General features: G+C 44.3%; 11 protein-coding genes across 14 annotated transcripts; 4 read left to right on the top strand and 7 right to left on the bottom strand.

Annotated features, from left to right (window-relative positions):
- Positions 1-4187: 4187 nt before the first annotated feature.
- On the bottom strand, positions 4188-17178 carry xylt2 (xylosyltransferase II). The gene is given in 12 exon segments (XM_084037930.1): positions 4188-6616; positions 6867-7200; positions 7532-7727; positions 7829-8085; positions 8215-8391; positions 8797-9013; positions 9415-9495; positions 10086-10288; positions 11728-11903; positions 12615-13152; positions 17033-17085; positions 17088-17178. Coding segments are annotated over 12 exon segments (2631 nt in total). The 5' UTR covers positions 17164-17178; the 3' UTR covers positions 4188-6293.
- Positions 17179-18138: 960 nt separating this feature from the next.
- LOC311030987 (uncharacterized protein) lies at positions 18139-24407 on the top strand. Its single transcript, XM_084037053.1, has 5 exons — positions 18139-18705; positions 19152-19261; positions 21404-21496; positions 21771-21941; positions 23478-24407. Exons 1-5 carry the CDS (start codon positions 18630-18632, stop codon positions 23643-23645), a joined length of 618 nt encoding a protein of 205 aa, XP_083893179.1. The 5' UTR covers positions 18139-18629; the 3' UTR covers positions 23646-24407.
- Positions 24408-25368: 961 nt separating this feature from the next.
- On the top strand, positions 25369-29603 carry LOC311030635 (butyrophilin subfamily 3 member A3). Its single transcript, XM_084036530.1, has 10 exons — positions 25369-25522; positions 26911-26994; positions 27348-27446; positions 27545-27646; positions 27724-27858; positions 27951-28088; positions 28182-28233; positions 28315-28341; positions 28590-28616; positions 28701-29603. The coding sequence occupies exons 2-10, from the start codon at positions 26935-26937 to the stop codon at positions 29258-29260; spliced, it is 1200 nt and encodes a 399-aa protein (XP_083892656.1). The 5' UTR covers positions 25369-25522; positions 26911-26934; the 3' UTR covers positions 29261-29603.
- A 659-nt stretch (positions 29604-30262) lies between these two features.
- On the top strand, positions 30263-42339 carry recql5 (RecQ helicase-like 5). Its single transcript, XM_084037163.1, has 19 exons — positions 30263-30402; positions 30565-30686; positions 30770-31291; positions 32342-32438; positions 32533-32644; positions 32732-32894; positions 32976-33058; positions 37337-37555; positions 37642-37762; positions 39001-39037; positions 39116-39174; positions 39463-39533; positions 39634-39724; positions 39799-39963; positions 40044-40672; positions 40753-40795; positions 40865-41077; positions 41163-41235; positions 41315-42339. The coding sequence occupies exons 1-19, from the start codon at positions 30306-30308 to the stop codon at positions 41437-41439; spliced, it is 3042 nt and encodes a 1013-aa protein (XP_083893289.1). The 5' UTR covers positions 30263-30305; the 3' UTR covers positions 41440-42339.
- Positions 33088-36643, bottom strand: smim5 (small integral membrane protein 5). 2 transcript variants are annotated; one of them, XM_084037165.1, is made up of 4 exons: positions 36481-36643; positions 36147-36367; positions 34545-34663; positions 33088-34457 (listed from the first exon to the last, which is right to left on the bottom strand). In XM_084037165.1, exons 2-4 carry the CDS (start codon positions 36257-36259, stop codon positions 34369-34371), a joined length of 321 nt encoding a protein of 106 aa, XP_083893291.1. In that variant the 5' UTR covers positions 36260-36367; positions 36481-36643; the 3' UTR covers positions 33088-34368. The 2 variants fall into 2 exon arrangements, with proteins under 2 accessions (XP_083893291.1, XP_083893290.1); XM_084037164.1 differs by having other exon boundaries at positions 36147-36643.
- Positions 42340-43049: 710 nt separating the features above from the next.
- Positions 43050-51406, top strand: cdr2l (cerebellar degeneration-related protein 2-like). The gene is made up of 5 exons (XM_084037324.1): positions 43050-43306; positions 45383-45495; positions 47956-48104; positions 48486-48650; positions 48826-51406. Exons 1-5 carry the CDS (start codon positions 43228-43230, stop codon positions 49748-49750), a joined length of 1431 nt encoding a protein of 476 aa, XP_083893450.1. The 5' UTR covers positions 43050-43227; the 3' UTR covers positions 49751-51406.
- arhgdia (Rho GDP dissociation inhibitor (GDI) alpha) lies at positions 50611-60961 on the bottom strand. The gene is made up of 6 exons (XM_084037325.1): positions 60843-60961; positions 54937-55132; positions 53202-53285; positions 52629-52705; positions 52420-52483; positions 50611-52160 (listed from the first exon to the last, which is right to left on the bottom strand). The coding sequence occupies exons 2-6, from the start codon at positions 55124-55126 to the stop codon at positions 51958-51960; spliced, it is 618 nt and encodes a 205-aa protein (XP_083893451.1). The 5' UTR covers positions 55127-55132; positions 60843-60961; the 3' UTR covers positions 50611-51957.
- A 1380-nt stretch (positions 60962-62341) lies between these two features.
- On the bottom strand, positions 62342-65402 carry alyref (Aly/REF export factor). Its single transcript, XM_084036361.1, has 6 exons — positions 65045-65402; positions 63488-63646; positions 63223-63370; positions 62999-63062; positions 62729-62918; positions 62342-62642 (listed from the first exon to the last, which is right to left on the bottom strand). The coding sequence occupies exons 1-6, from the start codon at positions 65288-65290 to the stop codon at positions 62628-62630; spliced, it is 822 nt and encodes a 273-aa protein (XP_083892487.1). The 5' UTR covers positions 65291-65402; the 3' UTR covers positions 62342-62627.
- A 522-nt stretch (positions 65403-65924) lies between these two features.
- mcrip1 (MAPK regulated corepressor interacting protein 1) lies at positions 65925-68686 on the bottom strand. 2 transcript variants are annotated; one of them, XM_084037201.1, is made up of 5 exons: positions 68556-68686; positions 67769-67862; positions 67478-67596; positions 66810-66914; positions 65925-66695 (listed from the first exon to the last, which is right to left on the bottom strand). In XM_084037201.1, the coding sequence occupies exons 2-5, from the start codon at positions 67774-67776 to the stop codon at positions 66631-66633; spliced, it is 297 nt and encodes a 98-aa protein (XP_083893327.1). In that variant the 5' UTR covers positions 67777-67862; positions 68556-68686; the 3' UTR covers positions 65925-66630. The 2 variants fall into 2 exon arrangements, with proteins under 2 accessions (XP_083893327.1, XP_083893328.1); XM_084037202.1 differs by having other exon boundaries at positions 67769-67809; positions 68560-68673.
- Positions 68687-69415: 729 nt separating this feature from the next.
- ppp1r27a (protein phosphatase 1, regulatory subunit 27a) lies at positions 69416-71825 on the bottom strand. The gene is made up of 3 exons (XM_084038072.1): positions 71030-71825; positions 70786-70936; positions 69416-70247 (listed from the first exon to the last, which is right to left on the bottom strand). The coding sequence occupies exons 1-3, from the start codon at positions 71493-71495 to the stop codon at positions 70127-70129; spliced, it is 738 nt and encodes a 245-aa protein (XP_083894198.1). The 5' UTR covers positions 71496-71825; the 3' UTR covers positions 69416-70126.
- A 9846-nt stretch (positions 71826-81671) lies between these two features.
- On the bottom strand, positions 81672-89859 carry pecam1a (platelet and endothelial cell adhesion molecule 1a). Of its 2 annotated transcripts, none has more exons than XM_084038041.1 (15): positions 89364-89859; positions 89253-89276; positions 87383-87676; positions 86425-86721; positions 86072-86332; positions 85668-85949; positions 85245-85541; positions 84893-85171; positions 84337-84475; positions 84162-84229; positions 83967-84020; positions 83628-83720; positions 83493-83540; positions 82885-82907; positions 81672-82017 (listed from the first exon to the last, which is right to left on the bottom strand). In XM_084038041.1, exons 1-15 carry the CDS (start codon positions 89422-89424, stop codon positions 81874-81876), a joined length of 2364 nt encoding a protein of 787 aa, XP_083894167.1. In that variant the 5' UTR covers positions 89425-89859; the 3' UTR covers positions 81672-81873. The 2 variants fall into 2 exon arrangements, with proteins under 2 accessions (XP_083894167.1, XP_083894166.1); XM_084038040.1 differs by having other exon boundaries at positions 81672-82020; positions 89364-89856.
- Between the last annotated feature and the right edge of the window lie 28568 nt (positions 89860-118427).

The following is a 118427-nucleotide window of genomic DNA, read 5'->3' as shown; positions in this document are numbered from 1 at the left end:
CACAACGCCAGAGTTATCACAGCTGAAGAGCTATACATTAATTCCCCCCCCTGTCACCAAGCATAAAATCACCCTGGTGTTAAACAGCTTTGTTCCAAACATCCAGCAGCAAACAACCTGCCTCCTTGACTTCCATTAGCAGTGCTGCGTCTTCCCCCTAATTTAATCTTAAAAGTGGCATCATTAACCATAATAACACACACACACACACACAGATTGTGAAGGGGTCGTAATGAATGCAGTGAGAAGATGCAACATCTCACACCGGAGAACACCACCGATTCATGCTGCACTTCACTGACACGCAAACCGCTTCAGTACAAACGGCGTCCTTCCCATCACTCGGGTGAAGTCGACAGCATAACGGGGGTGGGAAGGAGAGAAAACATTCTCACTGTGAAACCAATGCCGACGGTGGCGGTGAAGGACCCTGGGATGAAGTCGCCCTGGTCGAACTGAACCAGCAGAGAGGTCTTGCCCACTCCACTGTCCCCCACGAGGATCGTCTGCAGAGCAAGAGATGCAACATTACGTTTCAAATGCACATAGAGAGTGTGTGTGTGTGTGTGTGTGTGTGTGTGTGTGTGTGTGTGTGTGTGTGTGTGTGTGTGTGTGTGTGTACATGAGAAACGTCTTGATAAAACAGTCAAAAGGCATTGCAGAGGTGAATTTTACTTGTGGGAATCCAGAGTTGGTCTAAAATTCTGTCGGTTTCGAGACTTCAAAAAGTGAGACCAAGGCGGCTCTCGAGTTCTACAACACTGGTATGAGGTTATTTACAATAGTTCCACCTCAACCAACACAACTGCTTACAAATTGATGCATCAATTATAATCTATTATGTGTAATAATATATCAGTCACAGACCTCATGCGCCAAACACATACTTTTTAAGTACATTTAGCCGATTGTCCTTCTGTACTTCTAGTTGCTGCAAGTATGACTCAGAACTAGGAACATGTAGTGGAGTATTTTTATATAATTCTATTTACTCAAGTACAGGATCTGAGTATTTGTTCCAACGACATGAATCAAATCTCACACACAACAGTTAGTGAGTGTGAGAACCGTCAGTTCTCATGTGTCACCCAGCAGGGGTCTGCTGATCTGACACCACAGCTCTGGACGTAGGCATCGTTTGGCCTTGTCGCCATGGTTATCATTGCACTGGGGGCTGCTGGGGGTGTCCAGCCCGGAGCGCCCGCACCAGCAGATGCTCGCCTCTTTTCTTGACATTCATCGCCCTCTTCATCCTCCTCCTCCTCCTCCAGCAGGCCGACCTGCCTCTTATCTGCAGTTTCAAATAGCCCACATCCTGCGAAGCATTACAGCATGCAGCGCTCGCAAATACGTTGACTTTAATCACTGACGTCCACAAGTTGTGCACATGTGACTCTCATACTCTCCCATCAAAAACGTAGCATCGTGACGGTTTGAGCAGATGTAGAACGAACACTATTCAGAGCTTTAAAGTGGATCCTTGCAAAGCATCAAAGTGAAGATGTAGCCTTCTAAAAAGCTGAATAAGGTTTTTAAGCTGAAAATACAGATAAAGCCTTCAGACATCCAGCAAATAGAGAGCTGTTCAAACACAGTGTATAGGATATAATTAATATAGGATGCTATTGTTGTACAGGCATTGAGAGATGCAGTGTGCGTGGGTGCAAGCACAAATTGGCCCCTCCAATTACAAAAGATGCAGACCAGAGGCAGGCCGCCATGTGCATGACTCACTCTGTTTTTGCAGCGTTTGGCTGGCCGGCGTGAAATCAACATATTACTATTTCATGACTCCTTCATCAAATGTTGATGCTGGCATGTAAACGTTGTCAGGACGAACGTTGCCGGAGAACAGAGCAGCAGCAATGGGTCAGTTATCTCCAGGAAGCACATGTTGGATTTAATGTATAGTACATAGTGTGTGTGTGTGTGTGTGTGTGTGTGTGTGTGTGTGTGTGTGTGTGTGTGTGTGTGTGTGTGTGTGTGTGTGTGTGTGTGTGTGTGTGTGTCTGTGTCTGTGTGTGTGTGGCAAGGGCCCTGTAGCAGGGGTAGGGATGCTGAATGTGTCTCCATGGCAACGTCAGATCTTCTCCGAATTGTTTGGATTCATCAAGAGCCCCAAAGACGTCTCATAATGACATAGTTACCATGAAGGTGCTGAGTGGAATCCCAGCACTCTCACATATGCAAGTGTCCAATGAATCCAGCGGATGGTAATTTATTCACAAGCATCGACCCTGAGGGATAATCGTTAACATCCGTAACTCACCACACAGAAGCGGTTACTTAAATGGATGCTTTTAACTTGAATTAAAAGAATTAAAGAATTGTAATTGACCTTTCCAAATGTAGATTTCTTTTATTCATTAAAAATGTATATTAAGCTCAAACAACTCAGAATTTTCAGAAATAGCCGGCTTGTCTTTAAATATGAGCAGAAAGAGAGAACAGGAAGTGTCTTTACTTTCATGTTTCCCCACTATTCAACAGCTGTCTTTAAACACTGATAACTTTACATTCAGCCTTCACATTAAGAAAAATCACAGAACTAAAAAGAAACCACATCCTTTCATGTTCAAAGTTCCCTCTTTTCTTACAATGAGCACAGATTTTGGGTCATACCTTTTTGTACATTACTGTTCATTCTCAGTGAGCTCTTTCTCCAAATCACTGTTTATATTCAGTTGTTTTTCTTTCTGTCATAATAATGGGGAAAGCTGGAAATCAGGATTGAGCTTCATACTGCGTAAGATACGATACATTAGTGTGTTTGTGTGGTTCATGTGTACAAGTGGATCTGTGCAGCCGAGTGAGGAAGTCACCCCCTGATTTGCTGCATAAAATCATCCACAGAGGCTTAACAAGATTTTACTCATGAATACTAATGATTTACTCCTGTCAGCTGAATGATTACAGCAGTGGAGCTACTTCAGTTGAGGATTTCTGACCTGAGGGATTTTGTAGAGAAACACATTTTGGCATTGCTTTATTTTAATGTGACATAAACTAATATATTCATATGATTCATGTCTTTTAAAATTGATTTAATATTAAACAAGTTGGGTTCCAGTTTACTGTATCTGGTAAATAATAAGACATAGACTCTGCCAGAATTAATTATTAAAACCACAGTATCCATACACACAACTTACATTTTTATAAACTATTCTATTAATTGTATTACCTTTACTGTAACAGAATTAATTAGGTGGCAGTGGCTGTTTCTTAATGGGCAGAGGGAGCAAAATGTATTAACTGGGCCATATTTTCATAAAATTGCTAGAAAAATCCTTAATTGCCACCAATTCTGGTTAATTTAGTCTCCGTTAGTTTCATCTCAATTTCAGCCTTAATTAAACTAGTAAAAGTAATGAATAAATCACCTTGTGCGTCAGGTCTTCATTAAAGGGGAAGGTGTTGGATGTGGGAGTCTGTCTGTCCTCCGTGTCCGTGTCCCCTGAGGATGACCCGTAAGCACTGTCCGGGGAAATCAGCTTCACCTCCTCCTGCCTCTGCGTTTCACAGACTGCCTTCCATCCCGTTTGTTTTACAGCCTGAACGCGTTTTCTGGTCAAAAGCAGACGAGCTTCAGCAAATAAACTTCAAAATTCCTCTCCTTCAGCTTTGTCTGTCAGTCATCCCCTCCTCCGCTCCTCCTTCTCTGCGGGTATATATCCTGAACAAAGACAGAATCCTGACTGTTCTTTGCTAAATATTTATATGAAAGCATCACTGAGGTGTAGTTTACAGTATTTATGAAGTAAAATCCATGTCTGGCATTTCAACAAGGAAGCGGTCAGCACCCTGGAGAGTGCTCTCCTTCTCATAAACATGTCCTCCCTCCTTTATTCACGTTCAATGGGAAAAGCATCGAACTGGGAATTTAAGACAACGGAGGTTTAATGTAGTCCATCTGACATTAGAAACCCCAAGAATTACCATCCTAATGCTACGTGATTCAGTTAAAGATGAGATATGTGGTAAGAGAAAAAAAAAACTTTAATTAAAAGTGTCTTTAGTTGAGTCAGGAGGAGTTTTCCGAGAGGCAAAAAGTGACTTTGATAAGAGTCACCGCGCTCAGCTGCTGCTGGTTATCACAGACCTTAAGAGACCCCCCCCCCCCCCCCCCAAAAAAAAACATAGGTTCTGCTTCAAACATCACTAAACACCGGGACTGTCAAAAAACATCATTAGACAGCAGTTTTTAATAGTTTAACAGAGCAATGGCAATGAACGAACAACACACATACTTCCTCGCAAACAGTATAGAAAAATAACATCTGTTCCACTGATAACTCTTGCTCTCTCGTATCGATAAAACTGGGGCTTCACTGAAGCAACTTCACTGTGCAAGGTAAACAAGGTCACTTGAAAACTCATATGGTGGCCAACTATTATTTAAGAACATTTAAAATTAGGTAACAATGCAAACTAAGACACAGACTGGGGGGGCCTCACTATCCTCTGAAAAGGCATACATTGCACATCTCTGGAAGCTATTATCCCGTAGTAAACAATTCATCTTTCCACTAAGTCAAGGCAGCTTAGATTCTCTCGATCTCGCTAAAATAAAAACACAAAACATACAGTTGAACATTTTTGGACTTGAGTTGAATTGAAATGCAGCATAGATAATGAAATGAAAACGATAACCAAAACCGATACACAGGAGGTATAAACGGATTGTGTCGAACCGAGTTCGCAATGTAAAAGTATTGATTTTAAAAGAAAGATTTTGGGAAACGCATATTCGCCATCTTGTAAGCGACTGATAGCACATTCAGCAGCAGTCAGTTAGCTTAGCATAAAGACTGTAAACAGTTGGCCAGGCTCCAAAATCTGCTTGATCCGTACACAAACAGAAGTGTAAAAACAACAAATTGAAAAGTTTCGAGTCAAACTAGCATTATTTCTGTTCAGTTATTGGCTATTCTCAACCTATAAATAGTCCACATCACCATCAGTAAAACTGCAATTTGTTGTTTTTACACTTTGATTTTTTTTATGGGTTAAATAAACAACTAAGCATTAGAGGCACTGATAGCATGATTTAGTTGCCTTTTGGAAGCCAGGCTAGCTGTTTCATCGTGTTTTTGCTAAGCTAGGTTAGCCTCCTATTTAATCTTACAAGACATGAGTGGTATCAATCTTCCCTTTTAACTGGACAAGAAAGCAAACGGAACAATTCCTTCTCAGTTTCAAGACAATTTTCTTCATCTAGCAAAGTTGGCTGTAGTTTTTTTTTTTTTAATTCCAGAGGATTTTACCTCGACAGTTAATTCTTGACCTTGAAAACAACAACTAACAAACTGACAAAACAATCTCAACTTAAGGGTTGTTTAGTCACATGTTCTGAAGGTTTAGACCATCAGCTGGTTTTCACAGAACTGTAGCTGGATGTTTGTAGATTGTTTTGACATGCATTTAAAAAAAGACTTTTGTATGTAACCTGGCTATCTGCAGCCTTAATGCCACACTTCCTCTGACCAGAACAACTACTCAAAGTGGCTTCGAACAATGGACGTCTAAGAGAACATTTACTGCTAGTTCAGGGAACTAACCGACAAAACAAATACATAAAAAAATAACATGTTCAAAAACGATATGTCAGAGTCAACGTAACTAAAATGGATATACTCTCTAGAATCTGGTATTTAGTGATGTGTCTGTGCAGGGGAGCGCCGGTGCAAGTACCTGCTTTAGAGTCAACTGTAAAATGAAATGAAAGTGACGTGATCCGTAACTTGTGCTCCTCTCACTGTAACCAAGTGACCTCTGTTTAACATCATAGTACTACAGTAAAGTGCACTTCACCTGTCTGCTTCAAAATAAGCACAACAATGTGATTCAAAGGTTCCACTCTCCCTTGAAAGGAAGAGTCTGTTGAGACTGTGCACCCAAACAGAGTTCAAACATGCACTGAGATTGTTTTTGTTTTTTTCCCACCCCCATACTGCGACCCTGACTGGCAGCCTGCGCGTCAGCAGAAGAACACAATACATCTGGCATCCATGTAACCTTTCAGCAAACAATGACACAAGTCTTTTGCGCTTGCAAACTTCTATGTGCAAATTTCCAGCCGTCACATCCTCCTCTTTTAAGTCCGTGTCACCACTTCACTGAGAATGCCTCGACTCCTCAGTGCAGGAAGATGTCTTGTTGTTTATGTGCCCTTGAGCTCTGAGATGATATCCGGTTCACACAGGTTCTCTGGGAGCTCTCCAGTGCAGGTCCAGCTCTCCCTCTGTTTTCCTGTCTATGTGTTGAAGTCTAGAGTCTCCGCTCTCTCGGGGCTACCTGATCCGCCCATCAATTTTGACTGGGCCCAGATCGGATTTTGGGTCCGGGGACAGAGAGCTCCAGGAGGTCTTGGAGCAAGGTCCCAATGCTGGGCAAGAGGAAATCTGTGTGGTGCACAGACCACCTGTGACCCAGAATGTCGCTATGCTGCTGTCCACCCACGCCTCAAGGGCCTGACCCAGCAGCTGGGCTTTACGCTGGGCCTCCTGCATGGCCGACTCCTGGGGAGGCAGCTTCAGCACGGAGCTCAGCTGCTGGAAGCTCTGCTCCAGGTACAGGTTACCTGGAGGACCTGCATGGAGCCAGTTGTCGTCTTCTGGAGTAGACATTAACATTTGCAGACGAGAAATTAGTTATCAAATATTAAACTTCCAAATCTGGTAATGTTACAGATATCTTCTTATCAACAATGCTGTGAAAAGACACATTTTCTGTGTGTCCAAAGACTTCAGTGTCAAGCCGTTTTTTAAATAATTTTAAATAGTTTTGTTCTTTCATAGGAATTGTTGACAATGACAAAAATATAGGGTATTCCCAACTCCAACATTTAAACATTTAAACCTCACCTTTGCGTAGTGGCTCCTTATCTTTGAAGGTTAAGGGCATGACAAGGAAGTGAACTTCTGCCACGCGCTCCCACTGTTTTAACACCCGTACCGTCCAGGTACCGGGCCGCAGGGGGCGCTGCAGCGGGGGTTTGTACTGAGTGTACTCTGCATCCACATCCACGGAAATGTCATAAGATGCTGCCACCACCAGAGCTGGGTCAATCCATACGATGGTGGCTGTGAGGTTGGGGCCACGTGCCCACTTCTGGACTGCCAGCGGTTCATTTAAAGGGCCGATCACGCCGCCAAAGTTACGAAAGATTCTTTCTTTGGGATCCCAGTCTGTGCCGATCTGCCAGGGAGAGAGACAAATGAATCTGTAAAGGCTTTGGCTTTCATATTTTATTTCAGGAAAAGGCGTGGGTGAATCTGTTAGCACTTTCTGCTCTAGTCTTCATCCCATAATTAACATATTTTTAAAACTAATTAAACTTCAAAGTTCAGGTTAGGACAGATCAAGCCCTGATTAAACCAAGCCATTTTTTTCATATCAGGAATAAAATCTTCATGTGAAGCAGTTTTCTTAGGTTACCTTGATATTACAATTATAAAAAAAGGTTCAGGGCAGAATCTTGATTGATAATGAAGTATCCTTATTTTTGTTAGACAGGAAGTACACTTACTTCCAGATTCTTGAGCCTTTCAAACTCCTTCAGGTTCGTCTCGAGGACAAGCGTGGCTTGAGGCACTGCCCACATCTCCAGTGTGTCCCTGGCCTTTGAACCTATGGACTGGACTTCCTGACGCACCAGGTAGCCTTGGAAACGGTCATCATAAAAGTACATGTGTACTGATAGAGGGTGGCCTACTGGTTTTAACCTGCACATGAGTGAAAATAAAAAGAGAGGATTGTATCCAGCAAAGAAACAATCTTGTTATATAATTTACAGATCCCAAAGAATAAAAAAGTGACTACGGACCTGCAGACCTCCACATTGCTCTGAGTCGTCACCAGATTCTTTAGGCCCAGACGAAAGAAAGCAGTGTAAGCAGTGAGAGCCGCGTCACTGAGTGAGCCCATGCCATCCGACTGCTCAAACAGACTCTCCCAGTACGCCTTGATGGCAATTGTGCCTGGAGCGTACTGGCCATACAGGTGAGTGTCCAGGATGTCTATGGCCTCCTGGTTCACCGATGACTCAAACTTGCGGGCAAAGAATGTTGGACGGGTCAATTGCTGTGGGGAAAAAAAACCAAAGAATAACCAAAAATAAGCTTTTGAGACACTGAACCAAACTGGTGCAAGCTAGGTAAAGAAATGTATTAAAAGAAAAAAGACATGAGCTGTCGCAGCTGGCCCACTCACCTGGATGCGGATGAGGTCTTGTGGTTTGAAATCATTGGGAGAGCAGCCGCACCAGTCGACAATGTGCTTGTACTGGCATTTACAGCCCAGCTTGCGGTTCCAGTTGGTGACGCGGAGGTTGTTGTCCACCAGGGTGTCACACATATGACTGTTCCCGAGCACCGTGTGGAAGAAGGACTAGGAAGAAGCCGCAGTAAATGCACATTAATGCGGTGCTGTGCAACGTAACAAAGGCTGCGTTGTGGTGGTGGAGATACTGTAAACCTTCAAAGACGAGTATAAACAATTTATATCCACTGACTCTAATTTGCAAAAGGTTACGCGTCTGTAGCCCCAAACACAAGGGAACAAACCACCGCACCCTTCTGAGACATTATACCACACGGCCAGATAAACTCAAGTGAACCCCTCTCTCGTCTGGCACCTCTGCTGCACGCTGCGCCTGAAAGCTTAAAGTATTACATTATCTCCGCTCCTAGGCTGTTCTGACTTGGCAGGGGGGGACAAGCCTGAGACAGACTTGTATATCAAAGTATCTGTCTCAACTACGGGAGATAAACAGACCACCTAAGGCTGACTTACCTCAGCAGGGAGCAGAGCGTAGGAATAGAACTGCTTCAGCCCTGACACCAGGTCATCCTGGGAGTTGATGACATATTCCACGAAGCGGCGGGTGAGCGCAAACCAATCGGAGCCGCCTGAGACCTCCAAGCCTTCTGGGATGCTGCGTTCGCCAAGACGCCACATGTGGTTGTCACACTCATGGAAGAGACGGTCAAGGCCCTGCTTCTTAATAAACCTTCAACGCAGACAGAACACCGTTTAAAATTGATGTGTGTTGGAGAGGCATTGTGGTGCTATATGCAGCATTCATCAAGGTAAATGATCAACAAACCATTTCTGTCTGAGCTGCCACGCTGTATTTAATGATTGCAGAAGAATCGGTTCATCATGTTTCTTTTTGCCTCGTGACATAAGCAGAGTTTGAAATGGTTTGTTGATTGGTCTCCTTGGCTGCTGCCGATTCATTAGAGTATCTCTAAATGATCGACATGCAGCGTTTATTGCCAAGTTGCAACCAATTTGTGTCAAAAACTTGGAAATATCCTTTAATTTGTTGGCATGTGATGTCACATTAAATCGAGCAAAAAACCCAGACCAAATGTGCTTTTGAGCTGGTGTGACGGCTGGCATGCTCACCGGGCATTTTCTCTCCCGTGGGACTTGAGGAAGTTCTTGTCTCTTTGCTGCGACAGGAATACCACCAGTTCATCGTTCGTCCTGTAGGAAGGTGGGATGAGAAATGAGAGGAAGAGGAGTTAAAATTATATTTCTAGAAGATTATTTGTGAATTCAAGTGTTGGCTCTAGTATGGTGCTGTCTGATGATATCCAAGTTTGAAATTAGCTACTTTAGCGGGATTTAGTTGACATGGGATTGTGTCCAACCAGCCTCAGAAGTCCAGCAAAAATGTTATCAGGAAGAAAAAACGCCTATTTACTGCCAGCTTTGTGATTTAGTGCAGAAAACAATCTGTTAATGCTGCTACTAGACTACTCTTCATCTGGGAAAATGCTGCGGCTGCTACTGATTTTGCAGTCACTGTCAGTCATCAAAGGAATCAAATCCCCCTTGCCAGTACTGAAAGATTAAACCAACAATGAAAAAGGCAATCACAAAATAAGCAACACATACTGGAAACGCTGTAAAGACTCTGATGCACAACACCAGTATTTGCACTGGATATACTGTATTGAACACTTGAATGGAGCTGGGCCACACCTTTAACCAGAATGCAGGTTAAATGCAAAAAAAGCTATGTAAGAGTTCAGCTGTGGACTAAATCATTTGCATAACGTTGCTTTGCTGACCTGGTGGGGAAATCTGTAGCGCTAAGATTGATGAAGAAATCCCACTTCCAGTCCAGCATGGAGAGCAGGTCCTGCATGCTGCGTAGGTAGGCCTTCAGGAGGCTGGCACCACCCCAGATGGTCACCATCCGCCAGGGTGTGGCTCGTATGTTTGGGTACTGCTGGGCTATCTGCAGGACCTCCCGGTGCATGTAGCTGGACCGCTGGAGAATTTCAAAGCAAATAGGCCAAAACCGTTAAATGAGTGAAAGCTGAGGTTCTGCATTACAAACGTGATTTAATTCCCACAGATCTGCAGCTGCCACCGTGCCAAGACAACCTCACAAAGCTGACTCACGTTGAAAGAGAATTTGATCCGAGCAGAACAACAGCCACATGGAGCTTAGTATTATGGGTCACCATGGTGATGGGGAGAGGAAATTGAAATTAGCCTTGTAGCAAATTTCCTTCTGAAAGAAGCAATAGGTTGCAGTGATGCAGGACTAGAATGAACTGAGTTTAAAGGATACTACTCTACAGTATTAATACTAAAAAAAGTCAAGCATGGATTCAACTTTAGGAAGGAATAAAGGACAAGGTGAAGAAAGTCAAACAGCTTTCATAGACGTTAAATACACCTATGAGGCTGAAGGTTGCAGGAAGCAAAGATCTGTATGATCAAAATACTTTTTTTTATTTTCCTTTAATTAGGTTAATTCCAAACTCATTAATAAGCACCCCGTTTCTAAATGAGCATTGCTACTGAAAAGGTCCTGAAGCGATAAATGGGCAGTTTGTTACAGGACAAAAAGTTTGATTGTTTCGTTAAGTGAAGCACAAACAGTGTGCTACTGACTTTGTCCTGCATTAAATTAAGAGAAGACAAGTCTTGAATTTTGCCAGGACTTCTTCAGATATTGCAATAATCTGTTGGTACCCTAGTGGTTTGCATGGTGGACTGCAGAGGAGCTGGTAGACAGACTCCAGTACAACCTGACCTGCTTTACAGCCTCATCTCTCAGCTTTTGCCTCAGAAAAACATGGGGTTAGGTTGGCCGAGTGTCTAGAAGATAGTGCGTCCCACTGACTACCTATTCATCACTGATCTACCGTCCCTTGGCAGTAGAACAGAGCAGCACCCCAGGACTCAACAACCTTTCCGGCTACACAGGTGCACTGACGACAGGCACCTGTTTCTCTGCTGTCTACGCTGAACGCACCTGAGGTCTCTGCCTCAGTAGCAGTAGTCAGGCGTACATTTGTATTCCTGCTGCACACGTTAGCAGACTTTAGCCCCTAAGAATAACCACTCTTTACTCTATCCAGGCTAATCCCCTTCACCACGCTGTGAGACCTACGGGATATATTTAACCTTCATAATGCAAGAAGACCTGACTGGTAAAAGCATTTGTGAGCTCAGTGCAGCCACAACCAAGCAGGGCCAATGTTCAGTACAGTCATAAATAAACAATGCTGTAAGCTAGTATACCCGGCAGAACATTTTCAAGGTTTTCAAGTAGAAGAATGAATCATCTCTTATTTGGATGTTTCCATCATGCAGAACAATGATGTTTGTGTGTAAGCAAGGGCAGTTGTAATTCCACGTACATATTACAGAACATGCAAAGTAGTCGAGGCACTGTGATCTCCTTTAAGGGCTTACCTTGTCCACATGGATGTAGTAGTAGTGGTCATGGTGATATATGGCTTTGATGAGGCGCTTCAGCTGGCGTACAGCTCGTCCGTGGACCATCAGAACAAAAGCCACTCTGACGGGATTCTCCACTTTGGACAGGCTGTTGTCCAGCTCGCCAACAGCCTGGGCCTGATTTGATATACCTGGTCAAAAGAGACATAAAGGACTGACTCAGTAGGGTCAAAGAATAATCTCCTATAAACTGGGTGTTGAGAAAGACACTCTTGAATACTATTCTGGCAGGTTAAAAAATAGGTTTATGGGTGAAATGTAAAGGATTGTTTTGGCCTAATTTATTATTTAAATGTTTTTTCTCCAGCAAAGCTTCCCACACACAGGATTGCTGCCAACTGTGTTCACTGGAATGCACAAACAAACTCGAGGCGTGGGCTGAGTGTTTTTCCCCTCTGCAACACAACAGTACATTACAGTTATGTCTTATACTCCAGCTATACACACGTATATAAAATCAGAGATATGTGTGATTTGATTGGCTGCCTATGATGTCTACTTGGAGTGCAAGTGAAGCAGTGGCTGATATACACGACATTAATGTGGAACATTTTTTTTTACTTTTGTAATTTACTGGAAAAATCCTAAGAATGCATGTTCTTAATTATGAAAACCACAACTGAACCACAATGAAATGTTGTTCATGAACTCATAAAGAGACAGTATGATTATGTTTGGTTATTTCCCAGAAAACAAACCCCATATTCATAGAATATTTATGAAGCGTTTATAATGAGAGGTTTTGATTGAATTTAATCAGTGGGTGAAACATCACACAAATAAATATAACTGAATAGATTGCACCTTTGGCGTATTCACACTATCGGTGCACATGTTCTCACCGAGCTGGGGGCAGAACTGAGGAAGTGCGTCTGGCATGAGCTTCCCGGCCTGGTGCTGACACACGATGTTGGCGATCTCCTGTCTGCACTGCTGGGACCCGGCGCGATGAAGGGCAGACAGCGCGTCCTTGCCTATGATATCACACTTAGGCACAAAGTCACTGCTGGATGCTTGGTGTGCCCCGTCCACGCTGCCCGGCTCCCCCAGTATGGCAGCAGCTGGTAACTTCCCATCCGCCCCACCTCGGGTATCACTGAAGTTTCGGCTGCTGGACAGGTCATGGAGGACCACACCATCCAATCCAGCTCCCATCATCCCCCGCCCCTGGGGAGACTTCAGCCTGACGCCTGGCTTTTCTACTTTGCGGCTGGTCCCTCTCCTCAGCGCGCTGGTTGCTGTGCCCCCCGTCCTCTCTGCCCTGCCGCTCCATCTGCCCCTGTTCCTCCCCGACAAAGAGTTCTGTTTCTCCCAAAGTGAGCCGTCTCTCTTGAGGTCCTGGCTGTTGTGGTCAGGGAGCTTAGACCGTCTTGTTTTTCTCTGAGGAGAGGAGAAGAAAGCAGGACAGAGAGACAGAGAAAAGGGGGTGACAGAGAAAGAGCATTTTAAATCCAGTCTTGGACAAACTACTGTGATTCACAATCCAGGATTGATTTAAGGTAAACTAAGACTGCCATGAAGACAACAAGTGAAAGAGCCTCAGAGGGAAGGATGTGTTTACTTGTTTTTTTCTTTAATTTCTCTGATCTGGGTTATTTTTAGCTGAGCCTCTGCCTTTTTGTGGCGCTAATCTGCTAAAAGCACAGTTCTGGATAGACACACAATGAATCCAATGATTCACTGTAGAGACCTCAACCAACCTCTGTCTACACCCTCTGGTAAAAGAAAACGCAGAAGGAATGCATAAAAATGTAAGTCACGTGTTGTAGACGCTGACACAGAAAGTGAGCATGAAATCTCATCCATTAAGGCGGTTATACTGACAATCCTTATCAGACAGCTTCTGTCTGTGTTTGTTGGGAGGGTGCATATGTTTTAACTGCATGTATATGCATTTATGAGATCTCAAAGGGGTAAATACAACGCATGCAGCCAAAATCGTATCAAATGCAATAGGTTACAAATGTTCTCATCATCTTAGACATGATCCTCTTACCGTACATCTGATTTATTGTACTAATTGTGTCCCATAACTGGAGTCGTTGGCTGTAAGTAAGATTGCTAAAGGAGACATTTGTCATGTAGTTGTGGCTTGGTGAAAATCACCAGCATAAGGGAAACTCCAAAGGGTGGCTTGAGTGCAGCTCCAGTAGAAAATTTTAGTTAAATAAAAGCAGGAAAGTATCTTTGTAAACATTTCAGTTCAGTGAGGTACTGTTATGATGTAAGGACCCTGAGGAAGGATACACCACACCCATCATTAATCTGGGTTTCTCCCAACAGTTAAAATGTCCAAAGTGTGTAAAATAATTTGAATGCAAGAGTAGAGGAGCCGTCTTAGTGGAGCAAAAATCACAAAACACAAAAATGGAAAGCAGTCTTTGGAAAAACAAAAACAGGACGCAAGTCATTTTTAAATCTTCTACCCAAACAGCATCACAGCGTTTGGCACGCTGCATTACTGGATCACACAAAAGACCCTTTAAAATATGCACTGGGAGAAGAGGAAGGAGAAGAGTGAGTGGGCTGGGAGCTTTCGGCCGCTGACAGATGAGATGGAAGGACTCATGCTCGCTCGCCTCTCGCTGCCGGCATGCTGAGCCGATAGCCCCAGAGACGGTGGGAACGGGAGAGGGACTGGTGCTGTGTGGTAGGATGAGGAGCCAGATAACACAGTGCCAACAAACCAGCTGCCAACCAACACAGCAGAGTTTGCTATTGATAGCCAACTACACTCTCAAGCCCATTACAGTAAGAGGCACTGTGGAGCCCAGTCACATACCAGTCATTGCAGTGCAAGCCTCTTTCAGTGAGTTTATATGCACTTGAATAACCTGGCTATCGTCAACTTTCTGCAGAAACCTGATGTCTCCAACTTCACCTAAACAAGACACCCAGTACTTTTGTTCTCAACATCAAAGTCTGTTGTCTCATAACTGCTAAATTAATAAAAATACTACTGTGAACATCTTCTATGCCTTTTGCCAGACAACACTGATAAAAACCCCCGCGTAAGTTTCAACTGCGAGAGTAAATGTTCACACACAGAAGACAAGCGCTCAGCGGGGGCTTATGTTTCAATTTTCCTTATCACTCGTTTTCACAGCTTTTAATTAACACCATCATGTCAAAAAAAAGTAATGTTTTGATTCAAAGCCAAGCCAGACAGCCTCTTTACTTTCAAATTAAATTGGAGTGAAACCGTATCAGCGTCACCATCTACTGAAGGGGGAAGCAGCGGCGAGCGCTCTGTAGGAAAGCACAGGCAAGCCGAGGGTAACGCGAGGATGACAGAGTCCTCACAATCCTTCCCTCCTTCTGTACAAGGGCTTTCAATACAAACACAGCGTGGCTGTGTTCACACATGCACAGCAAGCCACTGATTAGAGCAGATGCAAGTTAACGCAGAGACCACACACCATTAAGGAATCCAGCCACTCATGTTGCCCATATTGGCAACCGACTAAGCATGCAGTTCAGCGGCGAAGCGAAGCTAAATGTGCATTCTTAAGCATGAAATTTGTTTCTGCGTCTGCGAGTCCAACACGCAAAAGATGCAATGCGCTGACATTTGCAAAGATGTCAACCAACATAGCTGCGTGTCAGGCGGACACGTGCACTGAGCAGCAGTGTCACGTTACTGAAGCCAGAATGAATCAGAGCTGTTGTCAACTTTAAAGTGTTGATTAAAGTAAAATCAGGTTGTTAATCATATTAAGAGATTTCACAGTTTGTTTGATGTGTTGTGATTTTACAGGCGTGTACGTCTTTACAGTCCTAGGTGAGCTACAGTTAAACACAGACCCCTGCAGAGATTTCTCTGAAGCATGTTTAAGCCTGAATGCAGACAGGAGAGGTAGCAGAAAGTGCCTGAGGCTCATAATGCAAACAGGAGACTGAAGCCAGAGTATTGCAACTGCAATATGGTGAAAGACATGTCACACTTCCCATCACAATGTGGAAAGGAAATGGATTACTTCATGTCGGCTGGCAACTGGCTTCCCTTGCAGAAATGAATGGCAAATGACCAGACAGGCACTTACTAAGAATTAGGTTTGTGTTTACACTTTGGCTCACAGTTGATTGAATTGGTCCACATCATTGTCTTCATGGACAAAGGTTACTAACATCGGACCATTATCCTTCTCTTCCTCTTTTTTCTGTCAAAACTTCTGTCCTCCACTGACGCTTCGCCCCTCCGGGCACAGATCTGCAATCTCTCTGCGTCAGGAGGAACATACACAATGAGTCTGTGCTTGTCACGTCACGATGAGGGAGACGCCGCGGTTCTAAACTGAGGTTTCAACTTGCATTCCTGCGACTTCCACGTCCACGGTCCTCCATGGGTCACATCTGTTAACAAACTCATTTTACCTTATGTAGGAGGGGGGGCAGAAATAGGCGGTGCCTCGGGGTGGAGAGCTCCAGGTGTGCGAGAGAGAGAAACTCAAGAGATAAGCTTCCCACACTACACTTGGTGGATGTTAGATTGTTTCAGTGCTATGAAGTGGAGGCAACTTGAGCCTTTTATCCCTGGGCTATACTCCCTATGTGTGTATGTGTGTGTGTGTGTGTGTGTGTGTGTGTGTGTGTGTGTGTGTGTGTGTGTGTGTGTGTGTGTGTGTATGTGTGTGATTCAAAGCTCAGTGAGGTCACAAGAAACAGAGCAGAGGAAAAAAAGCCCTCTGGTAGATATAAACACAAACAGAAGAGCAGATGTTAAATACATCTCGGAGGACGTCAAATGGGGCGTTTCAGCTACATATCGATGCGTGTTTATGATCAGTGAATCATAACGGAACCCTTTCACGTGTTTCTCATAAAGTTGCATCACTTCGCAGATGACTCGTAGATGCGTAATGTTAGTTTCGCCTCTCAGCACGTCACGTTTAAATACCAATTAGACGTAAGGTCAGTGGCGGCGGCCAGTGTGAGGACCTCCGCGGCTTCTTACAACAAGTTAACGACCGCGTAACGAGTGCCGGTAATTACACGGTTATGAACATGTAGCACGCTGAAGTGTGCCGGTCTGTTGCCGTGGTCGGTGACGGACAGACGAGAGGAGACGGGGTCGGTTTGTTTGTAACGTAACGTGAAATGTTCCTGAGCGGCGCCGTTCCCCATCTGCTAACTTAGCTAGCATCGGCTAACGTTAACTGTATCATAACACACGGCGAGCTAACGTTACGCTAAGTTAGCGGTTAGCTCTACAATTAAAACCCAAGCGAATGAACGAAAAAATCGGGAGAGCTTGACTCACCTCGGCCTCGCCCTCCTCCAGACTCCTCAGACTCCATACCACGAGTCCCTGGACAGGAGGATAGTTAACGCGGCGGCGATCGCTAGTTTGTACCGTCGGAGCAGCTTCTGTACTCTGTCGCTGGCCACCATTTTTCCGACTCTCCAGTTATAGGCGAGGAGCGCGTGCAGGGTGCATTTTGAACTGCGCGCGCACGCGGAGGCGCTCGCCAGCCTCGGGTTTTCAGCAACGTGTATGTCCAAAACTTCTAATCACCGGTTGGGTTTAGATATTTTTATAATGTGTGTTTTTTTTTCTACGAAACAACGTTTAAAGAAAAAAAATGGAGGTTGTTGGGAAACTCCCAGACCCGCTCCTGGCAGGACCAGGTGTACAGCCCAACTATTTAACCCTTCAGGGGTCACCTCATACTTTGGTACACAAAACAATCTATTGTGAGATGTCTTGTCATATATTTCATGCTTCCTTCTACATGCAGCAGGACATTGTATCATTGGTTATTTTTATTATAGCACATTCCCATGGAGGACATTTCTATTTAGATCTAAAATACATTATGTGACCATACCACTACGCTTTTAGGCCTAATAGTTTTGTTGAAGTAGCCTACAGCTTAAGTTATAGGTGACCTCCTTCACCCTGCTTGCCTTTGGTCCATAATTTAGTAGTAAATAGCCTTTTGATCTAATTCAGAAAGCTCTGATTAAAGTCAAATAATGTGCAAATCACACTAAAATGATAAATGATCCATTCCACCATGTCACGTGTTTTGCTCTGCATTGAAAGCGCGGGCTGCATATAGTGAGATGAGGTATATCAATTAATCTTAATAAATCCAGCTTGTCAGCTCAAATCAAGCTCAAACTCGATCTGTAGGCTTATTAGTTATTTCAATGTAGTTTTGTTATTGTCAGTATCGTTGTTTTAGTATCAGTGCTTCACTACATGCGATTGTAACATAAGCCTAATGTCATTATAATATATTACAATGCAATCATTTGAAAGTAGTCCGAAGTTTTTCTTGGTCCCCGTCCATGAATACTGATGCTGCGTTTTGGCTCTTTGTCTAGAAATCATCTGAGGACGGGACCCCCCCCCCCCCCCCCCCCCGGTCTCCGGGTAACGGGTCTCCAGCACAGGCATCCGCTGTGTTAATCTGCTGGTCTGGACGGCGGAGGAAGCAGCGCTCGTCCCGTCTTTGAGCATACCTTGGACTGCTGGCGATGAGACATGTTGTTTCGGTGTTGTGGGGGGCCTCTGTGATAAATCTGCTGGCCTTGGTGGCGGCTGCGCGCTGCCGGCGTCCAGCGCAGAGCCAGAGCGACGTCACGCGGCTGGAGGAGAGGGCGTCGGTGTGACTTTACGAGCTTCACGAGCTTCACGCGCGCGCTCTGGCTTGTTTAACCAGAGTTTGATCCGACTTGCGAAGAAGCGCGTGTGTTAGGCTGTCACACACAGAGACCCGGGACCGAGCGGACCATGGAGACGAGGCGACGGAGCCGCTCCAAGTGTGTTTCGTCTCTGACAAGATGAAAGCCTTCGTGTGGAGCCTGATGAGTTCAGGGAATTTCTGAAGGGAGCAGTTTACACAGAAGAAATGTCCACAACTGCAAATCCAACCATCCCCTCCTCACAGCTGACGTCGGACCAGCTCACAGTGGTCGCTGCATCCTGTAAGTAAAACCTTTAAACTGTCAAACAATATTCAAAAGAATTTTGAGAAACTGTCTCTGGAGAGTGATTGATAACTTTCCTGCTTCCTGGATATTTGCTCTCACACGCTGCAGCATTGTGATAAGGGCTTGCACTACACCGTTTCCTTTTATAGATAGCAGCTCATTTGATTGTCACATATTGCTCTTAAAGCTTTAAACCATAATTACAGTTAATAACACGGTTGGTCTATTCTTTTCCAGCTGTCATGGTTTTTGATAGACAGCGAGAGCAAAGGAGGGAAATTACACCTTTTAAGTTTTTAAATAGCAGAGACAGACTGTCAATCAAACAGTGAATCAGCTTTCTAAACGTAACCCAAAGGACAAAAGTGTTATTTTTACAGCGTGTCTGTCTGTTTCACAGTGATTAACGCACAATTCCGTCTCTCCTGGCTTCCCAACAGTTTCCTCTCTGGTCTTCTTTGTGGTTATTGTGGTGCTGCTGTCCGTTATTTACCGCAAGGATTTTCAGTGCTGCAAACTGCGCTCCTATCAGGGGCCACATGCAGATATGGTAAGAAAAAAAAACCCCAAAAGTGTTTGTTTTGATGGCTGATACGTTCAGTTTTGGTCGAGCACAGTCGTTCAGGTCACGCTGGAGAGAGGGAGGACCCCCTGGCTCAAAGACACCATGTGCACTCGGCGTCACGCCATTACAAAGTGTCAGATTCAATTTGCATGGCTGTGGGAAAAAGGACCACAATAAACTGGATATGATCATTGTCAGGCCACGGAGTCGCCTCAGTGAATTAGCTGCCTCCCAGAAACACCTACCACACTAGCTCTAATGGAATTTGACAGAATTAGCACCGACCACGCATATTGATGCTGTGATTAAATCACTGCAAACCAGCTTTTGTTGCTAACATCGGCATAGCCGGTGAAGCGAAACAACCTCACCCTGAAGGTTTTTATATCATTACTCGTCAACATACGGCATCACAAATCTCTCTTTCTACTCCAGATAACTGCCTGAATAAAGCTGCAGGCGATGGTGGAGAATGGGGTGAAAAGGGGAAATGTAAACAGAGGTTACTTCTCCTTGGATACCCATTCTCTCAGCTTCCTCTGCCTGACTTGTGTCTCCCCTCTGCGAGTCCCGGGAGAGAAGTTTGAGCGTTATCTTTGGACTGCAGAGATTCACCTCATATACCTCCCCCTTCCACAGACAGGAAGCTCTGTTCGTCTGTGGTTTTAATGGAGAAGTCCTGTTTAAGGAACTAACAGAGCGTTTTCCCTGGTACATGGTACAAAGTGGACTTAGTTACAGCTGTGTCTGTACACCATGTGGCTGATAAGAGTACTTTAACGGTCAGGACAGGACAGTTAAAGAGTCTGCACCCATATTGTAGTTTCAGAGTTGATTTTCCATCATAATGGGATAATTAATAAACTTATAGTCATTTTTTTTTTCCTGAAACACATTCTTACAGGGTTTTTTTTGTTGGTATTCTTATTATAAGGAGACAGAAAATTAAGGTTAGTCATTCCGCGAATGAAACGCACACACAAACGCTTCCATTGTGTTCCCGTTGGGACATTTCATGTCTTCAACTTCATCGTCGCATACCTTTCCCTGCTTCAGTTTGCACCATGAATGGTGGGCCGACCCCACTGTGGGTGTTGGGGACACAAGGGGGACAATGGATCTCCTTTAGGTTGCGGCGGTAAAAAAGACACGCTGCCGCCGGGGTCCTCCCCCGACTTCAACACTGATTTTACACGGTTGTGCTTTTTCACACTGGCTGAATCAATGGCAGGACACAAAAGGACAAGTCTCTCTTTTTTTCTCTTTCTTGAGGACTTTTTTTTTTTATTCTTAAAAGTACAAACCAGTGAGTGGAAAATGACCTTTGACATCACCTTTTTAGTGCCGTCTCTCTCTCTCTGACATGATGTGAGGGTTATGGCAAAGGTCGTAAGAGTGCGTCACTCTAAGTGTGAGTGATGTCATTGTTTGAATTAACTGGCCTGGGAAAATGATAAATCAGAGAGTTAAATCACGTTTTTTCCATACTGAGATGCCACGTTTGTTGCCTGCAAGTCAGAGGGAACACTCCTCGGTTGTGGCAGCCGAAGATTGCCCCTCACATCTCTTCTCCCCACGCTGGATTTAGATCCCACTCAGGTCACGCATCGACTTTGTCGTAATGTCGGCCCAAATGGCCGACGAGGCCATAATGTGTAGTGGAGTGCGCTCGTTAAGACTTACTCGCTGCAGTTACAAGGGGAAGAGAGAGACAGTGAAAGACCACACGGTGTGGTTTGTTGCCTCGGGACACTGATGACACAGTGGGACGTCACATTGTTCTCCACACAAAGGGGGGACTCATTTAGACTCGAGGCAATTACCTAGTCTCCTTGGCAGTCTTTTTTTCAGGATTGCACCTCATACAGTGAGACTCTGACAGGTCTCGTTTTAGAGTGGGTGGGACTGGGAGGGGGCACGGAAATTGGAGGGTGGTCGTCTTATTGATTAGATAATTTATGGTATCGCTAAACCAGCCAGTGGCTACAGTGATTAAACAAGGCATGAACATTGGTCAAAAGGCAAGGCAAGGAGTGGATGTTTGACTAATTGCAGCAGGATCCATAGTTAAAATATAACCTGATAAATGCACGTAATGGATAACTCAGGCGCTGCTTGTTTTTACAGGTTTCTCCTCCTCAGTACTACAGCAGCAGACAGACACTGGTGGGATCTCCTTGTCTGGAGCAGACTCACATCCTGGACGACAACAACAGTCCGGTGAGAGAGCCCAGTAGTGCAGCTTCATCGTCTGCTATCAGCCACTCAAAGCACGAGTGTGTGTTCTGTTGCAGCAGATAGAGACACACTCTGACAACGCATACTGTACACTCTGCTCCGGGTAGATCGGTAGCACCCACCTCTGAAGTGGATTTTAACGACTGGAGCTTTAAAGTGGGTTTCGGCGGCCCACAAATCGGCAGCGCATAAAAGCTTCTGTTTCCTGTCCCTCGTAAGTGTCCCTCTGTGTTTGACCCTGTGTGTGTCTCAGCAGGCGGGTCAGCTGTTCTACGTCGGCCTGCCCTCCAGCTACAGCCTCCCCACACTGGAGGCCCCCCTCCCGAGGCTCCCCTCCTACGAGAGCGTCCGAAAGAAGGACCGCCAGAGGCAGATCCACATGATGATCGCAGACCGCTTCGGCCTCAATGGACCCATTGTGACTGAGGTAGGCTAAATTAGGGATTTAGGCCTCTGTCACAGCACTTGATACAGTCACAAATGCTTCGACAATGAAGTATATCAGGTGCTGTTGGTGAGCCTGGGAACAGAGAAGAGAAAGAACTCCTTTTCCCAGCTTCAAAGAATGCTAAAGCTCACATAAACGCATGATATTATGGAGGCCCCTCGTGTGTAGTTTCACAATGAATGCAGATAATAGGAAGCAGAAGCAGAAGCTTTCTATTATGACCATGCTGTCATACAATATTGTAACAAGAGCTTGTTCAAAGATTAAACTGCATTCAGAGTGCAGTAAACAGGATGCGTTATCAGCCCATCTCCTGCTCGCTGCAGAATCGTGCCGGCGGCCGCGTTTCAAGGTTTTGCCGTGTTGATCTTTCGCTGAGCTTTTGACTCGCACACGCTTGAGCAAACAAGGTAATGAGAAAAAGGCACATCAAACACAATTAAAGCCTGCATCCTGAGTGCAAACAGGGCACGGGAATGCAGCTTTGTGCTCTTGTCTTCCACTGTTTTTTTCTTCTTCTTTGACCTCCCCTTTTTTCCTTAATTAAGCTGCCCATCTCTCTCTCTCTCTCTCACACACACACACACACACACACACACAAAGAACGCACACACACGGTACTTTCCAGTCAACCCATCACCAATCACTGAAGTCTCACCCCCCGTCCAACTAGAGTTCAACTGATGGCCATTTAATATTTCCCCGTCTCTCCTGGGGCTCGAGGCAGTAGTAAAACTTTGTGGTGTGTTGTGTGTGTGTGTGTGTGTGTGTGTGTGTGTGTGTGTGTGTGTGTGTGTGTGTGTGTGTGTGTGTGTGTGTGTGTGTGTGTGTGTGTGTGTGTGTCACAGAGAGGGCAAGGTTGTAGAGTTGCTCGAGTCCCCTGAGGGTCCCCAAGCAATTAAAAGATAAGAAGACCCAGTTGGCGAGAGTGAATCTGCCTGATCAGAAAGATAATGCATTGGAGAAAAATCTGTTCCAGGTGGCCGACGTGGAGATTAATGGTAGAAGTGTAAATACAAACATGTTCCACTTATTTTTAGGGATGGATATCAGACCCCAGGATGTTTTCCAAACTAACACTTTCATCCTGGGAAGAAAAAAAACTGTCCTGAACTATTTTGCGGTTATCACCCTAAGAGGTATACTGTTTCTGGCTTGTGTAGATTCTGTTGTGTTTATTATTTATGTCTGTAAATCACAGTAATAAGTCGTCCCAAAGACTGGGTTGCTGAAAGTTTTTTTTTAAGATCTCCAAATAAATTTGCATAATTTCTTCCAGTCATTTATTTAACGTTTATACCTGCAGTACACCTTTGAGCCACACGAGGGAGCCTGAATGTTTGTATTGTTCTGATAATGGCCTCAATACCTCAATGCTACAACACATAACTGAATTAACATCACGATAGTGTCAATTAAAGCTGAACACTATAGGCATCGCAGCAGAACGGTTGTGTTGTACCTAATAAAGTGGTGGTTTCCTAAAACTTATCTGTCTTTCTGCGTTTCCTGCAGCCTCCTCCAACGTATGAAGAGAGCGTCCGCCAGTCTGTGGAGCTGCCGTACAACATCCTCTCATCCAGCCTGGACCCGTCCCCTCCTCAGAGCATCTACACCAACACAGGACCCGACTCACCTCACCCAGTCCACTCTGGTACCAACAGCTCCGTTCTTCCCGTGTGATTCCTGAGCAGGCGGTCTGATGAATGAGAAGTACTTGGATAGCTTTATGTACAGACGAAGTAACCAACGTGACACATTAAAGACTTGATCATGACTGGATCAGAAACCTGGAGATGGAGTTTATGTTGCAGCTGGTGAAGGAGCAACCACGGAGGAGGTCTGCTCTGGTTTCAGTACATTTAAAAACACTCACTGTACTCAACCATGCTCATGGATTTCGACAGCGAATCACTGGATGTAAACATTTACTGAGGTGGCTGGTACACCTCGAAGAGGAAAGTTGTGGACAACAAAATACCACAACGGGAACCACTATTTACTCTGTTGACGATACTGTCAGTGAACACTCTTTTATCGCGCTGCCTTCCGGTTATCAGAGACCTATTTGTTTCCCCTGCTGAGACGGATGCCGCCCCGCCGTGCAGCATGTGGCTCAGCCTGTGAGAGGGGGAATTAAATAAGGTCCTAATGTGACTGCCTTCCATGAAGTTATAATAAGACATATATCATTATAATGTTGTTTTTTCTACCATTTTTATTTTAATTTTAATATAGAAACATTGATTTGTGTGTTCTGTTCTCCAAAAGGTTTCAAGAAGTGAGTATGAAATGAAGACAATACCAGGAACCTTGTCGAGACCTGCTTAGTTTTTTTATTCTTTATCGTCGTTATTCTCTGCAACCTTTCATGTACACGACCAAATGTTTGTCCTGCACATTGTCATGTACTGTATTTATTAAAGAAACATTTCTGAAGACGAATGTAATAAATACTTCTATTTATTACACAGCAATAGCACATTATGGATATTTAACAAGCGTATAAAGATAAGCAGTTGCAAACAGATGCAGTCATAGCAAGGAATATACTATTAATATATTAAGCAGAAGAAGAAAAGCCTGTTGTGAGCAGGTTGTTTGCTTGTTTCTATCTCGGTTATATGGCCGTGTTTAAAGATAAAAGGGGTCATTTGTGTGGATAGCCCAGTCGAGGTCCACAGCCCGCTGAGCCTGCAGGCGGAATAGTGACTTCCCCTTTGAAAAAGACAAAGATGTCTCTGTTTGGTAATTTTCCCTAATTCAACACGAGTTGCATAGCCTGCAGACGTTGTGTTCCTTTTCATATCTGGCATCGTTATCAATTTAAAATGTTTTGAAGGGGTTTTGTTTTTTATCCTGTATGAAAATCCTAATACTTTTGACTGTTTCAGTCTCATTCAATCATACGAGCAGTGATTATATGAGCCCATCTTTTTTGATGAGAAATAAGCAGACCTACAGTATTTCCTGTTATTGATATTTCACATATCAGCTGTGTGATCATTGAGCCAGAGGAGGGCAGCAATCTAAGTTGATGTTGCTGTGAATATGAATCAGGCTTGAATTTAAAATACCATCATACCTCACCATACATAATTAAAGTAGAAATATAGCACATTAAAAATTCAACAAAGTCCTGCATAGAATTTATAACTTATAAAAAGAAGTATCTAAGAATAAGTATAAAAAATCTAGATTATGTCGTATATAGACTTAAATTTAAATTATTATATCCTATATGAGGATAAGTATAACTGATGTATAAACATGTCGACTTTGTTTACAGCCAGAAATCACTGCCAACGCTGAAGCTGCGTCAGTAACAGCGTCACCTCACAAACATGGCCGCGCGCTCTGCCCACCGGAGGACCTCGTTCGTCACTGACGGAGAAACCCGAGGGTGCCCGAGCAGCCGAGCGTCAGTCTGACATGTAAACAAGGTCAGACGCTGCAGCAGCAGACAGTCCGAACTCTTCCTCCTCCAGACGCGGACGGCTGCTCGCCTTTAAAGACCACAGAAGAAGAAAACTTGTTTCAACCTCCGAGGGAACGATAAGGTAGGCTCGTGCGTCCTGTGCGCGTGCTGTTGTTGTGCAGGACGGCCGCACTGCAGTTATATGACATTACCTGCAGAACGATGCAAGTCTGCACGCACACCTCCAGATGAATCATTTATCGACGTGAACTACAGTTGGAATCCAGATTTGCCGCAAAGTCACGCGGGATATGTGTGTGTGTGTGTGTGTGTGTGTGTGTGTGTGTGTGTGTGTGTGTGTGTGTGTGTTTACTTCATGCGCAGTCATCAGTCGGCCTCTCTTTAACTGGGTCGCTCTCTCACTGCAAAAACTGCGTGGTCATGTTTTCCCACGACTTATTCATTAACGGGAGCGTCTCGTTTTCACGCGGCCTGCAGCTTGATTTCAGTCTGCAATTCCAATATCTTCCACTTATTTATTCAAATAAATGTAGTGTACTATGGCATCATGACTGCATGTATTGTATTGAAACACAACATATTAATCACATACTCAAGTACTTCATATAATAATGCCAGAAGGTCTCTATGGAGCTCAACTGAGCTGCAAACATTCTTTTTTAATAATTAAGCTGCTTAACTTATTCATTCATGGCCAGACCAGACTTGCTGTTGGTTCTGTTTAATGACACTATAGATAAACACTAGTTCCTTAGAATGAAATGGGTGTGGGTGACGGGCAAGTACAGGTTTATTTATGCCACTGCACTCACCCTCATCATCCTCAGTCTGGGCCGGCATAGAAACCTGTTTAATCCGGTTGTCCCAATGGCTTCAGTGCCAACGAGACGCAGACCGAGTGAGCTCTGGCATCTCTCTGCAGATGGCGATGGAGAGAACGTGAGTGAGGAGACGGAGAAAAGAGAGAGAGAGAGACGACCAAGGACGCACTCGGGGGCCAGTCACGTTTCAGACTGCCTGCTCTGATCGCTCCGTTCTGCTCCACGTCATGGTGGCCTGTGTGTTCTGGCCTCCCGTCAGACCTCATGTCACACCAGACTTTGTTTATTAACCTACATGTTGCTGAGGACGCCGTTAATAAGCTGTTGTGATCAGACTCAGCTGTTATGGGACGATCATGTGTTCAGATTTACTGCTGTTTTGAGAGTAAATATTAGGAATGTTCCACTTCAACACACGATGACGAGGAAGAACCAGATCAGTGGGGGAAGAAGTACACAAGTGTCAAATATATACACATGATAGTACAATATTTCCCTCTGACATGTATGGACTAGAAGAATATAAAATACTATAAAATGGAAAGTAGAAGTATCTCAAAAAAGTACAGTACTTCAGTCTGAGATGAAACCATGTAACCTGCAGTGTTCAGGCTGTTGAACAAGAACACAGAGCGGAGCTTTTCCTGGTAAATACATGAATTTATGTTTTTGTGTGTATTCGCTGTAGGACCCGTTTAACCGACCAGCCAAGATGATGCAGTGTTTTCACTTCATGGTGGAGCCGGCTAAGAAGTTTACAGCCAAGATAAAGGTAATATACATTTTGGTGCACGCTCAGAAATAAATAAATAAAAAATCACTCCAATCCTAACATTGTGTGTTTAATGTGAAACCTGTGTTTCTGGGTCACCTTGATACTCAAAGTCACTTGTTTTAATACCAAGCGACTGATCTAATTCAACAAGACGTCTTCAGTGAGAGGCTGGAAGGGAGGGCGGCCTTTCATTCTGCTGACAGGAAGAGAGCCACGATGTGCATTTTGATTAGACCGACTCCCTCCTTTGACTTTATTACTCTCTAAGACGCCTGCAAAGCAGTAATTACATCCACTAAACTCTTCCTTTTCTTAACAGAAATCCCTTTAAATGTAATATTTTCTCGCAGGAATCGCAGAGGACGGCGAAAACTGCGAAGAGGGAGCATCTGGATGAGGATCAGCTGTTTGTTGTGGACCTGGCTTCAGATTTAAGCCGAGTGTGCCAGGTAACAAATCCCTCATGAAACCAGAAGCGGTTTTGTCTTTACGATCACACACGATGGACCAGTAGATGCATTGATCTCTTCGTCTGTCACCTCTGCAGAGGTCAGCGGTCCTGGAGCACATCTGGGACCTTGACGACACCTGGCCGACGTCTCTCTGCAGGGTCTTCATCCTGCAGTGGGCCGCCGTGTTAGAGAGCAAGGTGCTTATCGGAGGAAAATCATCCACTTCCAGAGGGAGACCACAGTGTTGACTATATGTCGGTGTTTCTGTGTGCAGAAGAGGCCCATGCAGACGGATGGCTGGCCCGAGATGGATGAGGTCAAACAGCCTGACGCCATTAATGAGCAGGACCTGCTGCAGGCCAAGACCGTGATCCTCAACTGGATCAAGGACCTGAGAGCTCAGCCTGAGGTGGGAAGGTCGACGACACCGCTCACATTTCCTGCTCACCTCTCTCTGTTTACTCACTACACACATTTATATTCATATTGATCGTCTTGCAGCAAAGCGTGTGGCCTGGGGAACCTGTGGCAAAGGTTCTGGAGGACCTGCAGTCGGCCTGGCGCTGGGGCCTCGTGCCCAATCTGCTGACTGCTATGGAGCTGGTCTTTTGGACTTTAATGGTGCAGCGTCCAGATAAGGTAGTGACCTGTGTAATAAATCACCCAGTCTGCTTAACTCCTGGTGTTTATTGTGCAGGGGGTAATCCAAACCTTCGTGGTGTGCTCTTGCAGGACACCATCCCGCAGCAGTGGCTCCAGTGGAAGCAGAAGACCCAGAAGATTGGTTTGTAAATCCAAACTGAAGTTGAATGTTGTTGTAAATCTGGAGAAATTGTCTTTCTGATGAGTTACTATCTCCCCCCAGGTGCAGTATCCTACATCCCTCAACCAGGTGAGTGATATACTGTCTATCAGCAGGCTTTTTAAACCTTATTTTAACTGATATTTTGTCTGTAGATACATATTGGGAGTTTAAACATTCCAGTACTAACAACCTCTCCTTTACCTCAACATTCTGGTCATCACAGTATCCCTAATACTGTATGTCTACTGACCTCTACTGACAACACAGCTCCAGTTCTGTTAAATTATTAAACGTTGCAGTTACACTCCTGTGACTAAACCCCCCTCTTTTTGCAGTGTGGGATTGGATCTCAGATGCTGCAGGTACAACATTCAGCTTTATCAAATAATATGTCTGTATAATCTTTACCGAATCTGTGTGGCAATTCACACCGTTTCTCTCTCCAGTGGAGGTGACCCTTGACCTGGACTCAGCCAACCCTGATCTGCTCATCTCCAACGACGAGAAGAGGATGCGCTGCGGCTTTGAGAGGAAGGATATTCCCAACTTCCACCAGCGTTTCGACGGCTGGTGGTGTGCCGTCGGGACGGAGGGCTTCGGCTCCGGCCGCCACTACTGGGAGGTGGAGGTGGGCGAGCGGGACTGGAGGCTGGGAGTGGTCAAAGAGTCGGCCCTGAGGAAAGGCTTCAAGTCTCTGAACACAGACACGGGTTACCTGAGCCTGCGGCTGGAGAGGGGCACCGAGCTGAAGGCTCTGACGGTGCCGTTCACCGCCCTGCCGCCCGGCCTCATCCCCCGCAAGGTGGGCATCTACCTCGACTACAACCATGGCCAGCTGTCTTTCTATGACGTGGACAAACACTTCCATATTTACACCTACAACGAGAGCTTTGACGAGAAGCTCTTCCCCTTGTTTGGCACGGTGGAGATCATCAAGGATCTGGTGATCAAGGCTCCGGCAGCTAAGAGCCAGTGTCTCTGCCCCACGCCTTGCCTCTGGGGTTGAGTTTGCTCCTGACACCGCTTCCTTTAAAAGTCAGTAGATGTCATAATAACGTATACCAAATGGTTATATAATAATCACTGGAGGAAATCAGATACCCTGATGTTAGAGACCATCATCGTGCTATTGAATAGCTCCACTATGTGACCACTCTCTATGCTGCTGCTGCTTTAAACGTGATCGTTGCAACCACTTGCTCACTATAGAGTTACAGTGCTACTCTTTGCTCACACATAATGTATTTTCATATATTTGAAAGGGAACCTATAGTATGTATTGTGCAATATTAACCCCGAAGTAAGAATGCATTTCTGTGAATAATAAATAAAACCAAATCTATGTCTTACCTTTTTTGGTCTGTTTATTAGTACTTCAGACATTTAGACATTTATTTAGACATCATAGTAGTTTGGGTTATATATTTAGCTACTGTATAATATTAAAGATGGAGATAAAGATTATAGATTATAACCTTAGTTACTCGTTGCTTAGCAGATTCATCAACAATATGATGTATTATTATAGATGATAAGATTATTAATACATGAGGGAAATTACCAAGCCATCCCATAATATATTAAGTAACTTTGGCAAGCTGCAACATACACACATGAATGCATACATGATTGTAATATAATAATATAATATACATTATTCTGAAATGGACCATTCTGCACAGAGACTTCTTTAACTTTTAGTTTATTTTGTTTTTATTTTGATGCTTTTATTTGTATTTTATACGTCCATTTACATCCAGCGTGTCCATCAGCTGAAAGGCGTGTACCGGCTCGACCAATCACAAACCGTTGCGAAAATAATAAGCGCACGCGGCACCTCCAGCATAATGATACAAACATGTAAAAAAAAGTAATTAAAATAAAAAAATATTACAAGCAGCAACAACATGGAATCACTCAACACAATAAAAAAACACACAAAAAACGGTATTTGCATTTTGATTTTTCTTTTCGCGGCCGCAATGACGTCATCAGCGTGCGACGGCACCAGGACAGGTTTTTTATATGACTTCTTGACAGAGACTTAAACGATGCCAACAACTTTAAAACAGGCTTTGAAAGCCCACTTCGGGTTCGACAACTTTCGGTCTAAACTGCAGGAAGATGTCGTCAAAGCGGTGGTCAAAGGTTTGTTCGGCGAACACCGCTTTTATCTGCTGTTTTTAAGCTTTACGTCGGTGCCCGTTAGCAGCCGTTAGCTCGCTCCTAGCATTCGCGTTTGTGTTTTGATTTTAATTTGCGTCTTTGGCGGTGAAGGTGTGTGTGTGACTGGTGTTGTCTTCCCTGCAGGTGACCGGGACGTGTTCGTGTGCATGCCCACCGGAGCGGGGAAGTCCCTCTGCTACCAGCTCCCCGCGGTCATGGCCGAGGGGATTACTCTGGTTATATCCCCGCTAATCGCCCTCATCCAGGTCAGTCTCTGTCCCGGTTGGACAGCTCCAATGCAAGCGTCTCCATGGTGTGTTTAAAGCTGCCGTTTCTCCTTCCTCCCCAGGACCAAGTGGACCACCTGAGGGCTCTGAACATCCCCGCCTGCTCCATCAACTCCAAGCTCCCGGCAGGCGAGCGCCGTCTGATCCTGGCTGACCTGGGGAGCAGCAGCCCCAAGCTGAAGCTGCTCTACATCACCCCGGAGATGGTGGCCTCTGCCTCGTTCCAGCCCTGCCTGACGGACCTGTGCTCCCGCAGCCTGGTGTCCTACCTGGCCGTGGACGAGGCCCACTGCGTCTCCCAGTGGGGACACGATTTCAGGCCAGACTACCTCAAGCTGGGAGCGCTGCGTGGTCGCATGCCGGGGGTTCCCTGTGTGGCCCTCACCGCGACAGCGCCCAAGACCGTGCAGGAGGACGTCGTTCAGTCCCTGAGGCTGAGCTCGACACTGTCCTTCGTCTCCCCCGTCTTCCGCAGTAACTTGAACTATGATGTGATCTTCAGGGAGCTGCTGCCAAACCCCTACCTCCACCTCTACGCCTTCATTCAGAAGACACTGGCACTGGACAGCGGCTCTCAAGGACAGGTTGGGATTATTTGAGTTGGAACTGCTCCTTTTCTCTTGCAAGCCCTCATTCATCTTTCTATTCACATTAACACCACCGTTCACAATGGGGACTCTAATGACACAAAAGCTTGATTGGGTACAGTCAGAGGGCCGAGAGGATGAAATTTTGATATTTAATACAGGAGCAGCTTCCTGTTTCAGTGCACAATAATCACCTCATCACAAGATGGAATACACATGCATGTTTCTTTAGCATATTCTTAAAACTTCACAGTAGAAATAGAAGATTAGTCTCGGTTTAGCTGCTGGAAATATCAACTGAACATACTATAGACTGACAAACACAGTTTGAAACGACAGAGGGCACAAAAATGCCCTCTGAAAGTATTTAGAGCCCTGTTTTGTTTAATGGTCAAGGGTCACTCATCTTATGGGGCAGAAACTATTTTATGTGTAAATAATACATTTGTTGTTGGAATTATACAGGTTTATCTCTGTTGAATCATTATTATTATTGAAGGAAAGTAGAAAAACATCAGGTTTAAGCACTGAACAGTGTTGAAATGACAATAGAGAGGTAGACAAAGAACAGCTCACTTGAAAGGATAGAAATACCTGAATAGAATAGCATTGATTAGCCTAAAGTTTTCACACTGCGTATTACGTTGCTCATAGTGTGTTCTTACATGCAACAAAAGTCAAAAGATGTATTTAAAAGAGCAGTATACGACACTCGGAGCATTAATATAGCAGCAAACAACTATTTGCTATGTAAAGATGTGGTGGAGTAACTTTTATCAGAGAACGTAGTCGCTTTCCCTCTGTGTGTGTTGTTATCTGAGCCTCTCCTTTCCTGGTTGACACAGTCTGCATGTTTTTAGTGCATGAAAACCAAGCTTGAACGATCCGTAGAAACGTTTGTTTATGGTATGTGTGCTGCGATATCATTCTAAACTCTCAAACATCAATATATATATATATATATATTGAGCCAACATATTTTCTCCTTGAACTTGAGAATTAGAGCCGTGGTTTCTTTAACCTACTGCATGTAATATTCATGAACAGGGTTGTGGGATTGTGTACTGTCGGACCAGGGAAGGCTGTGAAACAGTGGCTCACCAGCTGACCAAGCTCGGAGTCTTGGCCAAACCGTATCACGCAGGTTAGACTGTTTTTCCTCCATGTAGTTGTAGAATTAGAGATCACAAATGCAGAGGTTTGGGCTCAGACGCTTGTTTTCTGCGTTTCTCCCGCAGGTCTGAATGCAGGCGATCGCACAGAGGCCCAGAATGAGTGGATGGAAGGGAAGGTGCTGGTTATTGTGGCCACCATCAGCTTCGGTATGGGAGTGGACAAGGCCACTGTCAGGTGAGGCAACCTGTTATTCATGTGTCTTTTTTTTTATTGGCTGCAGAATTTTAAGTTTGCACATGCTGATGTTCCTTAATTCTGCAGGTTTGTAGCTCATTGGAACCTCGCTAAATCCCTGGCCAGTTATTACCAAGAGTCTGGGCGAGCTGGGAGAGACGGACTGCCCTCCACCTGTCGCACATACTACTCCCCGAAAGATAAGGAGCAACTTAACTTCCTCATCAGAAAGGAGGCCGCCCGCAAGCAGGTCAGCACAATACCAGGGAACTCAAAAACGTAAAGAGCTCTTATGAAACTCAGGCTGAATATTTTGTAAACTCGTCTCCAGGAAAAACGTGGCTCTGCCAAGGAGAGCGACAAGTCGGCCATTACAGACTTTGATGCCATGGTGTCGTACTGTGCTCAAGAGGCGTAAGTAAAGCGTTCAGTGCACACATGCATGCAGGTCACTTTCTGTTTATTGGGTACAAAAGCATCACATGATTAGATAATATCTGCACATGATATAATATGCAGTTTTATACAAATATAACTGTCGTTACATGCATGCAGTGCCTTTTCAAAATGAAACCCTAGTCCACTTCAGTTTGTGTCCAGCAGAGGGCAGACTGGATACTGTTTTCATGCTTTTGTTGTGAGGTTTGTCATGGAAAACCTTCAGGTTTTTTTCCCTATCAAGACCATAACTAACTAAATCTTTGGTTCATTTGTTGTTACATTTTTTTAACTGACAAAGTACACAGAGTCGCATAGAAGCATAGCAGCAGTTTTAGCAACTATTGACCTATTAATTTGGGAAAATACCCAGGCTGACATGCATACTGTGGTTACCAAATGAGTCGTATAAATAGGTTGTATACATGGATATATAGGGATTAATTATAAGATTGCTGCTGTCACATGTTATCGTTATATCCTGGGTTTGGTTTGGTTGCTCTCACACCACGAATGAACCGCCTGGAAGCGGACAGAGTCTGTTTGGTTGTTTGGTCCACAACAGGGTTTATTGACATCTTTCACACCAGCCCAAATAAACTGTACCAACCAGGCAGACGGACCTGCGTTTGTTTAAATCAAACCAAACAGGTTAGGTGTGAGCCTGGCTGCTAATTCTCGTTCCTTAAGAATGACACATAGGTACGTTTTAAGAAAAAAACGTTTTGGCTTTATATCTCACTGTGCAACTCACCGCAAGTTTAAAAAAAAAACAATTATCCTACATATTGTTATAGCTCATATTTCATGTATTTGCCCTCATAAGGTCAGAAGTGTGTTTGTTGCTTCGTAAAGCGCAGGGATGCTCCAAGGAATGTCGCTTCTCCAGAAAACCTGCAGCTTCAGCAGGTGTGTTTGGCAGCCGGTCAGGACATCCTTCCCTGTGTTTGTCAGCCGTCGTGTTGTTCAAGGGTTGGGCTCCTCTAGTGCCGCTGAACGCTCACTGAAATGTCTTGAATGTCTAACAGGCATGTGACTCTGGAGGAGTTTTTAATTTGGCCGTGACTCAGAGGGAGAGCGGGTTGTGCTCTAATCAGACGGCCGGCGGTTTGATCCTTGAGGGAAAAAACAGAGCCTCGAATGACTCCTCGAGGCTGTGCCGTCGGTGTGTGAGTGGGTGAATGTGGACGTGCAGCATTTTAAAGGGTCTAGAAAGGCCATTTACCATTCACTCTTGCAGAGAAAGCCTGTCTTTTGCACCGTGTCCTGTTTTTCCACCCATTTGCTCAAATGTTTGACCCCCTCGCCTTCGTCTTGCGGCAGCAGCGGCAGCAGCAGGTCAGACAGGTCAGCACTGTCATGAGCAGGACCACCACTGCGGGAGAGCAAATAAAAACAGCACGATGACCCGCTGACTCTCGGTAAACAACACAGAGATGAGTGACGGAGAGCGGAGACTCACAGATGAAGGTTAAGATGACGAAGAAAGCTCCCAGCTCTATCGGGCTGGCGTTGGGCAGACCCTGCAGCTTGACCCAGATCTTGTTCAGGATGTTCAGCGTCTCCTCTCTGGCATCCATCCTAGTGAGGTGGAAGCATTTACAGCGTAAAGGTCATTGGATTTGGTTTGCACAGTGTCTCTTTTGTTTGCTCGGTTATCAGGATGTAGCTGCCGTTGCTGGTTGCAGACATCCTGAGCGGGTAAGACGGCACGGCCGGTGTGTTGACAGACACGAGCACCTCACTTTCAGCTTTTTATTTGAGGACATGACAGCGTGCTGCTTAATGGTTTCTCAATCTGTAGCTTCCCTTTCTGAGAGAAGGTGGGAAGGCTCACACTGGCAGGTTGTTCTTTGTGCCAGGATAACGATACGGGGGTTGGTGCCGGTGGTTCAGGGTGCTGTTCACCAACATGTTTACCATCGTTAGGTTTCCTGTAAAATTACACCACAGAGGAAGCTGTTCAGCTGTTGAACAGAAGACTCTCCTGGCACCCGTTTCATTGTGTTTCATGTTATCAGACGTTCATTAGTCATTTTAATATGTGGCATCCCAAGTGTCAAGTTATACGTGATTTACTTGACTGTGTAAAGTAGAGTAAATGCCATTGGGTGTGACAGCTCTTTGCTGGTTTTGCTCTATTGGATTGCTTTACAAAACATAATACTGTATCATAGAATATAGTTTAGCACAAAGACTGTAAATGAGGGAAACGGCGAGGACGTCTCTGTCCCAACGTAGCAAAATCCGCCTACCAGTTCCTCTGAAGCTCACGAACACATTATATCTCATAACTGTCACAAAAACCGAGGTGTAAAAAACTATTTTAAAATGTTTAAGGGTCTGATTATTTCTTGGCTGGGACCAGAAACTTCTTGGAGGCTCCGCCGGTTGCCTGGCAACTGGTCCTTCACATAACCCACTATAAAAAGTAGTTTTTTGTAGTGTACTAATTTAATTGGTGAGCTTAACTTTGGGCCGAGTTATGCTACCTGTTCTCCTTTGTCCCGTTAGCACATTTAAGCTAAGATGGCTGACTGCAAAAAAAAAAAAAAAGATTCCCAGAATGTCAAAAATAGTCTGTTTTGTATGACTTTAATTCACTATAATTTATTTTCTCCAATGTGCCCTAATTACACCAGTCAGGGCCAGTAAACAACCACACAGCTGAATCCACAAACTGAATATTATAACCATCAAAGGAATGTTATCCTGCATACCTACAGTAACAACCTGCAGATGACTGCTGCTGAATGTTTGTGCATTGGAGCATCCAGCTTTGAGTATTTTAATAACATGCAGATATCAAACTAGAGGCTGTTATCACTTAAGGAAGTTTTCTCGCTAGTTAACTGGTGTGGCCGATGACCTTGAATGATACAGGCCATTTCCCCGTTAGAGCTATCAAAAAGTGAGAAAACATCCTGCTGTTAAAATGCCTGCTGCTAGTTTAACTTTAACAGTTTCTATTTGCGGCCAACAAATCACTATTTCTGAACACATTCTCCACATTCTTCTGGCTGATTCTGGGACGCAGACACGCTCACAACGAAAGGTCGCTTACCTGCGAAACGTCTCCGTGGTTGTTTTCACACGCTCAGCCCAGCCCACACTGGCAAAGATTACAAAACCAGAAGTAAGCGGAGCGGCTGATGAGGAGGAGACGGTGATGAACATGACATAGAGTTTCCTGCCGAGTGTTGGTTGGTCTGTTGCAGACGGAGATCAGCGGGGCAGCTTGAGATTAAGGTTAGGAGGGATAAGTCCTCAGGTGCTGATGGTACTCTGCATGTGGAGCGGGGAAAAAGTGAGATAACACACAGAAAAACAAATCCCCTCCATGCTGTTAATCTGTCTCTTCTCTGGTCCTCATGCTTTCTTGCTTCTTCTCTTCTTACCCGTGTTGTTTTATTTGGTTGGTTATCCGCCGTGTGCTTTACTTTAGTTTGCTGCCTCCGAGGCTGTTTTCTGTCTGGCAGTCCTCCCTGGGAGTGACTGTTGCTCACAGAGTCTTTGTGTTGCCGCTCTGCCTTTCCCCACCTCCTCCCCTCTCTTTCATGGCAGCTGAAACAGCGTTCCCATTTCCAGCATGGTAGTTGGCATGTTGTTGAAGTGGCTCGTGTGTGTGAATATTGGCTGTTACATAATACTGGATCTGTTAAAGAACCGTGAGCTGTTTTTCTTAAAAATACATTTTTGAATTAGAATTTTTGAAAAAACAATCCAAACCAAGATTTGATTTGCTCTAACGGGTTCTTGTAGTACAATACTAAAATGAATAGCTCTGTGATTGTCAGACAAAAGGGAGCCCCGTTTGACTCATAGGACATAAACATTGATCATAGTACTGTGTGATGGTTACACAATAGCTAATAGATCAATTATGCACTAGAGGGTCTGTGTGCTCAACATCATCAGGCTTGACCTTGTAAATGCAGACTCTTCGTCTGTAAACAACGTGGGCTGTTTGAATGTTGAATGGTAACAGTTGCCGGGTTGCCTTTGATCACTTTTTTAAGAAATTGGCTTCCAACTCTCGGCCTGTGGTCAGTCGTAAACATATATAGACATTATGAACAATAGGGGCAGCAATTATAATTAATAATTGGGGACTGTAATCAAGATTTTATTCTTTAATGTAACATTTTTTAAGCTGATGTTTTACTGCATAGTATCTGAATTACCCTAAATATAAAGTGACAACACAACCATATTTAATTTGCAGCTCCATCACTGTCTCCTATCTTCCTCCAGTTGTCGCCATGCCACCATCTCCAAGTTCTTCGGGGACAAGACGCCAAACTGTGCCGGCGCCTGCGACTTCTGCCGTAACCCCAAAGCTGTGCGCGCCCAGCTGGAGAGGGCGTCGTCCCTGAGCACCAAGATCCAAGCCCGGAGCCAAGGGCCCACCGGACCGTTCGGGTTCCAGCCGGGCCTTTACGAGGGAGGCAGGAAGGGCTACGGCTTTGAAAGGCAGGGCATCTTTAGTGACCTTTTTGTTGCACTTGGACTTGCTGTTTGGCGAACCTGTAGATTGACAGTGGCGTCGCACCTTGCAGGTGTGATGACGAGGGTGGAGGCGGCGACGGCGGCGGCGACGGCGGCGGCGATGAAGAAGATAACACGCTGAGGCAAAAGCAGTTTTCAGACCTCTTCAAGAAGCAGATGGGCATGCGGAAGGTGACACAAGGCACACAAACTCACAAAAAAAAGTTGATTTTATATAATAGAAAACAAATCCATGTGGTGTTTGTGTTGTGTTTTTGTGCATCTGTTGGCCAGCTGTTGGCAGCAGGAAGGCGGGGCCTCCTGAGGCCCCTGGAAGTGAACATTGTGGTAAATCGCTTCCAAATGTTCAGTGGAATTGGCGAAGTAAAACTATTTGCCAGCAGGTCCAAGTGGAGCTTATCCAGTTTTACAACACAACATCAATAGAAGCAAGAAAAACGTAAAAACAGTGCAAAGCAACATAAACGAGGAATAAGAGATTAGGTGGTGTCGTCATGGAAACGATGCTATCATCACCCTGATGCCACTCAGAGCTTTATTTAAACTTTAAGATGGCCAAAGCCAAAATAGGACTGTGTGGAGAATATTGATCATTCTGTTATTCTGTAAAGTGGAAATATATATATTTAAATATTTAATATAGGAAAGTAATAAGTAATGCACAATAATAATAAACACGACAGAATGATGACATAAAATGGTTTTGCAAAAATGAGAAGAAGAAAAAAACAAGTGGACAAAAATAAATTCACATTTAAATATAACGAGACAAAATAATGTGTAAAATGATCAATTCAGTAATTCCAATAATTAGGTTGACAGTACTGAATCATTTAGAAACTGAAATATGCATGTGACAGATATTTTTTTATTGACCCGATCCTCACTGGAGCAGCTTTTTTTCTTTTAACTCATTTCATGTTGTGTTGTGCTACGTTGTTGTTGTTTTTTCCCAAAAATAAAGTGGTTTTGCAATTTCTTTTTCAGGACCCTTAGATTTAGTTCACGAATGAGCTTTAAATATATATATATTTAATATAAACAGCGTACTTTTCTCCCGCTGTGTAACTTCACTGTTGGAATTCCGTAGTAACTAATTCAAGATGATTTAGCTGCTCTGGTTTAATGAGGAAATTGCTCACTTTTAAAGCCACAAGTGTTAGGGGGTTAGGTTTAGGTTTAGGTTTAGGGGGTTAGGTTTGGGGTTAGGGCCAGGTTTAGAGTTAGGGTCAGGTTTAGGGTTAGGGCAGGGGTGCAACAACCCAGTGTCAGACGGGTAGGGTCACTTATTTGACTTTATACCGGACATTTTATTGGATAGAGCCAGGAGAGAGATGGGGGAAGTGTATCAGCACTTCTCTGCATTGTTTGATTGGAAGTAACTTTGTTTGTGCTCACGTTTCTTTTAGGCAGCTGACGTTCAGCGGGAAAACTTTGTTGCCCCAGGTAAATATAGATCATATCATTCTGAGTGAATATCCAGGCCTCTGTACGGTTGTATAAGTGCTGTGTCCTGCTGTGTAGATGCTGACTGTCCGCTCAGAGAGGCCAGCAGTCAGAGGATCCCCAGGCTTACTGTGAAGGTACGCTGCACACACACATTCCTCATACCTGCTGCACTCATTAACACGTCTCCAGGAATGCAGTGACTCCATGTGAAGAGACGATGTTTCAACTGAGCAACATGAACAGCATTGATGTAAAAAAAAAAAGATGGTGGGACTGCAGTAGATGTAGGGAAGATAGTTTCTGTCCTGCAAACATTTCTATCAAATTGTGTCTTTATACTAGATTAATAAAAAGACTTTGAGCTTTGATCAACCAAGAGTTTAATGACTAATATCTATCTATATATATATTTTCTTTTTCAGGCCAGAGAGCACTGCCTGTGCCTCTTGCAGGAAGCAGTATATGGCCACCAGGGGGCAGAAGATGCATTCAAGTAAAGACATGCTTCAAAAATCCCTCATATACATTGTGAATTTTCTAAATGTCTTCCTCCACAGCCGCTCCATAATGTTGTTCATGTCTTCTCTTTTCAGTGACACCTTGTCTTTAGCGAGGGATATTGAACATGAGGTCTTCAAGAGCAGCAAGTCCTCCAACCTGTACAAAGCCGCCGTCCTAAAGAAGGTAGCCGCTGACTGTCGCAGCACCGTCGGCAGCGCACAGTGAGAAAACGTCCTAACTCGTATCTTCTGTTAAAGGTGTCGGAGATGAAGAAAACGCCACCTAAAGAAAAGGGAGAAGTTGGCAAGACTGACAGCGGCAGTGACAACGAGTCAAAACTGAAAGAGGAGGCACCCTCCTCTTCTTCCTCCTCCTTCTCCGAGGAGCTGCAGGGGTTCACATCGGCATCCGAGATCTATTCAGTAAGATCCACTTTACTGCACACTTGCTTCAGCGTGTTTAGTGTTGAGAATTGAGAACAATGCATGTATTATTCCTCCAGATGAAGCGTAAGAGAGTTGGAGCAGGCCTGAGGGGATCATCCAACCCCTTCCTGACTGCTAAGGATCTGCTGAAGACCTCCACGTTGGACACTGTGCCAAACAAGGGGACAGAGAGCGGTGGATTTTATACCGACGGCTCAGGACGCTCTGGAGAGACGGACGCAGATGCATCTTCAGCTGTAGTCCCGTCCATCAGAGCCAGAGCGAGTGCAGTCGCCGCCTCCCTGAACAGCCCGACTAAGGCGGGCAGAGCCGCGAGCAAAAAGCAGCAGAAGCTAGCGGAAGCGGCAAAGAGCTCCCACAACATTTCCCAGTATTTTGCGAAGAAAGAAACGACGGAGAGAAAGCAGGAGGAGGCGGAGACGCCGACGGGACTCGATGCCACGATAACTCACACTACAGTGGAGGTCGCTCAGGAAGGCGAGCAGCAACAGGAACACTCACCTGAGACTGTGGAAGAAGCAGAGGTCAGTCCTGTGGAGACTCTGGACGTGATCCAAGAAGAAAATCACGATAAAGTAATAGTTATACCTGATGATGATGATGATGATGGAGAGGAGGAGATGCATCAAACAGAGACGCTGGAGATGGAGATGGATCAGGACGCATCTAAAGATGCAGATACAGAGTAAGACACCCTAAAAACACCATTTTAGTGAAATGTTAACAGGAAAAGTCTCTTAACATTATTTTTTTCCGCTCCAACAGACCAAACCAGCCAGAGGAAGAAGCTGAACCTCCAACAGAAGCGGTAAGCGTCTGATTCTAATCCTGAGATGTATCTCCCCCTCAGCCTCTGATGGTGCGCTTCTGTGTCCAGGTGACAGATGATATGAAGGCCGTCAGAGGGTCGTCTCCTCCGTCGAAGCGGCGACGGCCCGCAGACCGAAGAGTCACCTTTAACCCCGATGTGCAGGAGAGGGCCCTGCTCCCCGTCAACGAGCCACCCAAGCCAATCACCCTGAAGGAAACGGCCGACGTCGTGGTCCGCTACCTGGACCCCTTTTACACGAAGGGAAAGTTTGCCACCAAGGTGAGAGACCACTTCACGTTTGCATAAAAAAAAAAGCAGTGTGGAATGACGTACATTCTCAGCTGATGTTTTCTTGCATTTGCAGGAGTTGTTTAAGTCCTTCGCCCGCTACTTATCTCACCTTCTCGCAGAGGGGCGGAGTCGAGGGAAGGGCCAAGGTAAGCGAGGGGTAAATAATGTCAAACCTGTGCTCTGCTGCACGCGACGGCCTCCTCTCTAATGCTTATGTGTCCACAGTGAAAATGGAAGCCAAAGCTCTCATCAAGAAGTTCTTCAGCAAAGTCCAGCGCTGTGAGAGCGAGGCGGACTGGAAGCATCTGAAGAGACCAAACAGCTGTAAAACCACAGAGAACAAGGAGTGATGGACAGTGGGGAAAAAGTAGCCTTTTTAAGGGTAATGCCCTTCCTCTTTAAGGGTGATGCCCTTCCTCTTTTGTCAGTGCCTCAGCTTGTGTCGTCCCACTGAACTCAGGCTTCACCACGGACGCCTGCCGACCAGCTTTATGGTCGATTTGCTGCTAGAGTTCTGCTTTTCTTCAAGCTTGTTGCTGCTGCAGTAGCTTATATCGATAATCAAGCAATAACATGTGGGGTGTTGCAGAAGTAGAATTGCGTGCATACTGATATGATGAGTTGTTACTGCGCTTCAGCTATTAACTGAAAAGTGTGTACCGGTATCTGTTTGTTGTATGGGATGTGTGTGCTACTGCACTTTTCCTTTTTTGTTGGAGTCGATGTGCACCTAAATCTCTGCAAGTTGAATTTCATACTGAGCTGAAATGAATGGGAGGCTGAATGTCGACAGCCATGCGAGCAGGCATTTTCATCCATAGAGCCACGAGCGAGACTGGAAACGCACTGTGGGAGTGACGTTGTGGAAAACTCATTATTTGAAGGAAACGCAGTCAAATATGCCTGATAAATATCTTTTTTTTTTTTACTGCTGCTACATATTTGGCTGCTGGAAAGCAGAACAAAGGAAATGGACAACAATGGTAGAAACTGTATGATGTGATTCTGTATGTTGTGATACCGTTTGTCTGTTTTTTTATTTATAGATTAACTAAATTCAGTTGTATTTTCCGTTAAACCTCTCAAGTAGAAGGTCCCTTCTTCTTTTTCTTTTGAGCGATGTGATTTCCAATGAGGGAAATGTTCCTTAGTTATCATCCTGTCGGCTGTGAGAGGTCGTCAGAGTACTGGGAGCTCTGATGGACACAGTAAATGTTTACATCATAATAAAATCTCTTTGCTGAGTAGGACTGAACACAGCGAATGTGTGTTGATTCATGAACACAAATGGGAGCTAGGGGGGGTGAGAGTGAGAGACGTCAGTGCCGGGGACCGCTGTCAAATAGACGGTGACGTCACCTACAGTTAAGCTGCCTTCACGTGCCCCTTGTAATTTAGGACTTTGATTTCCTAGCGTTCAGACAATGGAGAGGAAAATATCAAAAGATGATGTCATTTAATGATAAAAACGTGGCAGTGTTATTTTATCTGATTTAACACATTTGAAGACTAAATATTCGCACGAGTGAAGGAAGGTTGTCCCCTGTTAAACACGCCTCTTAATAATAATGATGGTATTGATGGAACACAGAATAGAATACGGATTAAGGTGCTCATAAGACGTGAAATTGACTATTAATAATAACACATTAAATAAACATGTCAGGTTTAAAGTTAATTACCATTCAGTGACGATGGAGTCAAATAAGTATTCAAACGCATTAAAAAAAATAAGAATCAAAGTTCCCACTTTCCGAGCAGCATGTGAACGCAGCAGAGGCAGCATTCATCCACTGTGCGGCGCTCTTTCTGCAGGGGCCTCGCCGCCCATCAAACACCGACAGCAGGAACACTGTGGCTCCGGAGCTGCTGCTGCCGTTCAGACTCTTTATTTCAGGTCTGCAGGTGTGGACCGCGGGGTCACGTGGTCCGGCTCGTTTCTGCAGCAGGGAGCAGGTGCGTCGCCGGGATTTGTGTCTTTAAGTAATTTGTCTCTCGGGGTTACGCGCGTGGGGCGGGCGCCGCGCGCGCGCGCGCGTGCCTCGCTGTTGTTTGTTGTCACTTCCGCTCGAGCAGCCCCGTGAATTAGCAGATCACGTCGCCGGCGAAGAAGAAGAAGGAGAAGTTGGTCCGCATCGATGCTCCGTGCAGGCGGGATGGAGGAGTTTGTCACGGAGGAAGAGGAGCCGTGGTACGACCAGCGGGACCTGGAGCAAGGTGAGACCCGAATCCCCCTGTCTTTTTGTGGGTTTGTGTGTGTGTGTGTGTGTGTGGTGGGGGTGTAACAATGGTCCATACACCATCACGGGCGTCCTGCCTCGGCTTGTATCATACATGGATGGAGGGTGGATGGGAAGCAGGGAGGAGGCTGCATCCACTGTAAACCACATTTAAAGCACGACCTCTCCTCCAGTGACGTCTCCTGCTGTCTGACTGAGTGTTGTCTTCCCTTCCCAGCACTCCCCTCATACTGGGATGTGAAATCACTGTGGTTGAGGTAGTGGCATCTTTTACAGTGGGGATAAATGCAGAAAAAAGTCATTGGATGCTGGAGATGTTATTATTATTCTCTGTGACCTTAAATGAACGTGGAGGAAAAGCAGAAATCAGGATCATCTCTCAAGCGTTGTGCTCGCCTCGTCACTGATGCACAATGTGATGTCATCAAACCCCTGGAAAGGAAGCACATTTGAAGCGGTTTCATGTGTTTCCTCTGCAGCGCCGGCCTCAGCATCACCCCCATCCCCTAATTACCTGCTGACCCAGAGATCTAAAGCAGCTTTGTGTCTCATCATCGCGTTGTACACAGTCAGAGAGCAGGTGGTTTCTGCTGTGTGTGTGTGTGTGTGTGTGTGTGTGTGTGTGTGTGTGTGTGTGTGTGTGTGTGTGTGTGTGTGTAGCATCATCTCTGCGTTATTCAGCATGTCAAGTAATTAAGCCCCTTGGCTGATCTGATTAGGGGGGGGGGCCCCAGACTAGACCTCCTTAGTCGGGGATCAGAGATTCAGAGCTTTGGGGTCAGATTGGAGGCTTGGAGCGCCCGGCATCACTCATGGCGCTGAAAGTCGGGCAAAGACTTTGCCCCAGAAATGCTGCTGTTATGCAACGCGGCTGCCCATGAGTCTCAGTGACCCCCCCCTGTGTTCATTATGATCTGGTAAACGGATGACGTGGTGGCGGCGTGGTGATGGAGTTGCATGGCAGCATCAGATGGTACTCGGCGTTATGTGGTGATTCCTCGTCGCAGCCTTCTTCTCGCTCCTCTCATCTGAGTGCAGGATTCTTAAATTACATAAGTAGGACTCGGCACGTGTCGGCTCCCTCAGGAGCAGAAACGGCACTGAGACTGAGTCGGACCCCCGGGGAGGGGGGGAGGAGGAGGAGGTGAAGGCTTGCTGTGCTCCCTCCTCGCTCTCACTCTCACTCTCACTCAGCTCGTTATCACTCGTTGGTTCAGGCCAGTGTTCTGTTATCAGTTCTTGTTGAAACAGGAAGTCATTATGTCGGAGGCAAATGTAACAACGCAGGCATGTGAGCGGCTGATGCTTGTTAAGTGAACTAGATAAAACAACGGGAACCCAGCTGCACACTGTCACAGTAGATCACATATGATCTCTTGTGTGTGTGTGTGTGTTCCTGTCATCGCTCACACCCTGAGAGTGTTTCACCCACACTGTGGTGGTGAAACACTGTATTCATGTCCAGTAATGGGTGTCAATGGCTCCCTGTGTCCTGCCCGTCCTTCCACTCCTCCAGTGCCGTGCTGGTATGGGCTCCCAGAATGCAGAGCCAGCAGGTCTCTCCTCCTCCTCCTCCTCCTTCGACTCGGTCTAGCTCGGCTTCTTTCCTTCAGCAGAGGAGATGAATAATGTATGCTTCAGCTGTGTTGTAAAATCCCAGCTACTGTGAGGAGGCTTCTGAGGGTGCTATCAGTGCCCCAGACCCCCCTGGTTAGTGTCTATTACATCTGCACGGCCATCATTCTCTGGTGTTGTGTGGAGATGCTTTAAGCTGTTTTAAGGTGTCTTTAGTTCATCATGATGGAAGCGTGTTAATAGTAAAAATATGAAGAGGAAAAGTCCATTCCTGCAAAAATGTTTATCTTTTATGAATGCATATTAAGAGAGAAACAGACCAGAAAAATAGGATGTTTTGCATCTTGGATTAATTTTCAATTTAAGGCAGACTGATCCTCCTGAGCTTCTCTTAAACCACATGTCCAATCTGATCCTGGCGACATGAAGAGCGGTGAACTCCGGTTTATGTCTGTCCTTCTTTCTTGGCTCCTTCCAGACCTGCACTTGGCAGCCGAGCTTGGCAAGACCCTCCTGGAACGCAACAAGGAGCTGGAGGACTCCTTGCAACAGATGTACATCAACAATGAGGAGCAAGTGCAGGAGATCGAGGTATGCTCGTCCCACAGATGGTAGCTCTGCCAGTGCAGTGTGGTTTCAAAACAGCAAGGAGGAGTGTTTGAATAGTGTGTGTATAAAAAGGCATTGTTTGTTGAAAGTGTTTTTGAAGCTCTAGAAAAGTCATAAAATATCATAGTATTGTAGGTTAGAGAAAAACAATGGTCATAATGTATAATTGTAACATTTTGGAAATGTTTATTATTTGCAGGTTTGCAAGTTATAAAAAAGTTGTATAGTATGTTAAAAGAAGTGATGACGAAAGTTATGTTTATGACTTTTTCCTTCGCTTTTTTCGACATAATATATTACTTTTTTCATCACTTTTTTCAATGTAGAATTACTTTTTACGTCACTTTTTTCAACGTAAAATGACGTTTTTCATCACTTTTTTCGACGTAAAATTACTTTTTTCCTTCACTTTTTTCCCGGAGTAATAGGACTTTTTTCATCAATTTTTTCAACGTCAAATTACTTTTTTCATCACTTTTTTCCGAAGTAATATGACGTTTTTCATCACTTTTTCCGACGTAGAATGACTTTTTTCATCATTTTGTTTTCCGAAGTAATATGACGTTTTTCATCACTTTTTTCGAAGTAAAATGAGTTTTTTCATTCCTTTTTTCAACCTAGAATGAAAAAACTCATTTTACTTCGAAAGTCATTCTACGTCGAAAAAAGTGATGAAAAACGTCATATGACTTCGGAAAACAAAATGATGAAAATATTCATGAATTTATGAATATATTCTGACTGACTTTTTCGTGAATTTTCGACATGCTATAGCATGACCTTTTTTTAACAATATGATCAAGGCTTTTTTTTTTTAAGATTATTTTCTTGCATAGACACCTTTGTATTTAGCAGTGGATAGAGAGGAAACATGGGAGAGAGAGGGGGATGTGACATGTAACAAAGGATCTCCAGCCGGGATTCGAACCTGAGGCTGCTGCATATATGCAGACATGGGTAAATGGCATGCACTCTAACCACTCAACCACCTGCCTGCCATGAATAAGCCTATTTATGACTGTTTTGGACTCACTACACTGAGACTAGGTGCGTCAAGCGATATGAGCGATTTTTATGACTCTTTAACAATTTTAAATATTTTTTTATGAATATATTCTGACTGACTTTTTCGTGAATTTACGACGTGCTATAGTATGACTTTTTGGGGGGGGGGATATGACTAAGCCTTTTTATAACTATTTTGCACTCACTACACTCAGATTTTGATTGATACGCGATATAGAAGCATATGTTAGGACTTTTACATCATTTTTACAACATTTTATGAATTTTGTCGATTTTTCACTTTTTTTTCGACATGCTATAGTATGACTTTTTTTTCCCCTGAAAAAGTTGACCATGGCTTTTTATGGCTGTTTTGGACTCACTACACTGAGACTAGGCGCGTCAAGCGAGATGAGCGATTTTTATGCCTTTTTAACAATTTTAAATATTTTTTTATGAATATATCCTGACTGACTTTTTCGTGAATTTTCGACGTGCTATAGCATGACCTTTTTTTTGGGGGGGGGGGGGGAATATGACTAAGCCTTTTTATAACTATTTTGCAAAAATAACAAAATTTCACCGACATTTTCCCATAGACTTGAATGGGACGAGCGGTTTTTCTCCCCATCCACTTACAATACAAGTCATTGTTTTTTCAACGTAGAATGACTTTTTTCATCATTTTGTTTTCCGAAGTCATATGACGTTTTTCATCACTTTTTTCGAAGTAAAATGAGTTTTTTCATTACTTTTTTCAACCTAGAATGACTTTTTCATCACTTTTTTCGACGTCAAATTACTTTTTTCATCACTTTTTTCCGAAGTAATATGACTTTTTACATCACTTTTTTTGACGTAAAATGAAGTTTTTCATCACTTTTTTGGACGTAGAATTACTTTTTTCATCACTTTTTTCCGAAGTAATATGACTTTTTACATCACTTTTTTTGACGTAAAATGAAGTTTTTCATCACTTTTTTGGACGTAGAATGGCTTTTTTCATCACTTTTTTTTCGACGTAAAATGAGTTTTTCATCACTTTTTTCGACGTAAAATGACTTTTTTCATCACTTTTTTTCGACGTCAAATGACTTTTTTCATCACTTTTTTTCGACGTCAAATGACTTTTTTCATCACTTTTTTTTCGACGTAAAATGACGTTTTTCATCACTTTTTTCGACGTAGAATGACTTTTTTCATCACTTTTTTCCGAAGTAATATAACTTTTTACATCACATATACTATAACTTTTTTCATTACTTTTTATTAGTATTGTAAGTCACAAAAAGTGTCATTCAGTCAGAGGAAAGTATGTTACACTATACAGTATGTAAAAAAGACATATACCCTCCGGCAGCTCCACAGGTACAAGTATTCCTGGTATAGTTAAGCACTGATCAACTCATTTTAATCCTCAATGTTTCGTCCTTGCAGTACCTGTCCAAACAGTTGGAAATGCTGAGGGAGATGAACGAGCAGCATGCAAAGGTGTATGAACAGCTGGATGTGACCGCCAGAGAGCTGGAGATCACCAACGAGAAACTGGTGCTGGAGAGCAAGACCTCGCAGCAGAAAATAGACAGGTGGTCATTCAGTCTGAGAAAATAATTACTCTCGTCATCATTACATAACTCGGTCTTTAACAAGGATGTCTTGAAGACAAACAAGCATAAACCAACTAGAGGCTGGTAAACTGACACATAATACCAAGAAGCAGCTCCACAGTTTTGCTGTAAGTTACAATAATTGTGTGTTTACAGAGAATCCCCACTACCAGGGCAACTATACAGGACTTAACATTTTTGCTGTTTGTTGTAATCAGGGTTGAACTGTTGACAAATCATATTAGTGGTCTTAGTGCTCAATGGCCGCCTCTGTTCTTTGGAAATACACTCCTTCACATTCTTGGGAGTATGTTGGCTCAGCTTTGACGCACTGAACAAACACTGTGTTTTGTTGCACAGGTTGACGGGCACCATGGAGACCCTGCAGGGTCAGGTGGACAGCCTGACAGCTCGGGTGGAAGAGCTGCGCACTCTGGAGGAGCTGAGGGTCCGCAGAGAGAAGAAAGAACGCCGCAAGACTGTGCACTCCTTCCCCTGTCTCAAAGAACTCTGCACTGCACCAAGGTCACGACTGTCAGGCGTTTGTTTTCTGAAGCATGAATGTACAAAAGGGCTCTTTTGTTCACAGATACGTGTATTGCAAATGGCAGCAGCACATTTTAAGATTTCTAAAGTATTTAACACATTGTGCTTATAATTGAGCTCACTTAATGACGCGATACTTGTTATTTTTTATCAGGTATGAAGATGGTTTCCTGTTGGCCAACCCGGGCAGTGTGGACCTGGCAGAGACGCAGCCAGTGGACGAGGAGAATGAGCGCCTGAGAAACATCGTCGCTTCCCTGCGCTCAGCTGTGGCCACAGAGCGGTCCCAGCGGGAGGGCGCCGAGCGGGAGTGTGCCGCCGTGCTGCAGGAGTTCGAGCGCCTGGAACAGCGTCTCTTAGGAGCGGAGGGCTGCCAGCTGCGGGTCCAGGAGCTCGAGGCTGAGCTCCAGGAGATGCAGCAGCTGAGGAAGTCCAGGGTTTGTCTGATCGGGGGCATGGAAGACGGCCTAGAGACGCTGCTCAGCAACGGCCCTGAGACGGACACCCCGGAGGAGGGCATGGGGCTGGAGGAGGGCGGTGAAGGAGAGCCCTCGGGGCAGCAGGGAGGCCCGGTGAGGAAAAGCTGCAGCGACACAGCTCTGAATGCCATCTCGGCCCGCGACGCCTCAGGCAGGCGCCAGGGCAGCTACGCCCTCCACGCCAACGGCGTGCGCAAACGCGGCATGTCCATCCTGCGGGAGGTGGACGAGCAGTACCACGCCCTGCTGGAGAAGTACGAGGGGCTGCTGGGGAAGTGCCGGCGTCACGAAGAGAGCCTGTGCCACGCCGGGGTGCAGACCTCGCGGCCCGTCTCCAGGGACCCCTCCATGAAGGAGTACAGCATGATCTGCGCGGGGCCTTCGACATCGGGGGCCGTTGCCGCCGCCCCTCCCACACCCCCTCAAACCCCCTCCACGCCGGAGGCCCTGGAGGGGATCAGCAGGCAGGTGGAGCAGGTGGACAAACGCCTCAGCCAGAACACGCCGGAGTACAAGGCCCTGTTCAAAGAGATCTTCTCCCGCCTGCAGAAGACCAAGCGTGACATGAACTCCTCCAAGAGCAAAAAGAGCAACAAGTGAGCACGAGCAACTGAAAACAGTGATCGCACAAGTTATTTAAATTTACCTCGCTGTTTTTGCAGGCTTCTCTTCTTACTCTTGACCACCTATGGAAGGTGGATGCCTGTAGTCATGAGATTAATGATGCATAATACTTATCGCTGATGAACCTGAAACTGCCAAATGTTATATTACGCTACATGGATGGACGACTGTTGATGTGAAATGCCTTTTTCTGAGTGACCATACCTTACAAATGATGAGAATGGAGTTTTGTTTCTGTCTAGGACAGTCTAGTGTGTGATGTAGTATTTGGAATCGAGATTTACCGTCGCAGAAATTAATTAACTTGTTTTTTATTTATGGAAAAATAACAATTAAGGCAAACGATTAAAAGAAAAACCTCTTAGCTCTGAAACTTCTTATAGCATTTGAGCATGCATCCATCTAATAAACACTAAGTGCTTAATAAAGTCTTTAAAAGCAGGTAGAATTTACAAGCATTTGACCAGGTTGCTTCATGCAACAGTGATTTTTCGGTGTGATTTGAAATTGTCGGATGGTAAAAATCCCTCAAGACAGCTGCCAAAGTGTTGTGTGCATAAGTGTTTGATGGCGATTGTTTACTTACATGGTTTATTATAGCTCAAGTGACGGAGATGAGACCCCTCTGTGGGGTTTTTACAGCATGCATTACAAGCCTCAGGGGAATGAACGCTTTCAGATTCGTTTTCAGACGCGACATAATCAGCTCTACGCTGCGCTGCCATCAAAGTTGTTCTTGTAAGCCAGTCCAAATGTTGTCTCTTGATTAAAATGAAAAATGTATCAGCCGTGTTGTTTTTTTTTTTGCCGTTATAATAAAACAGGAGACGTTTAGACCCAGTCTGAACACTTTAATGCGAACACAGAAGATTTGTAAATTGTTGGTAATACAAGTAGCACACACCGACTCGAGCCCAATCCACTGTGACAAGAGAGCTGAACGCTCTGCTAACACACAATTCTCATACATCTGGAGTGTATCAAAAAAAGGAAGACGTCTACTTGGGGAGCGATGTCTCTACACTGGTTCAGAAGTCAATCACAGACAACATTTTACCTCACTGATGTTGACAGTCAGTGGCAGCAACATGGGTTGTAAGAGACTGGAGGCACAGTCAGCGTTTTTACACCGAGGAATACAAGGTGAGCGCTTTAACAGTCCTTGCACATGCTGGTAATATGACCTCGGGGACGAGAGAGGAAACAAAGCCATTAGCACAACCTGGACTCATATCGACAGTTCTTGTAAATAAAAAAAAAAAGATATTTAAAGAACTACAAGTACTACAATGAAAAGGATGTAAATTATTAACACTGTAATGGCTTTTACAGAGACACCTGAAATAAAAGTTGTTAAAGTCCTTAGTCCCGAGTCCCTGTGTTGCAGGTTGTTAAGAACAAGCTCACATGATGGTCTGGCAACTATAATCTGAAGGCAAATGGCTCAATTAGGTCGTCTATTTCTTCCTATGGATTATTGTTAAGGCCACGTGGCTGATAAAAAAAATGTGCCAAAATACCCTGATCAGGAGAGGAACAGCCACACCTAGAGCGAGGGGGTCACAAGGGGTTAGAGGTCATGCTTCCCCCGTTCTCTCAGCAGACTTTGTAGGCTAAATCATTTGAGAGAGAAAATCATGAGTGGCCTGAATTCCAAATAATTTACCAAGGCTCTGGTACAATAATCTGCTCAAAGGCTTTAGGAGGGCTGTGTCCAAGAGTTGTGTCCAGCAACGATTGCTCAATGACCGTACAGTGGCCACGTACATACAGCACTACTGCTTTCCAAGGCAGATCACGGTAATCATTTTACAAAACAATCGGGGAAAAGGGGGAAGAAAAGAAAGCGGTAGAGGGCAGAGGGAATCACACGGTCAGGTCATTTTTACCTGCTCTTTTTTTTGATAAACTATAACCTCAAAATCTCAAGTGTGCACATTGTTTGCTTTCTCCATTTGATAGTTAAGTGAAAGGGCAGGTACAAAGCGCTACGATGGGAGGAATGATGACGCGATTGGAATTTAGAAAAAGGAAAGGGAGAGGGGTTGAGCGGGTTGTCGATGGACGGAGAGAGCAAGAGATTAAATCAACATATAATCCAGACTGAAATGATGGAATGACAGCAAGAAACAGAAGGGAGGGAGGGGAGGAGGAAGACGCCGGTGGAGGATGCTGAGGGGCAATTATTCTGTCCAGTCTTTCTTGATAGTGAGGCACCAATCCCAGGAGAGATGATCGTATTTGTCGTCATCGGTGAACTTGGACTTGATGGTGTAGGTGCCGCGGGCCATCATGCCTTTGGGCGACTCCTCCAAGGTGGTGAGGAACTCATATTCCTCGTCTGGTCTGGGGCCGTAGCTGCCGACCATGTAGTCCGACTTGTCAACTGGACAGAGATTTAGTCGTTAATAAGTTGCTTATTAACAACCTCCACTTTGAAAGCAACAAGGAAGCAGGCTAAGCTAAGCTAACCAGCTGCTTGGATAGACATGAATAGTATTAATCTCATCATCTAAATCACAGAAAGATAGTGAACAAGCACGTTTCCCACAGTCTAATTATCTTAAGTAAGCTGCTACTTTACAGGACATTTCATAATCCACCAATAGAATTACAGATTTATTAAATAATTAGGGAAGCCTTACGTTTTATTCCTTTCCTGGATGTTTGCTGGGTGTACTTCAGGCCCGACACAATTTCCTTGTTGACCTGCAAAAGGCAACATAGATCACATCCTGCTGAACAGTTTCCCATGACAAAGATAGCTCATCGCAGCTGCAGTAACACCAACATGTCTGCGACAGTGAGACATCAGAGAGGAATTCTGGGTCCAACAATGACAAGACTCTCTCACCTTGAAGTTGATCTTTATCCTATACTCAATCCCCTCCTTCAGCACAAATGGGTTCTTCTTAAAATTGTCCAGGTCTCCTGGAAGGGAGAGCAACGCAGCATGAAGAGATTCACAAATTATATTTATTGACAGCAAACATGCAAGCCTTTTACAGAGTCTAAAACAGATAAACTAAAGAGGGTTATAAGTGTTTTAAACCAGAGAAAGAGGAATAACAGTAGTATTTTGAACACCCTGTAGTAATGATACTAACCACCAGGTGGCAGAGTGAGCCCAGCTCTGCCCTGTAGGTTAGTGTGACCAATTAGTGAGTGCAGACAGGAATCAGGTCATTTACTAATTCCCAGACTAATGACCAGTCATGCCATTAAGTCTATATTTGCACACAAGGATGGGAGTGATTTCTGTTCCTAATTAATGTTACTATGAGCTAATTATTCCAGAGCATTCACTATAAGGCAGACCGCTTCCTAAAAGTGGGCATCTGTGCATTCAGGTAGAAAAATCAAACTATGAATCATTTATTTTCACGATAAAAAGCAGTTTAGTGTTGATCATGTGTGCTGTACTCACCCTTCAGGTCAAGGACCAGGGGATGGGGGGCCGATTCACAAACCAGAGTCATTCGTGTCACCTCGACGTTGGGGGCGCTGGGATCTAAGTGAGAACAGTCAGAGTATCAACAATTAGAAGAATACGGTCAATCGACAATTCAAAAACACTTTCCTCCTCGTCCCTACGTTCCCACTGCCTGAACACAACTCTAGTGAAGAGCCTCAGGGACTGAAAGGTCCTTTCTCTTCCACTTTATACAACAAACAGTGTTCCATTCACTTCTTTCCAAATTCAATAGTTTTTACTGATTTTCCCCCCAGTATATTTCGCTTAGTGATACTGGTTGGAGAATCTACTCTTCATCAACCATCTAATTTGGCTAAACGTCCAATAATGAATACCGTAGATGACCATTTAGTAGCCCGGGCGTTTAATATGCTAAATCGACTTGGAGCCCAGGCGTTTATAAGAACCAGGCGCGTATTTGCAACAGGCTACAATTTATTTTTGCAATGAGCAGCACCAGACCATCATGCAAAGAACAAGGAGCTCACCATAGCACCACTGGAACAAAACTACTTTTCCCCCCCGACGCATCTTTATTGACATCAGACAATAAATACAAAGACAGTTTGTCTGTGTTACCGCGACACAGGGAGCTGATCAGAGCAGTGTTATGAATGATAACGGAAGGGGGGGTCGATCGCGGTAATTTCAACACTGTACATTAGCGCATTTATCTATATCCCTATATCCCTCAGTCTAGCGCGCCTGTGTTTGTGTGTCTGTGTGTGTGTGTGTGTGTGTGCGCGCGCGCGCCTGCATGCGAGAGAGAGAGAGAGCGCGAGAGGAGGGGCTGACTGACAGAAGAGGTGAGAGCCGGTGAAGTGCTGTTAAAAAAAAACTTTTGTTTTCCGTGCAAGACTATGGTAAACACTTAATCGCCCGGGCGTTTAATTGAACCGGCGTTTATTATGCCAAATGAGGTCGGACCCCCGGCGGCTATTAGAGCACAGGCGCGTATTTGCACGCGGGCGATTATTTGGTCATCTACGGTAACCGGATACACAGAATATCTAGTTATACTGTATGGGGAAAGGGATCCATTCTCTAATTTCCAGATAATTTCAAGTTTGAAAATGTAGAGGTTGAGCGATTAATTTGTCGCTTTACAAACTATCATTATTGGTGGAACTGGGCAGAGCAGCTCCCAGTCACGTCGGGCCGTTAAACCACTAATGTGCTACAGACTTTGAATTTTGAAAATGAGCTTTACTTTCCATACTTGCTGCTGTGTTATTTAAGACTTTTGAAATGACTTGGACTTCTAAGTATAAGAGATCCAACAGGTGTACTCTTTAACGATACAGAGTGTAGCCATAATACTCAAATGCCTTAAAATTAACGTCTGCCTGAATAAAATGATACTATAAAATAAACAAAATAATTAAATCTGCCATCTGATCAATGGTAAAGCTATCCGTTCAAACATTTGATGTCAACCACTTTAACAGTCTTCGATGCTTTGAGGAACTGAAGTGTTTTCACAACAAATAACTGACGATGGGTAGTGCAAACACTCAGAGCAGCAACGTGACCGGCTCTGGGAGAGAATGTTATGGACACACAACTACACACATCACATATGTGGATGAAACCAAAATATCTAAGTGCATGCTCGTCAATGAGTGCAGTTAATGAGGTTCCATGTGTTCTAGAGGATCCTGAGAGTTACTTAGCAGGGATCACTAACCTGCGACTTTGGCAGCCTTGCCCAGCAGCGCCTCCTTGTACTTGCGCAGGCTCTCATCATCTTGGTCCAGTTCCTGGATTTCCTGTAAGCTCTTCTGGGCAGGAGGCTTGTAGTTGACTGAAGTGCCGCTCTCCTCGTTGGCCGCTGCGAGCGCCTCCAGCTGCTCTGGTGTGGGGTCCTGTTCTGCCATAGTGTGCTAAACGCAGCGAGAAAAGGCAACGGAGAGGTCAGAGAACAGGGAACTAAAAGGACAGACTGCAGGACTGCACACGATAACAGACCACTTCCTTTAATTAACGGTGGACCCTGCACATGGAACGAGGCAGCACATGGTCATTAGACATCCGGCTGCTGGATGATTAATACGGATTACTTATCCAGAGGGAAACCTCGGTGAACTTTGACCTGGGGGGGGCTGTAGCATAAAGCAGTTTATCGAGAAACAAACCCCATAAATCACATCCTTCTTCTTACTGCTTGTTTGCCGTCTATACATCCTGATATTTGCAGTTTGGAGATACTGCCTATAGATCTATAATGTCGAGTGGAGCCTTTACTTGGCAGTGTTCAAAGTATGAAAATACATTTGAGACACCTCACAACAACAACACAGAGCAACGAGGTTAAAGATGACGACAACCAGAAGATATTTCTCAGTAAAATAAACCGTTCACAACAAGCTCACAGGTAACGATCATTTTTGCCGTTTTGACTTGGAAGTGTAATTGCATTTTCTCCCTTCAACACCTCAGTGTGCGCTTAGAAAGAACACTTTAAAACACACAAACTCTCAGAGATGAGAGCCGGGTCACGTCTCTCAGTCTGGGACCACAGCAGGGAGCCACAACTGAGGCCCGGTGGTCTCAAAGCTGATGATTATCTGAGCCCCGGGCTTCTCCTTCAAACCACAGCACTAATGTGGTCATACACACCAGCTGCACCGCCACACCAGTCACTCCTGATTAGAAGAGAGGATGCTGATGCTGAGCAGCACACAAACACAGTGAGATCATCTTTTGTGAGAACACAAGGAGGTGCAACAAAACTCAATTGTTGCTCATAAAATACAGTGGGAGGGAAAAATAGAAGAGTTGTCCATAAATAACATCTGGTTCACATATGCTGGGCACAGCTATACAACACTGATCAACACCTGCAAAAGCCAAGCGGCAGCTGGACGACGGCGCTCTTCTAACACTTATTCTGTGTGGTCTTGTTCCACCCAGCCCCACCCGCACTCAAACTTCTCGTCCTAAATATTTTCGACATTTGTATGTTGAAAGAACACAACTTCCTGTATTTGAGGGAATTCAGTCAAACAGGAACCGGAGCTTTCAAACGGCAGAAGAGGGTTTAGTCTAACTGCGCCCTTAAGTTACGCTCAAGGGCTAAAACGTACCCAAGAATACAGAAGCTTGAATGTCAAACAACAGATCCATGTCGAGAAAAAACAACGACCCCAAAATGAAAGAGGAAGATGAAGAGTGATAAACTAACTTCTCCCTCATTAAAGTCTAAATTACACTAAACTTCTTCTTGGTCTTAATAAACCTCTTTGTTTGTTGGTGTGGTTTCGTTTGCTGTTGCAAATCAGTGCCACGTCATAAATCAACACAGGCGAGCTAACAAATGAGACAAACAACACTATATTTACAATCTGATGAACCACAATAAATCACACGGATGCAAACAAAACTGGTTTGTCGCTCCGCCTGTCTGACGCCCTTCTCTGCTCTATTGTCACCGCCATATACAGTTGGGCATTAGCCAAGCAGGAACTATGAAGGCAGAGTTTATCGAAAGGGGCCTCGGTGCTCCCGTAAGAGCACAAATTCCTCTTCTGCCAGTAGCTGGTCAGCTGTGTGTGAGTGTTTCTGGTCACAGTGGTCGAGTGAGAGGCTCCTTGTTGCACAGACAGACGGGGAGGGAGAGAGAGAGGGAGACCTGGCGACCATCAACTCGCCATTGAAACTGGTCACCATGGTGAAATCAGAGAATAGTTGTCACATATTCAAATTCAAACTTACTGGGATATACTGCAGATCTGGCAGGAGAGTGTGTTACTGTATGTCACAAAGCAAGAAATATTTAAATGTAAACGCCTATTATTATTTTTCCATTATTTGATTTTTTACTATTTATATTCTTATGATTATATTGGAGCCTTTGTTTTGGCAACATGTTTGATCCATAACAAGACAAACACGAGCAGATAAAACAGCCATGGAGTCATTTCATTCTTTCGAAAGGTTTGTTTTTCTCACCCCCCACCCCACACACATGCAAATTTTTTGTCTGTTAAAATGTGTCTGTATTCAAATTGAGGGTTATCATACGGTCAACATTGGGTTATATGGTTGAGATTGGATGCCATCAAAAACAAAAATGTGAGGCATTTTATAGATCAACCCATAAATCAATTTAGCAACAACAACATTACCAACATAAAAACTAAGAAGGAATCTGCACACCGCCACACTCCCCCCCCCGATGCCATCATAACAGAATATGAACCCGTTGACTCAGCAAATTAAAAGGCCCATGCACCGAGTAAACTGGATTATTCAAACCATAATGACATCACCACCCTGATCATGATGCAGTCGTTCTGGCTAACAATGCGGGATGACTCTACATCACGCACAGGTCATGGGATCATGCAAACAAACAGGCCATTGACCCTCTCCACCTCAGTGTCTTAACCTCCACACTCCGGCTCCATGCAGCTCCTGCAGGAGGATAATGGGTTGGCTCGACGGAGCCGAGCAGCCGTTTTTACAAACACAACGGGATTGGTAGCAGCCAAGGCTTCAGATTAGGGCCGTTCCTTAGCAACAGCGCCGAGCGGCGAGATTACAGAAAGTGGGATTACGGCTAATGAGGCATTCAGGGACAGGAAAGTAGAGGTGTCACACCAAGAGGATTCTCTTTGACGGAGTCATTAGTGTCATCAAACGTTACTGAAGATCAACAAGCTCAATGAGGATCAGGGAATCCCTGTGGGACGCCACAGGCCTCGTGAAGTGGAGAGGTGTGTGTTTGGGATGTCGGGATTAACAGATTTTGCCAAAATCCACATTTACATAACGTCACAGTTTCACAATCAGAAGAATTGTAGAAGCTCTGACTTTTATAGGTTGATGCCGTGGAGCACACAGGTCGGACTCTTCACAGGGAGGAACACATGAGAAGGAACAAAAAGAGGCAAAAGGTGACGACGCAGCAGGAATCAGACATCAGAAAACCATGAACCCAACAGGAGCTGTGTCGTTTCTGCAGAGTAGAACCACATTTACTGATCATTTGAGAAGGGGAAGTATTACAACTATTACTCTAAATTACCGTTACTAGGAACACATCACACATTTACCAGAGACAACTCCAAGGGTATAAGAGTTGCTTCACTATAAATAAGTGAGAGTTGACCTTTAGCTTTTGGCTTCAATCCCCTTTTGAAGAGGTCATTCAGATCCATGGCTGCTTTGATCTCGTTTAGTCTCTTTCATGCAACACTCAAGTGTTGCAGAGACCTTTGCTTTTGTCCCTGTTGTTCCCCACACTTTATAATGATGCTTTAATGAAAGTTATAGGTGAAACACCATTCAAAGGATACTTTATAAATACTAAATAACTGATTCTGCAAAAGTTGGAGCTGTTGAAATTGGTACATAGCAATGCATCAATGCAAAATTAAATGAATACAATTTAATAGATTTTTATCGGTGACAACAGAATATGGTATGTCTTTACACTTGTTGATTAAGTGACTTTGTAGAAGTATTTTTAGGTAAAAAAAAGAGTGTCTTCCATGTCAGACTAACAGCAGGTCTTTTTGTCTGTCATGAAACTACTGGTAACTTCCTTTTTAGGAGATGATTCATATCCTTTTGCATGACAAACCGCATTCTGCGAATCTGCAGCACAAATCATCGTAAAAATCCGCCTGTGAGACTTATCCAACCTAATCATTTTTTTTAGAGATGCTGAAATGATATTAATGCGTAAGAAGACTGGCTCGATGTTTTATCAGTAGATAAAATATCGGGTCCTAGTAAGGCGAGTGTAGTGCAATGCATACCAAAGCTTAAAGGAAGTGTTGCACAAAGAGCTTCTGGCAGAGCTGCTGCAATGCAGAGGAAATCAACTGCAACAGAAATAGAGGCAGATCAAGTCGAGCAACAGGAGAGGAAACCTGTTATAAGCTTGCGGTTATTGATTAAGTGAAAATCTATTCGCCCAAGAGCCTCTTAACAACTAAAATAACATCTACAGGATGCCCATCACATACGTCGATCAGTAAAAGAAGGCTAATCTGATCACAAAGAAAAGAGGCCGTGAAAGAAAAAGAAACAAAACATGACTCTTTCCCAGGAAGAACAAGAACAAATAGAACGCTTTAAAAATAGCCGGTGAGAAATCCCTGCTTGCAGCAGCAGGAAGCTGCCAGTGAATAGGACAGCCAAGGTGCCAACTGAAAGGTCAGGGCTTATTGCAAAGATTGGGGTCTGCCTCCCTGGGCAACGGCCTCGGTGGAGGTGACGGCCTCTTCACAGTGAAGAGAGAAAGACGGTTTCCTCCAGGGATGGAAACAACCTGATATTACAGGTGGTACGGACATGCAAATCTGATCAACCGAGGGCATAAAAATGCAAAAATCTGTTGTTTTTTTAAAAAATACGACCAAGCTTTCCGAGCATTGAAGTCCATCATTTATGAGCGGCTTCTGAAAGCAAACTGTAGCATCAACTTATTTGAGTATTTTTGTTGTTTCAGTGCCAAAGACAGGCTCACTTTCTAAACACAAGCCAATGTGTAGCCTCCAGCATTTTACAGTTCAGGTCTGTGGACTTGATCCTGGCACTTCTTACCGTGAGCTGCTTGAACGTGTACTAAGCTGATGTCAGGGCATCGCTGAAGTTGCTAAATAATGATTATTTTGCAGTTATTTATACGTTTTTTTGGACCTATTCAAGTTCAAACCAGAGAAACAGTTCTGCAAAATGGAGACATCCGGTGCCGCGCTTGCAGGGTTGCTTAAATTCTCAGGTGGAGAAGAAGTAAATGAAAAGGCCGTGACAGAAATGTGTTATCTGAAAGTTCCCTAAATTCGAGAAGGGAGAGAAAGGGGGGGAAATCACACAGACACACACAAACAGGAAGGAAGGGGAGGATTCAGTTTGTGTGAAATCACTTATCAGCCATTCAGCTGAGCATACAACTTAACACATAAGTACATAAAAGGGACTGTCACTCCAGGCACTTTAGATACCAGATAATATATGTGCATTTAACTTGGAAAGTATTTTTAAAACGGAAAAAAGAGCCAAAATGGTGCCTGGTTTAAGGTGTGAGCCCTGCAGGCCAATTCGAGGAGTTTAGATCCAGGAAGTGGCAGAAAATGTTCCTCATGTGCCACATGACAGTCACACACGCCTTTTTAAAGTAAAACACTAAATCACCCCTTCTATACACTTTTGTCTCACTAGTCAATGCGTCTGCCCGCTGTGTGACGTGTTGTGTAACAATTAAAAGCCCACGAAAGATCGTTACCTAACGGCCCAACACTGGCAGTTCGGCTCAGACTCGGCACCCGGAAACGAATGCGTCCACACGGCTCACCGCCGCCGAACAACTTATAACGACTTTTAATGGCGATTAATTAAAAGGATTAAGAGTTGAATACTAACTGAAAACTACGACAGCGGTAAGATAAATAATGCACAGTCCTGTCTTTGGTAACGGTTAACAAATGCCTTCGTTAAGTTGCTTCCTTATCAAGAGCCCCCCAAAAACTTTCTCCGTTACACCAAAGCACCTCGGTGATTAAACGTTATGGATGACGTCCAGAGACGCGACTAAAAAACGAGTTAGGAGAAGAGTTTAGCGAGAGTTTAAAAAACTCTTACCTTTATACCGCCGCAAGGCTGGGACAGTGTCCTGTGGGTGGTGGTGGAGCGAAGTGAAGCGATGGAGGAAATCTGAGCCAACGGCCGCTATTAGGGGTGACAACGTCCGGTGTGCTGCCTTCAAAATAAAAGCGCATTTTAAATCAATGAACACAAACGGACGGTGTTTGTGGGATAATAAACACCAGAGACTATCGGCATTGGTAAGTATTACGTGTGTTTAATTATATAATATAAAACATTAATCATAATCATGACTTTTACTACGCCACGATGTGAATAAAAAAAAAACAAAAGCTTTCCAAATAAGCTATCATCTTAAAGCATGAAAACGTAACCGGAAACAGTATTTGTTAATAATTTAATATTTTTTTTGTGTCTTTAGACATTCTTACTTCCGGTAAAATCGCGCTCACTTACAAGCGTGGGCAAGTAAAGCTGTGCTGCACACACAAACACTTGTACATTTCACTTCCGCCTATAAGTTGTCTCACTCTTTGAGCTGATATCCCTTTATGCAGTCTGCTTTTATTCACTGAGGTAATACATGGTGATTCCGTTCATATAAAAAAAGTTGCACTCACGTATTCAAAACATTTCAAAAGTCGGGAGACATGACTGTTGATTTTATGGTTGATACGGAGCAGGACACCTAGTGGCTGTGAGGCGGTATTGCAGTAACACAGAGAAGCATCAATGGTGGGTTATGAACGTGTTGTCATATCAAGATGATGCTGAGGTTGCTCAGCTGTGGTTGATTTATTTCAAGCTAGGCAAGATAGAATGTCAGACAATAAGCCACCCAACGCCACAACAGTAACATTTACCAATATGAAATCAGTGTAGCCTCAAGAGGCTTTTCAGAGTCCTAGACTTTAGATTTAGCAGACGCTTTTGTCCAAAGCGACTTACAATAAGTACATTTGTCAAAAGAAGGAAACAAAGAAACCACAACGTATCATTGCCGATAAAGTAAGAGCTAAAAATAGAACAAGTGTTAGGTCCTCATCTGAGTAAAGTAGTACCTTAAGAGCAACAGTACTATCAGAGTGCTATAAGGTTTTTTTTTTTTTTTTTTTAACATATGCTTGACCAGATTTTATAGCAGTATGTAATTTCAGGAACAGCGTTTTATGGGATGTCTTTGGGAAAATTATGAGCACTCGTGTCGGTCACCGTGGCTTCTAAAATGTAATGCAAAGATTAGAAATGTTAATTTCAAATAAGAAAAAAAAATAATAATCTACATCCTACAATCAAATCCAAAATTTGATTAAATGTCCCTCGTTACTAATGCCATGATTCCAATCACAATAGAAATGTAGTGGGGTCTGCAGGTTAAATACAGTTAAAAACCAGGCATCATTTTTACACAGCATTTGGAAAACCAGCATATTTTAGTTTAGCATAATGTAACTTTAAAAGACTTCTTGAATGTAGAAAAGGCATTTAAAAAAAAAAAAATCAGCTTGGAGAGAGAAATAGAAACAGAAACAGTATGTGGTTAATATGTAGGTTTTATTACAAGTGTCATTAACTACAGGGTAGAGGAAAGAACTGGGAAAACCCCCAATTCACATTAACCTACAGCCAAAACCATTTGTCCAAAAAAACGAAACAAAAAAAATACTGGTAAAAAACATTTTGGGCATTTAAAAGAAGAGGTTGGTACAATAATTTCAATCACATCAGAAGACAGCCATGTGTAAAATATTCTGCACATTTGTAACGACTACCCTTCTGTGCAGACAGGAAGGGACAACAAAACTGGAGGAGCCTCATTTCTTAGCTTGTGTCCATCTGAGAAAAAAAACAAACAAGAATTGAGATTAGAAAACTGGAAAAACACTTGAATTAAAGCACTCTGCATCGACTGTTGAACCTACCCTGGCATTGTAGGCGTCTAACTGGGCATCAAGTTCCTCTGCTGACAGCTGCTGTTTGCTGCTACCGCCGCGACCACCCCGACCTCTTCCTCCAGCGCCGCCTGCACCACGTCCTCCACGCCCTCTCTGCATGCCTCTGAAGCCACCCCCGCGATTTCTGTTCATACCTCCACCGCCGCCTCTGTTCAGACTGAAAACAACACTGCCCATTAAACTCTGTGTCCACAATGTTTGAGTCAAGTTGCTTGCACAAAAGGCGATTACACTCACCCCTGCATTGGTCGTCTCTGTGTGTCAATCTGTGATGTGACGAGCTGTATATTCATGGGCCGCCCTAGAGAGACAGACATCACAATTAAGGCAGGACAGTAGCACAATATTCTTACATAAATGATTAAAAACAAACAAAATCCAAAGTTTAAAACAGCAGTGAGAATATTTGTGCAGCCGTAAGCAAGAGGACATGATGCATATGATTTGAGTTTGAGGCATACCATCGAGCGGGATGCCATTGTACTGTTTCATGGCCTTGAGGGCGTCTGCCCTTCTTTCAAAATGGACATCTGCTGTTCCCAGGCTTCTTCCTGATCTGTCGTAATGAACTGCAGCCTTCTTCAGAGTCCCAAATTCAGCAAAAAGTTCCTGGGGAAAAAAATATGCCATGAGAAGCCATTTCTTTGCCCCACCCATTTAGTACAAAAACCACCACAAATATGCTCCACTCTCGGACAAAAAGGGGTAAATCAACTATCCAAGTACCTGAATGTCGGCATCCGAGACGCCGAAGTCGAGATTGGAGACGAGGAGCTTTCCTCCAGTTTCCACGCCAGCTCCTCCGCCTCCTCCGGCCCCTCCACTGAAGCCGCTGAAGCTGTTGTCAAACATGTCATGCTGCCACTTATCTGGAAGCTGTTTAGGCTGCAACAGATGAAAGAGAACGCACCTGCTGACTTCAGGATCCCCTTGCCTCTGTCAATCACAGAGTCCACACGGCTGGGTGTTGGGGCAAGCAGGGGCTCCACTTCCAACAGGGCCAGGGTGCTCAGTTCCCCCCCAAGAGGATCCCCAAATGTTCCCTGCCCACCCCATCACTACAAGCAAGTGAATCAGTTCAGACAGAGGATATACACATGATAAACTTAACTAACAAGGGGATGTTTTTATATGACTTTTACACAATGTATACATTTTTTTTTTTAATTATGAGGTCTAGCAGCATTAAGACTGTACATTAACCCAATGACCCACCCACAATCTGTATATGAATCCCTGAACAACTGCCCCCCTGGCTAACTACCATAATTGCCCATTGTTCTCTTGCCATCTGCGCCTCCACCAAAGGCTCTCCAGATATGATCCTCGGGCACAAAGGGGGTCGCCATCTGAAGCAGTGTTGCCTCCAGCGTTGCACCGTGTTTCCTGGCCCGCCCAAAAGTTCTTTACCAAGCCACGAAAAGGGCTATCATGAAGGAAGTGTCCGTAGGATGAGTGGGATTGATTGAGGGGGAGAAAAAAATGACTAGATGCGGGCCAACTATCCCCTATATGCGAGCGTGGGTTATCCGTGCGTCCATTTTGAGACCACGCCATTTTGATTGGGGCTTTGTTGGGCCCGTGTAAATACTCATTCACACTCAGCGAGTGAACGTTTGATTAACATGAACATTATAGGGGGGGGGGGGGGGGGAGAAGTCCACTGATCCATCCATTAGCAACAGCCACAGTGGTTGAAAAGCCAAACAAACGGGCCTTGTTGTGAAACTCGCCAGCCACTCCCGAACAAAAGACGCCTGGTCGCTGCACCGGGACACGGGGTAAAAACTATGCTCCAAAAGTGGTGAAAAAAAAACATTTGTGGGTGAATTTTCTCGATGCAGTGGTTTCCTCTCACCATCGTTTTGACGGTTTGGCGTGGAAAGCCGTAATTGACCGTCGACGACTAGCTCTAATTTAAGGTGCCGGACTCAAAATGGCGCCGCCGAGGCCTCCACCATCCAACTTTAGCTCGTTAGCCAATGTGGCTAACGCGTTCGCTCTCTCCAAGAAGGCTTCCTCTTCAAAAAACGATGTACACATATGGGTGGTAGAAGGGACAGACTATGCATACAACTTCCATTAATGCTTAACCGCACACCATAGAGCTACCCCGTGGGGCCACTCCGCGGTTATGGCGAACATCGTATTCGCTTAACAAGCAAGCTGGCTAGCCTGTTAGCAAGCAGGCCTACTGGAGAATAGAAGGACGTTAACCAGGTATTTTCAGGTTTGCCGAAGGTGTTCTCCTTTTTCTGCCCATTCCTCTTAATTTTCTCATACCCTGCTGTAAGGCGTTGGTCTGCCTCTAGCGCGGCTCAGGTTCTGTCGGCCCCGCATGGGGCCCGATCCGCCGCCGCCTCGGCCTCCAAATCCTCCGCCGCCGACTCCAAGACGCCCAGGGCCTCCTCGGCCGCCGCCAGTGCCTCCGCGGCCTCGACCTCTTCCACCCCGGCCTCCGCCTCCACCTCTCTGCTGCCTGTTCTGCTTGATAATGTCGTCTAGAGACATATCCATTTTATCGGCCATTATGCTGCCCCAATAATGCTAAACTGTCGACGAAATATAAAAATACACCCTAGACTCGATAGGCTCCTCTCTTTATCCCTTCCCAGCTCAACGCTCTCTGCCTCTGCGAGAAAACAAGACACCCTACTGTTGGCTGTATATACGCGTACGTACTACACGTATGCACGACGTCATCACGTAATACTCGTGACCAAACACAACTCGACTGGGCAAATGTCCACGATAACTCATATTCTAACTATAAATTGTGCTTCACTGATTCACTTCAGAGCTAAATCGATTGGCAAGAAATCAATCTAAAACTATTTTGTCCATCGATTAATCATTCAAAGTAATTATTAAGGGAAGCATTGCAACATTTTTGATAGATTATTTTCTGGTTTACTTAACCTTCCATGACTTAAAAACAAGGGAATATAATATGTCAACCTTGGTTCTAAGAAATGTGTTTTGGAGCAAATAATTAAGAAAATAATTGATAATGGAAATGGTCATTAGCAGCAACGGCAAAAATAATTTCTCCCAATAATGTGGCTTTATGAAAGAAATCCCTCTAATGTAAGATTTATGATAAGTTTCACTTATTTTCCTTCATCTGTGGCCAATATTCATGTAATATCCATACAAGCAGGCATACTGTAAAAGTCTTTTATTCAACATTTTGTTTCAAGGCTTGGGGAGGGCAGGTTAACCAAGGGCAGCATACTTGGGGAGGTCTCTACTTCGTAAAGTCCGTTTGAGGGGCAAGAAATTTATAATAAAAATGTTGGCGTTCTACATTGCATTTGGCTTCCAAAACTTGCCCATAAAGTATATGTGACGACTCCATTATTTCTACAATTTACTGATCGAACTATCTTCCAAAAACAAAAAAATAAAATAAAAAATAAAACAAAAAAAAAGTCAGCCCTTTCAGATTTTCCTCCAAAGTCATACAAGTAGCAGTAGTAAAGAAAAGGTTTGTATTTAAGACTGCGGTCTTCTGTGTCCTGTGGAGAGTGTCAACAGTTTGTACCTCAGCATCAGATGTCAGCAAATTTTGATGAAAGTTTGCATCAGTCCCATCCACACAAAGAATGCACATATGAAGATTTTGTGACTCAAAGAAAAAAACATGAACCAAGAGACGAGAGAATTTCCGCTCCCTGGAATCCTGGTTCTTTTTCTTCGTCGTCAGTTGTAGAGAGTAAAGAGAGACGGGGTTGCTATGGTCCAGAGTTGAGACATGACATTGGCATTCTGTGCTAAGACTGGCCAACAGGGCTGACTTTCTGGCTGATGGAGGAAAAGTTCTCGAGGATAATGGGTTGAAAGAAGCGACTGGACCATCATGAGAAAGACTAGGACTTCTTGGAGTCTTGTGTGTTACGTTTCTTGAGGTCGCTCAGGTCCACTGGTGTGAAAGCTGCAAGAGCGGAGAGAAACACGTTGTTTGTTGTTGTTTATTAACTTGATCCTTTAGTGTGACGTAATAAATACCACCCACTTCTCTAAGGTACAGAGGTACAGTGTCACTTACAATGTAGGTTAGGATTTGGGTTCTTCTCCACATACTCCTGTGGTCCACGGTCATTACGTTCACTATTTTGTGTTGATCTGATGTCTCGGAGCACACACTGCCAGGCTGAGAAACAGTAAAGACAACAATACTTTGTAATCACATGTTTGTAATCACATGACAAGACAGACTGAATGTAAATAATAACATGTTTGACTTAATGAAGGTGAGACATGTGTAGTTTAATTTCCTAATGTGATTAGAAATCTGACGTATGACACAATAACAACAGTGGTGATATTTGGTGACACAAGAAAAGTCCACCGGGTATTTTAGCTCCACACAGTAAACAAGGTGTGCTTCCCTCTGCTTTGCAGGGTTTGGGTTGAGCTAGGGTATCACATTTTGACTGTGTTGATCTGCAGATGCTGAATTAAACTTACAGAAAGATAAGACTTGACTTGATGTGCTTTATTTAACAGAAATTGCCAGCGCAACATCTAAACATCTGAACAGGTCAAAGGTTAATTTCCTGTTCCTGTTTTTTCGCTTATGTAAATAATGTAAAGGAAACAAACTTGGGCTAAAGCTGGTCCAGGCAACACAGTTAAATTAGTACAGAGGGGACTATTATTCTGATCATTAGTAAAATTGATAACTAATTAATCAATCTTAGAAGGTGTACTCACTGTCATGTATAAAGCGCACATTTTCCTCATGTGCTGGGGTGAAAAGCTCCCCACTGTTGGTGGGGGATCGGGGGCTTGAAGTCCGCTTGTAACTATTCACCATCCTGGGAGCAGATGAGCTTCACAAACGTGAAAACGGCTACATTAATGGCATAAATAGTCATTTATTTCTTTAAAGTCTTTAAACTAAACATCAACATAATGTGTGTCTGTGTCTCAAGATCAATGCAGTACACACCTATCATTATATTTGATTAAATGTCATCTGGTGTATTTGTACGTGTCACAAACCTGGTCATTCTGTTTGCAGTCTGTACTCGCTCCTTGCTCCCCTATGGTGAGTGGATGTGAAGAATAAAAAGGTTTAGACGTCCTCAGATGAATCCTAACAATAAACAACAGTTGCAAGTATCTACACATGATCTAAGATGTCAGCTTCTAAATGACACAACACAGGTCTACATTCACCTGTAAACTAACTGCTAGATGACACTGCTGGTTAGCACACAGAGTTAAATATGCTACTTCCTTACAATCCTTACAAAAGTTATGGAAAGTCAGGTTACATTAGTAACATACGGGTTCTGTTAGCGTTTCTACTGCTAAGTACTCACTATGTAGCTATGGGACGTTGCGCCTCTGAGGGGAAACAAACAAACACATATTGACGTTAGCAAGCCAGGGGGCTATTGTTTACGTTTTTACTCCAGTAGCTTCAGTGTTAGCAGCATGCTACAGAGCCAGACCCACTACGCTAACCCCTGGTTTAACTATCACGAACAAGAATAGGTTATTTTATGTGAAAACGCGTCTGCTCGTTGGGAGTCGTGCCCCTCCATAGCTACGTCCTGGACAGCTAACTATAGATTCGCTGACACAATAAATTAAGCTAACTCTAGCCAGCTAGCTAGCTAGCTAGCCAGCCGGACGATTTACATTGTCTTGTCGTAACGTTAGCATCAATCAGCTAATATTCTGCTGGTGTTACCGGTCCCGAGATATTCATCACAAAGACACTTAGCGCGGCTACAACACGTCCAAGATGTAGAGTAAAGAACACGAGGCTGAGATGTTTAACAAACCTTTTTATCGCCCTTCCTTTCGGTTTCTTTATTCACAGACTGTGTACGCCGTTAGACCTGCTAAAACGTTGCCAATGCCAACCAATCATTTCCGGGAAAAGAAAACGGAAGTGAAAGGTCTCTCACAAGGATACCATACGTGTGATAATACGGCCAATAATAATAATAATAATAATAATAATAATAATAATAATAATAATAATAATAATAATAATAATAATAATAATAATAATAATAATGATAACCAATAATAATAATAATAACAATGATAATAATAATAATAATAATAATAATAATAATAATAATAATAATGATGATGATGATGATAATAATAACAACAATAATAACAACATAATTACATATACTTATAATACTAATATAAACATAAATATTAATATTTATTAATATTAATATAAATAATACCACTACCACTATTACTACTACTACTTTTACTGTTTCACTACTACAACCACTACTACTACTACTACTACAACCACTACTACTACTACTACTACAACCACTACTACTACTACTACTACTAATTATAATTATAATAATAATATAGACAGTCCCCATCTACTGGTACATTTCTTTAAAATAAAATAGTAAGGGTCCGCAAGCCCCCTTGCGTTGTGTCGACGCGGAAGCATAATATATAATATTTTGTTATCATTTCACCATATCCATCATCAACCAGGTTTGTGATGATGGGATCATGTGTATTGCAGGTAATATTGTACTTGTTACAATACTAAGTCACTGTGGTGAAAATGCCGTTGTGTTCGCGTTTGTTCATCTAATACACATTAATTGTTCTCATACAGACTTCACAACAGCAACTCATATTTATAAAAGGTTTCTTTATTTATGAAAACGTACAAAAATAATCATAGAAGAGGAAATTATAAGACTTTCAAAGCTGACATTTGTATTTCTACTACAGAAAACAACAGCAATACATCAGCAAGAAAAGGCTGCAGCAGTAAAAGTGCTTACACGACATTAACTTGATGTTATTCTTTCCCTTTCTGACCATCAATGAAGTATCAATTATTAATTTGGCTGATCCTCTTTCTGCCCAGCAGTGAAGATACATTACTCAGTCTATAAAACACAAACCTCCCGGCCCAAGTTCTGTGTCAGCGTTTCTGCAGAGTGCAACTAGCTACTTAGAAAGCGACGGCTTAACATGAACACAAGTGATAGAATACCTAAACCAAAATGCTCAGGAGGATTTAATCTAATTTCCTTCAGAAATTAAAAGCTATTCAGACCTGGACCATAGTGACACATTGGCGTTGAATTCCCATGAACTAAGAGTGACACACTGGCAGTATGGTAAATACACAAATGCACAAAATAAAATAAAATAACCACCAGAAAAATAAATGAATCCCAACGGTGGATTGCTTTCAGACTGCAATAAAAATAACTTATGAAACTAATAAACAGAATCACCGTCCTGCTTCACAGGATCAGTGAAATGTCCCTAAGTCCGACTCACTTCAACCCTTTTACTAGTTAGTTTGGTTTAACTGTTCCACCTCGGGGTCGGTTTGGCGCCCGATCACACACAGCCCGCCTCGAACAGTTTGACCAGCTCTTTGCATTCTTGGTCAATGAGGTCCGCCGGCTTCTCTCCGCTTTCGTTCTCCGCCACCGTGCTGGCCCCCATCGCCAGCAGATACCTGAGTGGAGAATGAAGTAATATATTATTACTGCAACTGATCCTCCTCAATGGCTGTGAATATTCATTATTTCACTGTCTCGACTCAAAAGACGTCAGAATACCTGGAACTGTCAAACAATCAGGGGCGTTAGTGTTGAGGCTGTTGAGGATCGGTTGCATCATATCTTCTCCTGGATGCCTTTTTTTGAAATTCTCTTTAATTCCTTGGGTTGCTTAATGCCGATTACCATGTTTGGAGTATTATGATGAAATATCTCACCGTTTCATGTGTGTATTTTTTATTCCCTATTGTCAATGTTCAGAGTCAAGCATGCACTTTGTCTCAGTTGCGACATCTTCATACTCTTTGAAGGATATTTGAAGCACATATTTCAGAGAAAATGTCACTTTGGTTAAAAACATCTGTCCCTCAATGTTCAAATAAAAGACCCATGCTTTATTTCACTTTTGAGTTTTTGAGTCTTTCACGTTTGTGCGATCAGTGTGCAGAAAAAAAGGAAGCATGATCGGTCAAGACTAAAAGGTCAAAAGGTCACCTTGCAATTTCCGGGTAGCCGTCACTGCAGGCCATGTGAAGTGGCGTCCAGCCATCTTCGTCTCTCTGGTGAACATCGGCGCCGTATTTCACCAGCAACTTCACCGCCTCCAGGTTCCCTGTCAGCACGGCTTCATGCAGCGCTGCCATACCTGCACAGACGACTGAAGGTCAGACCTCTGCAGCAGCAACGCCAGATCAAGGCGTAAGACCGTCATCGAAAAACAAAATGGCTGCGGACTCACCTGAGTGGAAGAGCGTGTCCACGCGGACCTTCCTCGCCCTCATGAACCGCCCGATTTGCTCCAAGTCTCCTCGCCTCACGATGTCCTGGAAGATGATGTCATTGGGGAAGTGCACCGATCTCTTCGGGGGTGCTTCGGGTACCACGGGCGCGGGTTTCTCCTGTGGCTGCGTGCGAGGCGTTGAGCTGTACCGCGACCCTTTGCTGTACGAGGGGACGGACGTGGACGCGGCCTTGTAGGTGGACGTGTACTGTGAGGGGCTGTAGTGTGCGGTGCTGTACTGCGTCGGGGCGTACTTTGTCGCGGAGGTGTACGTGGACGTGGAGGTGTAGTGCGGCGTGGTTGGTGTGTAATGTGAGGGTGTGTAATGTGAGGGTGTGTAGTAGGTCGGCGTGTGGTATGTGGTCGGCGTGTACTGGGAACTGCGCGAGTACGTCGACGCCGGCACGTGGTAGTTGTACTTCATCCCTGCGGTGGTTTTGCCTCCTCCCCTTTGCTGTCAGCCCAGGAGGAGGGAAGTGAGAAACCCAGGAGAACACTAATCCAATAAAACAGACGTATCCTTTGCTCCTTGTCCTTTTTCTTTGTCCTCTCCTCGCTTGTCTTCTTATCCCTTTAGTTCCCAGCTGGAGGATCTCCTGCTGTTACCGCAGAATACAAACTCCTTTGCTTCACTATGATCCAATCCCCGTTATTAGTCCTCTTCCTCTCCCCCGCCGCGGATTTCTCCCATCTGAATTTGAAATGATCTTCTGCACAGAGTATTTGCTGTTGCACAGGACACTGTCTGATGGTGCAAGTGGGAGAGGACCCCTATATATACCCTCTGTAGGGCTATTTTAGGGCCTAATATCCAGTGACTTCAGCTTAGAAATGAGTGGCCCTCGTCCGGCTCCTCCCACTGTACCATCACATGCCCACTGACATTGCACCCACCCCTCGTAAAAAATGTTGACAAACCGAGATTTTCCCTCCGAGTTTTGCCTCAGACTTACATTCTCCCACAGAGACGATCATGATTAATATCAGAGCTAAATATCAACAGAAGAGGGAGACTTTACCTTAAATGTACAGGAGGCTTGGAGCCCAGTCGGTTCCCTATTTTGGGCCCTGAGGAGAAGTTACATACGCCAGGTTTTCTGCGAAATCACGTTGTTATTAATGGACGAGACGTAATGCAGGAAGTAAACAACAGCAACGCGGCGCATGATTTCATTTCGTCATACCTGATGCCGCAACATAACCTCAGTCAAGACCAGTAGACGTTAGAAATCTGTTTTTAGTTATATTTTTTATGTGTTATGTTCCTCCTCATGTTCCCCGTTGACCCAAAGGTCAGTCATGTGACACTTCATGCTCGCCCTTTACATCATAACCAGATACGCCAGTAAAACTCACCCACCGAGGAGGTGACGCACACGGGGCGATGTCAATTTCTCATATTTACAAAAGGTCGATCTTCCGATTTTGTCAACTCGATGTTGAAAATGTTGCGTAAAACGTCTTTTAAAGAGCGAGTGTGGTGCAGTATGTGTGAACGGTGCGGTAACAGCTGACCCCAGACGGGCAGAGCTGGTTTTAACTGGTTCACAAAACCCTTTGGAAGGAGGTCTTGGGCATTTCACAGATGCTGCCAATGTAACCAGTGCCAATTGTGTAGCTGTCATCCTCGGGTTTGTGTTTCCCACCACAACTCCGACCACTTAATATACGACCTTGCTCCAGATCTGGACCTCCTCTCGTGTGAGTTGCAGCTATTCTAATGTGTTACTGGACATTCTGCATTAAAATACGTTGTATTTAAATAATTAATCACTTTATGGTTCTCTGCACCTTCATATTACGTCATAAATCTGTTGTATGACAGCAGAAAACCTGCATCTGTTTAGGTTTCTGCATATTCCTGTGTGCACACCCAGAGGAGGGAGAAGGCATTACTCAGATGAGGAAATGATCAATTCATTTCTGCCATGGTAGGATCTGACCCCGGCTCTAAAATGCCAGCACAAATTATTATTCATCACCTCGCTGCTGGTCTCCAGACAAACCGAAGACGGATTTGAAGTGAGAGTATTTGAATGTTCCCAGCTTGAGGAGGAGACTCTCAGAAGGAGCGATCGGGTTTCAAAGTCTCTGATACGGTGTTGAGAAACTCCCTCCGGCTTTCCTTCGCGCTCCTCTCCACGGAGACTTCCTCTCCAGCAGAAAGGAGGACCTCGGCATGTGGGAGAGGTTCCTTTGTTAGAGCCAGGGAGACGGTGTCTAAAGTTACAGCTTCCTGCTATACATAGTCTCAGGCTGCATTTAATGTGAGGATAAATTACCAAGAAGTCAGAGTTTAAATCATGTTAGCAACAAAAACCACAGACATGAAAGACAATGTGAATTTATAGTTAATCAAGTCTGTATTTCTGGAATATAAACTTTATTAAACACGTTAACATTAACAGGCAACACTCCCTCCCTCCTCAGCACGCTATTGGCTGTTCAGAGCTGTGCAGGATTTCAGCACAACAACAATAGAGTGTGTTATGTTATATTTACTCAGGTATACCTGACATATACATTTTTTATTCCCTGACATGTGAGGACTAAAATTCTCTCTGCCCTGAAATAATTCAGATTTTAAGAACGTTGCGAGCAGAAAGTGCAGGAATCACCGTATTAAATATCCAGCGAGGGTTAAAACAGAATGTAAGAACAGTAAAATCACCACGGGGTTTTAAAAAGCTCACGTTCTCCCAGAGGAAGTGACCTCAGCGCGGCAGCCCTGTGTGTCTGGTAGCCATCCAGTGTTGAGTATCAGTCATAAAAAAATAATGTATCATATTGGATCATATTTTGGGAACACTCTTCTTAGTGTTTCAGCTAAATCTCTTCTTTTATCTTGATGTGACTTTTATTACAATGTGTTTATGTATATTGTATTATTGTTGTTGTGAAGCACTTAACGTTGTGATATACAAATAAAGATTATGATGATTATTATACGCACACATGAATTAAATATGAATAGCTTGTCTCTGCAAACACATTTTGCCCTTCATTTTATCAAAAGACTTAGCATTAATAATTAACATTCTAGATGGGAGAGATTTTCACAATAAATGTTGTCAAGAGAATAAATGCATAATAACCTTGTCGGTAATAATCGGCTCCAACAGGACGATTAATAACATTTTTAAACCATCTCATCCGTCCGTCTCTAATCACAAGCATCGGTGATGAATCCTGGATGATCCATCAGATCACATATCTGTGATTCGGACCCTGATATCGTTCTAATTGGCATCGCTGGCTTCTTGATATTCTGGATTCGGACATCAATATCTGGCGGTCACGATATCTCGTCCACAGAGGCTTATCGCCGGGCTACGCATGTTAGAAAAAAAGCCAGCTACACATTCCCTAACACCCAGCGGCCTGGGGTGATGCAGGTAGGAGGCAGGTCGGTGACTCCATGGCCTAAAAATAAGAGCTGTGAACCATCCTGTCTGTGTATAGCATGTGATGAATGCAGGCTGCCCTCCTCATAAACGTGGTCTCGAAAGGTCAGTGTAACACAAGTCATATGTTTGAATAATCCATATGTGTGTGGATAAACAAACTGCAGCTTCACAGCTGTATCAGGACTCTTAGCAGGAATTTTAAATAGAAGTGAGGACCAGGGTGTCTGAAAAACACAGACCTTCTCATATATATACACTTTTCTCAGAATTTAATTGAATTGAAGGAGGAGTGGTACGTTTTCCTAAAAGGCAGCTTTGGATCAACACCTGGATGAGTCGCTGGTAAACAGTACGGATTTGTTTCTCTCCGGATCCCCTCAGCCCAGAGGGAGATACTCACTCGTGCTAAGAGGATCTGGTTACGAGAAAAAGGAGCTGGAATCTAAATCAGGAGCGAGTGTGAGGTTCATGAAAAGAGGGATACCGTGGAGGAAAGGCGTTTCTAGCAGGTACTTTAGGGGTACTTTAGCCCTAAATTGAGTCCCAGCACCCCTAAAAATATTGCATAAAAAAATGCAATATAAAAATGTCATGTTGTTTTTTTAAAGGCAAGCTTAAACATGGTAAAAAAAACCCATAGACAGTACTAATGGTTTACTTTAAACTTAATATTTTAACAACGAAAATACAACAGACTCCCCGAACCGCGTCATGGTATGATCCACTTTCTCTCCCTCCCTCCATCCCCGTTCACCCCCGTTATACCTCATTATCTTTACATTTTAATACAATATCATTTGTAGTACTTTGTAAAACCAAGTGATGGCTTTTTTGGCTAAGATTTCCAGTCAGAGTGATTTCCCCAAAAGTCTGATGTTCTTCATTCACAAATGTGAGAATTATAGTCCAAAATAAGGTTCAAATGTACAGTTTTTTTTTTTAAAGGAACATTTCTTGGGATCTTTTGGTAAAGCTCCGTTCCCAGAATCACCCCTATGATGCCTGCAGCTGTGGAAATGATCCGTCTTGAGAATGTAATGGGAATTTTGTAATTTATAATCAGAATCTTTGTCGGGTCAGACGTTGATCCCTCTTGATCTCCTCTTTTTAACCTCTATCCTATGACTAAAATGATTGCCTGTTGTGCGTAGTCAGGTGATATGAGCATGAGTACCACATGACATGAGCTAATTTCAGGGGACATTATGACATCTGTGTTGTACATCCTTCCTTTGGAAGATAGACCCGTCTTTTATTACTTACATAAATGCTGTTCTGAGCTCTCGTGATGGCAAGTCTGAGGGAATGCTTTGTTTTATCTGAAGACGTCATCCAGCTGACCTTGTGACCTTTATCTATAGTATGATTCCTCCTCCCTAAAAGGGAGATCCCTGCTAGACTCAGGGTCCTTCCTGCTGACTTTTGCATGAGAAGGCAGGGTGAACATTATTTTTGTCTGCAGATGAAAATACTTTGTCAAATAAACCACGGAGAAAAAGCTGATCCTGTTTGTTGAACAGATTAATTTCCTCAACAGAATCCTCAAAGTTAAAATGACCCAGATATTCAGTCTAAAAGAAGTGGATGCAGCCCGACACCATGATGTCACCCGTTCCTTTATGGACAACCATTTGGCATCGCCGCCTTGGTTTTTGGCCGGCTCCATCTTCTTTTTTTTTTTTTTGGAGCAACAAGTTGCCATAATTGGAAGAGAGGGTGGAGCTGGTGAGGCCAGCAAGTTACCATAGCGACGCTGCTCCAGCTAACAAGCAAGGTGCGTTGATATAACTGGGATGCTAACTTTACAGAAAAACATGCTTTAAACAAAATATATATATATTAAAAAAAAAGAGATAATGCAAGTTTAAGGCACATCTGCCTTCACACCAGAATAGTTAAAAGACATAATAATAAAAATAAGATTTGAATTAGATCTTAAATAGATCATCTTGTTTTGTATCTACTGTATAATCCAACTTCACCCTTCAGGGAGCCAGTGGGATTATTGCAGAGAATAAACCTTATGTATTTGCCAATTGTTAGCAACCCCCTCCTTTTTTATGACACGTAAATGCTACAAAATTCACAGTGGGTATTTACTTTGTTTTATATCGTAGGACAAAGTGATGAAATCCTTGTGTCACACAGACCTTATACCAGACATCTAAGACTTTGAGATGAGGGAACCGGAAGAGCAAAAATGCAAACTCATTTCCGGGTTTTTAGGATTCCTTCCTCTATTAAATGCAGCTGGGAACGCTGACTTACATCCAGGTGACTTCTATAGCTTTACTTCCTCCTGTTACAACAGCAGCATGAAAGCATTAATACAGAATAATGTTGGAGTATAAATACAACTAGAGGATTTTGAGTATGTTTGTATAAAAGAAGCATTTCTTTTCAAAGTGAAAAACAAATAACATTAGATACACCAGAGAACAGCCACTCTAAGCTGTATGTGAGAAAAAAACAAATAAGCTCTTTCCCTAATATTTGCACTTTAAACATTTAAATGAAACAGCAGATTTGTGATTTGTATTGAGCTTCAGGGTCTCCGTGGACCCTCTGTTGCACGTAGACTCCACCATCAGTTTGCATGAGTCGAATTCACAGAAGTGAGCACATCAGACGAGTATATTGAGACGTTTGCTGTTGAAAATGAGCCCGACGGCCACCTGGTCCTAAAATACATGCATGGCCCTCATGGTTCCCATGCCTGAACCCCCCTCCAGTCATGAGCACATAGTTTCCATGGGAATCGGTCCATATTCATTACCGCAAGCTGGATAACAATGTTTGTTTGTGTCTTTGATAATACGAATGTTAAACCTTTGATTCCCACGTTATTCAGCACAGCCACATATTTAACGTCGACCTGAGTCAGACAGATGTTAGTAGGTGTTCGTTGTTTTTTTGTCCAGTGGAGACGAGGCTGTACAGACTCGTCTCCACGGAGAGTTGATATGGGTTATAAAGAGCTGTGGTTACCGTGGTTACATTAGACAGCAGCTAAACATTATTGTGTGTATTCCATTATAGAGGCTAGACATGATCTCATTTCAAATCACAGGGGGGGAAGTGACAAACTACTTCTAGGAGGTGTCCGTACTTTACTTGAGAATTTAACTTTTTTACTTTTACTACATTTTAAAACAAATATCTGTATTTTCGTCTCCTCGCATTTTCAAAACAGGCTCGTTAATTTAGTTTCACTGCATTTGAGGGGAATTATTGAGGATTTATTTTTTCTCTTATTAATATAACTCGAGATTCAGTCAGCCTTACAAAGAAACAGCTGCAAGAAATGTCCTTCATAGGGAAACTTTTTACTTCATGAGTACATTTCACTTCTACTCGTAAAGAAGTAGAATCACTACTTTTTATTTTATTGAAAGTATCTGTACTTCTACTTGAGTATAGCATGTCTTAACTATTGCCACCTCTGTTTAAAACACATCTGTTCAATTCATCTGGGTTTTATGACAAATGCAGCATTAACAATTATAAAAAAATCATTAATATCGTGGCGATCCTGCAGACGACAGGTGCAGCCTGCTGGGGGTGAATGAACTCTGCCGGCCTCCTCCTGGGAGTGTAAATCTGCGTTTTGTTCCAAGAGAAATATAGCTGCACAGGCCATGTCTAAATGCTGGCGTAAGAAAGGGCAGAGCATTTAAATACATGTACTTCTGGACTGTACATATCTTCTCATAAACACGTTACAGTATTATATTTTCCAGTGACCCGTGTCACCCAGAATTAAAAACGCTTCCAGTACAGCTTTGAATAAATAGTCCCATGAGAAGGCTCAAAGCTTTTATAGACTGTTTAGAATAGTTCTCAGCCTTCCAGTGGACGAGAGAGCGAGAGGAAAAGCTGCCTCATTGGAAGACGCCGCTGCTGACATTAACCGAGTATGAGGAGCACTGCCCTGCAAAGAGGTGAAGGCAGTAAACAGGCGCCGCAGCTGTCCGGGACGCAGTGAGAGCATGAAGACTTAGCAGAGGGGAGCGACGCCGGACTGTTTGTGTGAGGATTGGGTTACCTTGGCCGGAGCCCGCATCCACGGAAAAGGAGGTCGGGGGTTAAAAGATGGGCATACGTGTGCCTAATGTGTTGATGCCCGGTTGCACAATGAGTCCGTGGGTCAGTGAAGAAGAGGACGTGAACCTGAGCCGCACAAGGTTGAGATGAATTTAATGTCCTGGGATCTTTGAGGGCTCAAACAATTAAAGACGGAGGACACGGAGCAGGTGGACTTACTGAATCTAACCTTTACTCAGCATATGAAGGACAATGGAGTATCACACTTTCACACAATGGCGTGCCTGAGCTGCCTTTGCAGCAGCTCGGTGACGTGGAGGCACGGAGAGCTTCACAGCTTTGGTTTCCCACCAGGAAACCGTCGGGTCGAATGCAGCATTATATAAACACCTAAGTTATGTAACATGTGCATGAATAATTACTGTTCTTCAGCTATATCAACGTACCATTTCATAGGTTTCAGACTGTACAGTTCTGCAGGAGCTGGTTCCTAACGTCCCAGCATGCCTCTTTAATGAGCCTCCTACCAGGCAGTGGTAGGTAGGAAGACAAACGAGCCATGAAATACCATCCTTTTGATAAATAACTCCATGGATTCACAATTAATTTCACTATAAGTTGGTTGGAAGGCTTGACATTGAATTGAGGTCATAGTTTCGACCGATTCACAGTTTAAAGCAAATATTCTCTTAATAAAATGGTGAAAATTAGAAACAATGAATACCAGTTTGACTTATTAAGGTTCCTCGAATAAACCCGTCATACTATTATTGAATATGAATAAAAAATGCCTGTAATAAAACACAGAATTGAGCACCTCTCGACTCATTTGTCTCCATCATATGTTCTTTTTTTTCTGCATTTACGACCTGATAAATCACTTGATGCAGATTTTATTTCCACGTCTTTGCTTCGTATCGTTGGCATCACGAACCGTCCAGTAAAAATATATTACATGTGAAATATATAAGAAAACCTCTGAAACACAAACGTCCCTTTTGCAGGAGCAAGACGGATGAGGTCTACGCGATGACCTCATCGCTCCGTCTGAAGACCACCAAAAGCACTGGCCCCATATGGCCAAGTCCACGAGAGGATATTCCCAGAATGCATTTCACAGGGGTCAATATGCTAATTTTAGCACAGCGGCCAATGGCACTGCAGGAGTAGTGCTCCAGATACAGGAGGAGCTGGATCAGGTTGCGTGGCGGAGACTCGGACGCCGTGCAGTAATAACAGACTCTGCTGGACCTGGAAGACGGATCCAGAACCGCTCCTTAGATACCACACGGCTGGCACCATAAGCGTTGACCAAGTATTCCTCTGGTGGTGCGTGCCTACTTGTAACAGGAACCCTAAAGGTCTGTCGGGTCACATGACCTCACACATCATAGCGTTCGGTACAGTAGTAAATTCCCCTCCTGACAGTTATGATCTGGAGGCAGAACAGCTCCATCCTTGGGCAAAGTGTTTAAAGCCTCCACTTCCTGACTTTATTTTGTCTTTTGATCAAATGCAAAAAGGAAAAGCCAAAGTTCAGCCAAAGCTCTGCGTCCCGTAGTCCTCCAGCCCGTTTCTAACAACTCTGCTTCTGTCAGTCACTCTCCTGATATCCATGTAACACCGTATCTGTGGTGCTCAGAATATGCTGTTCCCTCCCGTCAAGGCCTGCTTCCTGGTTAAGTTATGTGATCAATAAACCATGAGTCGACTCTCCTCCTCGAGTTTTCATTTTGCCACCTCGGCGCTGAAGTCGTATCCGTTCATATACGCCTTTAAGGACACCGCCGAGGCCAAGAGGCACACGTATCATCCTGCATGCGAGAGCTTTTTGGGAGGGGCCCCGAGGGAACGGTGCAAACCCTAGAAATGCCATGCCACGCCCTGGCGTCACATATTATGCACACATTCATGAAGCACAACTGCAGCGAGAGGGGGGAACAAAGCTCGTAGGAGGTGGGGGAGGACGGATCAGACGGCGCTGTGAACTGGAATAACACACAGAAGCATATGGAAACTCCAGGCAGGCAGATAATGAAGACGAACAGGCTATATGTCCGTGTGTGCTCAGAATGAAGATGAAAGCGTGAGAGCTGGTGGCAGGCTGTCGGCGTTAGCCCGGGTGTCAGGTGTTACGGATTCCCACGTGTTTTTTTTATCTGCTGTTCAGTTTTCCTAAGAGCTTCCTGTCAAAACGCAGATCCTCCTAATCCAGACTGTCGACAGCCGTCGCCGTGAACCGGGTGAACCCCGACGCATGCCCTCGGACTCAGGTCCAGCTCAGCATATCTGGAGTTTGCTCTGCTGGTTCACCAGCTGACAGGTGCACAACGTCCAAATGACACTTTGGAAATCCGCAGGTCTTTGAAAGAAGTTTGTAAAGCCATGTACAAAACAACAACAACACTTATTTAAAGAAATTCTAAGAGCTGATGAAAGCTTTGCACTAACTCAGAATAACTGCCAACAAAGTGACAGATCTGGGAAGGATTGGCTAAATGTGGTGAATAACACCAGCACAGAAACCATCAATCGAAATGAATAATAGACAATAAGTCACTCTGGGGGACAGCCTCTTTTTTTTTTACTATTATTTACATTTTATAGGCAGAATGATTCAATCACTCAAAAACAAAAGGAACCAACTGTACGTTGCAGTCCTATCTAACATTCTCTGACATAAAACATAAAGCTGTGTTGTTACATCATGTTCTCAAAGTCTGAGTTCATGCCAATTATTAATGTACATCATCCTCCTCAAGAGATTCGCCTGCTAAACATATCCGGCATATGGAAGGACCTTGAATAACTTCCTGTTATATCATTCAATTAACGCTTAGATAATGTCGCATGAAACTGATATGTGTGACAAGACAGTGGGAAGCCTCCTCGCAGGGAGCCAGATCACAGCCAGGTGGCGCTAAGTGCCCACGCAGCGCTGCCTGGAGTCTGTCCTCCAGTGCTTTGGAGAATGAATGTGGTCCCAGTCTTGTATCGCACCACTCTGCTCACTTCAAAGACCCGTCTTTTCAGATTCTGACACCAGTGGAAGGATGCGGACTTGAATGTCTTTTCCTTTTGTGGCGACGACACACTTCCTGTCTGTGCGTCCAAGTAAACCGCCAGAGAAGCAAAGGGGAACACTTGACTTACCAAAAACATTTTTTATTTGCCCTTCAAAAGGCAAAGCAGGTGTTCTTTGCAAAGCGATACAAAAATAGGACAACAAACACACACACACGTAAATGCTGAGAGCGGTTTAAGGCCTTTCAGGACGGAGAGACTCCGGCTGCATCAACGGATAAATAAAGGAATAAATATTCTTGCTGGTTCGGTCACCGGGTTACGTTTTCATTCCCCGCGGTCAGCAGCGTCGGCGTGAGCACCGTCGTCAATCTCATCTATGTGGTCATCCTGGACACCGTGGTCACCATGGTTACCATGGTCACCGTGGTGATCCGTTTCATGATTCAGCTGTGCATACTCCACCGAACCCTGCTGTGAGGGGACAAAAGGAGGAAAGGAAAGGAAAGTGATCCTGACTGAAGGGTTAGTTCATGGCTGTGTGTCATGGTAATCCTCTGAGACAAATATATCATAACTCAATTTTTGTGAATTTTGAGTGTAAAAATCCACGTGACTAACATTTGCTAATTAGCATTAAACACGAGGTAGCTGTGGCTCGTGGGAACAACATTGGTTTTGCAGGTTCTTAGTCACAAACCCAAGTATTGGACAGATTTAAATCTTGACCTGAACATGTTAAAGGATCCCCGATGTGTTGACCCTCCGGCCTGAGGAAATTCAATCCAACATTTGCAGAGATTTTTCACTAAAAGCTCAAAGGTCAACCTCATGGTGGCGTGAGAGGACAAGTCAGGGCATCACAGCGTGGTTCACCCTCTGGGAATCACGAACGTCTGTACAACGTTTCATTTCAATCCATCCCAAAGTTTTATATTTCAATCTGGAGCCCCCGGAGAAACGCTGCTAGCATGCTGCAAAGCTGCGAGGAAGTTGTATTTTTCTCGTTGAGTTTAAAGGCAGTTTTTTATTTCCTTGAAACACAAATAAAAAAGTATAAACTCTCCTCTGTGATAGGAAACGTTACTCGCTCATACGTGTTGAACTGTTTGCTGTGGAGTCATTTAAGTAGACATATCTTCGATTTGATTAATTAATTAAGTGTAACTATTGAACATAAGTACCAAATTGCATAGTTTTCCTCACAAATTATCACAAATTTACATGAAACGTTCACTTACGTCTACAAACAATAAAAACTGACTTCACAGGGTTTCCATGTGTGTGTGTGTGTGAGTGTGTGTGTGTGTGTGTGTGTGTGTGTGTGTTTCTACTTACGCCATCAGCCGGCTCTGGAACACCTGCGAACACAAAGCCACAGAGAGGACAAGCTCAGGAAACAAAAGGAGACGTGGATGAAAGCTGGTATCGTCGTCAGCAGCTCATCACACACGCACACAAACATGGACACGCTAACAGAGTTTTAATCTACACACACAGCAATAAAAACACACAAAAACACGCCTCATTATGTTAAACTGTTGTTCGCTTGAATTCTGCTGCATCACGGCCCGCATGGCTGCAGCTGACATTTAAACCGTTGGGAGTTATTAGGAGCCAATGACTGAACAATGGCTGAACGTTTCCCCTGCTAGTGGGAAACAATGGAGTGTTGCTCACTTAGTCTTAAACGGATGTACACTGTGTTTGGCTGTGATTGTTAGAACAGGAAGTTCTGTTGGACGACAGCAGGAAGTGGACACCTGGCGACTGGGCCTTCTGTTTTTCACTGGGACATTCTTTCACTAACAATGCAGATGTTTACAGTCGGAGTTGATCCTGTTTCCTGCCGCTTTTCTTTTTCAAACGTCAGTGAGCCGGCCTGTTTTCTCTCTCAGAGTAACGTACGCGGGATTTCGAGCGAGACAACAGGATGTCAGTCGTACCGTGCTTGGAGTTCCGCCCTTCGCTGTCGGGGCCCGTTTTCACCGGAACTGTCAACAACAAATACAGAATTAGTTTTCTGCTCTCTTTTTAGATGAGAAATGATGACAGTCGTGATATCAGAGAGGCGGTCTCACCTGAGTTGGGGTCTGCCTGTCTGATCTGCACCTCAGTGTATCGAGGTTCTGGTGGCTTTTCTGGAGCCGTCACACTATTCTGGTCCTCGGACTCTGCAGTTCAATACAGCATCAAGTTCATTACTTTAGATTAAACAGCACAGCAGTCGAAGCAGGTCATATCTAAAGGACAATGGTGGGGATGTTCTCCAGTTTCAATGACAACGATGCTTCAGGAAATGACTGAGCCTTTTACAAAAATGAAATGATGTTCTTGTCACTTTTTTTAATGTAGGTCGTCCGTAGCAACGAGAAGCTCAGGGCTGAGACAGGCGAGGGTTAAAAACACGCTACACTCACCAGAACCTGATACGTGTTCGCTCCAAACACTCTTTCCCATCATGCCCGGGGTCGCTACAAAGAGAATAAAAAACAGCACCAGTGTCAGTTCCTACCACCTTCCACTACTTTCATGCTTTGAAACCAGCAACCAAAAAAAAAAAAACCTTTTAAAATGAGTTATCTAACTTTGCAGCTGGGTATAAGAGACGTTACCGTTGGCAACCTCGTTGACCTCGGCCTGGGTGAGGCTCAGCCGCTCCGCTTTGGTGCTGGCTGACTTCCTAAGAAGAGGTGGACACAGAACACAATCAGCCTTTTTAAAACAGGAAACTGTATGGGTGTCACCAATACCACCTACTCCCGCGACTGAGCGAGCGATGCTACTTACACCGACAACTCGCCAGTTCTTTTCCTCTTGAATAGAAGGAGGCGTCTTCGGAAGGCGAAGATGAGGACCAACGCCAGAATGAGCAGGATGCAGGAGACGAAAACAGCGATGAGGCCTTTCTTCCAGCCAGCCATCTTCACTGCAGAATACATTTGAATGAAATAATGGATGGGTATGAATTATATTACAGTTTGATTATTAAAACACAAACAAGTTTCTCACAGAACCTTAAACATTTCTGCTTGATTTAGTTAATTTTCACCTCCGGGTGTAGTTGATTTATTTCATTTGATATTTTTTTGACATAATAATTGCCAGGGTCTGTGCTTCAAACTCATAATTACTATTAATTCTAGTTAATATTCTTATAAATGCTGAGTGGGACTACTGTTCATTTACAGCCTCGCCACCAACCAGTCATGTAGTTTACATCCATGTCGGTCCAAAATCTAAATAACTGAGAAACCATTTTAGACTTCAACACACAGATATAAACATCCCAACTCTCTAAAACTCAGGCATGCATGACTGAATATTGACTGCAGGTGAAACCCACCTCCGATCATGACGGTGTGGCTTTGTTTGGTCTCGTTGGCCGGGTTGGTGCTCACGCAGTAGTAGCCCCCCCGGTGCTCCGCTCTCACATTGCTGATGCTGTGGGATGCTTCCAGTCTCTTGGAGGTCTGGGAGGTGAGAAGGCCCATCCCCGTGTGGTACCAGGTGAAGCGGACGGGGAGCGTGCCTCTCTTGACGGAGCAGACGAGGGTCATGTCCTGCCCCTCGGAGACGTCCGCCGGGCCGGGGAGCGCCGTCAACACCGGCGTCGACACAGGCTCTGCGTGGAGTCAAACGCATGTTAGGACTGCAGTCAACATCGATTTGCTGGAATGCGTCGTCGTCAAACACACCTATGATGGTGGAACGCTGCAGCTGTTGACCCGTTCCTGTCATGGGAGGCCTGTTATCACCGTTTTTCGCGTGGCACAGAAAGTTATTCACGTCCGTAGTCTTGAGGATGGCGGAGCAGTTGAAGACGGCCCGTTCCCCCGGCTTGCTCACCACTCTCTGCTCGAACGGCCTGCCAGGCATGTGCAGGGTGTAGGTGATGGGCAGAGTGCCATTGTCGCTGTGACAGAGCAGCTGGAAGCGCTTTCCCAACACCAGCGTACCCCCCACCACACTCAGCAGGGGCTGGGAAACAGGAACTGCAGATCAGATAATTAGCCGGTTAGTCAGCAACAGAAAAAAGGACCAGACAAAGACAAACAGGAGTCTGCAGCCACGCCCCGACTCTGTGAGGCGGCTCTTAAATCATGCATCGGACGACTCACCTTTCACTTTAACGACAACTGGTTTGCTTTCTTTTACGAAGCTGTGTCTGAGAGAGGCCGCCTGGGCTTTGCACGTGTAGTTGCCGTTCACAGAAGGGCGTGCGACAGCTTCGTACACATCCTCGCTGGTGAGTTTGACGTTATCTTTGTAGATGGAGAAGCGCATCTTGTCGACGCTGATCTTATCAGCGACATAAATGGTGACTGAGCAGGTCAGTTCGAAGGGGTCTCCCTCAAATATGTCCACGGGATTCACCGTCAGCTGTGGCTTCGAAAACAACTCTGTTGAAGTTTGAAAAAGAATCATAAAGCATCATAAAAATGTGGTATACTACTTGAAATGTTGAAAATACAAAAGGCTCCAAACTCATGATATAAGACATTCCGTGTTCTCCAGCTCTTGCCTTTGACTGTGATTGTTTTATAGGTTTCCTTCTGCATGTTGCCCCACTCTGCCTTGCACACCAGCTCCCCGGAGTCGCCTGCCAGTGCAACGAATCGATGATTGAGGCTGACCGGGGCTTGCTTGAGGATCCTCCGGTCCCTCGTGAGGTATACTTCCACGTTCTCCGGTGGGTTCATCACTCTACAGACCACCTCTATTACCTCCCCCTCAAAGACATCCAAGGAGGGCAGCACATTCATGGTGGGGGTGATGAAGAGTCCTGCAACACACAACTCGGAAGCGTCAACCACACAAGACCTCCTTAGGCAGTCTGAGCTTCCTGGGAGAAATAACAGCCCTTGAACTCATCACCTTTGACTATCACTGTAGTCTCGTTGCTGCTGTTGGAGCGTCGGACCCCAGAAACCAGATGGACCTCATAGTCGCAGTACAGGAGGCTGTCTCCAATCGCCCTCAGGACCAGCGTGGTCTCTGATGAGTTCCCAGTGGGAACCGGCTGCTTGATCTTCTTAACGTCTCCATTCCTAAATCTCTGGAAAAACCGGAAGACGAGGGATCCTTTCTCCTCCGGAGCACTGCAGGTGGCGGTGAACTCTTCACCCTCGAAGGGATCGGTCTTATTTAAATACAGACTGGGGGTCTGCAGGCCTGAGGAGAGGAAAACCCAACATGATACTGGAGCCTGTATAAGGTGTGTGAAAATTGGTAGAACGTTCTTGATCTACCAGGAACAATGGAGTGCCAGATTCATGGTTTCGTGTGTTTTAGCTCATTATAAGTGTGTACATTTACTGTATATTCCTGGTAAAGTTTGCTTTAAGTCAAAAATAACTCTTTCTAATGTTGCAGGAAATTTAAAAACATGTTTCTAACAGTCGAAATTTCAATGAAGAAAATCAAAACTTCACGTTAGAATTTTTTTTTTAACAGCATCTACAGTATGTTTGATGAAAATGTTCACTGGATTTTCCTCGAACACAACACCAAGTGCAGATTTTAAGAGTCGTGGCATAACTTTTACAAAACAACAACACAGCCAGAATGTTCACTGTGATTGATATTTAACCAGTATTGTGAATTATTCATCATTTGGGGAAAAAAATACCACTGGTTTTGACTACCTATTGTGGATTTCTTTCCCCAAATATGCTGATATATGGAACAATTTCAGGGATATGATCACATTCTTAATGTTGTATTACCTTTTTTTCAGACAAAATCAATAACAACAAACAAATCTAACCAATTGAAAACAAATCCTAAATCAAATCCTGGTTTGAGAAATCTATTGCACCATGCATAGCTCTACCTGAGACGCTGAGTTGTTTGCCGACGCTGGCTTTGCTCTTGTCCTTGACTGTGACGCGACACTCGTAGTTTCCGGAGTCAGCTGCCCGGGCCGGGTCCAGTTCATACGTGATGGAGTCCTCCGCGGTGGTGGACGAGTGGACGAGGATTTCATCCTGCCGGAGCTGGAAAGTGTGTGTGAGGTGAGGGATGTTGTCGTGACTGACTCTGACCTGGCAGCGTAGCGTCACCGGCGTCCCGCTCTGAACTGTGCTGCTGGGTAGGATTGTAAGGCCAACGGTGTCTATGGTGTATGCTGTAGGCCCAAATGTCACACACAGACACACACACACACACACACACACACACACACACACACACACACACACACACACATTAGAAAGAAGTAATTGTCTTGTTTATGTTAAACCAACATTAGGGACTGAGCCAGTAATACAATACAGCCGTCAGGGTCCATTATTCTCTCCACAATCAAGGTGAAGTCAGAAGGAAGGCGCTCCCTCGCCTCCAGTCTCCTGCTCAGTAAGCAGGAGCTGCTAAAGGAAGGAAAAAGCTTCAACAAACAGCGTCTGACCCTCTCCGCCCTCCTGGGAGAGCTGTGTTGATTTATCCCGACTCCTGCTCTCCCTCAGCAGCGGCGGCACAGTGTAACATGCCTCCATAGCCACAGAACAATCACTTAGTCCACATCCTCAATGTGCAGTTAGTTTGGGCTCGGCAGCGTGACTGAGGCAGCAAATGACTGCGCTAACTCAGCCGCTGTAGAAACAGGACATATGTAGGGGGAGAAAGTTCATTCACAGCGCTGGAAACAAGCTGTAGACCTAAGAAAAGGAGCTATATTAAAGGAATAGTTCAACATCTTTCCAGGACTTTTAGAGCGTAAGATAACACCATTGATACCATTCTGTCTGTACGCTAAATATGAAGCTACAGCAGGCAGCTAGTTAGCTTAGCTTAGCACACACTGGAAACCAAATATGACAAACTCAATCTTCTAGCATGTCTTTAGTTTAATTAGTGTAAAAAGTATTTTAAAAAGATAATTCATTATTTTATATTTTTCTTGACGAGGAGCAGCTTCCCGGACTCTTAGCTGTTAGCTCACACTGACAACAAGAATACAGGTTTATTTGTGAGCTTTAGACGTGCTAGTAGGCGGGTCTTATACCCGACCTTGACACTTAGGTTTAGGCAACAAAACAACTTGTAGTAAAAACATCATGGCTGGGCTTATATGTGAACAAACTAGGTAAAATGCAAACAATGTAAAACATAAGTATGGAAAACAGGCAGCAAAGGCTTTGGGACAGGAACGCTGGTCTCCTGGTTGAAAGTCCTGTTTTTAGCCCTGTTACACACGTCGCTATCAGAAACTAAAGGGCGTGACAAAGCATCTGTATTTGACGTCATGGGAGTGCGAGCGGACTGAGCTAACTGTTTCCCCTACTTTTCGGTCTTCATGCTAAGCTAAGCTAAGCTGAGCGCCTGCTGGCTGTAGTAGCGTAGCGTCCATAGCCACCTAGCTAACAGCTCCACATGAACACTGGCACAACAAAACGTTTTGTCTGAAAGCTGTTCAAAATTTGGGAGGTTTATTCAAACTCATGCTGATTTGAAAGATTACCCGGCGTCACCTGTGCACCTAAAAATATCTTCAATGAGTCTCACTAAAGACTTTAAAATATCAAGGAGGCCAGGGGAGCGCGACACGATGCCCATCTTGCAGAAAATAACTGTGCAAGGTAAAAAATAGCTTTCTTGTCTAATACAGCTGGATAACCTGAAACTGTCTCGACACTGGAGAAACTACAGTCCTCTGGAACAGTTATTAAACAAGAGAAATATATACAGAACGCAGGTCTACTCACATGACTGTCCTCTGGCACAGTGCCCTGGAAGAAAGCAGAGGAAACGAAAGAAAAAAAGGTGAGAATAGGGAGATTTGGTGCAACAGGAGCAGCACATCATTGGGTCCTTACAGAAGTGCAGGAGGCAGGTGAGAAGCAGCAGCAGCGGCAGGTTGGGGGGTCTGGAGTCCATCCTGAGTGCCGGTGGTTCACTGCTGTACGATTCAAATACAGCTGCAGGGCCGACGAGGAGAGAGACAGGCCAGAAGGGCAGGCGGGAGGACGGGGGACGGCCGGAGGAAGGGAGAGGTGGAGTGTTTGTGCAGGATAAAACTGTTTGAGTTTAGTTTCAGGCGGTCGTGGTGGTGGTGGTGGTGGGGGGGGTTCCTCGTCTTGTCATACACACTTCCTTGTGCTGCTTGACTCACCAGGAAACGGCTGCTACTTCCTCAGGAATCTAACATGTACTGTGTTTTTATTTGTGCGCACGAGGAGAGAATGCAACAATAACGCACGCCCGACCTTCTCACGTCTCCCTCAGCACGCAGGGTTTTGCTGTTTTGCATTAATTAAGAAATTAAGAGAGTGGAGTACTGCCGCTCTGCAGATATATAAAACAACAAACACATGTGGAATTATGCAAGAAGCCTAAAGGCCGCACACACACTGTCACCTCCTCAATTATTCACGTCCACGGTTTCCTCGCTGAGCTGCAGCCATTCCTACTGAGCCGATCTCTTATTAAATACATCAAAACATCCAGTGTTTTGACAACGCCACCGACCACCTTACACCCCTCATGCGCTGCTCTCCACTACTGAGTGAATCATTCATAGGACACTAAGATCTTAGCGACTGCCAAGCACGTAGCGATGATTTATATATGAACATGTGTTTGTGCAATTTGGGGGAAAAACACACAACATAAGGGAATGTCAGATTATTTATGGCTACAGCCTTGAAATATCAATCCTGCACTTAATCTACTATCCAGTCGATGAGAAAATTAGACTTGAGTAGGCAGCCTCTGTTGTTGGACATGTGAAGATTAATCATCATAATGAATATTGTAGTCGTCATGGATGTGTTTCATCATCAGACTGAAAGGCTTTAGGGCTTCCTCTGGGGAACATTTCCCACAATATCAAAGACGCCGATGAGGATGTCAACTTATGTCGTCACTCTGTCACAAATGCACATAATTCTGGGAACGCGTTTGCATTTGTAGGTGAATTCCAGATGCATGTATGTGATGCCGTGCGGCATCTTGCAGTCCTTAATCGTGACCACTAAGAGCTGCTGAACACCGACAGGAAGAAAGGTCTCCTCTGCAGCTTTATCTGCATAATGCTTCCAGCCACTTTCACCACCAACCCATGTCTTCAGGCTGTACAGAAGGGGATTTTTCACAGAGAGGTGACCTTGACGGGGAGAACGCCACGTTACTCCAACACAACCTGTCTGGCACCGCGTGAATGGTACGAGTCTGTCGGGCTGTTTCCTAATGCTTGTGTTGGTTAGCAGCACACGACTAGTTCCACGGGAGAGGTAGTCCTGCTGCTGATGGAAGGTCCTTGAGGGTTCACTCAGCTTTTTTATGAAGCATATTAAAAACACAAAAAACTTGCACACACACTGTATTTAAAGGTGCATGTTCCAAGTAAGCTAACATGCTAGCTAATCCAGCAGGTTTGCATTCAGACAGTTAAGTATTCCTGAGTCCTCGGTCCGCATTAGTATACATAACATTACTTTGTTAAATGTCTGCTGCAATTAGTATTTTTCTCTATTCAGACATATACAGCCAGCTACACGGCCCGCGTTGGAAGCTGTGTGTGCCGGGTCAGTGCTGCAGGGACTGACCTTTAACCTTTGCAGCTCCTCAGAAGTGAGCTCACTGGCGTTCGGGCTGGACAGTGGCGATGATGAGATAACTTGACATAATGATCTTCCATTAGTCGGCGTGATTTCAACGACTAATTCTGCTTCTTGCATTGCCACGACTGTAAAGAGTGCGTCGCATTGAAGGGAGTGATTGATGGCGGCCGTGGTCGCACCGTTGACACCGTCGGTTCTCGGTGGGTCCAGGGCAGCGGCGTGATGGATGTCTCAGCCCTGGGCTCAAACCTGCCAGCACTTCTATCAGACTGCCAAACAGGTCCTGGCTCTGCTGAAACACTGTAATATGGATCCCAGTGTGTTGAGATTCAACCACTGAAATGATCAACACTAACAACGCTGCCATCAGAGATGATGCCAAGGACAACACAAGAATAATTCCTGAATCAAGTGCACGTTAAAAAAAACAAAAAAAGGTTGAATCTGAATACAACAAACTGTGCTGATGTTTCTCTCCGAAGAGGAGAGCCGGGGAAACCGACGAGAGGAGTTAAAATACGTATTTAGACTCCTACTTTATTCAGGCCGATGGGAAACGTTGATGGTTAATAAAACACTCTGTTGAAAGACACCAGACGGGAAATGTATTTCTGCTCTGAGGCAAAAGTCTTCAGGGTCTAATTACAAGCAATGAGCTCAGGCTTTCTAGAAATCTTTGGCCTTTAACAATCAGGCAGTGGTGGTTTGAGGAGAACAAAAGAGTAGCACAAATCACTTTTGGAAAATGTATCCGTCTTTACAATGGTGAAGGTTTGGTTCGGCACAGAAAGACTTCGGGGAGCTTGGTCATCATGGTGACAATAAAAAAACATGGTTACGATTAATTCCTTTACTAACTACGGCCGTTGAAAGGCTTTCTCACTCTGGCTTAAACATATAATGTTCTGGTGAAACGAGTGATGCTGCTGTTCTTGGGAAGGATATTTAGTTTTCTGCGATACTTTAACTTTCCAGTTTTTTATGTGCAGATTAAAAATGTGAATACAAACCGTTGAAACACACTTTATGTTGTCTGTTTTCATCTTGAAGACTTCACAAAGCCTCTCTCCGTCCTCTCCTCCCTGGCTTTGCTTTGACCGAGTGCAGCCAGTTGCGCCTCCAGAGAGCTTGTCGGCCGGCCGACTGGAAACGCCGCGGATGAAGGACGACATGGAGACGTTTCTGCCTCTGGCACGACGGCCCGCAGGCAGCAGGGAGCGTGTTGCTACAAGGCAAAAGCTCTGAGGCCACGAGTCCCACACAACCTCAAGTCCATCTTCCTGTCACGAACTGTCTGCCTGTTCAAGTGACATCACTGATTTGTGAGGGATTTTAAATTTCTTCTTTTCATCTTTCCTCACACTCTCTCCAAACAGTCCTTATGACTGACTTTGTCTCTCTTTTCTGTCCTCTTTGCTCCACCCACCTCGTATCTGCAGAATCAATAATAAATGATCCGAGAGTCTCGGCTGTGACAGGTTCGGCTGCTCGACTCTCTCAGGGTCGCCGGGGAGAACCAGACAATGCTCCGGGTTCAGGTACAGCAGCTTTACAGCGGGACAATGAAGCAGAGGAGACACTAAGGAAAGTCGTCCTCATTGTTCCGTCCTGAAGGTCATTAATGATGATTTCTGAGCTCTGATGAATGTGTTCTTCGCACCGCCTCGATGCAGCACATGCATCCGTGGCGTGCCGTCCGTGGACAGCTCCATCTGAAACTCCACGGGGGGGCTACCGCTCCGAGGAGCCTGCTGTGTCCTCACTCCCCACCAAAACCTGAATCCAAGGCCGCCACTGTTAACATGCTGGTTTGGACATGAGCCTAATTCTTTTTCTCTCTTCCCCCCTTTTTTATTTTAAGGGCCTTGTTGGATCCAATCTGCTGAAGTGTCCTTGAGCAATAACTCCAGGGGTGCTGTTCTGATCCTGGTGAGACTAACCGAGGCAGAGGGAGGACCACATCTGTATGACTCTCATCATCTATAAAGCAGTCTTTAGGAGGACATAAAACTAGTTACCTGTAATTTAATCAGTTCTTCTCAAACAGCTTATCACTTCTCTCATTAGAGGGAAACATTTCAGGCCAATTTCCTGAAAATCTGCCAAAGAAAATGTTTTATTAATGGTAATTTCCATCCACAACTGCAGGAATATTATGAGTCGGGTGCATCGTCAAGATAAATAGCTGCTGGTGCAAACTCTCTCGTCCGGTTCCGTTAAATCAAGAAGACGCCACAACGAGATGATGTAATTAAAATGAAACCATGTGGAATGGAAGTTTCTGTATGTTTTATGTGTTCATTTGAAGAAGTCTAATTTCTGAATATACAGCAGGTCGCCCCCGATGAAAGGTTTCATGCAATCAAGCCGGTTTGTACCAAGATCAAAAATCCAAAGTTTGATGGTTTTGTTCGACTCAAACGTTCGGAGAGCCACGTCGAGTCAGACGGGAACACAGCAGACGAGGAGCCTCGGCGGTGTGTGAGCGTTGGCGGAGTAAAAAGCTCTAAATAGCCTCCTCAGAACAGAGGCTCTCCAGAGAGGAGAGTCTTTCTTTGGGTTCTCATACATCATGAGACAGATGCTGGTTCGTCTTCAAAGTAAAGTGCTGACACACTTAAGGCAAGAAGATTCTGCACAGCGACGAGGGAAGGGGAGGTGAGGCTCGCGAGCCGTCACGCAGGCCTGTCGTCACACTGATCTTATGTGCTTCTCCCACCAGTCAGTGAAGTTATCCCAAATGAGAGCAAAGCTCAGTTGATGATGATGGTCCTGATTAAAGCTTGTACTTAACCTCAGTGTTCAGCTCAGTTAAAGTCCTGCGGTCTCTTTTACAAAAAGGCATCTGGCAGAACCCACTGACGATCAATATGAGCATTATATTAATTAATCGCTCAGGACTCATTTAGAGTTCTGGAGACTGTGTGTGTGTGTGTGTGTGTGTGTGTGTGTGTGTGTGTGTGCAAATGTGAATAGTGACTTCCTGACATTACTGAATCAGAAAAGTAGTAAAATAATTTTGGGGCAGTCTGTAGTCCCCCAGAGCTCTACGATCATAATTGTATATGAGACTAGAGAGGTTGCTGTCGTATTTATGTAAATACTCTATTTTGAGTGTTTATGGAGCAGCTGCAGTGTTAGCGTAGCTTAGCACCGATTTATCACAGTTCAATTGAGAAAACTAGCATTTTAAAAGTTCAAATTCAGCCAGCACCAACCCCAGCACCGAGGGTCTGACCATGGGGGTCCGCCCCGACTCCCCGTCGGATCAGCAACGTTTCTGTTCCAGCTGTGATGCACAGGTTAGACCCAGCTCTGCCACATCTCCCTGCCTGCTGACTGGCTGTTTGAGCTGGCTGAATGCTAGCTGCTGAAGTCCCATATCCTGCAGCCATCGCCCGGCAAAAGAGTCCCTTGGTGGCGGGAGGAGGAAATGAAAATAATTGTTTGTTGTTTTTATCTTTCCTGCCACTTAGGATTTAATCCAATAAACAAACAATCAAATACAACACAACTCTGATCAAATATCTTTTTCAACTTTAAGCTTTTTTTTGTTGTTGTCACTATTGCAACATGAAACCACTGCAAATACCGACAGGAATGTAGTCGGAGACACGGCTGGGCATTTCTGCTTACTTTCTCTGTAAATGCCAATAACAGGCCAGTTTAAAAAAAAGGAAAATACCAGCACACAGGAGAGAAGCAGAGAAGTGTCTTGAAAGGGAAGCGGGGGGGGGAGGTTAGTCATTTATTACAGCGAGTTAGCGCGGAGCATTGCATAACTCCCAGCCTTGGCTGACGCTGGCCTTTATAGCAGAACAATGTGTCTCATTTGGGAGGAACACTAATTAGCTGGAAAAAATGTGGGACGAAATTAAGTTAAAATGGATGTTCTCGGCACGGAGTTGCCCTCTGCCACCTCTTGGCAAACTAAATGCTGAAAAATTACACCACGATTTTTAAGTGTTTGTGTTTATTTCAGTGGAGCATAAATTATAGGGGACTTTAGTGTTTTAGTCTCATCAGAAAACAAGTCAATCAACTGTCCTTGAAAATGGAGGAGGAGGGGGGGGGGTAACAGGAAGAAACAAAGTCGCATTTTCATATTCACTGCCAACAAGCCGCTGTCACACATACCCAGCAGCGACTGCAGGGGACCAATTAAACACTCGATCCCTGCAGCAACATACATAATTAAGCTCTTAAGAACGGGAGTAAAGATGTTGTGTAATGGCGTTCCCAATGCAACTGTTTGCAAAGGAAAAGAGCAGTCTATAGGTCTGGCTAAACATCCTCCAGTTGATGGAGTTGAAACCGATGACATCCTGTACGGTGTCTGAGTTCCGGCTGAGGTGCTGAAAACAATTTAAAGTTGCTTACGGACGTCCTTAAAGTGACACACCGCCCGAAACTCACACCCCGTCGCTGCACAACACAAACTGTGAGCATGAAAAGTGGTTCTAAAACATGTGGTTTGCTTCTTTGTGGCGGGCAGTTTGCTTTATCTTAAGTTCTTCTCAGCCATGCTCTTCTTTATGGTTACTAGACAGACATTACGTTAGGACAGAGTCATTGTTATAGTTCTCACAGCTGATCTCTAACTCCCGGGGAGACTTTTCCTTTCGTGGTGAAGACGAGACCTTGCATGAATACCATTTTATTTATTAGTCGTCTATTTCTCTGAATACTCGTGTTGAGAAATGTTTTCCATTTCCTAAAATTTTTACTTACTATTTCATCATTTGTTTATAAAAGCGTAGTTAAATTGCTCAAAACCTTGGTCCAGGATGAGAACCCCCCCCACATACACTCACAAAAACACAGTCATTAAGGAATACAAATTCAATTTAAATTCCAATGACTATAAGGTTCAATTAGGCTTTGCTTTGTAAAATAAATGAATAAATATAGATACAAGTATATGAGTTTAATGCATATAATGCATGTTATATAGATATTTTTTTAAATGCCTTTCTCAATTTTGCAATAGTGAACAGGCTGACTGAAAAAAAGGAATGAACACATGAACTGCAGCACCCGACTGAGGAGACTGATTGCGGTGCTAAGTGGAGGTGAACGTCTCTCAGGCCCAACATGGAAATGAGAGCCAACAGGGGAAGCAGATGGATCGGACTGATGAGGGACGAGGGATGCTGCAAGCAGACGGTGAAAAAGGTAAAACATGGCTTAACAAGGACATTTCTTTTTCGCCTGAGAAAATGATTAGAGCCCCGGCTACCGACACCCCAAACTAATAATCCAAACGCTGCAACATAGGAATCCTTCAAACTTTGGGGCACTGTTGGTATTCAGGCACAAGACCTGTCGTGTTATCTATTGCTTACTTTAATCCAGCCATTAAATGCGACTACATTGAAACATCCCTTCTATTCATTTCCAGTCTGGAGGAACATTAAAAAAATAAACGAATAAAAAAAGCAGGCGCTGACGGAGGTGCGAAGTGACCTTGGAGCTGCTTTGAGGAGTATCCAAGCAAGGAAATATTTGGCGAATGACAGGGATTTTTGTTTAAGAATGATTGTGGACATGTTTTGACCAGAATATAATGAACCTGTAACCCGTAACCATAGCAACGACTCTGCTCATAACGAGGAAGCTGTCAGAGCGCCTGTCTATCTTTGTCTGTGAACAACAGCGGGATGAAAAGCTGGTAATTAATTCCTCTGATTTCACCGGAGTAATGGGATCAACCGCAGGAAGGATGCACCTTCGTTATGCTGAATAAAGTCAAAAGGAGGACGTCAAATCACCTCTCTGATTCTGTCCTGTGTTTGGTGGAGAGTCATTGACCGCTAGATGCTGGCCAATATAAACAGTCTTATTTTCATATCTTCTGATCAGCGTCGGCAGCGTTGGGTTGCACTCAGTTTGTAAGCAACACATCTTGAACTGTATTTGTTTTTACAGGATTTTGTATCGACTTAAACAAAGAATATGGATCCAGTTTCTTTTCCCCACCGTCTTTGGACATTTGATCAAAGTGCAGTCAAGGTGCCACATCACACATTCTGCTCACAAATGTCCAAAGCTTGTTGTCTGGTGTCTAGCAGAGCCAAACACGCTGGATCTTTAAAGATGAACCGATTGATGGATGATCAGATTGACAGTCTGGAGCAGCTTCTCTGGAAACAAATGTTCTCTCAGAAGAACATGAAGATGCAGTGTGCTTCTTTTTAAAACTGAGATCAACCCTTTGGACACAACAGAAACTCCTGATCTTTTTCCAAGTCTAAGAATAGGAAACATTGAGAATCACGAGGATCAATAAACATATTTGTAGTTATAAATGTTTGCACAATGAAAAAGCAGGAAGAGAAATGTGAAATGGCTTTCTCTCCTCATGTGGAAGCCCGTGCTGACCTCTCTGAGGGGCTCCGGGGAAAAGCCCTCACTCGGGGTCTTTTTAACTGCAGCGTGACACGGGAGCCTTTACACGCCGCTGTGTCACAGGAGACTGTGTGTGAGGGAGGCAGAACAAGGCAGGGACATGCTGCGTCGGCTTCCAATTAACTTGAAAACAACTCATTGTTATAACCCCCCCCCCCCCAACACACACAGTATGGATTTATCTCCTTATGTCAGGTGTGTGTGCATGCACCTGTGTGTCACACTCACTCTACTCTCTGCAGAAAAACGATTAAGGAATGAAAGTATATTGTTTTATGTCGTTTACATGAGACGTTTCTCACCTATCTGGTCAGATTGATCACTGTTGATGACATTTTGGTTTGTAACACTTTACAATGCGTTAGATGAAAAAATGTAAGTTGTAATTAAGGACTGAATCTGGAACATGATAATTAATTAATGGTTTATGAGTAGTTTCTGAATGAGTTACGAGAGAACAAACTGTGAGATGTTCATGAATCATCAGCTAATGATTAGTTCATAATTCTGAATGGCAATAAGGACCACTTTCCCCAGCCGCTGAGCAACACAAACAAACTATCATTCATTCCCTCTTTCCGATAACGGCGTGTAAACAACACGCCGCCATCGCCGAGGAGGCGAGAAGACACCAAAGTTTGCATCCTCCTCTCTTGTGCTCACATTCAGGACGGATCTAATTTTAGCTCTTTGAGACAGACAAAAAGCATGAGTGCTTTTTAGTATGCCGGCAACTCTATTCCAGTGTTGCAATGCACCAGTCCTGTCATTCATGCTAATCATCGGCAGCGACTGTGAGACGGAGAAAAAGTATTTCCAGTGGAGTGTAGGCGCGACGAAGCTCCTTTCAGCTCCGGCCCAACTCATCCTGGTCCACGCTGGCCCGCCTCGGCTCTGCACCGGTAAACAAACTCTGCCTGACGGGTTGCTCGAACAGCTGGAGGTGTGTGTGTGTGTGTGTGTGTGAGAGCAGGTTGAAAGCTCTGGTGATGCATCGGGGACTATCAGGAGTGGACTTGCTGCACCTGCTTTCAGACCGTTTAAAACGAAAGATGCTCCGGAAAACATTCACTTTTAACAAAGACGACATTCACAGCTTCTCATGTGTGATGTTCCACATGCGTGGACATACACTGTGCACACGTATGTATGCACACGTGGAATAATGAGTCAGGAGTCAGGGAGGAAGAGGAAGCAAATGGCAGCTGTTTTCCATTGCATTAGATTCTTAATGGATGGAAGACAATCAGTATGCAGAGCCGGGGAAACACACAACTTACTTTTATTTACCCGCCCTCTACCTGACCTGACAGGAACAATAAACAGCTGCATGTAGGCGTGTGTGTGTGTGTGTGTGTGTGTGTGTGTGTGTGATCAGAAGGTACATCTGCCCGACAGTGGCAGAGTTGCTTTGATGACTGCAGGCAGAAAAAGGCTCTTTGGATGTCAGGGGGAGAAAATGGCCTTGTGACTGATGCACGAACATAATAACCCGGATAAAAACTGCCACACGCTCATCCGCACTCAATATTTCAAATGGACTTTAGAGGCCTTATTATTTGTGATACTGCAGCGCTTCACGGAGTAAAAAAAAAAAATGAAAAACAGAAAAAAGAGATTGAGCTGAGAGAGCGTGAGGCGGATTCTTTCAGCTGAGAGGAGACGAGCTGACACAGACATTCTTAGGATGTTTAAAAGGAGGACAAACTGGTGGCTGGTAATGAGCCACTGTACGAGCTGTGTACAGCTCAAACCCAACCCCCCCACCACCCCACCCAGACTGCAGCAGAGAGGCACGAAGCAAGGCATCGGCGTTCACCCACAGGTCTGTCGCCGTGACATTCGCACGGCTCTACGCCGTCGTGAAAGGGAGAAGACAGCCGCACTCACACGTGTGACGAACGGCAGCGAATGGTGATTAGAGCCGAGAACAAAAACATAGAATCCCTCAGGCTTCAATTATGGGATTTAATTATAGCATCACTTAATGCATGTCTGTGCGCTGTCGAGCCAAATGCATGTATATAGAATGACTCAAGGGAAAATGTACAGAAAGCAGCGCAGAGGCGGAAACACCGGTGTTTGCTGTGTAATTTGCAGCGATCCACAGGAGGAGGCCGATCACGTCTACAATCATCCGTCCTTTGATGTGCGCCCTCCGCTGTAGGTTATCTGTGTCGTGTCATCTCGGCTTCCCGCAGACTTATTTAGGGATTTCACAGGTGTCGATGTCAATACGGCAACCTAAGAAAGTTGGTTCAGGTTCAAGTTCAAGTTTGAGCAACATAAACCACAACACCCACACCCCATTCATTTGTGTTACACTAATGATATATTGTGTTCATTAAGAAAAGCTTAATTGCTTTATTTTTCTATATTAAAAACAGGTTTTATTTATATATGAGCCTATATTTATTTCCCCTCTACAGTTTAAGCAGCTCCTTTACATTTATTTCTCTGTCGGGTTCTTTCCGTAATGTCGTCAGACACTTATAACAATCTGAGCATGTCAGTGTGAAAAACAAGCACTTTTAGTGGACGTACATCGACGGTGCAGAATTGCCCTGATCGATGACACTGCAGCCTGTTTCGACTGCAGCGTTCTCCCTCGATACTGGACCAATTTCAGAAATTGTTTTCCCCCCATTAGTCACCTGGAAACAAAAACAAAGGAAAATCGGGTCCCGGTTGAAAACAGAGAAACACCTTGGAAATACTAAGTCTTTGTAATTCTGCTCCCCGGTTTTTAAAAGTAAACGGAAGGATAGAAAAGTTGATCACATACGGTGTACAGGTCTCATTATGAACAGAGCAGCGGTAATGAACTGACACCTGTTGAAACTTTGCCTCCACCTCCTAATGGTCGTCTGTCCCTGTGGTTCTCACTCACCGAGAAGACAAAGCACCGCATCTGATAATAAAGTGCCTCTGGTGCTGAATTATTAATAATAAGTGCTTTCTTCTAAAGAACAGGGATCAGCGCCCGGCGGGGAGTCCTCTGAGCTACCACGGCCCTGCAAAATCATAACTGCACTACTTTGTTCAGCTGAAACTGTGATATCCCCGACTGGCTGTGGAAAGCACCGTTACTCAAGTGCCTGAGAGCAGAGCCTCTTTTAATGGGACTCATTTTATAGGAACAGGTGGTGAATCAGATTATTCAACCCAATCGCCGGGGAAGGAACATCACCGCTGTAAAAAAATTAACAATAACCCAGATTATGTTGATTTGATGACGCACATTGTGAACATAGTTTCTACAAGACAGGAGAAAGTCAAGAATAATCACGGTTTTAACACATTTTTCGCTTGCTCTCCTTCTTCTACTTCCTGCTGTTTTGCAGCTCAGCCCTCTCAGTGACAGACATCCTTTCACCCTGAGGTGTGGCTGCAGCTATAAACACTTACAACACCCTGCAGTTATTTTCAAGCGTAATCCTGCCATAAAAGATTTATTACATGTTTAACATGATAAGGACCTAAATCTGGTGCCCCCCCCGCTTGAGAGTTGGTCTAACCCGGAGCAGCTCATCACGAGTTCAAGGACATCAAAAAGTTCCCATCAGACGCACACAAACCCCAACAGAAGTAACAGAAGACACTTGAAAGCAGCATCTTCCTTTAACTCCAGTGCCAGCGTTGCTCCGCTCGCTCTCTTGATGATTTATCTCATATCAAGTGTAATATAATCATCCACCACGCATGTCTCTCGTAGCAGCTATTCATATAACCTTTGGTGCATTTCTAAGGAAATTGGGTCTGTTGTGTTTCAACATAGACGTTGCATTTGTTTCTCTTTGACCTACAGGGACGTGTGGGAGTGTTGAGAAGTTATAGAAATGGAATAACTCTAATATTATCATCGTCCCCTTGGAAAATCTTCCAAACTCTGAAGTCCTTCGGTAGCTGCACTGACATTAGCTCTCGCTTCTCTCTGTACTCCTAAAAGACTCAGGATTTTATGTGCTGGTGTGAGCTGTAAGAGATAATTCCCCTTCACTTTGAAGAGGAGGATTCACTTAAGTATGTGAGAGAATTCAGTAAACAGCGTTGTGTTTTCCCCCTCTCCGATCCAAAACTTAACATGCACGTAGAGAAGTCAGACGATGTGAAACGAGGATGGAGTGTCACAACTCCAGCCAGGAACAGGAATGAGAAGTTTCCTCGTACGACAGCAGGAGATCCCCCCGCTGGCTCCGGCTCAGGCGTGATTTCAAAAGGCAACCGAGTGTTGTGGCACGTAGCCGAGGAGGCTTTGAAAGGCGCAGACGCTCCCTTTGTCAGCCCAGTGCAGGCAGGCATGGAGCGACCTGAGGAAGAGGAGCAACAGTCTGCCTCGCCCCGACGTGCACTTTCCTCAGGGAGACCCTGACTGGACTCCCATCACTCCAGACGTTTCCAAACTTTGTTCTCCCCGTCTTTCTTCTGTTCCTCAGTTTTTAGAATCGTCACTAATGATGATGAAAATAAACAGCATGAACATCTTATTTCATACACGTAGGGACACATTCACAGATCCACTTGGCTAAAACCCCAAAGTTGGTGCTTTGAACCTGCCGCCGAGGCAGATTAGAGATTCGCCTCAAAGCAGATGACACCCACCTGTTGGCATAATCACGCCAATTTGCTTTAGTGTCCCGTCTAGAGAGCGATTTGAGCTGCCGTCGCAGTGACAGATCTTCAGGTAAACTGCACTCATCCCTCCTTTTTCCTGCCATTTCCACTTGAAAGCAGCAAAGACGTCCCCATCTGTACGACACATTATGGGATTGAGTGCGAACCCTCGAGAAAGATCTGATCCCCTCCCTCCTCCTCCTCCTCTCATCTCACACTCTCTGACATCATGTGACGCGAGGAGCAGGAAGAAGGTGCTGACACCCTATGAAACAGGAACTGATGAGGAAATCATTTGGTCAAGACACAGCAGGAGGAGAAAACCAATATCACAGGAGGAAATTGAGTTTCTCTTAAATCTTCTCGAACTTGGAAGGCTGTGAAGTTTAACACGGTCCAATCTGTGTGGTGCAGAAACACTGGTGAGGTTTTGGAAGTCCATGCAGCTCTTTGCCTAAGGATGTGTGTGTGTGTGTGTGTGTGTGTGTGTGTGTGTGTGTGTGTGTGTGTGTGTGCACTATGCTGTCAGCTCAGGGCTTGTCTGAGGTTACATAAGGCCTGCAGGGGTTTGGTCTGAACTGAGGACAGGTGAAGAAGACAAAGACAGAGGAAACCCAAAAAAATAGAGAAACAAAGAAAGTCGGAGGGCTAAAAACTGTCACTCAAAGGAGGTGCAAATATAACTACACTATTTTATACTAAATTATTGGAGTATAACAGTAATACAGGCTTAATTCAACTTAAACAGACAGATATGAGGGTGGTATCAATCTTCTCATCGAAATTTAGACAAAAAAGTGAAATAAAAGGTAAAAGTTGTACAAAGGTGGAGGTGAATCCTCTGTTCACACACAGCCAGAAGCAACGTTAACCCAAATGATCCAGATCTGTGATAAAAGTGTAAGGATTATCATAACGTGATGCAAAATTAGAAATTCTCGATGGATCATCGACAGTCCACGGATACATCAACATGCATAACTCTGCTGACTAAGACAGCAAAGCTTTTTATTTCCTCTCTCACAGGCTGCTGGTCTGTTTCTGGTGGAGATTATGGAGACTCGTCAACACTCGGGGGAGAGACTCGCTCCACCGCTGCGACGCCGTGTCATCCAGCGCTGCAGGCATGCTTCAGAAAACCTTCGCTTTGAGATCCAGGTGTCTGCAACTGTGGCTGTAGGCAGCTTAGAGATTCCTCAAGGAATGGATTAGTTACATAACAGTCAAGGTTGTGTTGCCTGCAGACTCAGATCCATGAAGGATCAATAACACAGGAAGCCCCTTCCAGTTTCTCTTTCCTGTACTCAGGGCCACAAGATGCAAATACCAAGCAGGCTTTTTTTTTTTTTTTAACCAACCAATCAAAGCAACACAAACAATCGACAAGGCACAGAAAAACAATGCAGCTCAGTGTAGTCTGGGTACAGTACATGAGCCCGTGGGAGTGCGCTCAGGTTTTTGAACATGAACATGTCCTTGGGATAGGAGTCATCACGACTCTCCACATCCAATAATGCCGTGCCAGCAGAAACCTCTGCTCTGTTCTTCTTCACAACAAAACACAGGGAAACCTCCGACGGCTCGATAAGCCCCGATCAGGGATTCTCAGTCTTTATCTTCAGGGCTGAATCTCATTACCAGCAAACTAAAAGTTGCAAACAAGAACTATTAATCTCTTATTCAACATGAACATAATTGTGGTTAGAGAAAACACTGTAATAATACCAAATGAATGCATTAAGGGGGCGTTAACAGGGTATCTAATTATTTTTATTTCATCTGTAGAACAATCAGAATGTATGCTAGCTGCTTTCTTATAAGATTCAATGTTAGACAATCATTCAGGATCCCTCATGTGGCTCAAAGGTGTACTGCAGATAGAAATGTTAAATAAAAGACTCTTTTATTCTCTTTTATGACTCAATTTATTTGCTGATCCTAATAAAATCTCCCACCTGTTGATCCCGACGTCGTCTTTGAGAACGAGTACTGCAGTCTAACAGTCAAATTTTAAAGATGCAATTACTATATAATATATGTAGAATATAATCATTAACACCACTTTGGGAGCGATCAAACAGCACGTCTTTGGCAGGCTTTAACCTCGCTCCACCAATGTTTTAATTGTCCTTGTTTAAAACAGACTTCAGGTTGGACAGAGGAGGAAAATCTGCACTTTTTATGCTCAGAACAGAACCGTTTTCAACTTCGGGAGCTACGGGCATTTCTTCAGAAATTGCAAGGCATGCTGTGTGGATAAAAGTTGGGCGCCTTGAGCTCAAAACGGCATAGCGAATGGTTCAAAAAAGATCCCAAACAATTACAAAAAGGTGCTTCAAACTGCTAAAAATGTGCCTTGTGCAATAACAGCCATTGCTATTTTTTTTCGTGGGAGTCGGGAGTAACGTCAGTGGTAATGGGCAGCCAGAGGCCAAACTAAATACCACTGGAAGGGATTTAAAACTGCATGGTTCATACTTTCTCATCGCTCCTTTAAGAAAGAAGGTCGTGTTAAAAGAAAAAGAGTAGAAATGTGATTTCACATAGTTCCACACAGATTTTCATCTTAGAAAATTAAGACTTTATATTTAAATCATCAGATTTTGGTTCCATAGACCAACCTGATATCTAAATATTGATCAGCATAAGACTTTCATAGACCTGAGAGTCTACACCAGTGACACAATAGTATTTTTTTAATGTAAATAAGGTACGAGAGTGCATTAAAAACATCGGAAGGGCCTAATAGAGCTTGTTTATGAAAACGTGTCGGGGGAGGATCCCCCAGTCCCCCAACAGAGGTCTGGGCTGAGCCCTGAATGTGTTCATTAACTGGTCCCCGGCCTCCTGTCATTTTGAAAAACAGTGGCCCCCAGGCAAAGTTAAGCATCTCTGATCTACAGCCACGCAAGATGCTCTGCAAGGCTGCACATCCACATCAGCAAGCTAACATGCTCCCAATGACTGTAATGTTGACTCTGTTCACCACCTTAATTTAAAAGCTAGCATGCTAACAGCAGATAATTAGCACTAAACACAAATTACAGCTGTGGCTGATGGCAATGTCAAAGTATTGAACAAATGATCATTTTGATCTGATGATGATGAGAGATGAAAGTCATGACAGCTCATCCTGAGGGGAACATGAATCCGTACAAGGCGAGGTCAGCAGGTTTATCCCCTGATAACTATGAATGTCTGATAAAGGTCTGTAAACATGTTGTGTTGTCCATCACACGGATGTTCAGATGTTTCACAGCTATAGTGAAAACTTTGACCTGCCGGGTCAACAGGGTTCATCCTGTGGGGAGCATGAAGAAAATGTCTGCCATGGCAACCCATCCATCAGTTGTTGAGATATTTGAGTCTGGACCAAAGTGATGGGTCGGCAGACAGATACCATTGTAGTGGTGTTAAGAGGGATTTGCTCAGTCTGGGTGTCAGTTCTGTGTGGGTCACTAGCTTCACCCCGGGGTGTCGGCCAGAACACATCAAGGCCAAATCTCCGGAGTATGAAATACCGAGCTGACAGACGGCTGGCAGGTGGTTTCCCACATATACAGGTATTCTAGTAACAGCTGTGTGTTCATGTCTCGCTGTGGTTTCCCTTTTTATTCACCAACAGCTTCTATGTAACAAACATTCTGGTTCTCTGTTATATTGAAGCACTTTAAGTTTTAATAAATGATCATAGTAGGGTTCACTACTATTGTGCGGCTTACACTTCCTGGTTTAAATTCATGTTCTCAGGACTTTTCAGCTTCAGTAATTAAAATACTGCATTGCGTTTTAGATTTATAACAGGGTAGCTAACCTGTCCCCTATTACATTTGTAAAGTAACCTTCCCAACACCGGTGAGAACTGTAGAACACAGAACCATCATCATCATCATCATCAACATCATCATCATCAGCATCAGCCTCATCATCAGCATCAGCATCAGCACCACCAGCACCATCATCATCATCATCATCATCATCAGCAGCAGCACCACCACCACCTCCACCATCAGCAGCACCACCATCAGCAGCAGCAGCACCATCAGCAGCAGCAGCAGCAGCACCACCACCATCAGCAGCAGCAGCACCACCACCATCAGCAGCAGCAGCACCACCACCACCATCAGCAGCAGCACCACCACCACCATCAGCAGCAGCACCACCACCATCAGCAGCAGCAGCACCACCACCACCACCACCATCAGCAGCAGCAGCAGCACCATCAGCAGCAGCAGCAGCAGCAGCACCACCACCACCACCACCACCAGCAGCAGCAGCAGCAGCAGCAGCACCATCAGCAGCAGCAGCAGCAGCAGCACCACCACCACCACCACCAGTAGCAGCAGCAGCAGCGCTGCCTTGTCTTGCAGCACAAACAGCGCGTGACACGGCAGCTATGGATGTGAGCTGATGAGAAACTGCCTGGTAGCTTGAAAGAGTCATTAATGGTAATTGTGAGCAGAGGGCTGCAGGGAGTCACACTGGAAACACATCCTGTGATGTTAAGGCCACAGGCTTGAGTTATTGTGTGACGATGTGGTTAACTGGCTCAGTGGCTGAAGGGAAAAACCCTTCAGGCACTCCCGAGCAAGGGCAACCTCTTCAACAATCGAATACAGACTGCAGTAATATCCCCCGCATGCATAATGCAATAGCTAAATTTAATAACAAGAGAAATAGAATGACAAGTAAAGACCCGGCTTCGTAACGGTGACAGTCCGCTGCTGTAAAAGCGAGGGAGGCTGCAACTGGGAATAGGAGAGGCTGCAACTGGGAATAATGGGCACTCCAAGCTGATTCGGACGGCCATCACCGTCTGGACAACAGTTACTTAATCTGTAAAACAAACTGGGAAAAACTATTATTCATTTTGTTGCTACGAGTCAGATGAGAAGATCGATGCCACTGTCGTCTGTAAGAGTTCTCATCCAACTCTCAGCAAGAACAGAATAAGGGTGTTGCCCAAAAATATCAAACTATGTTTTAGCTTTATCACGAGCCATACTGTATATTTATGTGCAGTGACGTGTTCTGCAGCTGACTACGGTCGCAAAAGGGAAACGAGGAGACGAAACTGTGGATTGGTAATGGCTGCGTGTTAGTACCATTAGAAATGAAATCATGGTTAAATGGTGTGAAGCAGAGGGAACACTCTCTAATAGGATGTTACTGAAGGTATTAAATTCTGACAGCTGGTGGGAGAAATCTGAATGTCAGTAAATATTCGGTTGGCACAATGCAGAAGCTGAGAGAGAAACAAAAAAAAAAAAACGGAACTAAATGCAATTGACCTCAAAGTTGTCTTCCACAAATTACTCCCTAAATCATCTCATTTGCTGACTGAGGCGATTACTGGATCCAATTTACACGCCGGAAAAAACAGGAAAGATGAGACTTTCAGCAGCCAGAACGCTATTATACTGTATCCTCCGGGCATTATGTTTGCATCCACCACAACATTACATGTAGGGCCCAGGGGAAGCAACGTGCCTCCATGTCCTTCCATAAAAACACATTATAATCTAGCAATGCAATATCTGATAATACATACTCATATAATGCATGTGGAATATTTGACGGTAATGTTTAAGATAACAGATCTGTCTCTGGTTTAGGTCTTTTTAATCGTCAAATACATTTTTGTTAAATGAACGTAAGTAGACGGAAGTACACATGAGGAATCATACTTACAGTATGAGCGCCTTTATAAACCACAGGGAGTTAAATAATAGCAAACTTTTACCAGCATCGTAAAAGTCAACAATAGTTTGGTAAGTTTTTGGTCATAAACATAGACTGTAATGGTTATTTTCTCTTCTATATAGCCGACCTGGGGAGTCGCCCCCTGCTGGCCATTAGAAAACATGCAGGTTTAAGAGACTTCCAACATTGGCTTCACTTTAAAGACCCGGAGCTCGCCTCCTGGCCGTAAACCAAAGTAATGGACAAATGAAAATGTCGTCCTGATGATGAGTTAGATGAAAGGTCAGGGGATGAAAGATATTACCGATCATCACTGAAGAACATGAATATGTGCAGCAAATGTCATCGCAATCCACAGTAAATAAAAAAAGCAAAAGAGCTATAGGAAAAGTGCAGGGGATGACTTCAGTCAGTAGGATCCGTCCGGTAGGAAACTACTACAAAATTTCACGGTAATGGTTAAATTATATTGATACGTTTCAGGCCGCAAAGTGGTGAGCGTGGCTATAGAAGAGCTGTGTTTGCAAACATATACAACGTCGAGCTATACTAATATTCACACTCCCTAACAGAAACCAACAACACTGTTTTCATTGCTCGTCCTGACGCCTGAAGGCACGAGCATCAACGGTGATACAGCTGACTCCAAATCAAATATCCAATTTTACCGTCATCGTATTTTTAAACTTTACAGAGAGCTCTAATTACCCCATTAACTGTTACACAACTCTCTCTCCTGCATCAGAAGAACAAGAAGTCAAAGCCATCTGGTGCTTGACCCCCGAGGCGATTAAACAAACATGACCTCAATCTCTCTCCTGCTAGCTCCTTGACATCTGCTGGCAAGCCACCTGTTTAGCTTACTGCTAATTTGACACTCTCAGGGGAGATGATGGATGCGTGTTTGAGAGCCAGCTGACAAGAGACTCTTCAGAGTTTCACCGCTTCGCTATTGCTATGCAAAAAAACCCCCCCATGGCCTTTGGCTATATTCAGAAATGTATTCACACTGAGTTGCATGTGGAGGCATTTGAATACAGGGAACGGAAGAGTCACAAGGGGTTTATTCTGTACTGGGTATAATGTGCTATATATCATCACATGAGGAAAATAACAACCTAGCAACATCCTGGCATCCGGCTGAATCCACTCGTCCTCTGATCAGACGCCTTTGTCCTGCAGCAGAGTTCCCTTTGATCTCTCCTAAACCCCCGGCTCCTTCTACCGCTCCCTCTCCTCCTCTTAGCCTCGTCTTCCTCAGCCGCCATCGAAGGTCAGGGGTAAAAAGCAGATCCGATCGCACTTTATGTGTCAGAGGGCCTGCGAATTGTCACTATTCATGAATTCACAGCAGTGAGAATGGGGAGAATCGGCCCTCTGAGCTCCACGTGCATCAGGAGGAGGACGGGGAGGATCCCAGAGGAGGCCAGTTCAAAGCCGTCAGGTGCCCAGGCTGAAAGCTACAATGAGAGCTATGTGATGTGCTTTGCAGGGGAACTGCAGGGCACACGTGTGTCTGTGTGTGCATGTGTAACGGAAGTCAGGAATCCTTCTCGAGGCTGATGCCGTTGCCTCTGTAAATCAAGTTTCTCATGGTTAAACTTTCTCAACATGTGGCGTGTAACTATGACAACCAGAAGTACAGAGTGGGACGAGATACAGGAGCTGAACTTAACGTGAGTTCCCTGAATGATGCACGTCCTCACCTGCCGAGAACAGACGGATCAATTAATGGGAATCGGGAAAACATCAGCTTCAAAAGGTCGACTACCCATTATTGGTCAATAAAACATAATTATGATAAGTGTTCTCAAAACTTAGCCATTATTAATCGTTTCATACCACTCATCATTTCCTCCATCCTGAGTGAAAACCTGCTCTGTGGAGCTGCACGATTAGAGGTGGACAGCAGCAGCCTGAGATGCCGCAGGATCACAGAGAGCCGACACGGCGTAGTCGTGGCAACCGCTCGCACCTGTCGCCGTGAGGTTACAAGGCAACCGGCGAAGACAATGCATGTGGCACAAAGAAAATGTCCAGAACGGAAAAAATACGACTTGCTTTCCCATCAGGTTGTCGGTAAGAAAGCAAATAAGCATATTTACTAAAAGGTCAAACTATTCTTTTGAGGTCTGGTTGGGTCCACCAGACGACAGCAGTCGTTCCCACCTTGGCAGGTAAACACAGGTTGTTTTAAGTGTTTTTGGTCCCAAAATACCACATTACATGAAGGTGCTGATAGATTGTCACATGGAGTATTGTGCCTTCACATATGCTGCTACTCCTTCCTCCATCCTCTTGTCACCTCCCACCATCCACCATCCACCCATTATCACTCATCACTTATCCTGCATAGTGTCATTACTCAGACTTTAACTGCTTCTTTGACGATCAGCCACCAGTTCAGAGTGTGGCCTCTTCTCCAGCTTCTACACGGGCATAATGGGATACGTATCATACCTCTTTAATTAGAGCCTATGCAGGAAATAATGAGCTGCCTGGGTGGGTGCCCTATCAGCACTTCTCTCAGAGGGTTTGACATTTACTGAAGTCCCTCTATGTTGAAGAAAGTGTGCACTCTCCATCTTCCTCTGTAGCCTCAGCAGGTTCACCGCACGCCCCCCTGAGCCCCATGTAAAAGGTCCCACCTGTCCAGTCTGGGAGGCAGGGAGTAAATGAGCAGGGGGGCGGGGCAGTAGTGGTTGAGATTACAGATGACAGATGGTGATGAGCAGGGAGGGGATTAGAGCGGCAGGTTGAATGCAGGCATGGGGAGGGGAATTCAAGTTAATCCCTTCAGAAGCTCCACCTCTACCTTATAGGGACACATCGTAAATACATCTAATTCTATTCATTTCTATCCAAAAACACACAACGCTGAATTTATCTTAAAATGCTACTAATTCATAAGGGGCACATTTTTGTACCTGATTTCTGATGTTCGGTAAGAGGATGATGACATTCTCTGAAATGTTACTATTCATAAGTAAAGAGGGTCGAGAGAGCTCAGCTTCAATAATATTCAACAGTGAGATTCACATTTATGCCAGCTAAAGTCAGACTGCTACGTGACGCGCCTTTTAACCGCCTGCATCTCATTTCGGCCGGGCGTTTCGGGTATGTGGTTAACAAGCAGTCCCCTCTGCTGAACGCTGAAGCCTTATGGCGAAGGTGCCTTAGGATGCAGTTGGTCCAAAAGGAGTAAAAAAAACTTGCCAGTATTTAATTTGTTCAGAAAATCCTCCAATATCTCACATTAAATGCAGTCACTGCAGCTTTTTTACTAAACAGATATGGAGGCTTAAAGAGTTTATTGCTTTAGTATCAAAAGATGGAAAACCTAAATTATGGCGTTAACTGCTTTATCTCAAAACTCAAGTGCAAATAGTTTCTTCTTTTCCATTTTTTTGGGTGGGGGGGATCCATGTGACTTGCTTCAAGTTGGCAGCAAGTAGGCAGAACTCCATCCTGCACAGCATCTTTCAGAAACCGTCACGTGGAATCACAGCTGCGCCTCGTCTCCGGCTGTTAACTGGACTACCTCTGTGATGAAACCGCCCCTCGGTGTGTGCGAGTCAAAGCTCGTTTTAATCACACGCCCAAACCAATACACGCGTGAGTTATTCTCCGCGCTGAGCTCCAATCTGTGCTCGCATCCAACACAGGCCACATTTCACGCCGATGCGTAACGACTGTGTACGTTGTTGCTCGTGGCCGTATACGTTGATGTACTTTACACTTTGGTTGCAGTAACTCACACTTAACGGAGCCTTGGGAGGGCTAAGCCGAGGTGGATGAGATTGCTCTGTCCACCGGCGCCTCCTTTCCTCCAGATGTCTTGATGGAAAGTCACAGCTGCACGACGCTAACGCTCCTCCTCCCCCGTTATCGCTTTGATTTGTTCTTTTCTCAACCCCCGTCTGGTTCCCTCAGCGGGTTGGAGAGCGTCGACCTCCTGCTCACGTGCCACTCTTACAAGGCCTTAATCCCTGGGGGTTTTACTCACAGTGGCCGCTGTGCTGCGGAGGTTTCTGAGTGGACTCATCGCCAGAGATCCTACTAAGCATTCGGTTCATGAAAAAAACATATCCAGCACAGGAATGATGGCACTGACAATGAAAGACCATGAAAAGGGATGATTATGTAATAATTACTATCATTGACTAGATTTCCTGTCAGTCAATGTTGTAGAATTACTAATTTATTTACATAAATGAGTAATACTACATGGAGATTATTCTGGAAATCAACAAATGACCTAAACTGTATCTATCTTTCTTGGTACCAAATGACATAATCCTTTCCAGCTAAATCATCAAGGAAATAACAAATATCACCTTCTCAATATCAATAACGTGAACTACAAGACAAGGTGTTAAATAAAATGGCAAAACTGTGACAAAGATAAATGTCAGAATCAAACCTCATTTCAATAAATTAACATGAATTAATCCTGCCAGAGTGATTAGTTGAACGGAGGCAGAAAGTCATATGTCATAAACCTCCATCAAATGGGTGTTTGGATGAACTCTGCTCCACGCGCGCACGCGCGCACACACACGCACACACACACACACACACACACACACACACACGCACACACACACACACATACAGAGAGAGATAACCCCCCCCCCCCCAACTGGGATTATCTATCTTCAATGATATTTTGATGAGAGTCGGCGAAGGAGAAATCCATGCGGCCGCATCACCGGCCCCGACTCTGCTCTGTGTGACAGGCGTCATGTGTGATTTATGACTTGGTTATGAGAGAACACAGTGGTCAGCTGGATAAAGGTTACAGCTTAAAATGAGTCATGAGCCATGAGTCCTATTGACATGGAAAGACCAGGGTTTAGATATTGCATCTGGTGACATCGGCCGACATGTGAAGGGAATGTTTTATTCGCTCCACTCTGGTCTGAAGAACACGAGCTCAACACGTCACATGTGAATGTACTAAAACCAGATAAACAAGCATGCAGGTCAAATACAGATTTTAAAATACTATTACTAATACTACTGTCAAAGAAGCTGCACAATCAGCACCTTTAATACTACCTTCCTATTTCTCTATGTAAATCATATTCTAAACTTGGTGTGGACTGACTAATTTAAATGGATTACCTCTTTAAAAATTGGGGGATATTTTGAAAATCAGTAAAAGTGCCACAAAAAGAATTAAAGCAGTAGTATTACTATTTGATGTTTTAGGAATAGTCACCATATTAAACATGCTGAATGTGTTAGCAAACTCCTGGAGTCGTGTTTCACACCATCTGACGGCTGTAAGTTCAATATTCACTCTGTCTTTTTTTAAATTCTTTAATCTGGTCTAACCCCTGAGGGAAATATCTGGTACTTTAGCTGCTTAATGCTCCGATCTTCACCAGCTAGCTGCCATCTTTGTCTGTGTGCCATTTCGTCCTGGGCTGCTCGATGGCTACAGTTGGTTTATTGCATCTTTTTTAAATGAAAACAGCTGTCTGCTGCAGCTGGAAACAAGACTGACGAGAGCGGGGAGAGTGCTTCAAAATAGTAATGTTTTGGGGCTGTAAAAATCGAAACATTGAGAATTTATACAACAGGAAAAAAAAGTCAAATAATATGCTCAGTATGTTTTCATGCTTTAGTATGCTAACATTGTGCTCACGTTGAAAACTCGAGGCAGTTCACTCTCACTGGACTGGGGTTCCTCTTTATTGACTCGATATGGCGAGACTTTATATGCACCAACATAGAAAACAAGTAGCTCCATAACCAGGCTCACTCCTCTGGGTGTCAGGAAGGCTCACCAGATCACATGCTGAGGAAGATGAGACTTGTGGCGCAGGCAGCAAAGCAGACACGGACGGATGGCGTTGATGATGAGGGGGACGACTCAGGTTTTCTTTTAAGGAAGCCTCTCTGACACTGCAGAGTCTCAAATCAATGTCAACACAGCCAAAGAAGCTAGCCTACAGGTTCAACCGTTACCGAGGCGGTGCTTGATGACTGGAGGTGTGGCATCAAAGATCCCGTTACCCTCCACTCCTGCAGAGTCAGCAGTGTAACAGCTCAGCTCTGGTAACTCTGGCTGATGGGGTTGCCGAGACTATTAATCTCACTTTAATGAACAATATCAATCCTGGATTAGCAGTAATTGAAACAACAATGAGCCTCATTCTGGAAATTTCTCTTATATACATGATTTTATATAAATCACAAAAAAGAGGTAATTCTTTCTCGCAACAATTTGTCAAATTAACAAATGCAAATTGATACTCAATTTAAATGACTAATTTATCAAATGAATTAAAAGCATTAACAGCCGAATTGAATGAAATGTATCTAAGTGAATTAATCTATGCATCTTTTTAACAATGCGTAATTTATGTTTTTTCTGTGTTTTTCGCGTTGGCCACTGAACTGGAGAAGTTTCAGTTAATTGCAATCTGCAACCTCGCCGCTAGATGTCGCCACCTTTAAAAAAATAGAAATTACCAAGTAACTGCAATGGTCAAAATGAAGTACAGGATAAAGGACAATATATGTCCTTGAATTTTAATAGACGTATAACGTAGCAAAAACTGGAAGTAGTAATTCAAAGATCCTTTTCAATACCTTTTTACTACTCAACAACAGTATATGTATCTGTGTACATGTACTAAGTTACTTTTCCACCACTGTGCAAACCTGTTGTGCACATCATATTTCTAATGTCAGTCAAAATCCACCGCAGCTGCATCGTCCTAATTTCTGCTGATCCCATAATCCCCCCAAATATCAGTATGACTGTTGGAACATGAGCTCCTGCGTTTGGCACGGGAGCCGAATAAAGCATCAGGTCCTGATAAGGTCAAACACAGACTCATTTAAAAAAAACACAAAAAAAATAAACGCACCATGACTTCAGCTGCTGATGCAACTACACTCAGTTGGGCTGGAATTAGACCAAGATCAGAGCCAAAATAATTCATCAGACTGCACAGTATCTGGGTCAGACTACCTGCATCCGCGGCCAAGAGAACATTCTCCACTGTGAAATTCAGGATAAATGGAATTTGAGAGGCATTTAGTTGTGGCGAGGCAGACATGGCACTAAATCATTTAACCCTCAAGTTCAAACTAACCTCTAATGCACGGCCTCGGCATCGAATCACTGTTGGATCATTATTTGGCTCTCGATGCAGAGTTGTACACGGCCGTGAATGTCTCAGAGCAATGTGACGCACACTCCGCTCCACGATGGGGATCTTGTTAGCGACGTTTCGGTCGATGCTGCGGTTTCCGTGTTATCCCGTTGCCCACCTCACCATTGCCGCTCTATCAGGGGACAAATATTTCACAAGCCAAGAGCTCTGTGAGTGTTCCGGGTTCCTTCACAACAGCCGTCAGACCAGGATTTACATCCTAGCCCCCCACCGGCTCATAAAACACCAGGGAGCTGTGCTACGATGGAGAGGTGTGGCAGGCCATAAAAGTCTGGGGCCAGCTGATGATAATGTGCTCACCAACGCGCCGGGGCCCCATCGGGTTTGTTTTATGAGTCATCATGTGCAGCACTCACACACGGGCACGCACGTACCCACTCCTATACTCACAGAGCTAATCAAATGTGCATATTTTGCAAATGGTGCAAAATGGTAAAAAAACTAATGAAATCTGCACACAATGAACCGGACCCTCACACCTGCTGGTGTGTCGGGGGGACTGGCGGGACTGGGACATCAACTCAACGAACAGATGAGTTATGAAGGAGGGCGTCGCTTAAGTCTAGGGGGTGGGGCTCTACCAATATATATTTCCCTCACTTCTTATACATTTGCATGAGTATTTGGAGCATCAAGCACCAAATAAAAGTCATAAATAATCCCAGTGATTTCAACCGGGTCTGATTCTCTGGTCGTCAGCACTCAGGCCGTGAGAAAAAAGGCCCTGCACACACACTCACACACTCTCACACACACTCACACACTCTCACACACACTTTTACTGCAGGAAATGTTACGGATCAATGGCTGTCGACAGGCCGTGCATCATGCGTTTGCGCGTGCGCACACAAAACCCACACGCATACATTGCCACATTGTTAATCCTTTGTGCATATTATTTACAGCGGGTAAACATCCAATTATGTGCGTGGACTTGAAAAAAGTAAGATAAGTGAGAGATTGAGAAGGAAAAAAATAAGTTACAAAGGATGAAAGATGAACTGGATGTGAAGAAAAAATTAACACTTACAATTTGCACTTTTGTGAGGAGAAATGACCAAACTAGTTTCACGCTGTTCCTCCTCTTTTTTTAATTTTATTTACAAAAATGTAATTAAAAAATCAAAGATTCAAACATTCCAGTGTTTAATCACATTAGCATGGCGAGCATCCCTTCACCTTAATTGGAGAGTGCGTGTGAATGTACTGAACAGCCTCTCTGCCGGAGGTGAGTCTTCCTCCTGTACCACCTCATTATGCGCCACTCTGAGTCGTGGCGTTGACAGCGTCTTCTATACGTGTCAACTTGACACGTATAGAAGACGAAGCTCTTGTGCACATGCGGCTCGTCACATATCACTTTCACCCCCACGGTGGACCCCGCCCGTAATTAGGACCCAAATGACTTTACAGTGACTAATTATTGATGCAGCAGCCAATATGTGGCAGCTGCTGATAAATAGTCATGCAGGCCAGGGGGGGTGGGGGGTGGGCGTCTTTGTACTTGACAGTGATGCATTGACTCAATAATACGGACGTGGAGAAGGAAGATATGTATTTCAGGTGTCCTACACTATACTTTAAAATGATGCATTTTAATCGGCCTTCTCCTGCTGTCTCACTGATCTGCGGCTCCACGGAGAGGCAACAATAAAAAAAATTGGACTCGGTGGCCGTTCTTCTTCAATAAACGCGAAAACAACGAAGGCGTAAAAAGCTCAAACGATTGCAACGCTGTGGGAAAAGGAGAATATTCTATGAGACTGAAAGAAAACAGTCTGTCAAAGTTATTTTGCTCGAATGATCTTTTTTCAATTACAGCGTGATTGTGTTAAAGCTGTATCTCAGGCACATACCTGTAGATTTAAAACAAAACAAACCCTCATGCTTGGGCGCTTTAGGAGAGCCATCATGGCGATGTTTTTTAAATGTAAAGAGGCATAATGATGACAGGAAGGCGGTTTTATTTATTATGCTACACTAATGGCTGTACTCTGATATAAGAAGGAAGAGGGAGCTGCAACATGGGAGTGTGTTGCACCAAAAAAAAAAGAAAAGAGCTGGATGTAATGAAGATGAATAATTAATAATCATATGTCAAAGTGGCTTTACTGTAACTAAAGCTGCTGTATGAGCTAACAGCACCGCTGTTTCCCCTCTCTATTCACAGCTCAGTGCTTTCAGCTCACTTTGCTTTCTATCTCACTCCTTAAACATTTTACTTTCCCCTCATTTTCCAGCTTCTCTACCAGAAATTAATTTAATTGTATTACATGCCCCCTAAAACTGAAGGTTCATCAGTGCATATTTTCAGAATTGTAATAGATTTACATAAATTGCAATGCCAGGGGGCAATGAAAGGATATTACAGAGGAAAACAAGCAGAAGTTGCTGTTCTTGTACATCTCCCCAGTGGATGCAACGTTCTGGTGTTCCTGCAGCTCCTATTATATTAAAAGCAAACAAGTCTTTGATGCCTTCAGACGTTAGGGTAACATAATACAGCAGCCACCAAGCCTTCCCAGAGCCGGCTGCACAGTCGGCTTCCTGATGAGGTTGATTTTCGGCTTGTGGTCACTGAGGGAGGCTCATAATGTGCTTTTACCTTTATTTTAGTTTTGCATGCAGTCTTTGCACCCTTAAATGTAAAGGTAAAGTGCAGATGCTGCAGATTCCTGACCTCTTGTCATGTAAAATATGGACAAATGTCCTTAAACTCTTTGACAGGACAGCAGAGATGGGAGGACAGATCAGCAACAAAATATTTCTGCGAGTTTTCGAAAGATGAGGACTATTTTTCACACATTTTACATTATTACATAAATATTTCATTTATTTATACATGTTTTTTTCCTTTTTAAAATGTGTTCATAAATAATGTTTTTGAGAAATAAGGTACAGGTAGGTAGTACCAGCAGTATCTAGTCAATCACCCACATATCGGAAGCTTCTCTGCTGATAGGGAGCACAGAATCCGTCGGGCCTTCTGCTGTGGCGGGTTCAAGCAATTGTAATCAAAGCCTTCACCCCTAACATTTCTAACAACCAAGGAGGCGAGGGATAATTGTCTGTCAACACGGGCGGCCCCTCGGCGTGGGAGGTCGCTGACATTGACCAACCAGATGACCGTGGAGAAGTTCACTCACTTTCTGCTCTGCTGGAGAGAGTGGGCGAGCCAATCCACGCCGCCAGAGGAGAGGAGGTCTGCGGAAATAGACTGTTGTCAGAAATGGATGGAGAAGGAGAAAATTGCAAGCATATGGTCGCGCACATGCATCATCAATATGCTAAAGATCAAGTTGCGAAGCTCATTGCTCATGGCCTCGTTTGTACTCTGCCCCTGGTCATAAAAGACTGGTTGTTATATTTAATGTCAACGGGAGAAAAACGACACTGGTGA

Source organism: Eutrigla gurnardus, assembly GCF_963514095.1.
Source record: "Eutrigla gurnardus genome assembly, chromosome: 20".
In the NCBI taxonomy this organism is placed as follows: Eukaryota; Metazoa; Chordata; class Actinopteri; order Perciformes; family Triglidae; genus Eutrigla; species Eutrigla gurnardus.
The sequence above is the reverse complement of the archived record's forward strand: the minus strand, read 5'-3'. Positions and strand labels throughout refer to the sequence as shown.

Coding starts and splice junctions, on each gene's coding strand:
- LOC311030635 (XM_084036530.1), top strand. CDS start 26,935: ATGATGCAGTGTTTTCACTTCATGGTGGAGCCGGCTAAGAAGTTTACA. Junction 27,447..27,544: donor ATTTAAGCCGAGTGTGCCAG/GTAACAAATCCC, acceptor TCACCTCTGCAG/AGGTCAGCGGTCCTGGAGCA. Junction 27,859..27,950: donor ACCTGAGAGCTCAGCCTGAG/GTGGGAAGGTCG, acceptor ATCGTCTTGCAG/CAAAGCGTGTGGCCTGGGGA.
- ppp1r27a (XM_084038072.1), bottom strand. CDS start 71,495: ATGAAGTACAACTACCACGTGCCGGCGTCGACGTACTCGCGCAGTTCC. Junction 70,937..71,029: donor GGACACGCTCTTCCACTCAG/GTGAGTCCGCAG, acceptor TCGTCTGTGCAG/GTATGGCAGCGCTGCATGAA. Junction 70,248..70,785: donor GGCTACCCGGAAATTGCAAG/GTGACCTTTTGA, acceptor TTCTCCACTCAG/GTATCTGCTGGCGATGGGGG.
- cdr2l (XM_084037324.1), top strand. CDS start 43,228: ATGCTCCGTGCAGGCGGGATGGAGGAGTTTGTCACGGAGGAAGAGGAG. Junction 43,307..45,382: donor CCAGCGGGACCTGGAGCAAG/GTGAGACCCGAA, acceptor GGCTCCTTCCAG/ACCTGCACTTGGCAGCCGAG. Junction 45,496..47,955: donor AGCAAGTGCAGGAGATCGAG/GTATGCTCGTCC, acceptor TCGTCCTTGCAG/TACCTGTCCAAACAGTTGGA.
- alyref (XM_084036361.1), bottom strand. CDS start 65,290: ATGGCCGATAAAATGGATATGTCTCTAGACGACATTATCAAGCAGAAC. Junction 63,647..65,044: donor GACCAACGCCTTACAGCAGG/GTATGAGAAAAT, acceptor CATCTGTTGCAG/CCTAAACAGCTTCCAGATAA. Junction 62,919..62,998: donor CAGAGACGACCAATGCAGGG/GTGAGTGTAATC, acceptor TGTTGTTTTCAG/TCTGAACAGAGGCGGCGGTG.
- smim5 (XM_084037164.1), bottom strand. CDS start 36,259: ATGTTCATCACCGTCTCCTCCTCATCAGCCGCTCCGCTTACTTCTGGT. Junction 34,664..36,146: donor ACCACGGAGACGTTTCGCAG/GTAAGCGACCTT, acceptor CCACCTCACTAG/GATGGATGCCAGAGAGGAGA. Junction 34,458..34,544: donor CGTCATCTTAACCTTCATCT/GTGAGTCTCCGC, acceptor GCTCTCCCGCAG/TGGTGGTCCTGCTCATGACA.
- recql5 (XM_084037163.1), top strand. CDS start 30,306: ATGCCAACAACTTTAAAACAGGCTTTGAAAGCCCACTTCGGGTTCGAC. Junction 32,645..32,731: donor GTGGACAAGGCCACTGTCAG/GTGAGGCAACCT, acceptor TTAATTCTGCAG/GTTTGTAGCTCATTGGAACC. Junction 41,078..41,162: donor AGGGAAAGTTTGCCACCAAG/GTGAGAGACCAC, acceptor TTGCATTTGCAG/GAGTTGTTTAAGTCCTTCGC.
- mcrip1 (XM_084037201.1), bottom strand. Junction 66,915..67,477: donor TGTGCGCTTTATACATGACA/GTGAGTACACCT, acceptor ACTGTTTCTCAG/CCTGGCAGTGTGTGCTCCGA. Junction 66,696..66,809: donor CCCAAATCCTAACCTACATT/GTAAGTGACACT, acceptor CCGCTCTTGCAG/CTTTCACACCAGTGGACCTG.
- arhgdia (XM_084037325.1), bottom strand. CDS start 55,126: ATGGCAGAACAGGACCCCACACCAGAGCAGCTGGAGGCGCTCGCAGCG. Junction 53,286..54,936: donor CAAGGCTGCCAAAGTCGCAG/GTTAGTGATCCC, acceptor GTTCTCACTTAG/ATCCCAGCGCCCCCAACGTC. Junction 52,161..52,419: donor ATCCAGGAAAGGAATAAAAC/GTAAGGCTTCCC, acceptor ATCTCTGTCCAG/TTGACAAGTCGGACTACATG.
- LOC311030987 (XM_084037053.1), top strand. CDS start 18,630: ATGTCCACAACTGCAAATCCAACCATCCCCTCCTCACAGCTGACGTCG. Junction 19,262..21,403: donor AGGGGCCACATGCAGATATG/GTAAGAAAAAAA, acceptor TTGTTTTTACAG/GTTTCTCCTCCTCAGTACTA. Junction 21,497..21,770: donor TGGACGACAACAACAGTCCG/GTGAGAGAGCCC, acceptor GTGTCTCAGCAG/GCGGGTCAGCTGTTCTACGT.
- pecam1a (XM_084038040.1), bottom strand. CDS start 89,424: ATGGACTCCAGACCCCCCAACCTGCCGCTGCTGCTGCTTCTCACCTGC. Junction 89,277..89,363: donor CACCTGCCTCCTGCACTTCT/GTAAGGACCCAA, acceptor GCTTTCTTCCAG/GGCACTGTGCCAGAGGACAG. Junction 87,677..89,252: donor CTGTGCCAGAGGACAGTCAT/GTGAGTAGACCT, acceptor TTGGGCCTACAG/CATACACCATAGACACCGTT.